The 144,179-nt window shown below is 38.2% G+C and overlaps 8 protein-coding genes, 1 long non-coding RNA gene and 1 pseudogene across 16 annotated transcripts; 1 reads left to right on the top strand and 9 right to left on the bottom strand.

Moving 5' to 3' along the window:
- Window positions 1-10,358: 10,358 nt before the first annotated feature.
- LOC112192031 (phenylacetaldehyde reductase) lies at window positions 10,359-20,168 on the bottom strand. The gene is made up of 6 exons (XM_024331547.2): window positions 19,976-20,168; window positions 19,635-19,810; window positions 19,251-19,442; window positions 11,864-12,026; window positions 11,050-11,236; window positions 10,359-10,556 (listed from the first exon to the last, which is right to left on the bottom strand). Exons 1-6 carry the CDS (start codon window positions 20,094-20,096, stop codon window positions 10,418-10,420), a joined length of 978 nt encoding a protein of 325 aa, XP_024187315.1. The 5' UTR covers window positions 20,097-20,168; the 3' UTR covers window positions 10,359-10,417.
- Window positions 20,169-20,439: 271 nt separating this feature from the next.
- On the bottom strand, window positions 20,440-24,271 carry LOC112192016 (phenylacetaldehyde reductase). Of its 4 annotated transcripts, none has more exons than XM_024331525.2 (6): window positions 24,099-24,271; window positions 23,078-23,250; window positions 22,251-22,442; window positions 21,903-22,065; window positions 21,589-21,772; window positions 20,440-20,833 (listed from the first exon to the last, which is right to left on the bottom strand). In XM_024331525.2, exons 1-6 carry the CDS (start codon window positions 24,217-24,219, stop codon window positions 20,677-20,679), a joined length of 990 nt encoding a protein of 329 aa, XP_024187293.1. In that variant the 5' UTR covers window positions 24,220-24,271; the 3' UTR covers window positions 20,440-20,676. The 4 variants fall into 4 exon arrangements, with proteins under 4 accessions (XP_024187293.1, XP_024187300.1, XP_040373279.1 ...); XM_024331532.2 differs by having other exon boundaries at window positions 22,251-22,476; window positions 24,099-24,239; XM_040517345.1 differs by lacking the exon at window positions 24,099-24,271 and adding an exon at window positions 23,402-24,092.
- A 6,636-nt stretch (window positions 24,272-30,907) lies between these two features.
- Window positions 30,908-32,097, bottom strand: LOC112198875 (cyclin-dependent kinase F-4-like). The gene is made up of 4 exons (XM_040518626.1): window positions 31,938-32,097; window positions 31,725-31,841; window positions 31,117-31,148; window positions 30,908-31,012 (listed from the first exon to the last, which is right to left on the bottom strand). The coding sequence occupies exons 1-4, from the start codon at window positions 32,008-32,010 to the stop codon at window positions 30,908-30,910; spliced, it is 327 nt and encodes a 108-aa protein (XP_040374560.1). The 5' UTR covers window positions 32,011-32,097.
- A 131-nt stretch (window positions 32,098-32,228) lies between these two features.
- Window positions 32,229-33,215, bottom strand: LOC112192116 (40S ribosomal protein S15a-1). The gene is made up of 3 exons (XM_024331688.2): window positions 32,988-33,215; window positions 32,546-32,705; window positions 32,229-32,388 (listed from the first exon to the last, which is right to left on the bottom strand). The coding sequence occupies exons 1-3, from the start codon at window positions 33,119-33,121 to the stop codon at window positions 32,290-32,292; spliced, it is 393 nt and encodes a 130-aa protein (XP_024187456.1). The 5' UTR covers window positions 33,122-33,215; the 3' UTR covers window positions 32,229-32,289.
- Window positions 33,216-44,155: 10,940 nt separating this feature from the next.
- On the top strand, window positions 44,156-49,969 carry LOC112192009 (senescence-induced receptor-like serine/threonine-protein kinase). 2 transcript variants are annotated; one of them, XM_024331519.2, is made up of 13 exons: window positions 44,156-44,282; window positions 44,421-44,964; window positions 45,079-45,563; window positions 45,703-45,841; window positions 45,933-46,004; window positions 46,138-46,209; window positions 46,310-46,390; window positions 46,553-46,710; window positions 46,955-47,181; window positions 48,678-48,804; window positions 48,927-48,989; window positions 49,106-49,295; window positions 49,466-49,969. In XM_024331519.2, exons 1-13 carry the CDS (start codon window positions 44,192-44,194, stop codon window positions 49,884-49,886), a joined length of 2,670 nt encoding a protein of 889 aa, XP_024187287.1. In that variant the 5' UTR covers window positions 44,156-44,191; the 3' UTR covers window positions 49,887-49,969. The 2 variants fall into 2 exon arrangements, with proteins under 2 accessions (XP_024187287.1, XP_024187289.1); XM_024331521.2 differs by having other exon boundaries at window positions 46,958-47,181.
- Window positions 49,970-53,911: 3,942 nt separating this feature from the next.
- LOC121052418 lies at window positions 53,912-57,420 on the bottom strand. 2 transcript variants are annotated; one of them, XM_040517357.1, is made up of 5 exons: window positions 57,334-57,420; window positions 55,788-55,844; window positions 55,112-55,208; window positions 54,327-54,445; window positions 53,912-54,160 (listed from the first exon to the last, which is right to left on the bottom strand). In XM_040517357.1, exons 2-5 carry the CDS (start codon window positions 55,793-55,795, stop codon window positions 54,040-54,042), a joined length of 345 nt encoding a protein of 114 aa, XP_040373291.1. In that variant the 5' UTR covers window positions 55,796-55,844; window positions 57,334-57,420; the 3' UTR covers window positions 53,912-54,039. The 2 variants fall into 2 exon arrangements, 1 of the variants encoding a protein (XP_040373291.1); XR_005809010.1 differs by lacking the exons at window positions 55,112-55,208; window positions 55,788-55,844; window positions 57,334-57,420 and adding an exon at window positions 54,562-54,590 and having other exon boundaries at window positions 53,921-54,160.
- An 18,613-nt stretch (window positions 57,421-76,033) lies between these two features.
- On the bottom strand, window positions 76,034-77,124 carry LOC112192127. The gene is made up of 3 exons (XR_002933368.2): window positions 76,926-77,124; window positions 76,219-76,762; window positions 76,034-76,090 (listed from the first exon to the last, which is right to left on the bottom strand). It is a non-coding gene; the product is annotated as an uncharacterized LOC112192127 (long non-coding RNA).
- A 7,871-nt stretch (window positions 77,125-84,995) lies between these two features.
- Window positions 84,996-100,710, bottom strand: LOC112192090 (phenylacetaldehyde reductase). 3 transcript variants are annotated; one of them, XM_040517335.1, is made up of 7 exons: window positions 100,694-100,710; window positions 88,429-88,640; window positions 87,730-87,902; window positions 86,563-86,754; window positions 86,214-86,376; window positions 85,977-86,082; window positions 84,996-85,454 (listed from the first exon to the last, which is right to left on the bottom strand). In XM_040517335.1, exons 2-7 carry the CDS (start codon window positions 88,547-88,549, stop codon window positions 85,298-85,300), a joined length of 912 nt encoding a protein of 303 aa, XP_040373269.1. In that variant the 5' UTR covers window positions 88,550-88,640; window positions 100,694-100,710; the 3' UTR covers window positions 84,996-85,297. The 3 variants fall into 3 exon arrangements, with proteins under 3 accessions (XP_040373269.1, XP_040373261.1, XP_040373274.1); XM_040517327.1 differs by lacking the exon at window positions 100,694-100,710 and adding an exon at window positions 88,700-89,159; XM_040517340.1 differs by lacking the exons at window positions 85,977-86,082; window positions 100,694-100,710 and having other exon boundaries at window positions 88,429-89,159.
- Window positions 100,711-112,280: 11,570 nt separating this feature from the next.
- Window positions 112,281-114,929, bottom strand: LOC112192028 (phenylacetaldehyde reductase). The gene is made up of 6 exons (XM_024331541.2): window positions 114,790-114,929; window positions 114,300-114,469; window positions 113,731-113,922; window positions 113,461-113,623; window positions 113,144-113,327; window positions 112,281-113,044 (listed from the first exon to the last, which is right to left on the bottom strand). The coding sequence occupies exons 1-6, from the start codon at window positions 114,905-114,907 to the stop codon at window positions 112,885-112,887; spliced, it is 987 nt and encodes a 328-aa protein (XP_024187309.1). The 5' UTR covers window positions 114,908-114,929; the 3' UTR covers window positions 112,281-112,884.
- An 8,388-nt stretch (window positions 114,930-123,317) lies between these two features.
- On the bottom strand, window positions 123,318-127,106 carry LOC112198883 (annotated as a pseudogene).
- Between the last annotated feature and the right edge of the window lie 17,073 nt (window positions 127,107-144,179).

Genomic DNA, 144,179 nt, shown 5'->3' on the forward strand with positions numbered 1-144,179 from the left:
ATCAACGAACTCACTTTAACTATTAGCAGAGCAAGAACAGATCAAAACTAACATAACATATTCCTATCACAAATCAACCCATCGAAACATGAACTATAACAACAAAATTTCCTCAAGCATCCAAAGCCTGCAACACATCAAATGTTGTGCCACAGCTTGAATACACAAAAAATAAACTTGAGACCTAATTTCCCCTCTAAGTTTTTGGCACTAATTATAATGTGCCATGAATATCAACTGCAGCGCCTCAGAATTATCAGGATCATTACAGTACACAACCCTAGAGTACCCCCTATCCCCAATTTTGGCATGAACATCTTCGAAAGAAGACAAAATACACGAAAACGAGTACAATATACTGAAATGTATCGTTCTCCTTCGCCCTCTCGGCATTTTCGCACACCTCAAACTCTCGAATCCAATCCCTAAACCAAACTCCCCTTAATTTCCCACCCATATTGCTCCTTAACTTTCCACAAAATTCACCAACCAAACAAAAAAGTCACACCTACTTCAAATCACAGAAAATTCCAACCATCCACGTATTCAATATGAACTACAACACAAAAATCAGTACCGAATCTACAACAACATAGCCACAATATGAACTCAAAAACTCACAACCTCAAATTCAAGCGAGGCTAATCAAATCGGAGAGAGATTGAGAGCATAGTATAAGAGCTAAAGCAAAGCCTGAGGTGTGGAATATACGGAAACCCTAGCTGTGAGAAGTACCTGACTTCGATTTCGGGGTTTGCGGAGATCTCTTTCTTGCTGCCTGAGCTGCTAAAAATGTTGACAGAGAAAGAGAATGAGAGAGAGAAGATAAAGTTTGAGATAGGGACCTCTTATGAATAGGAGAACGAAATCCGCGATGAGGAAGAATAAGCTGTAGGTACAGATCGAGTCTCGAGCACGGAATCTCGGTCGCAGCTCCCATCGTCTTCATGATTGTCGTCGCCTTCCAGTTCGTCTCTAGGTTGCTTTCCTGTCGAAGATGGAGGTCCAGTGGTCACCGGCGACTCGGCTCCAGCAGGAGAAAGATCGGTGCAAAACTACATCGACTTCGGAGACGGCGAGGGGGTCGATGGAGAGGCGGAGAGTGCTGGAGGGGAGTAGCGTGGGGAGGAGAGAGAGAACTGATTAGGTTTTGAAATTGAAAAACAAATCGGGTATTAATACTAAGGGTAAAATGGGAAACGAAAATATCACAATCTGACCTTTTTTAACACCACCTCATTATTAATAAGGACTAAATTAATATTACTAACAATTCATAATGGACTTTTTTATCAAGTGGAAAACTATGTGATTTTTTTATCATTTCACACTCTAATGTGACCTTTTCCATCATTACCCTATTAATAATTGAAAAAAATTAGAGGTCTAAATATCAAATTTGAAGGTCCAATTAGAGTTACCATTCTTTTTAAGTTGTTATATGTTTTTTGTAAATATATCTGAACTGTTATTCTTCATCAAAAAATAATATAAATTGAAAACTAGCTAAATAGAGAACATTATTACAGGACTCCTTTAACCTAGTTAGCCAAATTAATTTTTTTAGCTGTTATGGCTAAAATTGACTAAAAAGCTAAATATGCTCTAACATATTAACAGCCTTGCTCACCCACTTAAGGAATGGTTTTAAAGGACTGTGAGACAAAAGTTGTGAGATCATGGAATTTCGTTTTTTATTTTAGAATGGAAAACTGATTTCAAGCAAATTTTATTTGAATATATGTTATTTTTATAGCCATTATAGCTTTTAAAAATTAGAGATGTGTTTCCAATGTGGATCATTCAATCATTGGGCGAATATATGTAGATTATTGAAAGAAGTAGCTGAAGCACAAATTTGCAAAAAATGCAAGAGAAACCTATCACGTCGAATATGATCAAGCTGTCGAGCTTAAGGTTGCAGACCTTACTTTGGCCAAAGCTACGAACATGGATGCCGCAAGATATGATGATTAGAAACCTCTATTATTTCCAAGGAATTATGCAGTAGCATAAGCCATATTTTATTAGTTTTTATAAACCATTTTTTGTATTAGATTTTTCCGAGACTTTCGATGTGGTCGTTGGCTTACATTATTAATGAATAAATTTTGACTTTATTCCCTCAATTTTACTTTAACTTTGACTTTTTAACTGTCCTAAAAAACGAATCCAGAGAATTATAATGTCTTGCGGATAGGCCGACTATGCACACCATTCTATGAAATAGGCAACTGCTTTGGAGGTGTTGCCCACAATTATTTCCTTTGTGATAGCTATGGAGGTCCCTCAAACCTTGTGCTAGCGTTGGTGTGAAGAGCCCAATTTGCTTTGCTTAATGATACCATAACATCACAGAGACTCTCTACACTCCTCAGATCCAAAGGACCCTTTTGAGCTATAGGGATATTCAAGCCAAAGCATATCATGTGGACACTCACTATGAAATTGGGAATGAATTCATTTTCATCACCTCTAATGACTTCGGTCAAAAACGCATCTTAGAGAAGATTATATCTCTCTCTAGCAGGCCATATGCCACTACTATTTGAGCTGTTGAATCCTAATAATGTTAGAAGAGATGATCTCTTGGATTCCAACACATATTGGTTTTGGCATAACAGATTAGGTCATCATGATCGTGATATGATAACATGTATATTTAAGACTTTACATAGACATCTTTTCTTTCAATCTACACAAAACAAAGAATCGTAAGGCGATTCCTCAAACCACAAAATGTGGTTCCATACTTCATTTAACCGTTGCGCAGCATACCGTCAACCACTTGCCGATGCGGCCATGACTCGCTCTCAGCCTCCTCTTGCTTCTCACGCTGCTTATGGTGACTTAGTTATGAATTATGCCTTTTCGGCCAACTGACTTCCTCATCTTTTATTCCAAGTCTGTAGCTCATTCTACAAAGCTTGTTCCTTAGAAAAATTAGGACCGAGACCGTCTCACTAAAAGGATTCTACAGGTTCCATCTCATTCTTACAAAGAATCCAACGGGATATTTGTGGACCTATCCAACCAACTTCTGGACCATTTAGATACTTCAAAGTGTTGGTTGATGCATTTATACTGTAACGTCCCGAACCTGAATTCACCGGTTTACTAGTCATTTGGACGGTAAATGACCTTTACTTTTACTTTTACTTTCGGTTTAGTACTTTTAGTGGCCCTAAAAGTTGACTTTTTGTTCGGGTGAAAATTTGAGAAAATGTTCTTCATGAAAGTTGTAGGGGACGTTAAACCGAACGCGTGGATTTGTGGTACGTAAAAATCGGAGCTCGTATGTGGAAGTTATAAGCAAAGATGTGAAAATTACTGCTCATGGTAAGTAGTATAAATTTGAAAAAGTTACTGTGGCCGGTAAGTTTTCTTTTTTTTTCTCTTTTCTCTCTTTCTCCCGCGTTTTTCTTCCTCTCCTCGGCTCTCTCTGCAACTCCGGCTATCTCCCTCTTCCGGCCACCTGGGAGCGAACAAGCAGCACCGGTCGACTCTTCTACCCCTACCCAACCTCCCCACGGCGGCCACCCACAGTGGCGGCGTGTACGATTGGTTTTTAATTCCTGTTTTAGCCCAATTAAATCCTATAATTGTTGTAGAGCTTGTATATGAAGTTTGGTGAGGATTGGTGGAGTTTTGAATCGGTTATAAATTTCTAAAGATTTGGATTTCGATTAATGTTAATCGTGAATCCGGTTGTCGGATTTCCTCCATAATTGTTATATAGTCTGAAATCGACGAGTGGGCAGTGTTGGTGAAATTTGGGTTGAATCAGAGAAGAAGTGGCGAGATGATTTATGAGGATTTAATTTTGAGAATCGTATTTAATTGTTGAATAGTTATTCACGGAAAATAATTGTGTACAGGGCAACGTACCGAGCTATTGCTCGACGAAGGAACTCGTATGCATGGTCGCCTAAACAGTACAGTGAGTGGACATTTATTTTAAATTAATTGTGCATGCAGTATATTAGCATTTTCCGATTGAGATTTAATTTATAATTTGAATTATTGAGTTTTATGGTTTTATGAGATTTAGTTTATCGAGATTTATTTATGAATTACGAGATTAGTATTGAAATTCCTTCCCGAGGGCTTTTAGTAGATTTTTGAGATAGTCATTCCTGAGTTATTGAGTTGAGGAATGATTTTCGGGAAGTGACTGATTCAGAAAATATTATGAGAATTTTGGATTTCGAATATCGATTTTTATGAGGATTCACGAGTACGAATGTTTCATCAAATATTTGAGCATGATTGATTTATCAAGATTTATTGAGCTTTGAGCTCCGTACTTATCAGCTTTGAAGTTAGATTGAGTTTTCTTTCCGAAAGCATTTATTGATTTACAGAGTATTTGATTTTATGCTTTCGAGGATTTATTGAGATTTTGAGGTTATTTTCAGTTTCTTGAGGAGGCTATTTAGTTTATTAAGGAGGCCAGTTTTGGCGCATGCGTATCTTATCTAGTTGGCAGTCCCTTCTAGGTAATAGTCTGGTTGGCAGTCCCTTCCAGACTACAGCCCTGTTGGCAATCCCATCCGGTGCGTCACCTGGTTGGCAGTCCCTTCCAGATGACATGAGGTAGTTAGTCGGCAGTCCCGTCTACTACCTGTGGTTAGTCGGCAGTCCCGTCTACTACTTGTGGCTAGTTGGCAGTCCCTTCTATCCACCGCCTCCTATTCCGGTTGGCAGTCCCTTCCGATGCGTCATCTGGGTGGCAGTCCCTCCTAGATGGCATGAGATGACTAGACAGCAGTCCTTTCTAGTCATCAAACGAGCCTCATGAAAAGGATGTTTTTATAAGGATTGAGGATGAGATTTTAAGAGGTTTCAAGATGTTCTTGTTACGTGATTGAGATTTCAGTAAAGAGGATGATTAAAAGTGTTTTCAAGATTGTTACTGCATGCGAGATTTTAGAGAATAACTTGGGAAAGCATTAAGTTTTACTTATACATTTGAAAGTACTTATTTTTCGTCCACTCACTCTAACGGATTTTAAATGTTTTCCCCTGGGCCCTTCGGTTTTAAATGCCCAGTTTGCAGGCCAGTTTAGCTTGAGGTCGAGCGTGCTTGGGGTTGAGGCATAGCTGTCATAGCTTCCGCATTATAAAAGCATCGGTCATTTATCTTGTTTTCTATTCTCTTGTACGGCTGTACATTAGATTGCTCTGATAACCTATGAGATTAATATTCTTAAATTCAGAATTGTTTATGAAATGAGAGATGTTGTGATATAGGGAGCAGGGTGGCTCCAGGAGAATAAGGATGGATGATTTAGAAGTGTAGATGTTTTTCTACAGGTTTTGGGTTGTCCATTTTTAGGGGAAGTTCTGTCAAAATTTTTGGTAGAATTTCTTCTAAAGTGAGCCCCGCAGGGCCTCTTCGGATTTCAGGGTGAAATCCGGGGCCGGTCCTGTCAGATACGCTGGTCACATATCGTGCTCTTGTCAACCAACAACGATTCTTATACTAAATACCTAGCTCAAATCATTCGATTACGAGTTCACCACCAAGATTATCCGATTTAGTGAATTCGACTCAATAATGTTGGAAAGTTTACATGGAGAATTTTCAATGACTATTGCATGAATGTTGGAATTGACGTTTAACACTTAGTCAGATGTTCATACCCAAAATTGTCTCGCAAAAGCTGTCATTAAAAGATTACGAATGGTCACTGAAACGTTGGTTATGCCCACTAACCTTCCAATTTTCACATGTGCTATGCAATTTTGCACGTAGCTATACCCATTCGTTTAAGGCCTATTACCACCCAGCCTTTTTCTACATCACAATAGATGACTGCGTACGAGCCTGACATCCAGCACTGCCATACTTTTGGGTGCGCAGTTTATGTGTTGATTGCACCACCACAACATACTAAAATGGGTCTTCAATGAAGAATGGGTATATATGTTGGACATGATTCTCCTTCAATCATTCGCTATTTAGAACCCTTGTCAGACGATCTGTTTACCACAAGATTTGAGAATTGTCGCTTTAATGAGATAGTCTTCCTATCATTAGGGGAAGATAAGAACGTCAATGTTCAATGGGAACAATATGAATTATCGTGGTATGTCCCCACTTTGTCTCATCTTGATCCCCAACACACATAGTCCAAAACTAAAGTGCAGCGAATTATCGATCTTCAGAACGTAGTAGATTCATTGCCTGAAGCATTTTCTAACATCGCTAAAGTGAAAATATCACACATACCTACTTCAAACGTGCCTGTAATGATAGACGTCCCCACGACAAGATGTAGCACCGCCTGAGGGGGAAGCTAGGCAAGGCTCTGCCTCCCGATAAGGGTGGCGTGACCAATGAGACAACGATTCCTGCAAGAAAGTGCAAAAGTTGACCTTTGGGGTCAATGGATTCTCATCAAAGAAAAATGGCCAATTTGACACAATCCAATCCATTAAATATCAATGTTCATAATCCATTCCATGATAATATTTTGGATTGCTGTTATGTCTGAGAGACAATGTTGGATTACTGTTATGTATAAAAACGGAATATGCAACCTATAGACGTGGTTACCACATATCTCTATGGGGATCTAAATACAGAGATATATATATAAAGGTTTCCGATGGACTTCAACTATCCGAATCGAGTAGCTCTCGGCCACAGAGCGCTTTTTCGATTAGATTGGAATGCTTAATTTACGGACTAAATCAATTCAGACAGATGGTGTATAACCATCTAAGTAAATATTGATTGGAAATGAATATATCAACAATGAATTATGCCCGTATGTTTTCATTAAAAGGACAAGTTCCAGGTTTGTTATTGTTACGGTATATGTTGATAACATGAACCTAATTAGAACTCTAAAAGAGTTAATTAAAGGAAACTGAAGAGAACCTGAAATCCGAATTAGAGATGAAAGATCTTGGAAAACACGGTTTTACCTCGAAGTAGAACTTGAGTACCATGCCGATAGAATTTTAGTTCATCAATCGGCCTACATACAAAAGATGCTCAGACGCTTTAATGAAGATAAAGCAAAGCCTAGTAGCACTTCCATGATTGTTCAAAATCTTGATCCCGAAAAGGATCCACTTTTTCCCAAAGAAGATGCGAAATGTGCTAGAGACCGAAGTGCCATATCTCATTCGCGGGGAACATGTTAGCTAGATCTAACTCTGCACTAACGTGTCGTCATTGGACTACGTAAAGATCATCTTTTGATACCTCAGGGGTACAATAGATATCGGCCTCTTTTATCCCTGTAGGGAGAAAATAAATTCTAATTGTTATGTGATGGAATCAGAATCCACACATAGAAGCATCGTGGCTGCTAAACAGAAGTCCCCCACGATCGGCACTGCTGAAGGCAAGTGTACCCTCACTGCTACATCCCTTCATCAATATCCTACTGATGTTTTGATGGATTTGCTGATGTCTGGTACCTCTTTGACCCACACAAAGGTCTTTTCCAAACTGGTTATGTATTTACCACGAGAAACACCCGATATCATATAGGTCTTTTGAACAGGCCCTGGTCTCTACATCTTTAAATTATGTAGAGAATATTGCTCTTCAAGAAATAGTTCGTGAATGACATAAGGGGAAGGTTTGATGCTTGCATGGTATTCTCGAAATGTGAAGCATGTTGTACTCTTTTTCCCTTTCGACTAAAGTTATTTTTATCTCAAAGGATTTTTGTTACTCTGTAAAATTTTTAACGAATGTGAAAAGCACCATCAACATTCATGATGTCACGTTTGGATATCACAAGGGGGATTGTTGCAGTGAATCTAGTTTTGGTGTGACTAGTCCAAATGGGAATGTGAATCTTTATATAATAGGGAGAGTATATTTAGTTATAGATTTCCTGTTCATATTCTGAATAGGATTCCTTGTAATATTAGATTTAGATTCTATGTAATCCTTATCATCTTGTCCCTACATAAATAGCCCCATTATGAATGAGGAAGCACGTTTTTCTCAAATTTCCTCTTACTGTTGCCAATAATTATTTTAGAATAGGAAATTTGGTGAGATCCAGACTGTTGATTTTAAACATCGTCTAATTTGAATATGTATGTATGTGTGCGCGCGTGCGTGTGCGCACGTGCGTGCGTGCGTGTGTGCGCATGCGCGCGCGTGTATAATCGGATCAGTTCGAAGTCGCTGGTGTTATTGTTGTCATATCTTGTTTGGGATAAACGGTATACCAAAGCTCAAAAACTTTCTGGGTTTTCCGGCAGGTATCTATTAGGCTATTTTAGCCATTACTGGATCTCAAAACAATGCGGTTCGCTTCGTCCAGCAAGGCAAAGCTATAAACGTTAAATTAGGGGTCGTGACCACTTACCCAATTTCAGCATAAATATTGCCCACTTACTCCACTAAGAGTTTTTTTAACCCATATACCCAAATCTAACATCTTTTGACAATTGTACCCCTATTATTAAATTAAAACCCATCCATCTCCTATCAGTCTCTCTCTCCTTCCCAAACTCTCTCTCTCTCCCCCCTGATCTCCACCTCCACTCTCTCTCTCTCTCTCTCTCTCTCTCTCTCTCTCTCTCTCCTCCCCATGATCTCCACCTCCGGTCTGTCTCTCTCTCTCTGATCGCCGCGCCGGAGATGCAGTCCAAACCTGAAGACGACGATGAAGCTCCAGTCGGCGATCCAACGTTCTCGTCGTCGTTCAAATGATCGGCGATCCAGCCACTCCAACGTCCTTGTCGCCGTTCGATTGATCGGCGATCCCGACCATCGCCACTCCTTGTCACTCCTTGCCTCAGCTTTCTTCAGCTTCCCGACCACTTTGCCTTCCAAATCTTCAGCTTCTTCGTACCAAACTCCAATGTTGGTGGCTGAAATCAACGGCAGCTTCGGAAGATTCTCAAAGGTCTTTGCTTTTTCACTGTTGCTGGTGACATCAGGGAGTGAAGGAAAATGGGGTTTCGAAAGATTGGGCCTTTCATTGGGTTTGAAGTTCTGGGTGGTGTTTCGATTTTGGGGTTTGGAATTCTGGGTGTTTCGGTTCTGGGGTTTTGAGGGTTTAGGCCTCTATCGTTCCGGCAATCGTTGTTCCAGTCCCCGAGGATTTTCGAGGAGTTGCCCACCACCACCATCATCTCTGTCTCTCGCCCCGACACTGACGATATCAACCCCATGCTTCTCTCGTACACAATCGAGTTCAAATACAACCAAGCACAGTCACCTATCTCTCTCTTACACCAGCACCGGCGAGAAATCACGATCAGCTTTAGACGTGGGTGCCCAGAGCATTTTTTTTTTTTGGTATCCTGAGATTGCAATGTAACTGTGGGGTTTGTTTGATGGTCTACTGGGGGGCAGTAGACACATTATTGGCCCCCAGTAGACCTTGATACGAGGGACATGGATCACTATAATGTGGTGTTTTGATAAGTTACTTGTTGTTTTCTGTGTACTAAGGTCAAATTATCAGTGAATCCTACAAAATGGTACATTTTTGGTGGTCTATTGGGAGGCAGTAGAGACATTGGACTTTGTATTGGGGGGCAATAATATGATTACTGGGGAGCAGTAATATGATTATAAATTGATAAATTGTTCCTGTAGTGTATTCATTTTGGTTTTGGGAGTTCATACAATTCACTGGACGTCAATAATATGATTTTTGGGAGGCAATAATATGATTACTGGGGGGCAGTAATATGAATACTGGGGGGCAATAATAGCCGGATTCTGGAATCCGGTCACCGGTCGTCGGAATCCAGTCACCGTTCGCCGGAGTCCGGTCACCGGTCGCCGGAGTCTGGTCGCCGGAGACCGCGCCGCCCACTGGTCACCGTAGCACAGCAAGGTGGAAGGTGACTTCACTCTCTAAGTGAGAAAGAAGGAGAGGGCAAAAAAGTCTCAAAAAAAAGAAAAAAAAATTAATTGGGTAAAGGGGAAATAATCCCTTAGAGTGTTTTGGGTAAATGGAGTTAAAAAACAGTTGGTGGAGCAAGTGGGCAATTTTTAGCCTAAAATCGGGTAAATGATCATTTTCCCTATTAGTATGTTCTTTTTATCGTGCAGTTGAATCCCATCGGACCTTGGAGAAATCGTGCTCTAACAAACACAAATCGTATCAATTAATTTTGTGTATCGATTAACATTAAGTGCTATAATTGACTTAGATTAGAGTTGATTACTTTTCATTAATACCATATACACCTTGAGAGATGAATATAGTCCATCACATTATTCCCATATGCTTTCTGTTAAGTTAAAGCTTTTGCAAATGATACGAAGCATCATTATGGTACTTTTATGTGCATATCATCACCACAACCTATAAAGTCACACAACCTGGCAATGATCTCATAAACAATAAAGCAACAGAGGTAGACATACACATACTATCAAATCTTTAACTGTTTCCTGACTTGTGAATGAGTTCCACAATTAGAAGAAGTTCTTGTTATTCAAACTTTCAACAGTATCCTTCAGAGACACTTCTAGCGGAGTATACCTTACACCCAAAGTTTGGGTTCTTTCCTTGGATACCTGATGAGTTGGTGTGAAAGGCTTGTCGTCTGCACATCTGTCAAAAATAGAGACTAGATTGTCAAGTTCCAATATTCTCTAGTGGGCAATTATGGAAATGTCTACATTATCCGACTGTACTAAGCATACCATTTACCTTTTTTTATCGGATGTCCCCGAAGGGAGACATACCATTTACTTTTAGAAAGGACTGAAAACACATGGTGAAAAGGCCTTATAGAAAAGATCTATTAACAGATATTAACTTGACCAAATAATGAAATAAACTCCCTCCCTCTCTATAAAAAAAAACATAATGTAGGCTGAAAACAGATATTGTCTAAATTTACGTTTATTAGGTACTCACTTATGCCAGAAGTAACATGCATTTTGTATCCTTGTAAGAAACTATTGAGTATGCAAAAGGAAAAGTAATGAAATCTAGCAGAAATTTACCGTTAATGACCAAGTAAACCTGCACTATTCTAACAACTGCCTCTAAAACACATGGAGTAATGGCATGTGACAATTTGATTATATTAGCAACTTACTTATCTGGGAGATTGAGAGCAGGGGAAATCTCGTACAACATTTTCACGACCTCTGAACAGTGTTTTACGCTTCCAACTAAACAATAACGTCCACTAGCTGATGGGTTTTCAAGGGCTAGAATATGTGCATTAGCAACATCTCTAACATCAACAAGTCTGTAAGTTCTGTTGGGAAACGTTTCGGTCCCTGCATCAATTAAACTATTATCAGGAACAATAATTTTCTTGACTGATTTTTAAGACATCTATGAAGCTGAAGGGCAAACTAACTTCCACTTTAAGTTTATAACACAAAGCTACCAGGCTACATAGGAATGACAATTTGGCAATATGACATATTGTGCGAAAGTAATTTCAAACATTACATCCCTCAACCTGACTCCCCGGCCACCCCCTTTTCAGCAGAAATATCAGTATATAATCATTCAAATGATTATATTGTGAATGTGGAAGCAGCAGTTCAACATAATAGGTATAAGCGCATAAGAATCGCAAATTGATGATAAAACAATAATTATTCAAATGACGCTAATGAAAACACTGTAAAGAATGTTCTCAAGAATAATCATTATTCAAGATGTGTGCTCAGTCAATATAAAATGACTGGTAGTACTAAGATCAATTATATATGTTTATAGGGCAATGGAGGCAAGGGTTCAAATGCAAGGTCTGTTATACAAAATGTGGAAGTTCTAGCAGATCAACAGTGACTTTACTTCTCGCCATGATAGAGAAAATGATAAAAAAAAAAAAAAAAAAGCACATGTGTTCAGAACTTCAGATCTAAGTAATGCAATATTTTTAATAAAAGTACCGTTTACGAGTTTCAGAACTATTTCAACACTAAGGTTCAGAGTTGGCTGTAAAAGGGGGCCGATCACCCATCCCGGATTTATTGTAATAATATCAATTCCTTTCTCTTTTGCAAACTTCCAAGCAGCTTCCTCAGCTAATGTCTTTGAAAGGATATACCAAAGCTGATGAAAACCAATCTCTCAGTAAACATAGTACATTTTTATGGCTTGAAAGCATTGAGATCGAACTCGTATCAAGTTATAGCATGGTATGTAAAACCATAATTACATGCTCACAACATATGCACACAATCATAAAAGGATTAAGGCTTACCTTCAGCAATCATTGGCATGGATTCCATCTTATGCAGCTGCAAACACGAACACTGAATATGGCCTTCTGTTACTTACCAACTTGCTTCTCAATGGACAGAACAATATGCAAAACGTCGGTAGTAATCAGGGACCAATTCATCTGTATATATAGGAGACTTAACCCTCAAGAAGCTTCCCATTAAAGCTATCCATATCGGTTTAGGTTTCCTAGTTAGATTCTTAATGTAACACTTCATTGTAGTCTTTCTTGCAGACTAAGAATAGGATTACTTACCTTAATGAATAGATACACTGCTTCATTAAGTTACAAGTATTGATTTACAGTTTGTATCCATGTTAAACTAGGATTGATATTAAGCTAATCATCAATTACTTTATGATGATATGTGTTATGTCCATATTTGATCTTACAATCTCCCCCTTGGACTCACACATATCATGCTCGATGATTTGCACCAGAGAACATCAAAACCTACTTAACTTACTGAAGTGCGCGCCAGATAACAAACTCAAATCGAAAATCCATTCCAACATGGTCAGATCACAGTTACTTATGCAGAGCAGGAAACAATATACATTTTAACAAAAATGCAGAGTTTCAAAACCACAAACATAAGCTCCTGCAATCCACATATGTCAAACCAGAAGTGATACAATATATGTTAATGTGTATCAACAAGTAAACATATATTAGGTCCTACTTTATGTTTCTAAAACCAGAAACTCAAGCAAATTTACTGAACACTGATGGCTTAAAATTATTGCTTGAACCTTAGCATCATGCTATACATGATTTAAGCCATCTGATAGCAAGTATGATATTCAAAACAAGATGATAAATTCCAAAACAAAACAATAAAGCTGCAGCAAAATCATAACTGGAAATACCTCAAAATTTTATTGATAATCAAAACTGTCATTACAAATAAGTTGTGATAAACAAAAATAAAAAGATCACAACTAAAACACAAGAACTCAAAAAACCTTAGAATTTTAAATGCTCCAACTGGACTAACTCTCTACTGATCTAAGCATCTAAATTAGCTAAAATTCCAATGCTTGCTGTATGTTTCTGGAATGCTGCTACTGACAATGCCTTGGTGAAAGGATCTGCTAGCTGTGAATTTGTGTCAATACTCAAAACAGCTATTTCACCATGCTTTACTCTTTCTCTAACACTGTAATACTTTAGATCAATATGCTTGGAATTATTTGACCTTTTACTGTTCTTGCTAAAGAAAACTGCAGCCTCATTGTCACAATAAATCACAAGTGTTCCAGCCACAATGTGACTCAATACTTTGGTCTGCATGAGAAAATTCCTAATCCAAAGTCCTTCACACACAGTTTCATATACTGCAATAAATTCGGCTTGCATAGTAGAAGTTGAAACAAGTGTTTGTTTCATGGTTTTCCAAGCAATAGCACCTCCTGCAAGCATGAACACATATCCACAAGTGGACTTCTTGGAGTCTGGATAATTCCCTGCAAAATCCGAGTCTGAGAATCCAATGAGTTTCAGATCCTCCACTTGCCTATAAACTAGCATGTGGCTTTTAGTTCTCTGCAGGTATCTCAACACTTTCTTCCCAGCTACCCAATGTTCATGGCCTGGATTAGATTGGAATCTAGACAAAATCCCTACTGCAAAAGACAAATCCGGCCTAGTGCAGACTTGTGCATACATGAGACTTCCTACAAGTCTGGCATAAGGCTTTGACTCCATATTTTCTTTCTCAACATCACTATTGGGACTTTGCTTCTTGGTTAACTTATCTCCTTTGGACATGGGAACTTCTCCAGCTGCACACTTCTCCATACCAAATCTCTTTAAAATTTTGGTAACATAATTCTGTTGAGACAAACCAAGTAGTCTCTGTGCCCTATCTCTTTTAATCTCAATACCTAGTACATAGGATGCTTCTCCTAAGTCTTTCATGTCAAAATTCCTTGACAGAAAACTCTTGGTATCTTTAAGCAATTTAATGTTACTGCTAGCCAAAAGTATATCATCCACATAGAGTACCAGAAAAATAAAATTGTTCCCAACAGTCTTCAAATAAACACACTCATCAACAAGATTTTCTGTAAATCCAAAAGTAGAAATCACAGAATCAAATTTCTTGTACCACTGTCTAGAAGCTTGTTTTAGGCCATAAATTGATTTTCTTAACTTACACACTAAGTTTTCACTTCCAGCTTGTACAAACCCTTCTGGCTGCCTCATATAAATCACTTCATCTAGTTCACCATTCAAGAAAGCTGTTTTAACATCCATCTGGTGCAGCTCCATATCAAAATGAGCCACCAAAGCCATGATTATCCTAAACGAGTCTTTTGTAGAAACTGGAGAAAAAGTCTCAGTAAAATCAATGCCCTCCTTCTGTGTAAAACCTTTGGCAACTAATCTTGCTTTATGTCTCTCTACATTGCCATTTGCATCTCTTTTGATTTTGAAAACCCATTTACAACCTATAGGCTTCTGGTTGGGGTCAGGTTCAACTAATTCCCAAACTGCATTTTGACTCATGGAATTAATTTCTGCTTCCATTGCTTGCTGCCATTGATGAGATTCATTACTTTCAATGGCCTGATTAAATGTAGTTGGATCATTGTCCTCTGCACAGTCCATTTCAATTTCTGCTTCTTGTAGATAAACAATGTAGTCACTCTCTTCCCCCCATAAGTTGGTTTTCTTGCTCTCTGTGATCTTCTAGGTTGAGCCACTGGATGATTTTGAGGTTCAGTTACTTGACCAGTTACGTGGTCAGTTACTTGGTCAGTGACATGGGCAGTGACATGGTCAGTGACATGGTCAGTGACATGGGCAGTGACTTGACCAGGCACAGTTACTTGGGTAGTTACATGGTCAGTGACATGGGCAGTGACTTGACCAGGTACAGTTACTTGGGTAGTTACATGGTCAGTGACTTGGTCAGTGACTTGGTCAGTGACATGGTCAGTTACTTGGCCAGTTACTCGACCAGGTACAGTTACTTGGTCAGTGACATGGTCAGTTACGTGACCAGTGACATGATCAGTTACATCTTGTTCTAAAGGCAATGCTACACTTATATTCTCATCTGACACAATTTCCTCAAAATCTGAGGTTAAATCCTCAAGGTTTGTATTGTGAACTTTTTCACTTAGAAACTTTACTTGATGTGTTTCAAAAATTCTAGGTGAATGATGAGCAGAATATAATTTATAGCCTTTAGATTTATCTGGATAACCTATAAAATAGCAACTAACAGTTTTGGGGTCAAGTTTATTCAAGCTTGGATTATAAATCCTAGCTTCTGCATGACATCCCCAAACATGACAGTGATGAAGACTAGGTTTCCTGCCACACCAAAGCTCAAAAGCAGTATTTTCTATGACTTTGCTAGGTGTCCTGTTGCAAATATAATTTGCAGTTTTTAAAGCCTCACCCCACAGAAATTTAGGCAAACCAGTCGTACACATCATGCATCTAACCATGTTCAAAAGAGTCCTATTCTTTCTCTCTGCAACACCATTCTGTTGTGGATTATAGGGTGTTGTGTATTGAGCTTTAATTCCATTGTCTTGCAAAAACAAGGCAAATGGACCCTTTTGTTGGCCGGATTCAGTGTACTTTCCATAGAACTCTCCCCCTCTATCTGACCTCACTGTTTTGATTTTCTTTTCTAGTTGATTTTCTACCTCAGACTTAAAGATTTGAAAGGCTTTCAATGCTTGTGCCTTTTCTGAAAGTAGATAAATATAACTGTATCTAGAAAAGTCATCAATGAATGTGATAAAATACACATTCCCACAGATAGTTTGATGCCTAAATGGTCCACATATATCAGTGTGTATGAGTTCTAATAAATTTTGGCTTCTATATGCAGTCTTCTTTCTAGTATTAGTTATTTTTCCCTTAAAGCATTCAACACAGTCTGTTAGATCAGAAAAATCAAGTTCATTTAGGATGTTGTTTTTCACCAAAATTTTCAGTCTCTCTTTTGAAACATGGCCGAGTCTTCTATGCCATAAAAATGCAGACTTTTCATTTAGTTTGGTTCTTTTAACACCTGTTAAAGTGTTAGTACTGTTTGTGTTATTTTCAACAAGTAAAATTTCTTGTTGAGCCATTGAACAATTTAACTGTAAATAATCATTCATAATAACACCAGAACCAATTTGAACAGAATTTTTAGAAATAAGAATTCCATTACTATCCATAACAAGTCTACAACCAGATTTTACTAAAAGAGAAACCGAAACCAAATTCCTTCTCATGGAAGGTACATAAAAAACATTGTCCAAAACTAACAATTTTCCTAATCCTAAATCGAGCTTTAAGGTTCCAATAGCCTTGACTGCCACTCTCATGCCATTGCCTACACACAGGTTCACTTCATCACTTTTTGGGATTCTCCTCCTTATGAATCCCTGCAAAGAATTAGTAATATGAATAGGTGAGCCTGAATCTATCCACCAAGACTGTGGTTCAACATTTATAAGATTAATTTCTAAAGAAAAAACTGTATTAGAAAAAATCTTACCCTTTTTGGCTAACCAATTTTTATAGCCAGTGCAGTCCTTTTTCATGTGTCCTACTCTTTTGCAAAAGTAGCACTTGAACCTAAATGGCCTATTTTCCTTGGCCACTGCAGCTGTTGAACTCTTAGTTATGGCTTTGATAGGCTTGAGCTTATTTTGGGGCTTTTTCCTTTTAGGCTTCTCAATGAGGTTAATGGTTGTAGCAGGTTCCTTTTCTTCCTTGATCCTAGATTCTTCATCCACACAGATGGATATAAGTTCATCTAGAGTCCAGTTTCCCTTTTGAGAGTTGTAACTGGTCCTAAGATGACTAAAACTGTTAGGCAAGGAATGTAGTGCATAATGCACTACCTGCTCATCCCTAACCCCCATCAAGAGCTCCCTGAGTCTGCCATTTATATTGATCATCTTCATAATGTGCTCTCTAACTCCCCCTGAACCCATGTACTTCAAATCATGAAACTCCTTGGTTAGCCTAGCAGCTTCTGCCTTTTCACTTTCTTTAAACTTAGCACCTATGAGTTCCAAAAAATCTGATGCTAGCTCAGGTTCTTCTATACTTCCTCTGACAGTCTTGGACATAGAGGTACGAATGAGGTTCTTAGCCATTCTATTGGATCTATGCCACTTCTTGTAAAGATCAGTTTCCTTCTTAGTGCTCTTTTCAGTTAACTCTTCAGGTTTGTCCTCAGTGAAGCAATAGTCTATGTTCTCATGCATTCCCATATAGTTCTCTACAGAATCTAGCCAAGCTCTATAGTTGGTTCCAGTTAGCATCAAGACACTGTTCAAGTTCATGTAAGAGTTACCTAAGGAGCAAAACAAAAATTCGTGTGAGTTCTCAATTTGTAAAGAAAATAACTTTAAGTTTTCTGTGTTTTATTTAGCTTTAAGCAACCAAAACAAGAACATACAGAAAACCTAAACAATCCATACTTGCATTCATATCAGTCCATAACCAAAAATAATGTTAAGCAACACTTTTGAGCAGAAGCATAACATTCTGGAGTTCTTTATCAATATGCCATGTTCAATGAAAACAAGTTATCCAAAGAAATTTATCCACATCTTTAGACAGAAGAAAAATTTCTAAGTATCCGAATTTATTTTCATCAAGCATGCATATTGCTGTTTTGTATTCTAAAACCATACTTGACCACTTCTTTGGAAGATAAAACTGAAGCATAGTTTTAAAACACAAAACACAATTTCAGTTTTGTCACTCGATCAGATACTTGATTAGTTACCTGACCAGTTACATGGTCAGTGACCTGACCAGTTACATGGTCAGTGACCTGATCATTGTTTTCTGCCAACATCAATGACGAATGCTTTGTGCATCATAATCACTTATGCCAACAGAAAACCACAAAACCCATGAGCTTTTAACTTTATATTCTACCCAGATTCATCCTTGTAAGAAAATAAAGCTCTCGTATCTATCAATTTTAATTGTGTAAACAAATTCTGGGAGATTTTGTTCTTCATGCAATTTTACACAATCACAGATACAATACCATATCATCAATCAATTCATCATGCATATTCAAGCACAATCAAAATTGTTTCGATTCCAAGAAACCACAGAACAATCAAGAAATTGTAAATTTCATCCGGTCACCATCTACTCTAACCTAACGCACGCCGGGAATGCAACTAGGGTTCTTGAGCACAATCAAAAACTCAATTATCATGCTATGAATCGAAATCAATTTCACAGAAAAACCTGTTTTTGCTTTTTCCCCAATTTGCTGCTAAAAATCACAGCGGAAGCATGAATTTGATATTTAACCAGATGCAGCAATTGACTTAAGTAACTTACCTTGATCAGTTACATGACCAGTTACATGGTCAGTTACCTGATCAGTGACTTGGTCAGTTACCTGACCAGTTACTTGATCCGTAAAGCAAAAACCCTTCTTTTTTTTTTTTTTTTTTTTTTTGTGTTTGTTTTGCAAAACCCTAAAACGATCTTGAAGCCAAGCAAAAACTTCATTCATATTTGTGAGCCTATGCTCTGATACCAATTGTAAAACCATAATTACATGCTCACAACATATGCACACAATCATAAAAGGATTAAGGCTTACCTTCAGCAATCATTGGCATGGATTCCATCTTATGCAGCTGCAAACACGAACACTGAATATGGCCTTCTGTTACTTACCAACTTGCTTCTCAATGGACAGAACAATATGCAAAACGTCGGTAGTAATCAGGGACCAATTCATCTGTATATATAGGAGACTTAACCCTCAAGAAGCTTCCCATTAAAGCTATCCATATCGGTTTAGGTTTCCTAGTTAGATTCTTAATGTAACACTTCATTGTAGTCTTTCTTGCAGACTAAGAATAGGATTACTTACCTTAATGAATAGATACACTGCTTCATTAAGTTACAAGTATTGATTTACAGTTTGTATCCATGTTAAACTAGGATTGATATTAAGCTAATCATCAATTACTTTATGATGATATGTGTTATGTCCATATTTGATCTTACATGGTATGCTGGACAACCACAAAAACCATTTACACACTAACCTTCGCTTTTTCACAAAAAGCAGGATCTGAAAACCAAGATTCATCGATGATTACATCAGCAGTAAGAGGTTTTCCATTAAATGCAACTGCTACTATAGAAGATGTTATAACCACCCTTTTGATAGACTGAACCTTCACACACGATCCGAGGACATTAAGCGTTCCCTTCAAAGCAGGGTCAATTAATTCTGCCTGACAACGATTAAGAGCTAGCAACATTATAGCGCATATTGATATAGATTTTGCAGGTAAAATCAAACTGCATCAATAGCACTTGGCAGAGTATCAAATCGAACTGAATTTCATAAACTGTTGGCTTAAGATGCGACAACGAAAAATTGGTAAACGTTTTGAAGGATGTAATTAAGAGATGAACGGATGAACCTGCGGATTAGTAGATGAATCTGAGAGTAGGACAGGGGATGCTGTATGAAAAACACCTTCACACCCATCAACAGCAGGGTCAAAAGAACCTTCTTCTAACAAGTCTGCTTTGAACAAATGAAGCCTTTCCTTTGCTCCATCAAGTGAGAGTAGGTGTTCTGTTTTCTTTTGATCGTCTGGAGCATGCAAAAACAGAACTTGATTAATTAAGAGTGAAAACTAAAGCTCAGATATTTAATCTGAAGATTAGTGAAAGAACTGGCTAAATTGAGCAAGTTAAATGGATTAAAAGTTGAAAAACAAAACGGGAAGGAAGACAAAAGAGAAGTGATGGAACAAACCTGGGTCCCGAACCGTGGCTTTGACAGTATAACCTCGTTGCAATAAGAGCTTCACCAGCCATGATGCTATGAAACCAGATGCTCCCGTCACACACACAACCTTGCTTTCTCCGCAGCTCATCCTTTTTTCTCTTGTTAGCTCTGCTAGGAAGCAAGTAAGAGCTGAGTTTCTTTCTATTTTTGGTGAATGAAGGAATATATAGAGGAAACAGGCTTCAAACAAAGAGAGGCAGACAACTTTGTATTTTTTTAATAAGGACAATGGAGACCAGTCAACAACTCTTGCACATATAATTAATTAAATGCCCTTGAGTCAATGGAGACAATGGTGCATTTCTTTTTGCATACGACTGTTGCATTGTTGTGGGGACGTTAATGTTGAAAATGTCCACATGTCTTGATCTCTATTGAAGCAACAAGAAGTTTCATAAGAATTGAAGTGATCATGTAACATCTTCAATAACTGTAGGTTGTCCAACGAAATGGAATTCCATCAACAGAATCTCATTTTTTCTCACTATAAAGTGAAACACTGTAATGAACACATTATATTGTTATACACATTTTCGGAGTTCAGATATTTTATGAGAACTTTATCCCCACCACAGTATGGAGTTTCACATAATCCAAATTTCAACCGCCAATATGCAATCAACTTCTGTAACAATAAACTAACAAATTGCTGACACAAGGATAATTGATCATATGTTGAGGAAACCCTTCTCCTTCAGGCTTTCAATAGTGTCCTTCAGAGTTACTTCCAATGGATGAAAACTAATTCCCAGACTTTTTGCTTTCTCCTTGGATACTTGAAACTGTGGGCCAGATGGATTCAAAAGAGGATTGTCATCCTCACATCTGCCATTAATGACAAGAAGAAGACAAAATAACACAAAAGGAAAGAACCATTAGAAATTTGCCACATTCGTCGAGTTTTCTTAGAATCAATGTAATTTGGTTTAGCAAATTCTGTACGTATGAAAAGGTGGTAGTGAGTCCAGTATATATGCACAGTGAGACGGCTAATCCACACACACAGAGACATATTCTTACTGTAAAAAAATGTTCACCTGGTCAGTTATTAACTAAAAAAATAATGTTCAACCACTCTTAAATGTAAATCTAATGGCAGAGAAAATTATTATTAAGTTGAGGTGTTTTGTTTTCCACCCTTAGATTTAATGAGCATAAATTCTTTGGCCAGTAACTGACCAGGTGAACACTACTGTTCTTACTGCCATATAGTTTTGCAATACAAGTGTATAAGCAGAAAAATAAAAATTGATGACTCTGCTTAGTTAGGTTATGCCAAAATATAGATAGGGTTATAACTCGGGGGTAATGTTCACTCGTCAGATATCAAACATCTTATGTTCTTAGAGTATCAATATACATCAGACCTCTAAAGTCTAAACTACCACTCAACCTTAGATAAACAGTCCAAAATGACAGTCCGGCAACAATATGCCAAACAGTTTATAACATAAATTTTCGGTAGAATAAAACATGAAATTAGTAGGATAAAGTTGTAAATTTCATTAATTACCAGTTGAATGGTAATCTTCATTAGTGAAACTGGCAACAGTTACGGCATTTTGCAATTGATAACTTACCTTCCAGGAATGTACATTGTGGGATAAAGTTGTCGTATCATCTCTAGAGTCTCGGAAATATTTGCAACATGGCTGACCAAACAATACCTTCCACTAGCTGAAAGAATTTCAAATGCTTGAATATGTGCAGCGGCAACATCTCTAACATCAATAAATCTGTAATTTGAAGCTGGCACTGCCTTGCCTACAGAAAAGAGAAAAGAAATAATCAACTGCCAGCTTGCAGCACAGGAATTTCAATAATCAACTTTACACCATAATTTGCTCTAATTAATCATGCAAAGGTAGAGAAAGACAATTGCCGAAGTATGTACCAGTTATGAGGTTCTGAATCATCTCCACCGTCAAATTAATTGTCGGCTGTAAGAGTGGTCCAATCACAAACCCCGGATTTATTGAAACCAAGTCAATCCTATTTCCTTCAGCAAATTTCCAAGCAGCCTCCTCAGCTAAAGTCTTTGAAAGAATATACCACAGCTGGACATGTCAAAGGGAAGTTCATACCAAATTTAAAATACATACAAAAATAAGCTAAACTGCTTTGTATGTAAATCTCTTGATTTCAAATATTATTCTATAAAGGTAGGAGTGAAATGAATTACTACTTATAAAACTTACAAAAGGTGAAACCTGGAAAAAGATGAGAAATGGAACCTACTCACCTTGTGCTTCTCAGCAATTAGTGGATCTGAATACCATGTTTCATCCACTACAACATCAGGGGTCAGAGGTTTTCCATTCATCATTACTGAAGCCAAAGAAGATGTCAAAACCACTCGCTTGACGGTTGGAAATTTTGCACATGATTTCAGAACATTTAATGTTCCCTTCACAGCAGGGTCAATTAGTTCTGCCTGAAGATATGGAGACAAATGCTCATTGCATTCTCTACATCAAAAATTATAAAATAAATTTGAACCATTGAAAATATGATGTTCTCTAAACAAATACAGACAGACGCCGAGAATTATGATCCTGCAAAGAGGTACAAAGTACAAACAGAAACCTAAGTTTTTACTGACACCATCGGAAGAATCTTTTGGAAACTATTCCCAACCACCTCTCCGATGAGAAACTAGGTGGAAAAACAAGCCAATTGAAAAATTACAAAATCAAAAGATTAAACTAAACGCTGCTAATGTAAACAATCATAACCTTATCTTAACAGGTAAGTGAAGTTACTAGAGGGGATAAGCAAAGAAAAGTAACTTTATCAGTCTGTTTATACATTTTCTCTCAAGTAATTACGGCAAAGTGCATGAGCCTTAACATTCTCTAGCTAGAAAAGTAAATACCGCTGCCTTAGCTAACTTATATCAACTATTTTGCTTTTAATTCATCTACAAGAACATAATGTGAGATTCCTGCCACCTGGATTAACTAGTTATGATTGAATAATCCACTTATGGGTGAAAGAAGAACTATAAGAAACAGCCAGTTAAGAGAATGAAAAAACATTTGAAGTATGTAAGTAATTGAAGAGATGGACCTGAGGGTCATTGACTGATGAAAAAGATACCGGAGATGCGGTATGAAAAACACATTCACATCCATCAACTGCAGGGTCAAAAGATCCTTCATCTAGCAAATCTGCTTTGAACAAATGAAGCCTTTCTTTTGCCCCCTCAAGTGAAAGCAAGTGTTCTGTTTTTTTGGGATCGTCTGGGGCATACATAAACACAACTGGTTAGTTGAATTGAGAATACATCAACCACACTGGAGCAGAAGTATCAGCAGACAAGTTTAGTTCTCTTCAGTAGGTAGTCAAACATGCAAGAACAATCAATATATGGATGTAAGTATGTAACTTTACCGGTTATCATAGAACAAGACATGCATAAGGTTTTGGCAAATATAATCTGAGGAATCAGATGATACGTGGTAATAGGTTTGATCAACAAGTCTTAATAACGGATGAGGAACTATCCACACCTACAACTAATTTACATTTCCTCATATCTGTTGTTACATACAACTCTCCTTTTGTCTTGGAAATATCTATCTTTTATTGCTAGAAGTCTCCTTTTGTTCGAATTTGGAGCTAAACTGTGGGCTTCGGCGTTTTGGGAGAACCAAATATGGGACCGGAGATGGGGCTTCTAAAGCATTTTTGTCCAAATTTGGGAGCCATTTGACTAACAACAGCTAAAGGCTTGCCGTATCAAACATAAACATTATATTTCAAGAATCATACTTTGACTCCTCAACTTTTCTTATGGTAAACAAGTTAGATATTGAGTAAACTTCTGTGTTTCTATTCATCTTACACTGAAGTTTAAATAGGATTACAAAAGGAAAGCATACAGCTCACTACTGCTCATCCATCACTATGCCTAACACTACAACTCAATCAATCATTTCACAACTAATCTTAGTTGTCATTTCCAGCTAATCTTAGTGCTGCACAACCTAACATGAATCACGACAAAACAAGCAACAAACCCAGAACTTGAAAATGGAACTAATTGAAAGAAGTGTGTGCCCAGAAAAGCTTCTAGCCTTCTACTCACTTGGGTCCCGAACAGTGCCTTTGACAATATAACCACGTTGTAGCAAAAGCTTGACCAGCCATGATGCAATATAACCAGATGCTCCTGTTACACAGACAACACCTTTCCCTGCTCCGCTCATCCTCAGACTCTCTAAAGCTGAAGAAGCTTTCGTACGGTTGGTGTTTATGATCGGGGGAGTCAACAATGGAGGCAACTAATGGAAGTAACTGGACCCACTTCTACGTATGGTACATCATTTTTTCAATTTGGTCATGCTGAGACTTCATTAAATTGGATTTGAAGTAATTTGTGTAATTAGGAAAAACGTATTGGGACATCTATTACAATATTCATCATTACTGAAGTCACAGAACTGAAAACCAGTCCCATGATGGGAATATTTTACCATATGCTTTCTGTGTTTAGTCAAATTTTACATTATGCTTCTCATGAGCATTTATTCTCAATGGAGCCATATATAACAAGCTGAAGCATTTTCCTAGTTAACTCTAAATCTATCTATAGATGAATTAAAGGAAGCCTTGGCACTGAACAATACATCATCCATCATTATATCTCTGGAGTTCAGCATAAACCGCATTTCAACTGCCGATACGTGATAAACTAACAGGATGCCGTCAATTGGATGAATCAAATGTTGAGAAAGCCCTTCTCCTTCAGGCTTTCAATAGTGTCCTTCAGAGTTACTTCAAGTGGATAAAAACCAATTCCCAGACCTTTTGCCTTCTCCTTGGATACTTGAAACTGTGGGTCAGAAGGAAGCAAAGGAGGATTGTCATCCTCACATCTGCCATTAATGACGAAAAGAGAAGGGAAAAAGAAAGAAACATTAGCAATTTGCCACATTCATCGAGTTTTCAGAGTTCCTAATTGAGCTAAATTTTGCAAATTCTTCATAGATGGAAAGGTGGGTAGTATGACCAGTTTAAATGAACATTGAGACAGCTCACATATATATAATAAATATATTTAACAGCCATATGGTTTTACAACTCGAGGTGACTGAGCAGACAAATAAAAGTTGGTATATGATGATGAGTTAGGTTGTGCCTAATATAGAGGATTATGACTCGGCCACTCGCGTAATGTTCTCTCATCAGATATCAAGTATGCTATGTTGTTAGACTACCAATATAGATCAGACATTTAAACCCCATTCAACCTCAGACAAAAGGTCCAAATTGACCTCCTGGCAACCATATGTCAAACCGTTAATATCAGAATTTTCCGTAGGATAAAACATGTAGTAGGATAAATTTCTAGAATTGGTTTCCAGTTAAATGGTAATCTAGTTTCAGCTATGGCATTTTGTAACGTATATTTACCTTTTAGGAATGTGCAAAGTGGGATAAAGTTGTTGTATAATCTCTTGAACCTCAGAAATGTGCGCAGCATGGCTGACCAAACAATAACTTCCTGTAGCTGAAGGAACTTCAAATGCTTGAATATGAGCCAAGGCAACATCTCTAACATCAATCAATCAATTATTTGTCAAACTTACAAAAGGTGAAACCAGGAAAAAGATGAGAAATTGGGCTGTTCTTGGGGCTGTGTGCGGGCTCACTATTATCTGGATCCGCATTTGGGATCTTGAATATTCAGTTTAGGCTTCATCTTTTGCTGCACTACGGAATTGGGATTTTTTGGGTTAGTTTGGGCTTTTTTGGGTTTCATTTGGTTTTGCTTTTTTTTACTTAGGGAAGGTTAGTGACGGAAGATTACCTACTACTATATGTATTTAGGTATATGAAGGTATGATGCACCATATTGTTGGTATCTTATTTAGTTTCTTAAACAAGTTGGTGGCGAAAGGTTACCCTCTACTTGACGCATATCTCTGCGTAGAAATATAGTGCACCATATCGTCGGTACCTTTTTACATAGCCTGGGTTCTGTCCGGTGCTTCATCAAATGCTTAATTGCATCTCTATTTGTTGCTTTTCGTACTGTTTTTGATATTTCTCAATTCGATATAGCTTCTACATCTATCGGTTGTAATATTTTATTTAATAAAGACTTGTCAGTTGTTTTAAAATATATATATATATATATATATATAAATGAGAAAAATTATTAATTATAGATATATACCCTACATGGAAGGTTTTTTTTTTAATAAATGATAATTGAAAATATTAGATATAAACCTAATTTTCTAAAGAGATATTGGGAAAAACCCGCACATATTTTTCTATTAATCTACACCCAATCCACATAGGCAACTTTCCTTGTAGAGTGTTGATCATGTATAATCAATATTTTTTTGTGTTTTTTAATGCCCGATTTACCCTTGGACAACTTTTTTTTTTTTTAGAGGTTGGGCAACCTTTTTTGTAGAGTGTTGATGTATAATTATAGCATATGACATTATGGTTTAAATTGTGCATGTTTTGATTTCAAATTTTCATTGATGATATATATATATATATAACATCACGATTTCAAGTAATACAGATACTAGTTCAGTTCTATAGATCATAAGAAAGATGTTCAAATTTGTTGTTGTGAACTTGTGTATCACCTATCACCTATGCATTCGTGACCATATTTTCTTTCTAATCTTTGGCTTTCGAAATTATGGTATCTACTTGTCACGCCCTGATTTTTAAACACAAATAAAAATCTATATATAACTCCATAATTATATGTGCATGATAGTTCAGCCATCAATACAGAATACCTGGAAAACTTTTTTCTTTTAAACCACGTACAACTGATGCCCTGAACCCACTACGTCAATATATACTCGCTCCACAGAGTCATATATTACATGAATTTATAAATTAAATTGCCACAACAAGATAAACGTAAATGCTCCTCAGAGCCTACTGCATAGCGGAAGTCATAACAATGGCAAAGCCAACAAAATTTACTTCCTACTCGTTCTGCTGCCAACAAACTACCTCAGCTTCAGCCACGATTGTCCTGACCTGTAGGATTAACCCCTACACCATTGAATAGTGCACTGGGTTGCCACACAACAAATCCGGTAAGCTTATGAATGCTTGTATGAGTAAACTCAAAACCACAAAGCAGAAACACATTCTTAAGTCACCTCAACCTAAACAATGAAAGCACATAACTCACAACTATAACCATCTGTTTCATACCTTCCATAACATGCTTACGTAGGTCAACTAGTGACTAAAATCTCCTCAAGTAATGTTTGGAAATCCTTTGACTCACAATGGCGAGTCACAAAGATCACACTCATTTCCTTCCCACTGGAAGCCTTTGTCATCAACATGACAACAAGGTGAAAACAATGAATCACCTTCTTATCCTCGCACAGAGCACAATCGTCAACACTTTGGCCTTTAAGATCAATCAAACCATCAAAATTAAGAAAAAAACAAGCAAAACAATTCCTAGTAACCCCTGCGTACAGTTTTAGTTCAGGAGGTCACATTAAGACAAGTAATTCAAGTCATAGTAATCATCATAACCCCACACTTTGACATCCATAAGTAGCTTCGACCATCACAGCAGTCCTCTCGATCTTTGTTAACTTAATAACAATTCAACTCCGCTATCGAGTAGTCATCACACTGATCATCACACAGATTTCACCGGTCATCACACAAATAGCCATCATCCTACTGATCATCACACAGATTTTGCAGATCATCACAAAGATTCATCACACTAATGTCATCGATTCATTACACATATTCCTACACAAGCTTTACATGACAATTATCACAAAGATTCATCACACTGATGTCATCGATTCATCACACAGATATTCCTACACAAGCCATCATCTCTTAAATCTCAACTAAGACGGTCATACTGGACTCATGGTAGCTCAACACATGAAATTCTACAATCATAACTCAATACACAATTTCACCATTCTCGAGCAATAATGAACTCATTTCAATTATTGTTCACATCACAACGAAGCCACCAATACATATATATTTCACGTAAATATACATATATATATATATATATATATACACACGTAGTCATCCACTTAGGAATGTCACTAATACCAACTATAGTCATAGTTAACCTAATAACACCAAGACAATATGATAATTATGCTCATAACAAATATCGTGAGATTTACTCACCTCTGAATCATGCTGCATCTTCACACACTAACCAAACAAGCACAAATCGCTGCAATCCGTTCAACACAAGTCTAACAAGCACCTAGACACATAGGGTCTCACTTCAGTGCAAGAATCACAAAGTGATTAAAGTTCGAAACTCCTAATCGAACAACAACCCTGAAAGTAACGCCAATCGAGATGAACCCTTATCCGAGACCACCCAATGTCTCTGGAATGTGTCTACAATCGATATGTTAAAACCATAAGTCAATCGAATGCTCAAATCCTCATGGATCGAATAATCAAACGGTCTAAAACAGTAAAAATCATACACTACTAAAAAGAATTGCTTTTGCGACGCCTATTTTATGATGGCAAATTGGGCTTTTGCGACGGAAAAAACTTTTCGCGATGGAAAATTGAGACTTTTGCGACGGAAATGTTGGCGTTGCAATAGGTGGCGTCACAAAATCCATTTGCGACGGTAAATTTCCGTTGCAAAAAGTATTTGCGACGGAAAACTGCTGCCGTCGCAATGGCTAAACTATTTGCGACGGGTACTTTGCCGTCGCAAAAAGATTTGTCATTTAAAAAAAAAAAAAAAAAAAAAAATGGGGTGAATTCGTTGCGACGGATACTTTGCCGTCGCAAAAGAATATTCCATTTATAAAAAAAAAAAAAAAAAGGTGTGGATTGCACACCAAAGCTAGTATAACCCACCAAATATCATAAATGGAAAAATATTATGAAATTCATCATCTATAACCAACCAACAATCACAATTCTAAGACCAGCCAAAGATTGTTTAAAAACAAAGATGAGCCATGCCAACACTACAACACCTTCATTAGAAGTAAAAAAAATGGCCAGATTATCAACCACAGCTGCTACTAAGCATACTTTCAAATTTATATTAGAATCCACGCCAAAACACTTCTAGCTGGAGCAACCCCATTCTTATCGAGTACCTGTAAGGATGAGAATTTTGATCAGTTAGCTAAAATAAACTAGTGGATCATGAACAATCTATTCTCGATCAGCTGATATCATTGAAAGAATCATGAATTATATAATTCTGCACTTTTGAGAGAGCAAAGTACTTGTATATCTGAGATTCTGAAACCACTGATTCTTATCTGCAGTTTGCATTAAACCCCAGTCCTATAATTTCAACTTAGAAAGAAAAACTTAAGCTCATCTATATACCAGTAATATGTTCATCAATTTCCAAAATTTCAATCAAGGCTCATGTATACATATACGACTTGAGTATTTGTTCATCATCCAAAAAGGACTTATTTGTAAGAATTTTCCTCTATTCATTTTGAATTCGTAAGTAATCATATATGGAACAACATAGCTAGATACACTAACAGATAAATGAATCTCCTAAGTATGAAAACATCTATACAGATAATGTCAGTAATTTCCATGTTCTAGGCTTCTAGCAATATCCCAAAGTAATTTTCACAAAACACCTAATCAACTACAAAATACCTTATTTAACACTTGGCAGTGTTTCAGGACTTCTATTTGTGGCTCGACCAAATCAAAAACCATTTGAATACACAATGTACTTAGCAGGTTCCAAATTCTCTGCCCCAACTTCTTCTTAGTCACTGTACTGCAGCAAAAATGGGCTCAAAGAATAAAGTGAATTAGTACCAAATAATACAATCAAGCATGACATTAAATCAAGAAGGGGGGAGCTTAATATGTTGCCTGCAAGAACACACAACAAGGGAGAAACTCATTTTTTCCTTGCTAGGATGCTGCAGACAATTGCTTCACGGCAATTACTCTTCCATCATTAAGAGTACCCTATGAACAAAGAATAAGAATAATAGTTTAATCTGTAAAATTGATATACTCATTACCAGATATACGATTAGTAAAAATGGGACCTTGGCAACCAGATATACCTTCATTTTTACTGGTGTTAATCCTTTTTTCTTCTTTGAAAAATACAGAAAATCAACAACAATAGAATCAAAAGTACTCCACCACCAACAACAATCCCCACAATCAGCCCCGTCCTATTCTTCCTGCTAGTTGGATGGTTCAGAACGATAGTAGGTGGGAAATCTGCAAGTACAAAAAAAATAGAAGCCCTTACAGAATATAATTCCATAAAAATTCCATTAAAGTGATTTCGTTACATGATTTTGATAAATGAATGACATGAGTATTTGAATAATAGAACTACTAAAAGCAACATGATGTTTCACTGAATTGATAAACATATTGAAGAGATTCATCTAACCGCATCTAGTCTCGACCAAAATTCAACTATAATCAGTAAATAGTCAAAATTTGACTCACAATTCTGCAGATGTTAGGCTCCAAAATTGCGGCAAATCCTTGCAAGCTAACCAGCTTCAGGGATTCCACAATCACACTGCATAAAATGAAGCATGTATATAAACAATAGACACAAACATCCGACACTAAGACAAATCTCAGTTATCACATATAAATGCATAAGTAACTAGCCAAAATAACATTTTAACTACTCTGATTAAAATTTAACTAAAAATAAATGATGCGCAACTTTAGGACTGTGCATCAACGTGGTAAAACATCAAGTAACAAATAGTGATTACTGATTATTTCCTTATACAAAGATAAAACCTTTGCTTCCATTTATTTTCTCTGGTAACCCAGGTCAGTATTTAGAAGCAACATGTAATTGTTTAAAACAAAACTGTATGGAACTGAACCAACACAAAATTTAATACCAACTATCTATTCAACATAATGCATCCACTCACTAGGACTACTCTTTCCAGGGGGCCGATATTTTTGTTGATTGGCAGAGCTCTTCAAGTATTTATCATTCTTTTTAGCATCGTATTAAAGGTTAAAAAGAATAATTAGTAAGAACAAAAGCAAATATAAGACCAGCATGATTGGCATGGTCACTAGAAAATGAATCAGAAAAATGCATTTCTCACCTGGTTAGCCATATCCAATTTGCGCTGCACACCTGAAATATTTATATCACATAAGACTCCATTAAAAAATTATACAAGTTCAACAGGCAAAATGATGAAAAGATCCGCAGTACTTCACTTCAAATGAGAATTTTATTCTTGGAAAACACAGAAAATTTAAAGAAGTTCCAATCTAATTTTTGCCGTCAATGCAAAATTGTTTTCTGAACCAGCCATGATAGCTACTAAAACGTAGGGATCCGACCACCTACTGATGAACTACATCGACAGTTGCATACCTTTAAAAGGAATATACAAATTTCATACAATTAAGCACTGTTACGGATATATATTCTGCCCCACTCCCGTTATAGTCCCTACTACTACCTAGGGGTCCCACCGCCTAACTGGTTTACTCCATCTATGGTAAGCAATACCTTTAAAAGTTTAAATATACAAATTTCATCACAATTAACCACAGTTGCGAATATATATGTTTTGCCAGACTCTCCCATCATCGCACCTTGGCAAAAGACAAATGAAGACTCGAAAGGTAGCCAAGACAAAACAATCTGATAAAGATAGTTGTCCACAAAATAAGTTCAGCTAACTTTGTAATTCAAAATTACCTGTGCCTATAGAAGCATGCAACTTTGGAGAAGGAAAACTGCTAGTGAGCTTTGCACTGGATAAAGTCCTAGAGACCTTTCTAGCAGATTGCTGCTCCAACGCTCCCCTTGTTCCAGCTGATTAACAACGCAAAAAAAGAAGAAGTTAAAATTGACTATTTATATGGAACTGCCAGCCAATTAACATAGCATTTATCAGATTAGACAACAAACCAAATGGTGGTGTCCTAGCAGTCGTTAGTTTGGGACGAAGGGATGGTGGAACATAATAGCAACTCTGCCACATGAAAAGAAGTGCATGTCAGAGTATGGAAACATTTATAAAATAATAATTCATTATTCTCAATGTGCACTAACAAAACAGTAACTGGAAGAAAGGGTGCCTGTTGGCCTCTTAGAAGGGTCCCAAGAACAAAGTGACTACATATTTAGAAGATATAGCACAGGGGAATGGAAGTTCAAGATATAGCGAATAAACATCACTTCTTCTTAAAAAGTTATGTGAGATCATCCCAGCAAACTAAACCAAAATTTGAAAAAGACGAAGATCTGTTTAATACTCTGCTCAATAAAAGTAACCGAGAACCTTGCCACCAACATTCTTTCTCCTAGCTTCCTCGTGATCCATGATTCCAGCAGATGTTGTCAACACAATGTATCCAAACTGCAAATGTATACTCCATTTATAAGCAAAAACTCAAAATGGTATATTGCAACAACCAAGGCAAATGAAATTGTATCAACTGGGCAAACCATATTTAACATATACAACACTATGGTAACCTAACATCTAATACAGTGATGAGCTAACAAGGGCAAACCTGTCTTGACGGAAGAAGTCTAGCCGTCCAGCCTTCAATCTCCTTGACACCAACATTAAAGCGATGACTGATAACCCCACACTTGTTCAGCCTCCCATTGAGTTCAACCACAATCTTTCCAGATCTGTGGTCATCAACATACTCAAACTCTCCAATATAACTTGCAGAATTTCAGACCTAATAATCATACAACCAAACAATTCCAAACCCATTAATCACATAATAGCTAGCTTCAGAACCCATAATCAGATAAGTAGCTAATCTCAGACCCAGTAAATCATCTAACCAAACAATTTCAGACCCAGTAATCAGATAACTAAGCAATTCCAGACCCAATAATCACATAGTTCGATCAGCACAACACACAACTCCAAAAGTACACATGATATAAAGATTCAAGCTTTATTTTTCAAAATACAAAAAGGAGTGAAGAAATTACGAACCGTGCTTCTGCATAACGATAAGGAACTTGATGATGACCTTGGACGAAGGCCTGATCATGACCTGTCTCTTGCCCCTCTTCTCTGCGTTGTACATGCTCTTCAGAGCATCGTTCAAAACGCTGACTCTCACCATTTTTCCGCTTCTTTTAGATCTGAAAGCACAAGAGAATCAAATTCAGAGTCAGAAATCGTGATGGGTCAGCTGTTATTAATCGATTCGTGCATTTTGTGGAGATGGGTGGAAAACAAAATCCAAACACTCAGAAAAGTATCCATCAGATTAATCTACAAACCATCAATCATAATGTAAACTTTATGATCAAAATTGCAAATCTGACGTCAAATCAAAGAATCAAAATCTCAAATTTTAATCAAATCTGGGAGATGAGATTTGAAAACCAAATTTTAATCAAATCTGGGAGATGAGATTTAGCCGAAAGGAGAAAGAGAGACAACAGAGAGATGGAGAAAGACAGAGTGAAAAAAAAAAAGGATAAATTAGAGCAAACCTAATGAGCGCCAGATTCGGTTCAGGCCGGCCTTGGAGGACCTGGCCGAGGGTGCATTCGGTTCGGGATTCATGCAGTGCTGATCGATGAAGAAGACCGGGTAGAGGAAATTGGAGGCCATGGAGGTGTGCTCGAGAGCAGGGTTGTCGTGGATCCTCAGGCTCTTGGAACCTGAGTTTGGACGAAGACAGAAACCCAAGTTCTGAAGAGAGAGAGAGAGAGAGAGAGAGAGAGAGAGAGAGAGCGCTTGGGTTAATTAGGGCTACAGATCTATCGAGATGTTAGCGGGGAAATAGAAAAAAGTTATGCGACGGCAAGAGGAAAAGGCGTAGCAATTGATTATAAAGCTACTACGGCAAAGATTTTCCGTCGCAAATGATAAGACTTAATTGCGACGGAACATTTTCCGTAGCAATAGAGTCTCAATTGCTACGGAAATCAATGCCGTCGCAAATTTCCGAAGCGAATGCAATTGTTTTTAGTAGTGATAACATATTCATACGATCTCCAAAAATTGCATATTATATATCGAAACTCTCGTATCGACGAGTAGATGATATATAAAACTAGAAACCATCCCTTAAAGGGCTAGAACGTAGCCAAAGCGGTACCACAGGTGGTGGCACAACCACCACTGGCCAAAACTCAAAACCATCATAATGCAATCGTCCAAAATGTCAAGAACACCAAATAGAACAACTTTAATACATGAGGTTCAAGCCAACTCTGCCTAGATTAGCTTATGTCAAGTCTGCAAGCCGATGATCACTATTCACCTCGAGTTGAATCACTACTCACGTAAATAGCTCCAAACAACCACTAAGGATCGACAAAGGAGGCTGCTATGAACTCAGGAAGCCGAGTTTGAGCCGCTGTCGTCGCCAGAACTGAGAATTCCGACTGGGTCCGAATACCTCAAACTTTGCCACCTTGTAGCGCCATCATGGAGGAGAATCGCTGGTATAGGCTACAACAGGGAAGAGCAGAACAAGAAGGCGAGTCGGTCTAGGCTTGTTTCACCGGTAGAGGTCGCCAGAGTAGGAAACTGCGGCCGGGTAGGATACATGGGTTCGGGTCGAGTCGACTACGTTTCAAGAGAGAGAACGGAGAGTTTGGAGTTTCCAAAAAAGGAAATCTTCCAAAAATATAAATAGTAATTTCTGAAAACGAAAACCCTTATTTATAGAATTTTCTAAATTTTTAATTGTTCATAACTTCTTCATGCGAACTCCGATTCTCGTGTTCTACATGTCTAAGAACTCGTATCGACGTACTCTACGACTTTTGTGAAGAAAGTTTTCATAGAAACTCAACGAATAAAAAGTCAACCCTCGCCCCCCCCCCCCCCCCCTAAAACCATACCTTTTCGAATAACAATTCGTCCGAAACACTTCTGCTCCATCCATGAGCCACGAAATCGTCCGATAACCACTAATTAAATTCTGGAAAATCCTTAGAAAATAATAATGAATTTCTGGGGTACTACACTACCCATAAGGTATGTTATTCATGAGATTTAGTTTTCAAATCTTTTCATTTGTCATCATTGTACCCTAAATTTTCTTATGGTAAAGTATCGTGTTCTAGGTATATTGTCATACCTGGAACATACTTTTCTTTTCTTTGAACTTTTCCTTTTGCATATTGTCATATTAATTTGATGATTATTGTTCATTCTCAATTGTTACCTAATAGATAGGAATATGCATGTAGAGAGATAACCTATTAGTTAGGTTAAAAACTTAAACCTCTACCACCTCTACCACCTCTACCTTTTAAGTCAGGTTGCAAGTAAATGGATGGAAGATAGAAATAGAAAACACAAAATCTCAAAATCTATTAGCTAGGTTAAAAAAAAACTATTAGATAGCTAGGTTAAAAACTTAACGAAAATGCTTGAGACACCAAAAAATGATACCAAATATCAATACCAAATGACATGACAAGTGCCACATAATCATTTTAGATGTAATAATTTCCAGTAAAATATGTTTCTCTCTTGTAATTTTATCATTATCAAAAAAATATTAATATATATTCTAATAGAAATTAATAATTTCAACCGCAGCAAAAGAATTGACCCCTAGCCTCTCTCCGGTCATGTTCTTTGAAGCTACTTCCATGGCTCTACCATGGATGTGCGTATCTTTATTAACCAAAAAAAAAAATGTAGATCTAGATTACACCACATATCATATGTATGTGTGTGTGTGTGTGTGTGTGTGTGTGTGTATTCATGAAACAACTGCTATACTCTCTAAGTTTCAATGGAAGTTATGATTTGAAGGACAATCCCAAATCATCTACCGTACTTATATATATCTTCCTCCTTACCAACCACAACAACACATATGATGATGAAAGAAGATAGATGGAAACTCATATAGTCAGCTAATAGCAAGAATACAATTCCAGCAACCTGAAACTATCCTTCCCAAGTTATGTGGATCAAGTTTTAAGGGTTTCTTCTTATTATTATTATTGTTGTTAATATTATGAAAAAAATATTAATAAGTTAATGTTAAAGAATTTAATATCTTATGAGAGAGACATGCATGTTGGAAAATTAAATTTCACAAAATCAATGATGTGGCATGTGCCACATCATTTGGGATCAAATTTTGGTACAAAAATTTGGGATCTCTAGCATCACTCAAAACTTAAACATCTACCCTTAAGTCAAGTTGCAAGTAAATAGATGGAAAACATAAATAGAAAACACAAAATCTGCCTTTATAATAGAAAGTTTAAATTCCACATTCATTTAAATCTATAAAATTTTTGAATTCAAAAAACATAAATATGTAAGAAAAGATCCATAATTCTAGCAATAATGATCAGTAGAAGGAAAATTGCTAGAATAATGGGACCAGTAAAAAATCTATAATTAAGGTATTTAAAGAGAACGTTAATTTTACTAATTGATTAATATTTATCAGATTTAAATAGTGGCAATATGTGTCATTTTTAGGAAAAAAAAAAGATAATATTTTATCCTAGTTGGCAATAATTGGGTGTAGATTGAAAAAAAATAATAGGTGGGTTTTTTCCATTAACTTTTCTAGAAATTGGGTTTATAATGAATTTCCCCATGATAATTTCATTGATAAAACTCATGCCAAGAAGGCCATTACATACCCTCCTGCTGCCTCGCAATGGATAGAACATTCATGGTGACGAACATAGTGGTACATAATGATAGACTAACTATATTCGAACTAATCGCTCAATTAGTTAAAGCAAGCCTATAACTATGAGATAATCTAATACATAGTTTATAGGCATAGAAACATAAAAGAAACTACATATTCTCCTTGCCCTTCCAGTTAGGGCTAAGAGGTTTTCCTAAGTACAACATGCTCAGGACTTCATCAGTAGGTACCTTTTTGGATTTAGGCAAACTTGACTACACTCGAAGGCTACCGTGCAATTGTTGCAAGTGCCAACGCGCTGCCTCTAGACCATAGAGTTGACTCCTAGTAGCACTGCCCAACCAGCGACACCAATCACCAAATTTGATCAGAATCAGATTGACGAGGGGAGCATCATTTGGGGGATGATCGTTCTTGATCCATCCATGGTGCACCTTCAGCAGTACCAAGTACACAAAATTCAAACCAAAACATCATGCCGGAGTGATCGAAGGCTTGGAAATAGTATTTTAGGAGTACAAGACGTTGTCTTGCTCCATGGAGGATATGCTATTGATGATGGAGAACCAAAGAAAGGAATTGAAGCGATGGTCAAAGATGAACATCACGATGGAGGAGATGGACAGAGGTTGAAGCCGTCACCTGCCACCTCTTGGAGGAAAAAGAGGTTGACGGCTAGGAAACCCTAGCAAACGCATCCATTTTTCCTTTACATGGAAGGTTTGCTTATGTAGAGTAGGTGTAAATTAAAAGAAAAATATCTATGAGTTTTTCCGAATGAAAGCTTATATTTTTGGGTTTATATCTAATTTTCTTTTCTTCTTTTTTGGAGCTTCACTCAATGCCTAAATTTTACCAAAAAAAACTCCCATTCACGCTACCAACAAATTAGAATTCTCATTCACCCCCATTTAAAGACAAAATGTCAATTTTGGACTTTAATGAATTAAGAAATGACTATTCTCTCTCAAATCCCCTCCGTCCCACTGACTTCAACTTCTACCGGCGATATCAACCTTTGACCTCCATAGTGACAACGAAAAACCCGCATCCGAAGATCTCTCTCTCTCTCTCTCTCTCTCTCTCTCTCTCTATATATATATATATATATATATATATATATATCTGTGTGTGTGTGTGTGATAATGGAAGAGAGGGCAAAATAGTCTCACAAATGAATAAAACACAAAAAAATATGAACTTAATAGGGAAAAAAATGTGAAATCTTATGGGTAAGGGTGCAAGCTTATAATTTGTTGCGGTAAGTGTAGCTCAAATTTGAGTAAATAAATATTTTTCCTATATTTTTTTTCTAGCAAGTGTATTTCCGATGCTTTCTATGTCGACGACTAGTCAACACTTTGGCTGGGACGAATTCATTTGTCATATATAAATTTTTTATTATTATTATTTTTTGGTCGAAGCCATATATAAAATATTAAAATAAGAATCTAAAGTCAAAGAAAATCTACATATGACTTGCAACCAAGGATTCAAATTTCAGTTTCAGTTTCAATTTCGGTACTTCAAATTTAAGGAAATTATGGAGAAAGTTTCAATTTCGGTGGAAATTTCTGTTAAAAATAAAGAAATCACATTAATTACATTTATAAAATGATATTTTTGAATGATACTTTTACATAGACTAAACTAACCTATAATAAACCTATTTACAAAGTAACCTCTCTAAAATTATACATTATAATAGAATATTAGAATTGTGATATTTAATAGGGAAAATTTTACAAACAGTACACCAAGTAAAGGCCACTAATAATTTCAATACATAAAGTTCCAAACTGAACATTTTGGTACATGGACTTTTGAGTCCGACCCACTATGTAGACACGACGTCAATGACGCTGTTAAATATTACCTTGCAGAAAAGGGTAATTTGGTACTCTTACACTCTAATTCATTTTTTTGGTAAAAAAGAAAAAGGAAAAAAAAAGGAAAAAAAGAACAGAAGAAAGAGAACTGAGGGCATAATAGACATTTTGGTGTTAAATTAACAGTGTCAATGACGTCGTGTACTGATAGTGGGTCGAGTTTCAGATTTCGTGTACCGAAATGATTGGTTTGGAACTTTATGTATAAGAATTATTAGTGGTCTTTACTTGGTGTACTGTTTGTGAAATTTTCCCTATTTAATATAGCAAACTACATATATCCCCTTGATAGGATTTCAAAACACAAAAAACTCCACAACATTTGGTTTTGAACATTTAAGGACAAAAGTTTATACTTAAAGACAATGTGCTCTCCACTTGCCACATGTCATGAGTTAATTTACTTTTTTTACCCTTAACTACTTATTTTGACTTGTAATCCCTTTATAAATATTAAATCTTGCAAATAAGGACAATTTACTATCCACTTGCCACATGTAATGAGTTAATTTATTTTTTTCCTTTAACTACTCATTTTGACTTCTAATCCCTTTATATTACTTTTTTTTTTCCGAGAATAATCCCTTTATGTTACTTTTTTTCCCCCTTAACTACTCCTTTTGATTTCTAATTCCTTTATATTACTTTTTTTCTTTTTCTGAGAATAATCCCTTTATGTTACTTTTTTTTTTAGAATAATCTGTTTATATTACTTTTTTTTTTTGAGAATAATCCATTTATGTTACTTCTCAAAAGCAAAAAAATAAATAAATATCTTTCTTCTACACGTTGCTAAGAGAAAGAATCTTAGACCTCACTCTCCTACTAATCTCATCTCATCGCCTAATCCTACTATTGCACTCGTCCAATCCTGCTACTGCACTCGCTGCACTCATACTCATCAAGTTCTGCTACTGCACTTATACTCGTGTCCAGTTCTGCTACTCATGTTCTGCTATTGCACTCATACTCGTCCAGTTCTGCTACTGCACTTATACTAGTATTCTGCTACTGCACTCGTCATCGCCTAATCCTGCTACTGCACCCGTCCAATTTGCTACTGCACTCGCTGCACTCATACTCGTCTAGTTCTGCTACTACACTTATACTCGTATTCTGCTACTGCTCTTGTACTCATGTTCTGCTATTGCACTCGTCATCACCTAATCCTGTTACTGCACCCGTCTGATCTCGCTACTGCACTCGCTGCACTCATACTCGTCCAGTTATGCTACTGCACTTGTACTCTTGTCCTGCTACTGCACTCGTCATTGTTTAATCCTGCTACTGCACTCGCTGCACTCATACTCGTCTAGTTTTGCTACTGCTCTTGTACTCTTGTCCTGCTACTGCACTCGTCATCGCTTAATCCTGCTACTACACTCGTCCAATCCTGCTACTGCACTCGCTGCACTCATACTCGTCCAGTTCTGCTACTGAACTTTTTCCTATGTGTCGGTGCTGCACTTTTTCCTATGTGCCGGTGGTTTTGTTCAATTATTTCTTGTGTCATCACCCTTTTGCACCTCCACACATTAGCCAATTTGAACCATAAACAATGAATATCATATCATTAACATAAACCATAAACTATAAAATAGTAGACCAATTCAATTTGAACATAAGCAGATCATATTATTGACAGTAGCCGATCATATCAAAGTAAATCACAGAACCTTAGTGATACTAAATTCATGAATCTGCTCCTCATGTATATCAAAGTAAACTACAGAACCTTTATTACGCCTCGAATCAAATTTTTCATGTTTAGTTGTTATTAAACGAGGAATGACGATTTTCTATACAATTTATTTAAGTTTCGATATTTTAGGGGGCCCTAAAAGTTGACTTTTTGACCGGGTCAAAATTTGAAAAGTTTTTCTTCATGAAAGTCGTAAAGGACGTTAAACCAAGTGTGTGCATATTTGGTTCGTAAAAATCGGAGTTCGTATGCAAAAGTTATAAGCGAAATACGAAAGTTACTGTTCATGATAATTAGAAAAGTTACTGTGGGTAGGTCAGAAACCTACCCAGCCACTTTTCTCCCTCTTCTTCCTCGATCTCTCTCTCTTCCTCTCTCTCCCCCACGTCGGCCATCTCCAGTTTTTCCTTGATTTCTCCGGCATCCTGCAACCATACGGCGTGCTACCACCCATAAAAGAACCGTCTCTTTCTCCTCTACATGTTGGTACCCGTGGGTCACGGCGATTTGGCCAGAAAACCATCAATTTTGCCCAAAACCGTCACTATAGCAGTTGTGTTCTCCGGTGAAATTCTCCATTTTCCGGCCACTTCCGGAAGTGAAACCGGTCTTATTAGGAGCGCCTCAAGTCATTGATCATCTTCCCTCAAAGCTTCTAGCTGAAATTCTCAATGTGGAAGGAGAATTTGAAGGATTTCCAAATCGGTGAGTTTGGAAATTGATGAAACTTGGGTTTGGGTATTGGACAGCGGCAGTGCCATAAATTATGATGAAACTCGAGTACTATTTTAGTCATTTGCCATTAAAATTGGGAATCAGGCTTGATTCATTTGGTTTTTAGGCCTGGGCTCATGTCCTTATTTGTATAAATATTTTTGCAAGTAGGTTTTCTATGTTTACATCTTTGGTCATGTGCTACTATGTAATTTTCTATATTTAATATGGACGAGTTATTAACCAGTACTGTAGTAGGTTGCTAAACCAGTGTTTTTTTTTTGTTTTTTTTTTATCTATGTGTAATTATAAATGTGTTGTATATTGATAATGTGAATGTGATTTACTTTTTATTATTATTATTTTTTTTATGGCTGACCCAGTGGGAGGTTTGGTCATCACCTATTTTTCACTAATAATTAGAAAATTACAATGGGATTTGGGGGGGGGGGGATGGGAGGACGTAATACCAAAACCCCGTGAATAAAAATGAACAAGTACAATAAAAGGAATATAAAAGCTACTACGATGTGGTTCGATCTAGCTGGTTGAATTGCTTCCATTTAGTATCATACAATATTGCTCCTAAATACATGAATTTTGAAAATGATTTTGGTACTTCATCACATGGGTATTGTATGTGTGTTGATCTCTTCCCAAATGCAATCCATATATCGGATATTGTGGAATTACCCAATATGGTGTTTCATTGTATGAAACATATGATATTTAAGACGAAGCAAAAAGGGAATCATGTTGTGGTTGGAGCACACAACTTTGTAGCAAATAAAAGAAAAAAAGTTTTTTGTTGTATTCGACTTGATTGCAAAAAACAAAACAAAAAACAAAAAATCAAAATTTTATATTTTCTCTATGAAAGTACGAAGTAAAAAAATTCATTATTGGTGACATACAATTTTTACAGAAATTTCGATGTGAATTTTTAAATATATTTTGTGTGTGTAGATACTTCGGAAATTAAGAATTTCGTGGAAATGTACGGAAAATTTTGAAAAATTTCGGAAAACTCCTGACGGAAATGATATAACATATGAATTTGGTTTCGGTACTTCAAAATTACGAAAATTTCAACTAAAATTTCAGTAGTTTTGGAGAAATTTGAAACTTTGCTTGCAACCCACGTAAGGTTTTAGTCCATCTCACTAACAAAATGGATTGTCATTTATTGCCCAAAAAAAAAAATTAGTCATTTTCAAACCCAAAAACTTGACTATGTCTCCAATCATAAAAACTTAATTTCTCCGAGAATACATTAATTTCCAAGATCTATAAGGTTCATGACAAACATGTTTGCAGCTCTTACGAATCAAATGCAACTATTCTACTCGAGGAACCAGTCTCGAAGCTTCAAAAAAACTGTCATGCTCAAGGAACCAAGTCCGACGAATCAAACACAGCTGTCTTACTCAAGGAACCAGTCTTGACAACATTATTCAATATGAACTAAGGAAGCATCTCCTTTAGTAGTCAATATTTACTAGTCAATTGCTAATACGTACCCATGTCATAAGATGCCTTCCCTGCTGCATTCATTAGTCTCTGAAGCTCGACCACATGACCAAAAGAAAACTTGTTCCACGCGGTACGTACTTCTCCAGTTACCTAGACGTTGACATATACGACACATCCATTGCCCCGCTCAAGACGCTGCACTCTTCCGTCTCAATCTACAAGCAGGAATCAGCTAGCTCTACTTGCAGATACTATGGTCCCATACCATTCACACCGGAAACCAGATCCACACACTAGCTAGCCTCGCGACATGTATTGAATTGAGTTGAATTGAAAGAAACAAAGAGATAGAACTATTTTACTTCTTCTTCTTCTTTTTTGTTTTCTTGTTTTGTTTACTTTTGAACGTAACCCCTCAACTTCTTAATGTACTCCGTTCCCTTCTATTTCGTTACTATTATCCATCTTACTATTACTATTATGGATAGGAGTTAGGAAGCTGGTCCAAATAAAGTGAGGCCACAAGGAATATATGATTATATATTCAGAATAAGCACTTTGTTCACTTGGTCGATTGGTTGTTTAGCAACTGTTCAACCACAAAAATTCCGCCAAAACCATTGCAGCCTCTTGTGCATAGCAATTAATTTTCGATCACTTTTAAACTTTAATTGAACAGAGAGTATGAGACTTAATTTCCAACTTTCATGGTAGAAAATATTTACTAAAAAAAATAAAATAATAAAGATCTAACATTCACTCTTAGATTGATGATCAAAGTTTCATCTGCAGAACTAGCTAGGAATTGAACCTCAGCTGAGCTTTAACTTGTATTTCACTATTTCCTATGCTTTTCTTTTTTTATTTTGATTCAATGTCTAAATTTTACCTAAAAAAAAAAATTTCACTCACCCTACCAACAAATTAGAATTCTCATTCACCCCATTTAAAAACAAAATGTCAATTTTGAACTTTAATGAATTAAGAAATGACACTCACTACCACTCATCTTTCTCTCTCTCAAATTCCTTCTAACGCTATTGGACAGGTATATATTGTTAAACAGCGACAAGCGTGGCCCGTGGCCCACCATTGTACCGATATTGTCCCAACTTAACCACCCGATAGGTGTTGGGTTTTAATCACAAAAGGCCTCGGTACAATTAGGTGAGATCCACCCACTTATAAGTTATATTCTCACGTGCAACCTAGCTCTAGGTATGCACGTGGAATTAATTCCCGATTCCACATTGGAAATCGGGTCACAAGTCCCACATTAGAGACTTGACCAATCACATAACAATCCAAGGCCCACATCGGACACTTGGCAATAATCCAATCGGAAACTTCCGATGGCCAATTTAATGAACCCAAACTAGGTCTTCAATCCGCTCTGATACCATGTTAAACAGCGACAAGCGTGGCCCGTGGCCCACCATTGTACCGATATTGTCCCAACTTAACCACCCGATAGGTGTTGGGTTTTAATCACAAAAGGCCTCGGTACAATTAGGTGAGATCCACCCACTTATAAGTTATATTTTATTTGTCACTTTTCCAATGTGGGATCTTTCCTCTCCAACATATATGTCCAATTTCATTTAGAGTTTAGACCAACTAGTCAATACATATTACAATATGACTCTTCAAGGATTGAATGAGTCAAAAACTTGGATGTGTATATATATACTGTACGCATAGCTTTTTTCTTATAAGGATAGTCTTCAAAAACAGATTAATTTGCGTCTCATCTTCCAAACTGTAATGATGTTGCTTCCACTGAAGCAAATCCTCTTTGCGCTGCTCGGTGGTTTTTCTCTTATACTCCTAGTCCATGCCGAGGATGATCAATCAGGTATGAAAGAGATATATCTGCATTCGATCTGCAGTAAAATATATAGCTCAAGCATGCAAATTTTTTTTTTTTTTCAGCATATTTTAAGCTAATTAAGAGTAATATTAATTGTTGCATGTCTCTCTCTTGTATTCTCAGGCTTCATTAGCATAGATTGCGGCCGAACTCAAAATTCCAGCTACACTGAGAAGACAACAGGCATCAACTACATTTCTGACACAGGCTTCATAGACACCGGTGAAAGTAAGCTCGTTTTGCGTTATGTAAAAGATATTTATCAACAGCCATACTGGGGTGTCAGGAGCTTTCCCGAAGGAATCAGGAACTGCTACAAGATCAATGTTACAAGTGGGGACAAATATTTGATCAGAGCAAGTTTCGTGTATGGGAACTATGATAGCAAAGATGAACTACCAACATTCCTCCTTCATCTTGGAACAGATTTGTGGGATTCAGTGAAGGTGGAGAATGTATCCCTTTTCATAAACAAGGAGCTCATCCATGTCCCTCTCCGAAATTATATACATGTTTGTCTGGTGAACAATGGCTCCGGGGTTCCGTTTATATCAGCATTAGAATTAAGGCGTTTGAACATTACATCCTATCAAACACAAATTGGGTCCTTGGCACTTAACCGGCGGCTTGACATTGGACAAATAGCACCTGATCTAAAATCTTATAGGTGAGTCCTTTACTAATATATATAGAATATATAGAATATACCAACATATTCAGTATCTTGGACAGCTTAAGCTAATGAAACCAATGTATATATGTTCATCATCTCTATTTATAGGTATCCAAAGGATATTTATGATCGCTTTTGGTATCCCTATGAGGATGTTGACAATCAGTGGTTAACATTGGATACTTCATTCACCGTCGACTTTGACAAACATAACAGCTTCCAACCAGCATCAATTGTCATGAGCACAGCTGCCACATCACAAAATCCTAATGTTCCCTTGAATTTATGGTGGGATCCTCCTATTGATGCAGACGATACAGAATATTATGTTTACATGCACTTTGCAGAAATTGAACAGCTCCAATCCAACGAGTCCAGAATGCAGTACATTACTAACCATGGAGAGCTCTACCGGAAGTCATTTGCTGCTAGTTATTTGTACACCACAACAATTTACAGCAGGACAGGTTTGAGAGGAGGGCAGAATTTTTCAATCATCAAGGATGACAACTCTACCCTTCCACCCAGTATCAATGGAGTTGAGGTTTACACACTGAAAGAATTCCTAGAATTAGAAACAAAGCAAGAGGATGGTGAGTAATTCTTCCGAAATATACCTTAAGATTAATTTCAGCACTATATACTGACTTTATTATTTAATTAGTTCTTAACTTCTTATGTATATGGGATTCATTTTGATGAGATTTCTTTGTTTACTGTGAAATATATTAGTTGAAGCAATCACAAACGTCAAGTCAACTTATGAAATTACAAAGAATTGGCAGGGAGATCCATGTCTCCCACTAAACTACTCGTGGGAAGGCCTAAAATGTAGCTATCCTGAAGATGACTCCCCAAGAATCATTTCCTTGTAAGTATATATCCCTCTTCGATTACAAAAGATTCAAGTTCAAATATGTCGTAGTGATAAATAAGTAATAGAAAATGCATGCAATCTGCAGGGACTTGTCGATGAGTGGATTAACAGGAGAGATTTCTCATTCAATATCCAATCTCGCAATGATACAAACATTGTAAGTGTGTGTGTGTGTGTGTGTGTGTGTGTGTGTGTGTGTGTTACCAACATGACAAGGTAAATACGTACCATAAGGTTAAAACTTAAAATCCATTTGTATACTCAACAGCTGATGAATGAATTCATTTCAGGGATTTATCAAACAACAACTTGACAGGACCAATTCCGGACTTTTTGTCTCAATTGCCAGATTTAAATGTCCTGTAAGTTATCAATCAGAATAGGTGTAAATTGCAACTAAATCCTTCGATTCGCTTGCAAGCATGGTGATAGATATAGTGCTTGATTTAATTACCTTTGTAGGAACCTGGAGAAAAACAAGTTCACAGGCTCACTTCCACTAGGACTCGTTGAAAGAAGGAAGAATGGCCTCCTATCAATAAGGTGTGGTTTTTTACAGCTTAGAGACTATTAATGCAGATGCATGATCATGTATTCTCGTACAAATTTAGATATTATTGAAAATTACGGCATCGTATCTAATAATTGAGGAGTTTTAACTACTAAAAGTCTAACTACTGTTACTATCAACCATTTTTATGTCAGTTTGTGTGACAACCCAAATCTAGCCGCAAATGAATCTTGCACAACAAAAAAGAAGAACAAAAGCATTATTCCAATAATTGGAGCTATTGCCGGAATTTCAACCCTCATGTTAGCTGGAGCAGTTTTCTTCTGTTTCTGTAAAAAGAAAAGACTACATGGTAAGCATATATGCTGAAATTTTAATGAAGGCTGAGGGTCTTATATATAACTCTTATTTTTCTTCTGTTTCTGTAAAAAGAAAAGACAACATGGTAAGCATATATGCTGAAATTTTAATGAAGGCTGAGGGTCTTATATATAACTCTTATTTCATAACATGAACGTGTAGATCTTGATTACATAGTAATACTTTTTTCATATATATATGCCCATTAATTGAAATTGCGATTATGATGATCTTAGTAGCTGCAATCGATTCAAAACCCAACCCTGGATCAGTGGAACTCGAGCAAAAAAACCGAAAGTTTACATACTCTGAGATCCTCAAGATCACAAACAACCGGCAAAGGGTTCTTGGCAAAGGTGGATTTGGAACTGTTTATCATGGCTACATAGATGACAAAACTCAAGTAGCTGTCAAGCTGCTTTCACCATCATCAAGTCAAGGACTTCAACAATTTCACGCAGAGGCAAGTTTCTGAAAATAAACTAATGCAGTCTTTTCTAACTTAATCACGCGATGCACGAGTACGCTTCACCAATTTCTTTATATTTAGGTTTTTCTGTTTTTTAATCTTTTAATTTTTTTTAATTTTTAATTTTTAATTTTTTTTGAAAATAAAGGTTCATTATATTAGTACGTTGACCAGCAAAAAAGCCACAGTCTAACATATACTTAAAGACAGAAAAATTACGAGGTAACAACCAAGCTCCTGTCTAAGTAATGTAAACTCATTACAAGTTAATTTGAGGCCACTTTATAAAGCGAACCCATAAACAAAGAACAACTCCGTGTCTTCGGAGGAAAAATCATCTTCTAGCTAGCCGTCTCTCCGCTAGGTACCAAATTGTGATATGAAAAGAAAACTACTTCCCAACAAACAAATAGGAGTCAATTCCTCATCCATAAGCTGCTTTTCTCTAGTCCAACTCAAGATAATTATCAATTTTGTAGAATCATGATCTGAATTACAACCGGCACTTTAGAGACCATAAGCCTAACATTTCTGAAGGAGGTCAGAATCTCATGCCAGGCCAGCGTTGAGCATTAAGTAACAGATGAGGGTGTCAAGGCGCCCTCCACCCTGGCCCAATTCAGAAAGGAACTAGACCTACTCCAATGGGCCCATAGGATGTTAAGCCCATGAGACCTAAGCCTAGACCCAGGCAAACTGACCAGCAGGAGCGCTTCCTCGTCCCTGCTGTCAACCGACAACCACCGCCGTCATCACCTCAGGCGGCCGGCCCGTCCGACCAAACATGAGCGCTGCGGCTCGAGATCAGCCCAACTAGCCCAGCCTGTAACAGAACCCTGAAAAAACAATCCCCTGCCAAGACCGGCTGGAAAGTGATAGAAACCCCAAGCGGTCACACGTTAATGGCCTATGAGCAACCTCAAACAGCAGCTAAAACCGCCTCCAAACCATCGCTGCAACAACAACCGTAGCTATAATCCAAACGACGATCTCCGCCGCTACACCCGATTCAAAACCTGACGACCTCGATCCCAAACCGCCGCCGCTAGACCCTTCTCCTTTCGGCCTCTCCCGACGATGAGAGAACCCGCCTGCTAGAGCCGATGATCAGATCCTCACAGGCTGGACCGAAAACCCCCAACACGGTTTGAGAAAAACCCCTCGCCGTACCCACAATCACCCAGAGATCCCTCCCTAGATCGCCGTCATCCACGATCGCCGCCTTGGTTGAAGGAAAGACACCGTCACCAGTCGAAAGCTAGGTTTCGAAAACGAAGATCGCTCCGAGAAGCTCGGAGGTGCCTTCTCTCCAAATGTTTTTTAATTTCTTTTACTAGGATAACTATTTTAGATAATTTCATTATAAGTTTTTATTTTCTAGACTAAAAGATACTTTAGACAATTCTCATATTGGTGAAGTCTATGATACCAAATGATGAATAGATAGATATGAAATTACGACAATGTGTTTGTGACCTCGTAAATTACAGGTTCATCTTCTTATGCGAGTTCATCATACAAACTTGACTAGCCTCGTTGGATATTGTGATGACGAAATCAACAAAGGGCTTGTTTACGAGTACATGGCCAATGGAAACTTGCAAGCATTTCTCTCAGGTTTGACTGCAATGGACAATTTAGTCTTCTGCTGAAACATTCTTGCATCACAATAGGATTGAATTTGCCAGTTATGACACAAATACCTAACCGTGTGACGTTTTATATTTGAATGAGTTTAGATCAAAGTTCAGGTGTCTTGACTTGGGAAGGAAGACTTCAAATAGCAACAGAAGCTGCGCAAGGTCTGCAACTGACTGATTTACATAATCCTTTGCTAACTAGTATCTTTAATTTTTTTTTTTCTTGAATTCCTTCTTTTTAACTTGTGAGAAATGAAAATCATAATTCTGAATTGCAGGATTGGAGTATCTACACTATGGTTGTAAACCAGCTATGATCCATAGAGATGTGAAATCAACAAACATCCTACTCAATGAAAAGTTCAAAGCCAAACTCTCTGATTTTGGCCTGTCAAGAAACTTTGCTTCAGGAGATGTGTCTCATATAGTTACATGTGTTGCTGGTACTCCTGGCTACCTTGCACCTGAGTAAGTTTTTTTTCTCTTTCTATTTCTTTTTTTTTTTGTTGGTGTACACCCTGAAATTTTGAATCCCAATTAATTAATGCCACGGTGCCTGTTTTGTTTATATGAGGCGAGCTTTGTCTAATTAGTTTCAAACATGGTGACTGAACTTGAGATGTTTGGTTGGCTTGAAGGTACCATCAATCAAACAGGCTGAATGAGAAGAGTGATGTTTATAGCTTTGGGATTGTACTGCTTGAGATTATCACTGGTCAACCTGTTTATTCAAGAACAAATGGTGAGAGAACTCACATTATTAGATGGGTTGAACTCATGCTTCTGCAAGGAGACATTTACAGTATCATCGATCCGATGTTAGAGAGAACCTTCAATGTCAACTCTGCCTGGAAAGCTATTGAAATAGCAATGGCATGTGTATCTGCAGAGGCCAGCAAGAGGCCAGTCATGAGCAATGTTGTGATGGAACTAAAAAAGTGTTTGCCAGCACAGCTCGATCTAACAAACCACAGCAGCTATGAAACTGAACTAGGAAGTTCCATTGATGTGGTGTCTCAAAATAACTCCATCACTATGATGTGTCCCTCAGTAAGGTAGTTGTAGTACTTTTGTCGACAAAATAATGTCTCAACATACAATGCTATTAATCTGTATTATGTATGGTGGAAGCATTTGATGCCTGCTCCTGGTTTTATTTCACAATTATTCATCTGCAAAAGACACCCTATTTCCTAAACAAAGAAAATAGTATTTGGAGCAAAAATGATTAAATATTGATAAAGTAATTTGGAGTTCACATCCAAAACCAATCTGCGATGGATGGAGTGGCTCAAACCCTTATAAACCCACAAGCAACGTCTTATTTTTTCCATGTGGGATGTATATATTCTCAACACGGTCTCGCACGTGTTGCAAATTTTCAAGTCATACACGTAGACAACTTTGGGTGATATGGAGTCCGTGTGGCCGCGGGGCATGCACACGGAAGTAACCCGCTCTGATATATATAAGATTCACATCCAAAACCAATTGACAATGGATGAAGTGACTCAAACCCTTATAAACCCACAAGCAAGGTATCATTTTTCCCATGTGGGATGTATATATTCTCAACAAATATGAGTTGTTACTACAGATAAATGAATGTAGGATCTTAGATCCAACATGCACGAAAAATTAAACTCATCTTGTCCCTGTAACTCGAGCTAAAGTTCATAGGCATATGTCTGAAGAAGATAAAGACGGCGCAACGTCTCAACTCTCAACTGTTTCATGGTTTTTTTTTTTTTTTTTGGTGTGGCTTTTTTGGGCCCTCCATTTCACAATAGAGAAAAGGGAAATAGGTCATCTCAAGAAGAAAAAAAAAGGAAAGAAAAAAGGGGCGTAGGTTTAACAAACACAAAACCTAGCTAGGCAACGTTTTGCCTTCTTCTCTTCGATTGCGTTCTTTCTACCATGAGTCCATGCCCGAACACCTTTGGCCTCCTTGTGTCCTATCTTTGGGCTTTCCCTACCCTTGTTCCATAGAACTCTTCCATTCCATCCTCCCTTTCTTCTAAGAGGCATGACAGATGCAACTTCTCGAAGATGCTTTCCGGGGGTTGTTGCGGATACTTTCCGGGGGTTGTTGCGGATACTCTGCAGCCTCCACCTCGCCTTTGCAATATTGCTCTCTTTCTTTTCTGGCGGTGTAGTAGGGTGGAACCTCCTCTATCTTTGAGCTTTTGGTTATGGGTTTGCGGTTGAGACATACACCCAATGTTTCTGCGCAGCTGGCCGACGGAACCCAAATATAGCAGCACCCAAACTTTATCATATCAATGGGTAATTTATCCACATGGGCTGAAATTGCGTCATTTATCTGGTACTCTGACTTTCACTAGAAGTAGTTGATTACTTATGACATTTAAGCTTGGACCTCCATGTGGGAAAACCGTTTTGTTAAGGGAAATTGGTTCAAACAGTACGTGAATTATTGCTCTTTAAAAATTTCAGTACCTCACATTTTGAAAATATTAGAACGGGACCTAAGATTCTCAACCCGACCGAAGATAGATACCTAGAGCCGTTAGCTCCTCCCTCCCTGTTCTTTCTTATCTTCTTCTTCCTTAGACGCCAGCATATAGCGGTCCTTGGCCAATTCGCGCATCAGAAAATCAATTCGCCGAAGCCGCTTTTGATCACCACCGTATGGCTTGATCTGGCAACGGCCAAGCCCATGCCGAGGGGGATGATCGAAGGTAAATCTCGGTTGCGGTGGAGACATCAGCAACAGCGGAGGAGGAGGAAGCACTAATTTCCTCAACCTCCACACCGCTTCGTAGGCCTCCCATCAAAGGACGAGTTCCAGCAATCAAGGAGCTTTCTCTTTGATCTGGAAAAGAAGATGAGAAAGGAGAGAGGAAAAATAGCTTCCTCTATATCATTTTCTATATCAACGAGCTTTCTCTTTCAAATCTTTTTCTTTGATCTTGCGATTTTAGTTTCAAGATTTACATTGCCCAATTCAATGGCTAGGTCCAAGAAGAGTTCTATCAAGCCTAATTTTCTAGCATTTTGTCTTTCATTTTCTATGCTTCTCTAGCCAGAAAATGATTTTGTTCTTGGAGAATTTTGTGTATACAGATTTGATGATCGAGTTTGAGAATTAGTAGAGCTTTTATATGTGCATAATAAAAAAGATAGTGGTATTCTCTGGTCCAGCTCCCATTGCCATTGAATCAGACCAGCAACTGAGAGCATTGTAAATAGCCATCACTAGGCTGTTAGTTTTCATTAGGCTTTTGGTGCAAACCAAAGCTGAGCATTGCTAAGGTTTGGTGCCTTAGATTAGCATTTTTATTTGTTTTCTTTTTCTTTTTCTTTTGTTTGCTAAGTGTCTTTACTTCCGATTACTCAAGGATTGTGAGTTAGCCACTAATCCTCGTGGTACGATAAACTTTGGGCATAATATTTTCCTATCTTGACAATGATACGTACGCTTGCGTAAATGTGTATCAAGTCAACTAGTCCAAACGGGAATGTGAATTTTTATATAATAGGGAGAGTATATTTAGTTATAGATTTCCTGTTCATATATTAGAATAGGATTCCTTGTAATATTAGATTTAGATTCTATGTAATCCTTATCATCTTGTCCCTACATAAATAGCCCCATTATGAATGAGGAAGCACATTTTTCTCAAATTTCCTCATTCTACAACAGTATACCAATAATTATTTTAGAATAGGAAATTTGGCGAGATCCACACTGTTGATTTTAAACACCATCTAATCTGAACCATCTGAATTCTGTGTGTGTGTGTGTACATACATACATATATGTGTGTGTGTGTGTGTGTGTAATCGGATCAGTTTGAAGTCGCTGGTGTTCTTGTTGTCTTATCTTGTCTAGAAAATTATCCCAAACGGTGTACCAAAGCTCAAAAACTTTCTAGGTTTTCCGGCAGGTATCTTTTAGGCTATTTTAGCCATTACTGGATCTCAGAACAATGCGGTTCGCTTCGTTCGGCAAGGCAAAGCTATAAATGTTATTAGTATGTTCTTTTTATTGTGCAGTTGATTCCCACCGGAGCTCGGAGAAATCGTGCTCTAACAAACACGAATTGTATCGATCAATTAGCTTTCACTATGCCAAAAAGGCCTTCAGACGACACAACTGTTCTGTCGTCTGAACGAACAAAAATGTGTCGTCTAGTACGGTGTCGTCTCTTGGGGGCATCAGACGACAGAAGTGTTCTGTCGTCTGATTTTTCAGACGACATAAAAAAATAAAAGTCTTGTGTCGTCTGATGAGTTTTGCATTTTGGGAACATTGTGATCTGTATTTTTAAAAGCGTTCAAACAACAGTTTTGTATTGTCTGATAAACAAAACAACCACAGTATTTTTTAAATACTATTGTGTGAAGCATATTTGCAAGACTTATTTGTGTGGTCTGAATGCCCTTAAATAAGAAAAATGAAGACTCATATGTTGTGTCTTCTCTCATACAACAACACTTAAAGGTTGTGCTAATTAACTTTACACGACAATTATATGTGGTCGTAAAGAGAATCAGAGGACAATTAAGTGTCGTTCTAGGGTTGGTTTGTATGACATTTAAGTGTTGTGTGAAAGATTTTGAAATTATACATATATGATGTTGGGAAATGGTTTAGACAATAGATATCATATTCTTTCTGTTATGTCAATCTCATTACGACGACAATTTACTGTCGTTTGAGATTATTTAGACGACAAATTTTTGTAGTCTGAATTAGCTTAGTACGTGTTTTATATTGTCTGTAATCACATCCAATCACACTTATTTGTTGTTGTTATACACTTTAGCCAATACTTTCAACTAACTTATGTTGTTGTTTTGGCTTTCAGACTACAATTTTCTGTTGTCCCATTGTCAAAAAGACAATAGACTTATTATTGATTTTTGTGTGGTCTGTACAGCTGCAACCACACGTTTTGGTGTGCTTTTGTTGTAGCTTGCAGTTTGTGACACATTTTAGTAGTCCCCTGTACAATTGGTATGCATGCATTTTGGAAATTAAAATTGGCTATTCCTGAAACCATAAAATCCACATCCAAAATCATTAATTGCAATTTCCATTAATCCACCATTGTCTCATGTACACAAATCTAATCATGAATATCGATTCAAAATGACCCATATCTACTAATTTGGATATGCAGACAAATCCAAATGCTTAAACAAGGAAGAATTTCTACTAGACACAAGTTAATAAAAGAACTAGCTAGCCATACTGCTGTACCAGTTTCACAATCTGATCATGAATGGAATCACCCGAATCATAGAAGTGGTCATATATAGAAGACAGAAGGTATTCCGGGGTGCGTGAGTATATATGCATAACCCTGCAGATAATATGCACATAGAATGAAGTTATATCCTTGTTTTGCTGGATCAGATATCATGCAACCAAGGACAAAGCAGTTTAGCAGAATAATAAACAAAATAGCAAAACATCAAGCCACATTACTCAAGTGTCCTTACCAAAGAAAAGAAAAGAAAAAAGCTTACCAAAGCATGATTAAATTTGTCTTTGCTATTATGGGCATCCATGAAAATGATAGCCAGTAAATAAGGATCCATTTTCTTGCAGCAAGCCAGCACAAAGAGCAAACTGACGTCTTACAGCCCTTTGAAGCAAATCAGAGAATAGATTAGAGAACATATTAGCTTGCAAGAAAACAACAAAAACCTTCAGACGACGAGCCCAATTAGAGCAAGAACAGAGCAAGAAACAAGATGATACCTCATGACTAACAAACTAACTAGAAGCAAAATCTTGACATCGATTATATTTCAAACAAACAGAATCATGGGAATCTACTGGTTATGGAAGGTCTCTCACTTTGGTAGGTTTATAAATTGCAATTACCAATTACGCAATTCAAACCAAAACCAAACAACACAGGCATGAAGTTCATAATTTCCAATAGATCTTACATCAACTATGTGGTGCAAAAAGAAGAGAGTGTTGGCAGCATTGCTGCCTAGACGCTGCCATCAGGTAAACAATATGCTGTAGAAAAATACCGTGCACAACAGAATCATGGGACTCTTCATCAACTTGAAGCACATAATGCCATAATCAAGTTCTACCTTTCCAAACAGATCAAACCAAAATTTGAATTTACTACTTTCGCAACTAATAGCAAACATAACTAACTCACAGATAAATGATAATTCCTTATCCGTTCTTTCAATCCACCAAAAATTGACACAGGCATGAAGTTCATAATTTTGAAACTGTACGCCGAAGGAAGAAGTAAATTAAACCCAAATTTAGAGGGAAATCTTACTAAAGCAGCTGAACCCAGATACTTAGTTACATAATATGTGCCTGCAATCATGGTGTTTTTCACAGTAGGCAGATCCTTGTTTGCTTCAAATCCAATCCTGCAAATGGCAGACTACATGATTATAGCTGATAGAAACATAAACTCGAACCTCTATGTAGAGATTCAAAGATACAAAAAGAGCCTCTCAAGCTAGTGATTTTCCTAGTACCGATAAATTAATAAATTTTCAATGTAGTAATGTGGCTACTTATTGTTAACTTGTCATATATAACAACAAATAAGTATTTTCTGGATAATGTATTTCACTCGTTTGCTACGACAATATAGAACAATCACTATTTCTCAACCAAATACAGTCTTAAATAGAAAAAAAGTGGTTTATTTTTTAACAATCTAAACTGACAATCTAGATTCATTTGTACTTAAACAGCAGCACTACGATTATTAAAAGAGAGACTCTGTATGAGTTTCCCAAAAACTAAGTTCATTTGCCTACTTATGCTGCGATCTTTATTAGTGAAGACACGGGCTGGCTTATAAACTGCAAAAACTTTGTGATTTAAGCAACTTAATGCTCTAGTTAACAATATCAATGCACACGTCTACATTATGAATCAAGATCTTGGGGAATTACACATAATTATATAAAGAAAAAGAATTAAATAAAAAGGCTAACCTGAACATTTCTTTCTTTCATCAATATCTCCTGGGCCTTCTCATAGAGCCCCATTACCTATAGAGCAAATAAATATGTCAACAAAAGATATCAATGAATGAAGGATGAAAAGACATTTGACTATAGAAATTACCAGGAAACTAAACAAACAATCAACAACTCGAACCTGGGGGTTGAAGCCAAAATAATTTAGATATGGTATAGATTTTTTTTATCGAAAGATATGGTATAGATTAAAGGGCAATGATTTACTGAAATGGACTAAATCCTTTCCAACTTTTGAGAACTAATCAGCTTAAATATATAGTTTAAAAGTGATGCACTACACAAACCAATCCAGAAACTCATAATACATAATATAAAAGTAATGCCATCAACAGTCATTAATCCTTCACTTTTATAGTTGTTATACAGTTGACCAACTATCCCAAACAACTTTTCATTGATCTCTTATCAATGCCATACCTATCCGTGAAGAAATATTTTCATTCCTATTTCTTAAGTGTATATTTTTTTTTTCAAATGTTGCTCATTCATCTTAACATTGCCTCTCCATGACACTTTTGCAACAAAGTGATTTCCAAACCACTAAGAACCTAATCCTAATCCCCTAAACCATTCATGTAGAACTCTCCTGTCAACCATTTAGTCACCAACATATATTGTAATCCTACCTCCCATAAACCATTCAACTCCCTCATTGTCAATAACTAACAATAATCTTCGCCTGCTCGAAAAAGAAGAAGCTACCTTTAATCGATGCCAGAAATCAATCACTTCTTAGTCTAAATCCTCTGTGAGAACTTTAGTCAGCACTCTTCAACTTTTTCAAAATTAAGACATAAAGCATCACACATACATGAAAATGATAAATACATGCAACTAAAATAGTGATAGATAATCAGCGTGCTCTACCTATAATAGCTCAGAGACAGAGACAGAGAGAGAGAGCATTCACTTACATTGAGAGAGAGAGAGCATTCACTAACAACAAGAACTCAATCAAAATGGTCGTCCAACATTTTGAGAACCAAACAATAAAGACCAATCTCAAAACAGAAGATGAAGGGAAAATAAAAGTAGTTTGGAATCTATATGGATCCAATTGCCAAGCCCCGTCCCAATTAACTCTTTATAGTCTTCAAAATTTGAACGAAAGAAACAGATTCAGAAGCTCAAATAAGATCAAACCAACAATCAAACAGAGCCCATTTCATTTTCTTCTCTTTTATTTTGCCTTCAATATCCCAGCAATCAAAGCTAGCAAGAAAAGCATATATCGTGCACAACAGAATCATGGGACTCTTCATCAACTTGAAGCACATAATGCCATAATCAAGTTCTACCTTTCCAAACAGATCAAACCAAAATTTGAATTTACTACTTTCGCAACTAATAGCAAACATAACTAACTCACAGATAAATGATAATTCCTTATCCGTTCTTTCAATCCACCAAAAATTGACACAGGCATGAAGTTCATAATTTTGAAACTGTACACCGAAGGAAGAAGTAAATTAAACCCAAATTTAGAGGGAAATCTTACTAAAGCAGCTGAACCCAGATACTTAGTTACATAATATGTGCCTGCAATCATGGTGTTTTTCACAGTAGGCAGATCCTTGTTTGCTTCAAATCCAATCCTGCAAATGGCAGACTACATGATTATAGCTGATAGAAACATAAACTCGAACCTCTATGTAGAGATTCATAGATTAGAGAATTTACTGGTTACTATATCCTTTGGTAGGCAATTTATAAGCCAAATTTTTATTTTGTTCTTCCAGTTCTGCATTCTTCCTATCCAAGTCTCTTATCTGAGAAACTAAAGTACTAACATCGCTCTGCACAATCCATTTAATAAATTTATAAGAATTTTGCTCAAATTTTGCTCTTTCTTCAAGTCCACCTCCAATTTTTTTGTATGGACTTGAAGAAATATCCATACCCATAACAAACAAACCCTAGAATAAAGGTTGCTGATCTTGACATAACAAATAGAGAATACATGTATCTGCATGTGCAGTTGTGCACACCGAATCATGAACAAAACATAAATATGCTAAATCCTTAATGAATGCAATCAATTAAAGGTGATGTTGCCAGCAGAACCACCTTCTCTATAATTGATTCCAGTTCTTCACCAACTAACCTATTTAATAAAATTAAATATGAACATAGAGAAAGTAGGAACTATATAACATAGAGCAAAAATTCTCAATTACATAAAAAATAGAGAAAGCAGAACAAGTCTACATCAGTTCTCAAAACTCAATCGGATCTAAATGTACCAAAAAGAAAAACTCAATCAGATCTAACCTTGTAAACTGGAGAACCTGTTCCTGTTGAGCAATTCTCTCTAAGTCCTCTTCGTTATTGCCATATGATCAATAAAAAAAAAACAAAACAGAGCAAAATCTTAAAAGATCATATCTTGAAGCTGAAATTGAAGAAACTGGAATCTAGGTTTGGCTTTTTACCTTTGCTTTAGCTGAACCAGAACGTTTTAAAAAGATCTCTGCTTTCTTTCTTGACTGCACCTTTACAACCCCAGATTCCCTGCCATTAAGTTCATACCAGCACAAAATCAAAACAAACCCAGAAGAAAATTGAAACCAAATATTCATCAAAAGCAGATACCCAAAATTACATAATAGAAAACACTATTGTTAAGATTCAAAATTCGAAAGCCACATGGTAAAATAGAAATACAGAGCATGAATTTACAGATCAATAGCAGTAATCGATTATAAAGCCACAAACTTTGGCCATATGTAACCACACAATAAGCAAATTAATCATAGAAAGCAAAACGTACCTGGGCTGCTTGATGTCTTCAGCAGTAAAGCTGGATCTGCAGCGAACACCTTCATCTCAATTTTTACGAATTACAAAACTATTAATATCAATTAGAATCAAACAGAGGTAAAAAGATATATAGATATATACAGATATAGAGATAGAGAGTACTTGAGAGAGAGGCTCTGGATCTGCAGAAGTGGCCTTGCGGTCGCGATCTAGCTCTTTGAGGGCCTAGATGACCGGAGCGGCTGCGGAGACCAGAGACGACGAGAAAACTGAGAGGACTGAAGACCCTTCCAGTCCTTGGCAGTCTCCTTGACGATCTCGAATTCTCGATGACGAAGAGAAAACTGAGAAGATTGACGAAGAGAAGAAAGAGAGGGCGAGAGGCCAGAGAAGAAAGAGAGAGACTGAAATGATAGGTCGAGAGAAGAAAAGAGAGGCGAGAGGCTGAAGTCGTGGAACCCCTTTAGGGTTTCTGACTTAAAGTCAAGGGACTGCCATAAGAGAGGGATCAACCCAAATCCCAGAAATCGCCGAGTCCCTGCCAGGACCTACAGAAACGACACACTGGTCTTGGAATCGACGATGGAGGAGTTGAGTGCGTTCTGGAGAAATGGATGTGTTGGGTTCGTGGGGTTAAGTGTGCAAGACGACAGCGACTCCGCCGCCTTCGTCACCTCCTTCTCCAACAACTCCTCCTCACCGCCTTCGTCACCTCCTTCGCCACCTCCTTGTCCAACAACATTTCAGATGAGGGACTGAGGGAGATTGAGAGTTGTGAGATGAAATTTCAAATAATCAAATCTATTAACTGGAGATCGATGGGTCGGAGACCAACATCCCAACAATGAAGTATAGAGAGAAGGTTTACTTACAGTGGGTCGAAGCAAAGCCGTGGGTCGGCGGTTCAGCGGTTCGAGATTACGAATAGGAGCTAGCTTAGAGAGGCTGAGGGAGTGAGATGACTGACTGAGAGGTTAGAGCTAGCTTAGAGATAAGGCCGAACCGTCGAACTTTGCGGTGGGTCGGCGGCGACTGAAACTGAGGGACAGAGGGAGTGAGTCTAAGAGAGGCTGAGGGTCAGGGTCAGTCAAAATCTCGAATAGAGGCTGAGGGAATGAGGGATTAGGGTTAGCGACTAGATTTAGGTGGGTTTGCCACGCCCAGTGGTGACGGCAGTTGGTTTTTGATTGAAAGTGATTGCGGTGGCTGTTGGGGAGGTTGCGGGGTTTGGGGAAGGAAATGAGAGAGATGGAGAGGAAGACGGGGCCGGGTTTTGCTGAAGCCTGAAGGAGAGAGATTTTTAGACAGAATTTGTGGGAATGAAAAAAAACACGAAGGGTTTATGTTATGCCAAAAGAGACCTAAAACAAAAAAAGTCAAACTCACCTTATTCAGACAACACTTATATGTTGTCTAAATATCACCCTATTGATTAGTTAACTATAAGGTTTTGGCGCTTAAGAGGGAAAAGACTCAACTTGTTGGAGGGAAATCTAAAATTTCTGCTAGGGTTTTTTCCCATCTTTTCAAACAACATATAAGTGTTGTCTGAATGCTCACCATTTATCTAAATTTGAGATAGGAAATCACCACCTTTTACAACTACACAAATATGTTATCTGAATGCTCACCATTTTTCCAAATTAAACCAGTATGGTTTTAGTGTATATTCAGACGACAGAAAAGAAAATTATGTCGTCTGAAAAACTCAGACGACATAAAACAAAACTTATGTCGTCTGATGCGTGTCGTCTGAAGGACTTTTTGGCATAGTGTTTATTATTATTAATTTTGTGTATCAATTAACATTAAGTGCTGTAATTGACTTATATTAGAGTTGATTACTTTTCATTAATACCATATACACCTCCTTGAGAGATGAATATAATCAATCACATTATTCCCATATGCTTTCTGATAAGTTGAAGTTTTTGCAAATGATACGAAGCATCATTATGGTACTTTTATGCGCATATCATCACCACAACCTATAAAGTCACACAACCTGGCAATGATCTCATAAACAATAAAGCAGCAGAGGTAGACATACACATACTATCAATCTTTAACTATTTCCTGACTTGTGAATGAGTTCCACAATTAGAAGAAGTTCTTGTTCTTCAAACTTTCAACAATTTCCTTCAGAGACACTTCTAGCGGAGTATACTTTACACCCAAAGTTTGGGTTCTTTCCTTGGGTACCTGGTGAGTTGGTGTGAAAGGCTTGTTGTCTGCATATCTGTCAAAAATAGAGACTAGATTGTCAAGTTCCAATATTCTCTAGTGGGCAATTATAGAAATGTCTACATTATAAAGTACTAAGCATACCATCTACCTTTTTTTAGCGGATGTCCCCGAAGGGACACACATACCATTTACTTTTAGAAAGGACTGAAAACACAACATGGTGAAAAGGCATGATATAGAAAAGATCTAGGATTAATTTCAGTTTACCTCCCTGAGATTTGGGGGTGTCATCATTTCACCCCCTGTACTTTCAATTTTGAATTTTTATCCCCTAAACTTTCCAATTTCAATCAACCGTGTCCAATTTCTACTATTCCGTCCAAATTGGACGTTAAGTTTGACTTTTGAGGGCTAAAAAGGTCATTTCAACAAAAAAAATTTTAAAAAATAAAAAAAATTATTTTTTCTGTTTTTTAGTTTTTTTTCTTTCGGTTTCTTAGCTTTTTTATTTTTTTTTGTTTCTTCGTTTTTTTTTTCTTCTGTTTCTTCGTTTTATTTATTTATTTATTATTATTATTATTTTTTGTCTTCAACCTATACACCACAAGTTATAATAGGTTTATGAAAACAAAAAAAATACTCTAGGTACTTGAAAGCTGCTCGCTGGTCTACGATATTTGTGACATATCTCCGATAAAGTGAAGAATTTAGGATATATCCCCAATAAAGTGAAGAAATATCTGTAAAAAATAATTTTACACTTTATCTGTAAATAAATATCTGTAAAAAAAGATTTTACACAGATATTTCTTCACTTTATGGGGGATATACAGATATTTATAGATAAAGTGTAAAATCATTATTTACAGATATTTCTTCACTTTATTGGGGATATATCATAAAATTCTTCAATTTATTAGAGATATATCACAAATATTGTAGACCAAAAATGATTTTACATAGATATTTCTTCACTTTATTGGGGATATACAGATATTTATTTACAAATAAAGTGTAAAATTATTTTTTATAAATATTTCTTCAATTTATTGGGGATATATCCTAAAATTCTTCACTTTATCAGAGATATATCACAAATATCATAGACCAGCGAGCGGCTTTCAACCACGTAGAGTATTTTTTTTGTTTTTATAAATCTATTATAACTTGTGGTGTATAGGTTGAAGACAAAATAAATAAATAAAAAATTAAAAAAAATGAAGAAACAGAAAAAAAAAAAAATAGATAAATTATTTTTTTAATTTTTATTTTTTTTAAAAAAATTTTTATGTTGAAATGACCATTTTAGCCCTCAAAAGTCAAACTTAACGTCCAATTTGGACTGAATAGTAGAAATTGAACACGGTTGATTGAAATTGGAAAGTTTAGGGGGTAAAAATTCAAAATTGAAAGTACAGAGGGTGAAATGATGACACCCCCAAACCTCAGGGGGGTAAACTGAAATTAATCCAAAGATCTATTAACAGATATTAACTTGACCAAATAATGAAATAAACTCCCTCCCTTTCTATAAAAAAAATAATGTAGGCTTCAAACAGATATTTGTTGTAAATATTATTATTTATATGGCTGTCCACGTAAATACTCATTAGTTATGTACTTTGATGCAAACTCTACCTCTATATAAAGGAGGCTAATGAGACTGAATGAGAACACTTCTACTTCCTCCCAACTATTCTCTCCATCTTCTCTCTACTTTATAACACGTTATCAGCACACTCTGCTATTATTTTTTGAAAACTCTATGATGATCTACGAGTTTATGGTGCAACATTGTTGTTATTAACTATAACTTATGATCTATGAGTTTATTCATGATCTATGTCATTTATGCATATCAGTTTATTTCTTAAGGTGCCATCGATTCCTGCTTTATTTCATGAGTTTATTTCATGATCTATGATCTATGTTTTAATCTTATATATAATCATTACGGTGCCATCAATTCCTGCTTTATATACTGATATGCATATGTTCTTTTTCTCATATATGAGTATAATTGCTGAAAGTTTTGGTTGATCACGCAAATAGAATCAAACCCGTTTTCCTTTCTAACAATCTCAATTTTTTTTTTGTCAATAATCATGCCTCTCTCCTTTATTTTTGGTTTTGCAACCAAAACCCAGCGTATTATCCCATAAGGTGCAATAGAGGCATTAGTTTTTACTTGTCTATTTAATAGCATTTTCTGGGGGGTTTTTTTTTTTCAGTATACACTCATAAGATTTTTTGTGTGTTTCCCTCAATTGTCATTAGGCATCAATCCTGATTCGTCATATATTTCATGATTACAAGTATTAGTATATGCCTTATGTTGTCATCTGCACATGTATTTATGAATTGATTAATATGAGAAGCAATCTTGACGTGATGAGAGTGATGACCACTATCTATGTTGATTCAATTTATGGCAGGATCAGTAACTCCCAAAGGCGGATCAATATTTTTTTGATATCCAGGTTATACAATCCTACGATTATGTGCATAAGTATGCTCAAAAGGTAAGGACGTATGATATGATTTTATTGCTTATAGACGGATTTCAATGACCATTGTAAATTCAATGCGATCAAAATATTTTCTTTATATGATTACACGAGGGCCTGAAGTTCCTCAAAGTGGAAAAATTGCGATATGAAGTCTCATAAATTTATACAATTACGAGGGTCAGAAGATCCTTAGAGTTATATAATTGGGTATATGAACTCACATATTTTTTTTATCCCCAATAATTATAAGAGGGCCGGAAATTCCTCAAAATGTTTGGGTATTGGGGTTCCCTCCTCCGCACGACAATGTGAATTTGAAGTTCAATTTTGAATGTAAAGCTAGAAGCTACGTTCTCCACAAGATAAAATTATGTTCTTGTGTGATTAGAGGAGGAAAAAAATTATCATTTTGTGAAGTGAAGCAGACCAGAAGTTCTGTGTATTTTCTTCATTAATGGAACCAGAAGTTTCCACAATTAATTTTATTGCATAGTTTATCTATTTATTTTTCTTCCCTGCAATTTTTCTATTTTGTTATGTACTTTCATTACAGTACTTATCTTTTAAATTAATTTTTTTGTTTTGTTACTCATACGGAACAGCAGTCCTATACCTCGAACATATGAATTTTGAGTGTAATATTTTTGAACCAGAAGTTCAAAATTTCATAGTAGAACCTGAAGTTCTAACAGTAAAACTCAAACCCGAAGCTTTGAGTATAAAATATAAATTAGTTAAAAGTGAACTTGAAGCTTCACTTTAGTCACCTCGAGCCTGAAGTTTCGAGCATCAAATTTATTTGAACCCGAAGTTCAAATTACGAAATTTTAGAACTTGCAGTTCATAGAAAAAAAAATATTCGAACCTGAAGCTTCGATTACACATACAATTCATTCATAGTTTATTTGACTTTATGTCAACTCAAACTAGAAGTTTCGAGTAAATTTTCATATGTCGATTGATACATTCTTCTTTATGTCTGCTTAAAGCATTCCACCTTAGAACCTGAAGTTTTAATTGTGCAGACTCGAGCCTTAAGTTTCGAGTGGATATATGGACAATTTATCGAAGAGTTTTAATCTCGGTCAACCTCAAACCTGAAGTTTTGAGGGAATTATATTGACACTAATTTAAAAGTAAGCAGATATTTTACTGTTGGTTTATGACGAATGAGTATGAGTATACCCCAAATTTGTGATCGTGGATTTTGTAATTAAAAGAGATCAGAACCTGTAGTTCCTTGATCCTTAATTACATGAGGACTTGAAGTTCCTCAATGATCAAACTAACTAGATGACCATCTAAAGTCCTTCACTCATAAGTTACGGTCATGAAGTTTGAACTTGACATTTCGAGTATATTATTTTGGCTAGAAGTTCAAAATGCATTTGATGTTAATCTACATCAAACAACAGCACAATAATTAAACGTCATGTTTTACCTGTATAACATGGACCAGAAGCTTCGTGTATATCCTATGAGATCCACTGTTCAATTCTTACAAATTTGATTTCTGTCATCTTCAAACTTATGTTTTGAGTGACTTTCAGGCAATGCAATTTTTTTGCATGGTTATGCTTATGAGGCTAATATAACAATCATCTCAGATCTTATATATCTGATTGATGGCTCCAGAAGAGCACACATTATTGTCCCTTTGCATTCTGTGCCTCCAATATTACTAGAGATGTATAATCTCCCCGTCTCATAGATCTCATTGTATAGTAAGAAAGCCGATTGATATGGCTATACCATGAAATGCCACTAGAAGTGGATCATGGCAAGAGAAAAATCAGGAGTCAATGTAAATATTGTCCTAACATCCACATATGTGAGGAAATTGTAAATTGGGTGTGACTATATGGTGGATGATTATCAAGCCACTTTCGAAAGGGCACTGGTCAAATTAAATTGCATTGACTAGTAAGAACATTGAGATTCATCTCACATGCCTGATGTCTTTTGCTTACAATAAGCAAAGTTGAAAGCACTATTGTGTTATTCCTCAGATTTATTGTAACCTCTAAGTCCCCATTGAAACTAAATGTTTCTTAATCCGATTATCTAGGAACCTGATGTTCCTTAAGAGGTTGTTATAAATTGAAAACAAATTGAAACCTGAAGTTTCTTGGATCTCCAATTATATAAGGGCTTGAAGTCCCTCCTCTTTATGACTACACAAATATATACGTGACAGTGAACTTGAGGTTGGCCAGTAGTTCAAAATGAAGTTGGTCCATTCCAATTATCAGTATTTCACAATTAATGTTCACTGAAGCTAAGGTAACAACCATATCAAGAGTTGTAGATCTTGATCTATGGCTCCAAATGAGCTACTATCATGTTACCGAATTTGAAATATTGTTGCATTATCTGCTTATTATATGGTTGGAGAAGACTTTATGCCATCGGATATATAATGTATTGAATTTTTTGCAGTAAATTAAGGCATATGATGTCATGAACCTGAAGTTCCTTGAACCAAATACACTATTTTGGCATGACCGGTTACTTCATCTTTTGTCTACCATGTTGCATGGAATCACTTACAAGTTTGATGATTGCTAATCTTACTCATAAGCAAATTTTTTATTTACATATTTGCGAGTTGTCACTTTAATGAGACAATCCTCCTGCAATGAGGGGGAGAAATATTGTTCCTGAAAAATGATATAAATTGGTGTGAGATATTTATCCACCGTCTCATTTTGACTTTGAGAAATATCAAAACTAGTGAATTGATAAAAGAAAGTGACAAAATTATATGCTAAATGCAAAGACATCTGCTTGGGTTAAAGTCCTGGAGACCAACCATATTAATACAAACAATGTAGACTCCATTTGATTTGTAGGATGCAAATGTATCCAATTGACATGGTTCTCCTGAAGAGAATGTCATTAAACAATATCACAGCTCCTAATATGGCTACACATACAGAGGGTGTAAGTATGCCATTCGGAAATGATGTCTTAGTGATACAATAATAAATCAATATGGTTGATGCTAATGGACAAAACATTTTTGACCTAAAACTCAGTTTGGGTTCGCCACCAGCCAATGAACACCTTCACTCCAAAGAAAGTGATAGATTTTTGAATGCATCTTTTGAGCATGGTCATAATAAGACAGTCTTCCCACCGTTAGGGGGAGGAAAGACTACTGTCATTTGCATAACGGCGTGAATTTGTGTGGATTGTATCCACCAGGTCTAAAGTTTTAAATTCCCAATACAGGGAAGATTATATAAGCCCTATAATGCTCTATATGAGATTATAAGTAAAAAGATCCACATTCGCTATATAATTCATCTATAAGAGATGATTGTCCTAGAAGCGACAATGTATGCCCTAGAAGTGGCATGGGTACCCAATATCAATAAGCTTATTATAGCTAATGCATACATATAAGAATGTGTGGGATCTATGATTGTTGATCATTGATGATAATTTACATTTGGTAGCTACCAAAAATCTTTAAGGGCTGTATGGACGCTATACCACGTTTCACCATAAATGTCGACAAAGTATATTATTGGCCAAATTGGAAAGAGGCAATTCCAATGAAATTCAATATTTGAAACGTGATGAAATACTTGGACCTCTAACCCTACAAGTTACAAAAGGGTATTTATCAAAAGTGAAGATAAATCACTATGACACAATGTCTATTTATAGAGACATGAGATTATGAATATCTTCCCTTATATGAATGACAATTTTCTATAAGTACAGTGTTACATATAGCTGTTATATTGACGAGAGATTTATGGCACTTTGTCATCGTATATTGTGAAGACACATTGCTAAAAGCAAAATCTCAAAAGCAAAGTGTCATAATAAGTGTATTTCTTATCAAATCCTCAAGGGATTCAAATACATGAATGATTCAAATGCAAGTTCATGAAAGGTTGAAAGAGCCTGAAGCTCACTCATGGAATCAAAGAGTCTAAAGCTAGCTCATATGTACTCATTTCGTTCTAGTCAATGAGATCTAAATTGCCTTAATGAGTACTATGACGAGACTACTATCAAATTTGAATTATGATTATAATGTTGCAACATATTCTAACTTTCGCAAAGTTATGAATTATTTAGAACTCTTGAAGAGCTTATATGAGACATATCAATACACAAAGATATTGATGTATATGGCTAGGCATGCCATAATGATTTTCAATGTTTTAAGCTATACAAAGTTAAATGTGTCAATTTCTTTATATTGTTTAGCTATTACTCAGTGAATGAATTTGAGCATATGAGATTGTTTCTAACCTTATTATATGAGGTAAGACTTATTGAAACTCGTCTAGCTTTGTTGGTATTGCTTAAACTTTGCAGGTATGAAAATTTGTGATGAGCCCCTATATGCAAAGCACACATGGTCTCACTTCAGTGATAGACACATCAAACCACTATACATGGTACATGTAGCTTATCGCATACATAATTAAGGCTTGCAACAATCAGGTGAAGATTCTCATCAGGGGAAGCATCCAGAAGCATGCTACCTAGGACATATGCGCGTTGTGCTCTTTTTGTCCTTCGACCAGGGTTATTTTTGTCCCACTGGGTTTTTGTTACCTGGCAAGGTTTTTAACGAGGCAACAATAAGCGCGTCCAATATCATCATTCATTAGTGGCCATCCAAGGGGGAGTGTTGTAAATATTATTATTTATATGGCTGTCCACGTAAATACTCATTAGTTATGTACTTTGATGCAAACTTTACCTCTATATAAAGGAGGCTAATGAGACTGAATGAGAACACTTCTACTTCCTCCCAACTATTCTCTCCATCTTCTCTCTACTTTATAACAATATTGTCTAAATTTATGTTTATTAGGTACTCACTCATGCCAGAAGTAACATGCATTTTGTATCCTTCAAAGAAACTATTGACTATGCAAAAGGGAAAGTAATGAAATCTAGCAGAAGTTTACCATTAATGACCAAGTAAACCTGCACTATTCTAACAACTGCCTCTAAAACACATGGAGGAATAGCATGTGACAATTTGATTATATTAGCAACTTACTTATCTGGGAGATTGAGAGCAGGGGAGATCTTGTACAACATTTTCACGACCTCTGAACAGTGTTTTACGCTTCCAACGAAACAATAACGTCCACTAGCTGATGGGTTTTCAAGGGCTAGAATATGTGCATTAGCAACATCTCTAACATCAACAAGTCTGTAATTAGTTCTGTTGGGAAACGTTTCCGTCCCTGCATCAATTAAACTCTTATCAGGAACAATAATTTTCTTGGCTGATTGTTTAAGACATCCATCAAGCTGAAGGGCAAACTAACTTTCCCTTTAAGTTTATAACACAAAGCTACCAAGCTACATAGGAATGACAATTTAGCAATATGACATATTGTGCGAAAGTAATTTTCAAACACTACATCCCTCAACCTGACTCCCCGGCCACCCCCTTTTCAGCAGAAATATCCATATATAATCATTCAAATGATTATATTGTGAATGTGGAAGCAGCATTTCAATATATTAGGTATAAGCGCATAAGAATTGCAAATTGATGATGAAACAATTATTCGAATGACACTAATGAAAACACTCTAAGAATGTTCTCAAGAATAATCATTATTCAAGATGTGCTCGGTCAATATAAAATGACTAGTAGTACTAAGATCAATTATATAAGTTTATAGGGCAATGGAGGCAAGGGTTCAAATGCAAAGTCTGTTATACAAAATGTACGTGGAAGTTCTAGCAGATCAACAGTGACTTTAATTCTCTCCATGATATATAGATAAAATGATAAAAAAAAGAACATGTGTTCAGATCTAAGTAATGTGTTGTAGGAGAATTGTAATTATGTGTATTCATTGATAATATGAGCCCTTTAAATAGAGAGTTACAAGGTACACAAAAGGTAATAGAATCCGAATACAATTGAATACCTAGAACACTTTCCTATTACAACTCTAAAACCTAGTTTGTAGAGGCACACATTATGTCGACATCCTTCAACACTCCCCCTTGTGCCGCTCAAACTTGGTGATGACGCTTTGATTGTTGCCACGTTAAAAACCTTGGCAGGTAACAAAAACCCTGTTGGACAAAAATAACCCTGGTCGAAGGACAAAAAGAGCACAACACGTCCTTCACTCTTCGAGATCGAACATGTAGACATCATGCCTCCCCCTGATGTCAATATCTTCCCCTGATTGCTACAATTATGGGAGTTTGGATAACTTTCTCAATCCGATGCTCTTCACATGTTTCTTGAAGGTGGATTTAGATAACGACTTAGTAAATAAGTCCGCTACATTATCCTCTGATCAGATTTGGTTTACTTGAATATTTAGAAGTGCTTGTTGTTGCTGATTGTAAAAGAACTTAGGCGATATATGCTTGGTGTTGTCGCCCTTGATGAAACCTAATTTCATTTGCTCAATACAAGCTGCATTATCTTCATAAATGCATGTAGGTTCATCTGTGGTAGACTTCAAAGCACAAGTTCTAGAACATGTCTAACTACAGACCTTAGCCATATGTATTCTCGCACGGCTTCATGTAGAGCAATAATCTCTGCATGATTTGAGGAAGTAGCAACAAGAGTCTGCTTTGTAGACCTCCAAGATATCGCAGTGCTTCCCATGGTAAAGACATAACCCATTTGGGAGCGACCTTTGTGAGGGTCAGAGAGATATCCTACATCAGCAAAATCCATCAAGACATCGTTGTCATTTTGATGGTGGGGAGGAGGAGCACGGAAGGTGGCGTTTTTCCTTGTGGAGTACAATCCCACACTTCCATTATTTCTCTTCTCTCTGTAGGGATAAAACAAACCCATATCAATCATACCTCTCAAGTATCGAAAGATTGTCTTTACACCAATCCAATGGCGACGTGTTGGCACAGAACTATGTCGGGCTAACAAGTTCACAGCAAATGAGATATCCGGTCTTGTGCATTGAGCTAAGTACAATAATGCGCCTATTGCATTTAGATAGGGCACTTCAGCCTCTAATAAGTCTTCGTCCTCATCCCTTGGACGAAACAGATCTTTTTTAGGCTCAAGACTACGACCGATCATGGGAGTACTCACAGGCTTTGCTTTATCTTCATTAAAGTGCCTTAATAATTTTTGGGTATATGCTGACTGATGGATCATAATCCCATCACTATGGTGCTCGATTTCCAGTCCGAGACAAAACCGTGTCTTCCCAAGATCTTTCATCTCAAATTCGGATTTCAAATATTTAGCAGTTTCCTTTAACTCATCTAGAGTTCCAATTAGGTTCATGTCATCGACATAAACTGCTACAATTGCAAATCCGGAACTTGTCCTTTTTATAAACACGCATGGGCATATTTCATTATTCTCATATCCCTTCCCAATCAAGTATTCACTTAGACGGTTATACCACATCCGTCCGGATTGTTTCAATCCATATAGTGAGCGTCTTAATCTTATTGAAAACGCGCTCCGTCGTTTAGAGCCACTTTATTTGGGTAATTGAAGTCCATCGGGAACTTTCATGTATATCTATGAATCTAGATCCCTATAGAGATATGCTGTAACCACATCCATAAGCTGCATGTCAAGTTTTTCGGAAACTACCAAACTGACAAGGTAGCGGAACGTTATAACGTCCATTACGGGAGAGTATGTCTCCTCGTAGTCGATTCCAGGGCGTTGTGAGAAATCTTGTGCCACAAGGCGGGCTTTGTATCTAACAACCTCATTTTTCTCATTAAGCTTTCTAACAAAGACTCATTTATGGCCAACAGGCTTTATACTTGGAGGTGTCAGCATTATAGGCCCAAATACCTGTCTCTTTGTTAGTGAATCCAATTCAACCTGGATCGCATTTTTCCATTTAGGCCAGTCTGCTCTTCGTTGACATTCTTCAACTGAGCGAGGTTCCATATCATCATGTTCTATAATTCCTTGAGCGATAGAATATGCAAACACATCATCAAGGATAATAGAGTCTCGAGTCAACGTCTCATGTACACTAGTGTAATTCATGGAGATCTCTCTATTCTCTGGAATTGGTTCTGACATTGGAGCGTCCCCCAATGATGTCTCTTGGACATAACCATAATCCGAAATATCCTTATGAGATGGGTTATTTATGTCGATGATTAATGGATCTCTTTGTGCCAAACTCGCTTTTTTTCTCGGGCTAGAATCCATCGAACCTTTGGGCCTCCCACGTTTCCTTGCTGGGAGCCCAGCCTGAGCCACGTTGCCATCACCATTAGTGGTGGCAGCGCCATGCTCAATACCCTAAGAGGTGGCGCCATGTCCACTATTTTTAGGGACATCAATCCTTGCAGGCACGTTTGCAGCAGGTATATGTGATCTTGTCACTTTAACGATATCAGAAAATGTGTCAGGCATAGAGTCTGCTACGTTCTGAAGATCGAGAATTCTCCGCACTTCAATTTTGGACTGTGTGGTTCGGGGATCAAGATGAGACAAAGTGGGGACAGACCACGACAATTCTTGTCGTTCCTGTTGAACATTATTGTTCTTATCTCCCTCTAACGACGGGAATACTGTCTCATCAAAGTGACAATCCGCAAATCTTGCAGTAAATTGATCTCCTGTCAAGGGTTCCAAATAGCGTATAATGGTTGGAGAGTCATATCCAACATAAATGCCTAATCGTCTTTGAGGACCCATTTTGGTGCGCTGTGGCGGCGCAATTGGCACATAAACTGCACACCCAAATATGCGTAAGTGTGAGACGTCAGGCTCATATCCAGTAACCAACTGGGACGCAGAAAAGGGTTGAGTGACAGTAGGCCTTAGACGAATAAGTATAGCTGCATGCAATATTGCATAGCCCCAAGCAGAAACAGGGGGATTGGTGTGCATAACCAATGCTCTAGCGACCATTTGAAGTCTTTTAGTGGTGGCTTCTGCGAGACCATTTTGGGTGTGGACGTGAGGAACAGGGGGTTCAACCTCTATCCCAATGGACATGCAATAGTCATCAAAAGTTTTTGATGTAAACTCTCCAGCATTGTCAAGACGAATTGACTTAATGGGATGATCAGGGTGGTGAGCCCTTAACTTACTAATTTGTGCTAGGAGTTTAGCAAATGCAGCATTTCTGGTGGACAAAAGCATGACATGTGACCAATGTGTCGATGCATCAACCAACACCATAAAATATCTAAATGGTCCGCAAGTTGGTTGGATAGGTCCACAAATATCACCTTGGATTCGTTACAAGAATGGAATATTTTGTTTAGTGTCCTTTGCATAGGATGGTCTCGATCCTAATTTTGCTAAAGAGCACGTTTTGCAAAATGAAAGATGGGCTTTAGAAGCAACCATGGAAGAATCCGGTTGAGTCACGAAGTCACAATTGACTTTAGAAGTAGAGAAAGGAACCAAGGAGGCATTAGTGGTGTCAATACCACTGTTGGGCCGCAGGGGGTAGGCGGCTCTGGCCCTACCTTGGACCGAATTTTTGTTCTGACTTCTTTTCGTTTTGAAAAATGGATGTTTGTGTGAAGTCTTTAGTATACGGATCATCATATCACGACCTGGGTGTCCCAGACGATCGTGCCAAAGCCTATATGTGTCAGAATCCCATAAGTCATCTCTCATGACATGGTTGGATTCAATGACTCGAATAGTGGTTGCCTACAACCCACTAGAGCGACACATAAGTTTCTCTAATACTCGTTTATGTCCGTAGTCATTAGAGGTGATGCAAAGGAACTCTTGTCCATTCTCACAATGTGTTTCCACATGAAAATCATTGGCTCTTATATCTTTAAAACTCAATAGGGTTCTTCCAGCCCTAGGGGCATATAGAGCTTCGGTGACATTAATACTTGTGCTATTTGGCAACATAAATTGAGCTGGTCCTCGACCATGAATCAATTGTGATGGTCCAGCCATCGTAGTCACAGAAGATCGACTAGGCGTCATGCATAGAAATAGTTGCCTATGTCGCAATATAGTATCTGTGGTGCCACTATCAACAAGTCATTCCAACTCTCCAGGAAACATACTGAAAAATAATAAAGTTTGAAATTAAAAACATGTCTATGACATTGAATCATACGATACTTTATTAATAAATGTAGCCAATGATTACATCTAATGGTCCAAAAAGGTCTAATCCAAAATAAAGAAAATCAAACTGAGACACATTGTAGTTACTCTATCCGTTTGGCAACTCCAATCAAATATGACCAGGAAAGTAGAGAGAGATGTTGGTGGAGCGAGGCTCGCTTAAGTACCAATTATCTCAATGACTTTCCTAGACATCATATTTTATTGGGTACGCCACATAAGAAAGAGTTAATACAATTGTCATTTATTGACTATTACATGATTCTTGAAAAATAAAGACTATTCTAATCAAAGTCTGCAACATCCTTGTGCACTTCATCTTCAGCTTTGAAGTCCTCTATGGTGAGATTAACGTCTCCACCATTTTCTTCTTCGTCTTCTGCAAGGTACACTTCTTGCTCCCTCAGGTCCCTGTATGCCCTGTATCTTGAAGCTAGTTGCTCGCTTGCCTTGCATTGTTTGAACCAATGCTCACTAGACCCACATCGATGACACATATCATTGTGGTTGCCTCCCTTCAATTGAGGTGCACGTTATGGGCGTTCCCTAGGAGGATTGGCGCCTCCACCACGACCCATGGCGCCACCACCATGAGCTATGGCTCCACTACCACGGCTAGGGTTGCCACGACCCCCTCTCCCACGTGTGGCATTGCCACCACGTGTATCCGCTCTAAACTTGTGGTTTCCTTCCTGATTAGGGCGGTTATATGGACCCATACGTCCCTCATGTCCCTTATTCCTAGGGTTCCGCTCCTTGCGCCCTCCTTGGGTGCATTATAATTCGCCTCATGAACGCTCTTAGTTCCAATGGGCCTTGAATTGTAATTCCTCACGAGTATGTTATCATGTTTCTCAGCTACAGATATGATATTGATAAGCTGATGAAACCTCGTGATTCGTCCAGCATTGACTTCAGTACAGTATTGCTTTGATACCACAATGGCTGAAACGGGGAAGGTGGAGAGAGTCTTCTCAATTAGCTCTTGCTCTGTGACAGGTTGTCCATAGAATCTCAACATGGATCGTAAGTGAAGAGCCTCTAAATTATATTCAGCAACAGACTTGAAGTCAGCAAAGCGCAGATTGTTCCATTGAACCTTCAAGTCAGGGAGGAGGGAATCTTGGACATTGCCAAAACGCTCTTCTAGCACTACCCATAGCTCTCTTGCATCCTTGATCGACATATACTCCAATCTGAGTGCCTTGTTCATATGGCGTCGCATTAAGATAACTGCTTGAGCATGTTTTGTAGATGTTCAGATGAACACAAGATTTGGGTTAGGTGCCTGGATTATGGGTAATATTCCCTTTGAAGTGAGATGGTTCTCAACATCGGTTACCCAACTGTGGTAATCCGAGCCTGTTGAGTCAAGCATGGGAAAGTCGAGCCTTGGTTCATTCGACATCCTGAACATAAGAAGAGAAGATATATTAGTTTTGGAGCTAAACTTCCACGAAAACTAAAATAATAAGATTTCCGAGCCAAGCTACCAAGAAATCAATTTCCAAGAATCTCTTTTGGATTAGACCAAACAATAATGTTTTAATATGGTCACAATTTGATGCTTGCGGACGCTCTTAGTCCAAGCATTATGAACACTCTTAGTTCATACGAACGCTCTTAGTTCGTTTAATTATGAACACTCATAGTTCATACAAACACTCTTAGTTCGTTAAGCGTGAATCCCCACAATTTCGCTTTGTTAAACACTCAAAACCATTTGGCAACATAAATTCTAATATTTGCAGAAAATAAAAGGAATTTAAATACAAGAAAACAGTAACTTTAATTACAAAAACTTGCGTGATGATTTTGGGCTTGAGAACACGCGCGTGTTGGAGCAGGCGTGTATTGAGACAGCAGTGAGTAGCAGCGACAAGTAGAAGCAGCAGCAGCTAGTGGTCGGCAGTAGTGTAGCAGTCGGCAGCAGCAGCAGGTTCGGGTAGGTGTGCAGGCGGGCTACAGGTGCGTGGGATGCTGGGCGAGCGGGCTGCAGGTGCATGGGTTGCTGGGCGCACGGGCTGCAGGGCGGACTGTAGATGCGTTGGCTGCTGGGCGCGCTGGCTGCAGGTGCATGGGCTGTTCGCGGCTTGGGCTACTGGAGGCAGGACGCAGGGAGCGGTAGGAGGAATGGCAGTGGGCTGCAGGCTTGCGGCAGGAGGCTGCTTGCGGTAGGAGGCTAGGGCGTGCGCAACTGCAGGTAGCAAGCAGGCGGGCTGGTGTGCAGCACGGGCTGTGCAGGGAGGCCAGTTGGAGGCTGTAGGGAGGCTACGGCAGATTTTGGTGTTTAGGGTTTTAGGGTTTTTTTTCTTTCTATTTTTCGGCTAGGGTTAGAACTCTTGCTGATAACGTGTTGTAGGAGAATTGTAATTGTGTGTATTCATTGAGAATAGGAGCCCTTTAAATAGGGAGTTACAAGGTACACAAAAGGTAATAGAATCCGAATACAATTAAATACCTAGAACACTTTCCTATTACAACTCTAAATCCTAGTTTGTAGAGGAACACATTATGCCGACATCCTTCAACATAATGCAATATTTTCAATAAAAGTATCATTTACGAGTTTCAGAACTATTTCATCACTAAGGTTCAGAGTTGGCTGTAAAAGAGGGCCGATCACCCATCCCGGATTTATTGTAATATATAATATCAATTCCTTTCTCTTTTGCAAACTTCCAAGCAGCTTCCTCAGCTAATGTCTTTGAAAGGGTATACCAAAGCTGATGAAAACCAATCACTCAATAAACACACATAGTACTTTTTTATGGCTTGAAAGCATTGAGATCGAACTCGTATCAAGTTATAGCATGGTATGCTAGACAACCACAAAAACCATTTACACACTAACCTTCACTTTTTCACAAAAAGCAAGATCTGAAAACCAAGATTCATCGATTATTACATCAGCAGTAAGAGGTTTTCCATTAAATGCAACTGCTGCTATAGAGGATGTTATAACCACCCTTTTGATAGACTGAACCTTCACACACGATCCAAGGACATTAAGCGTTCCCTTCAAAGCAGGGTCAATTAATTCTGCCTGACAACGATTAAGAGCTAGCAACATTATAGCGCATATTGATATAGATTTTGCAGGTAAAATCAAACTACATCAATAACTCTTGGCAGAGTATCAGATAGAACTGAATTTCATAAACTGTTGGCTTACGATGCTACAAAGAAAAATTTATAAACGTTTTGTATGTAAATAAAGAGATGAACCTGCAAATTAGTAGATGAGAGTATGACAAGAGATGCTGTATGAAAAACACCTTCACACTCATCAACGACAGGGTCAAAAGAACCTTCTTCTAACAAGTTTGCTTTGAACAAATGAAGCCTTTCCTTTGCTCCATCAAGTGAGAGTAGGTGATCTATTTTCTTTTGATCATCTGGAGCATGCAAAAACAGAACTTGCTTAATTAAGAGTGAAAATTAAAACCCAGATATTTAATCTGAAGATTGGGAGAACTGGCTAAATTGAGCAAGTTAAATGGATTAAAAGTTGAAAACAAAACGGAAAGAAAGACAGAAAAGAAAAGTGATGGAACAGACTTGGGTCTTGAACAGTGGCTTTGACAGTAAAACCTCTTTGCAATAAAATCTTCACCAGCCATGACGCTATGAAACCAGATGCTCCTGTCACACACACAACCTTGCTTTCTCCACAGCTCATCCTTTTTCTCTTGTTCTCTCTGCTAGGAAGCTAGTAAGAGCTGAGTTTTTTTTAATTTTTGGAAAATGAATGAATATATAGAAGAAACAGGCTTCAAACAAAGCGAGGCAAACAACTTGGTTTTTTTTATAATGGAGATTACCGCATTGGCCCCCTCTTAAACAACTTGCAGCAAAACCGAAAAACCTTATTAAGTTCCTTTGACTACACTAGCCACTCTCTATCATATCTCTCTCTATTACCACATTGAACTGAAATGTCTATTGAACTTGTCTGGAGGACCATTTTCTGTTGAAAGATCTCTAAGAGGACACCAACAAATCTATCAACTTTTTATCCAAACTATCTCAATTTCTTGGGTCAAAAATATTCACGGGAGCATCATTCACATTATCATTATGACCTGTACCATTCTCATTTTCATCATTACCCAAATTATCAACAACTACATTGCCATCAGTGTGCTCTTCCACATTATCTTCCCTATCAGCGTGCTCTTCCACATTATCTTCCCTATCAGTGTGCTCTTCTGCCTCTTCATACTAAATGTCCATCCAAACCTTCTGGTTCTCTAGTAATGAACCTATCAAGACTTCCCCTTAAAGAGTTAACCAACTTTGCATCTTTTTTCTTCTTTAAACGTTTTGCATATCCAGATAAACATTTTCTTTTAGGAGGCATGCTTCTAAATTTTAGCAAATCAATTCAAGCAACATCCCCAGATGATTTAAGCAAACTTAGCAAATCAAGGTGAAGGATAGAACCTGATTCCCTGAACTCAAAGTATAGTATAAGACTTTGAGTTATTTACTGGCCTAGACCTTTGCAATCTGGAAATCAAATCAAACCATTAGAAATAACACATCAAAGAATCATTACGGGCCTGAGTAAATAACACAGCAAATATTGGTTCAATCATACCTGAGTGGCTGAGTAGAGTATGTAGAGAGGTATTGATGTCAAATGAGATTATGAGAATTGAGGAGAGACAGAACGCTGAGAAAAGAGAAGGATAAGGTTTGGTTGTATGGCTCCTAATTTCATATTACCTTTTTTTTTTTTATCAATAAAAAACTTCATTAATAATGAACTGGTTACGATGATTTTGGGCAACATATCTTACACAGAAATGGCCACTAGACTTCACACTAGAATTCTATAATGACTGACTGAAGGAGCCAAAGGGCTCCGACTAAAAAGAAAACTTGCACAACAACTAAATGGCAAAGACAACATGCACAGGAGCAGTGAATCCTTAACACTCAACAACACTAACTCGCCACCCAGAGTCCGCCTGACCTACCTTTGATCGACCAAGCCAACACTCGTTGTGACTTCGAACCCGACCAAAGTGAATTGTTGGACCATTAGACATGGGACTAATTAAAGTAAACCAACATCGTCACCACCCTAATGTCAACACCGTCAATCTACTTATGCTCCAAATTGCCATCGCCTTTGACCCAAAACCAGATAGGAACGACCCACTAGAAGGCCAATGATGATTGTCTATGCCATGGCTATACTTTTTCGCCATCGCTGTTGACCCAACTCCAGAACAGGAACGACCCTCTAGACGGCCAAAAGGAAGATTATCTCTGCCACAACTTGCAGTGCACCTGACCCAACAGCTAATACCAAACACAAATAGAACACTAGCTAATACCATAAACCAAACCCAATGAAAACCATGACGACAACCTTAATTTAAGAGAGTAAGGACTTATTTGAGATTTGACAAATAGATTCAAGACTAAAGACAATGAAAGAAGAGTAAACACCAAATACACCAGACTAAAAAAGGCCCTAAAACAAAAGCCCGGCCCACCACCACTCCCTCTGAGGCCCCAGCATCACCACACAGTCTCCATTCACTACCACGCCGTCGTCGAACCAATTTCGCTGACAGAGAACCAACATATAGCAATCCCCACCATCCCAACCCAAAACACGACCCCCCAATCCATGAAGATCAAAACCAGATCCAGGACACCTACCGTCACCCTCCTCTAACCCACCATTAAGGGATCGCCAGCTGCAAGATCAGAAACCCCAATCTCTAATGGATTTGCGCCGCGATCCGATTGGATCGAACCACAGATCCATAAACCAAATAGAAAACAAAACCCTGCAACACAACTGGTCTCCACCACCTGCCACCAACCCAAATCCTGTGCAACCTCCATCCTCGATAACAGGCGCCGTCAACAAGCCACACTGCGCTGCACCTCATCTGCTCTCGCCCAAGATCTTAGAAGAAGAACAGATTGAAATTGATCTACAGAATCCAAGATCAAGCCACCATGCTCCAACCCTGTACCAAGCCTCTGTGAAAGAACCCCGCTGAGAACCCAGATCATCATCCTTTCCTGGACCGGAACGTGACGGCGAGTGTGCTGGCAGCGTTCGGCCGGGAGAGATCGCACAAAGCCTATCTTTTTTCTCCTTGCGTGGGGCGCATTCTTGTTCTAATTTCATATTATCTTCAGTTTTTAATATTTATTTATTTAAATATAAAACCATTAAAAAGAAAAATGGACCCTCTAAGGCTGTGTTTGGGGGGCTTTTTAGCTCCCCCTCTTATAAGCAGAAGATGGAGAAGTGTTTGGTAACCCAACTTCTTATCAGCTTCTTCCAAAAGCTGCTGCGGCTTCTCTTGAAAGGCTAGTTTGGGATTGTTGTGACTTTAAAAAAAAACTGCTGCTGTTGTGTTGTGAGAATAATCAGCTATGGATTAAAACAGTTCCGTGTTTGGTAAATAATATTTTTAAAAGTGTTGTCAATACATAAAACAACTGCAGAGTGTGTTTTGATCCACATCAGTTTCTAAAAGCAACCTGTAGGTTGCTTGCTTCTAAAATCTGCTGTCAGTGACCTATAACTTTCAATTAATCAATTAAAGTTGCTTTTTATTTATTTACCAAACACAATAAAATTTTAAATTTTGAACAAAAACTGATTTTTTTTAAAGCGAAGCAATCCCAAACAGGGCCGAAAAGCAGAAGCGGCCTCACCTCTCCTTTTATTAGAAGCTAGAAGTCAGGATCTCACTGTAGCGCTAGTGACTGTAGATTAATGAAGTTTCGAAAATACCGGTCTCTATCCTCCATTGGTTGAGGCAACTACTGGATTGCCATGAAACCCTTCTTCTGTCTAGACGCTGCACAATATCTCTCTCCCTCTCATCACAGACGTTGCATCAAACACACCCTCCCTCTGACGCCGCCTCAGCCTCTCATCACGATTTCGAGTTGGAAATCGAAGCCTCAATCAAGGCTGCTTGGCAATTTGATTCAGGTTAGTTTTTTTTATCTATTTCATGATAAATTTATGTGATTTTGATGAAGGAAGTATCAATTTTATTTTGGGTTTTGGATATGAGTAGTAGATTGTGATTTGTAGCACACATATATACTGGGTGTTGTGATGTACATATATTTAGAACCAAGGACTGAAAAATCGATAATATCCTCGAAATTTCTTCAATATTTCCATTTTTTTAAAGTCTCGATATATCTTTGACTAACCAAGAGAATATAGTGAGAAATTTTCGGAAATATTCGAAATTTTTACGATATTTCCAGAAATATTTGAAATTTTCTTGAAATTCCTGATATTCTCCAAAAATTCCGAGATTATTGTCACCTATCGCGATATGTGGGTTGGTCAGAAAGTATTTTGACCAAAATTGAAGCCAAATTTTGACCAGGTTGGGTTTCGAACCTGATACCTCGTGAAAACTAGCCCTTGTCCTTATCCAATCCAACTAAACTGTAAAAATTTATAGGGTCATGTATCGCTCTTTGAGTCTTTTCCCTCTATGCTTATAAATCTTTTGATTATCTAATTTGCCAAGTAGTAAACATTTGGCTCTATTAAAAAAATATAAAAAAACTTTTATATGTATTTCTATGGACCATTTTCTATTTCTTTTTCTATTTGTTTGAAGACCGATGTTTATTTTAACATATCTATTTAATTGTAAAATATTATTATAATTAATTCTCCTAATATCCTATTTAAGTCATTTTGAGATTTCTCATGTAGAATTTCAGTTCCTTGTCATGTCAGTTTATCTTATTATACTCTAAATTACTACAATCATTATATAATTAAGTTTATCAAACACTTTTTTGAAATACTATAGGGAACTGATCATGTAAACATTTCATGAAAATTCATTAATGATTTCCATGTTACTTTCTAAATTTCCATCATTTTTTTCGCGAATTTACTTAGATTGAAATTTCCTCGATATTTCCATCGAAATTTTCATTTTTTGAACTATTGATATTTCCTCGATATTCGATATTTTAGTCCTTGTTTAGAACTATTTAGAACCAATTTAGGGGATTTGGTCAATTCAATTTGCCTATGATTTGAGTACTGCCAGCATCCTTGTATCATTGGATATCTGTAATGGGTTGAGTTTGATTTTGTTTTGGTGAATTTTCTGGACCCTTTTAACTTGTGTTGATTGGTGTTGATCCCCTTTTGACTTAGTAGAAGTTGAACATGTGTCAGCAATGCAACTTTGAGATTGAATTCTGTTGTGTTCTAGGCTGTAGGATTAATGTTTGATCTGTATTCAATCTTGATATAATATCAGTTCAAGGTTTTAAGAAAGTTGCTGTTTGGACAGATGAGATTAATGTATGCCTTGCTTCTTTAATTTAGAAAGAATCCTTTTCTAAACATTGAGATAGTACTAAAATATATGCAAGATTTTAGAGTCTAGGAAAGATTGAAAGCTGCACACCGTGCACTGAGGAGCGAGGCTTAGGTTTGAGAGGTCGGACTGATGGACCGTCGAACTAGGAATCAGTAGGAACTAGTAAGAATCGAACAAAGGAATAGGTCGGGCTGCCTTGCACAAGGGATTTAGTTGAACAAACAACGACGTCCAAATTAAAGGACTTCTTTTTTCTTAGGTTGTTAGGTCTCAATCAAATGTCTGTGTTTTGGTTCAATATTCATGTTGTAATGTGATCAAGCTAGCTTTTGTCTGCAAAGCATGAATGGATAGCTTTCTTTCTGGAATTTGCCAATTAGGGTGGAAACATACATTTATGTAAGAGAATAAGAGACTATACGTAAGACCCCATGGTTTTACAAACCCGGTCGATGGTATGCTTTACTACAACCCACGGCATCTATAGTTAGTAACCTAATCAATGTTTTAAAAAGCGCGCTTGAGGCTTCAAAGGCGCGAGGCGTCTAAGAAATTGAGTGTGTTTTGCTGTCGAGGCGTAGAGGCGGCGAAGGCGCTGTTCAAGGCGGAGAAAGCGCAGAAAACGCGTCCGGAGGCGTTAAAGGCGGACGCTCCAGTTTTTTTTTTTTTTTTTTACAACACCAAAACGTTTTGATTTTTGTGAATTAAAACTCCTATGGGTTCACGAGCTGAAGTCATTTTTGGTATCCTTCAGCCTTCTCCATCAAAACTCCGTCTCCTTCCCTCTCAAATCCCAATTCCCAAAGCAGCAATTTGATAAAATGATCAAGAGCCCATTGGTTTTCTCAAGGATTTCTCTGTAAAGGAGGCTGTTTGAAGAATTGGAGAAAGAAATTTGTTCAGAGTTGTAGTTCGATTTGAAAAGTTTAAGGTATGAGCATTTATGGTCTTGAATTCGATTTCTATGGTTTGAATCTTTGAATTAGTTTCGAATTAAGGTCTATATTCACTTGAGTTCGAATTGTTGTTTTGTAGTTCTGTTTCAATTGAAGTTTATCAGATTTTGATTCTTCATATATTTGAGTTTGAAATGATGTTGTGTTCCAATCGAAGTTTATCGCTTGACTCAGGTTTATTGTGAAAATTCTTAGCATTCAATACTTTTTTCAGTAAGAGTGGTGTTGACAGGTGCATCTAAGGATTAACCCCAAAAGACAATTCTTCTTTTAATATGCTTATCTTTGTTTAACTTATGAGGTGAGGCTTGGAAGTGGAATTACATCTGGAAGGTTCATATTTAGGAGGCTTGGATGCTGTGAGGTTTGTTTCTGTGAGGCTTTCTTCAATAAGAGTGGTGTTGACAGTTCTGTGACCTTGGGTTATTTGGGTGATTTATGTATAGGTAACTAGTAACTACATTCTAATCGTGTTCCTATAAACTCTGTGGGTTATATATGTGTGCACTCGTTTCCAACTTTGTTAAGCCGATACAGAGACCAAAAGATGAGGCTATATCATCTGTAGGTCTGAGGCTATTCAATTCAATGTTGTTCTGTTTATGATATAGCAATTTCCATCTAATTAGTTGTTCTGTTCAGAGAAAAACTATGCTATGAAGTTCCAATCTACTTGGTTGTTCTGTTTAAGATATAAGTTGATATAAGTAATTAAGTAGAGGCATTTTGAATATCAGTACTGGTGCATGACTTGCTTTTTTATCACCCTTTCGATTGATGAGTTCTGTAATTCAATGGTTTATGTGTGCTCCTTTGTGTTCTGAAACTTTACTTAGTTGGATTCAGCTTTACTTACATAAATCTCGTTAATACGTAAGGCTTACGCCTTACGCCTCAAGGCGAACGCCTTACTGAGGCTCTCCCGAAAACGCCTCGGTTACGCCTTAGTCTTTTAAAACATTGAACCTAATTGACACAAGCAGATGAACTCTGCTTATGATGTAGGGAGTCTGAATATGTATATATTTCAGAATGTCATCAAGAGAAAAGACTGCAGGTTAATGTAAAACCTAAGTATTAGGGTACTTAGGTGAATGAGTAGACTGCAGATTTTCTTCAACCTCTGTACTAAATTAGAGTTTAGGAAACGACCAACATGCTTATGTCAAACACTCGAATCACGCTTGAGAATAAAGAATACATGCGCTACTCTGTCTTCCTAGATGTAACTCATGAAGACGAGAGTTGACTTCACATGAAAGTATTAGAATCTGCAGGAAACTGGTATATCATATTCCTGAACAGACTTTGATAAAAGCTTAGTACTTATTTAGGTGGAATTAATTTGCACCATAGTGGAAAGGTTTCTGTATAGTGGACCAAATTGGGTTTTGAGAAAATCTGCGGCAATGCTAGCAGGGTATGTTACCTCTTTCTTGGCTTCCATTGTTGATAGGCTTTCTAAAAGCTTGCTTTTTCTGATTCTTGAATGAACCAGGCCTCTGCATATATAATTTCTCTTTGTTTCTTTGTTTCTATGTACCACTGTATTTCCTATAATCTCTTTGTTTCAAATGCACATGATGAGCCATTTGGCAAAGTTCTGCAAATTGCAAATTAATCATAGAACTTAAATAGCTCAAGATACAGGTAGCATGGTATATATATCCTAATCCGTACAAAGCCAAAAGAGTAATGGACCACTAAATATTTTTTTCAGGAGCTCAATCCGGCCACGGGCCACGTACTAATAGAGCATCGAACCTGCTAGGACATCTACTAGAGCTGTAAGTTGTATTACTTATTCTACAGACTACATATTTAAGGAAATCAGGCTTCTCTCTCTCTTTACTACTTTTTTTATTTTTTGTTTTCTTTCTCGTCATTTTTATTACATTAAGGAGGTATAAAGATGTTTGAGTTCTTATTGCTGTATATGCTTTCTGTACTTGTGGGAATGCATGAGCTGCTACCATCAAACGTGCCTTATGTCTTACTTGTAATAGCACTACCCAGGGCGTAACCTTGTCACCTCTAACCCTCTTCTGGTTATGCCATTGACATCCATCCTCTTCGCGCTTCAATTCGCTCGCCCTATCTCTCCGCGCGCTGCGCTGGCAGGTAGGGGCAGTCAATAATGGAGGCAACTGAAGTTGCCAGCCTATTTAATAGTGATATATGGAAGCAACTAGACCACTTCCACGTATGGTAGATTTTTTTTTAATTTTTTTTTAATTTGGTCATGCCTGAGATTACACTAAATTGAATTTGAAGTAATTTGTGTAATTAGGAAAAACGTATTGGGACATCTACACACAATATTCATCATTACTGAAGTCACAGAACTGAAAACTAGTCCCTTGACAGGAAGATTTTACAATATGCTTTCTGTGTTTATCCAAATTTTACATTATGCTTCTCATGAGCATTTATTCTCGATGGAGCCATATATAACAAGCTGAAGCATTTTCCTAGTTAACTCTAAATCTATCTATAGATGAATTAAAGGAAGCCTTGGCACTGAACAATATATCATCCATCATTATATCTCTGGAGTTCATCATAAACCGCATTTCAACTGCCGATACGTGATGAACTAACAGGATGCCGTCAATTGGATGAATCATATGTTGAGAAAGCCCTTCTCCTTCAGGCTTTCAATAGTGTCCTTCAGAGTTGCTTCAAATGGATAAAAACCAATTCCCAGACCTTTTGCCTGCTCCTTGGATACTTGAAACTGTGGGTCAGAAGGAAGCAAAAGAGGATTGTCATCCTCACACCTGCCATTAATGACAAAAAGAGAAGGGAAAAAGAAAGAAACTTTAGAAATTTGCCACATTCATCGAGTTTTCAGAGTTCCTAATTGAGCTAAATTTTGCAAATTCTTCATAGATGGAAAGGTGGGTGGTATGACCAGTTTAAATGCACATTGAGACAGCTCACATATATAATAAATATATTTAACAGCCATATGGTTTTCGAGGTGACTGAGCAGACAAATAAAAGTTGGTATCAGTTAGGTTGTGCCTAATATAGAGGATTATGACTCGGCCACTCGGGTAATGTTCTTTCATCAGATATCAAGTATGCTATGTTGTTAGACTACCAATATAGATCAGACATTTAAACCCCATTCAACCTCAGACAAAAGGTCCAAATTGACCTCCTGGCAACCATATGTCAAACTGTTAATATCAGAATTTCCCATAGGATAAAACATGTAGTAGAATAAATTTCTAAAATTGGTTTCCAGTTAAACGGTAATCTAGTTTCAGCTATGGCATTTTGTAATGTATATTTACCTTTCAGGAATGTGCAAAGTGGGATAAAGTTGTTGTATAATCTCTAGAATCTCTAGAACATCTCTAACATCAATCAATCTGTAATTTGAAAGGGGCACTGCCCTGCCTAGATAAAAGAGAAACAAACAAATCAACTGCTACCTTGCAGCACAAGAATTATTCAATTCCAACTTTCCATCATACTTTGCACTAAATCATGCAAGGTAGAGATCGAAACATAATTGCTGAAGTATGTACCAGTTATGAGATTCTGAATCATCTCCACGGTCAAATTAATTGTCGGCTGTAAGAGTGGTCCTATCACAAACCCCGGATTTATTGAAACCAAGTCAATCCCATTTCCTTCAGCAAAATTCCAAGCAGCCTCCTCAGCTAAAGTCTTTGAAAGAAGATACCATAGCTGGACATGTCAAAGGGAAGTTCAAACCAAATTCAAAAATACATACTAAATTAAGCTAAACTGCTTTGTATGTACTTAATATCTTGATTCCAAATATTATTCTATGAAAGTAGGAGTAAGATGAATTATTTGTAAAACTTACAAAAGGTGAAACCAAGAAAAAGATAAGAAATGGAACCTACTCACCTTGTGCTTCTCAGCAATAAGTGGATCTGAATACCATGTTTCATCCACCACAACATCAGGGGTCAGAGGTTTTCCATTCATCATTACTGAAGCCATAGAAGATGTCAAAACCACTCGCTTGACGGTTGGAAATTTTTTGCATGATTTCAGAACATTTAGTGTTCCCTTCACAGCAGGGTCAATTAGTTCTGCCTGAAGATATGGAGAAAATGCTCATTGCATTCTCTAAATCAAAAATTATAAAATAAACTTGAACCTTTGAAAATATGATGTTGTCTAAGCAAATACAAACACACGCTGACAATTATGATCCGGCAAAGAAATACAAACTGAAAACTAGAACAACCCTCTCCAGAAACTCAATTAGGTTTTGCTGACAGCATCATTAGAATCTTTTGGAAACTATACCCAATTACCTCTCTGATCAGAAACTAGAGGAAAAACAAGCCAATAGAGAAATCAATAATTAACAAAGCAAAAGATTAGACTCATTGCTGCTAATGGAAAGGACGGATTATCATAAACTTATCTTAACAAATAAGTCAAATTGACAGCTGAGGGGATAAAGAAAAGAAAGTAACTTTATCAGTTGCCTCAACTAATATCTTCTGCAACTGCAAATTGAGCCTCAACTAGTTCTCCAGAAAATTAATTATGGCTTCCTTCGATAAGTTCTCTCATCTCTTTTTTGTTTTCAAAATATACAAGAGCACAATGCAGGAATGAAAGAACTTTATATGAGAAACAGCCAGTTAAGAGAATGGCAGTCTAGAACAACTCTTTTCACAAACTCGACTAGGTTTTATTGGCAACATCAGAATAATTTTCAGGAAACTAGTCCCATCATTGTCTTCAATGAAGAAATGTTAATGCAAAATGAGGAAAACGGTCATCTTAACAAATAAGTCTAATTGCAGAGAGGTGCATGCTAAATAAAAGGAAAGTAGATCAGTTGGTTTATACTTCTTTTCTTGAAATTCTAATATGTTATGAACCGGCAAAGTGAGCCTCCTGGAGTTTTCTACAAAGGTGTTTACAGTTGTTTTAGATAAATTTTCTTAATAAGAAATTTAGAATACTACACATTATGATTGAAAGAACTTTAAGCAATAAGCAGTTAAAAGAATGGAACACATTTGAAGTATTGAAGTAATTAAAGAGATGAACCTGTGGGTCACTGATCGATGAAAATAGTACTGGAGATGCTGTATGGAAAACACCGTCACATCCATCAACCACAGGGTCAAAAGATCCTTCATCTAGCAAATCTGCTTTGAACAAATGAAGCCTTTCTTTTGCTCCATCGAGTGAAAGCAAGTGTTCTGTTTTCTTCGGATCGTCTGGGGCATACATAAACACAAGTAGTGAGTTGAATTGAGAATACATCAACCACACTGGACTACTGGAGCACAAATATCAGCAGACAAATTTAGATCTCTTAAGTACGTACATTATCAAGAACAAGAGCATGCATATCTGGTTAATATGAGCTGAGAAACAGATGATACTTGGTGATAGGTCTGGTCAACAACTAAACCTCCCATTTCCTCATATCTGGTATATACAACTCTCATTTTGTCTTAAAAACATCAATCTTTTTTTTGCTGAAAATCTCATTTTGTTGGGATTTGGAGCTAAAATGTGGGCTTTTGGCTTTATGGGACCAGATTTGGGAACGGAGATAGGCTTTTCTATAGCATTTTTGTCCAAATTTGATTATGGGGAGACAATTGGCTAACAACAGCTAAAACCTTGCTATATCAAACATAAACATTGGATTTCAAGAATTAAGCTTTGAACCCTGAACTGTTCTTATGGCAAACAGAACAAACAAACAAATGCCCAGAATTTGAAACTTGAACTCACTTGGGTCCCGGACAGTGGCTTTGACAATATAACCTCGTCCTAACAAAAGCTTGACCAGCCATGATGCAATATAACCAGACGCTCCAGTTACACACACAGCAACTTTCCTTGCTCCACTCATCCTCTGAGAAGTGAACTCCAGATTTGGGTAGTCGATAATGGAGGCAATTCCAGTCTTCAGCTTATTAAGTAGTAATGCGAGAAGCTGGATGTTAGGACCACGTCTGTTAATCCCCCTCTTAATCCTACTTTGTTTGCATTTGCAGTAGACTTAGAACAGCCCTTAGTATTGTGGTCCTGAGAGACACATGACTGCTTCTCCTTTTGTGTGGACTGAGAGACACATGACTGCTTCGCATCTCCAATTCACTTCAGCATCAGGTGAACCACTTTCACCGTCAGGCCAAGCGGTGGATGTCACCGTTTCTATTCAAGGATACCACTTTACGAGCTCCTTCTTCTCGGAGCACGGTGGCTTGAAACTTTGGGTTTCATCGGATGGCATTTCTCAGGAAAAGTGATGGTGTTTACTGAAAAGGGGCAATCTCATGTACTGCACGGCATCACTAAGCAGCCTAGCCATCTGGATCAGTCATCCTTCATGGCCCTATTACCAGTTGAGCATTTGGACTCTGTATCTCCCATCACAAGCCCAATTGCACCTTAAGAGCTGGCCCACCCTCGTGAGTTGCAACCACTCCTCACACGATACAAGGATCTGTTTTCCTCCTCCACAGGCCTACCACCCAAACGGGCCGTGGATCATAGAATTGCGCTGCCTGCCCAATTCTGGCCCAGTTAACGTAAGGCGGTATTGCTATGCCCATTCACAAAAGACGGAAGTAGAGACTCAAGTCCAAGACATGCTCTCTAATGGCCTCATCCGTCCAAGCCGTAGCCCCTTCTCTTTGCCGGTCCTCTTGGTGAGAAAGAAAGAAGGCACTTGGCGATTTTGTGTGGACTATCGCTCTCTCAATGCCGTCATCATCAAGGATAGATTTCCAATTCCTGTGGTTGACGAACTTCTCGATAAGTTACATGAAGCAAAGTATTTTTCCAAGTTGGATTTACCTTCGGGTTATCACCAAATCTGCATGCATGAGGAGGACATTCCTAAAACGGCATTTCGAACTCATGACGGTCATTACGAGTTTGTGGTAATGCCCTTTGGTCTTTCTAATGCTCCCTCAACGTTTCAAGCATTGATGAATCATGTGTTTAAGCCTTTTTTACGGAAGTGCGTTCTTGTCTTCTTTGATGATATATTGATCTATAGCCCGGATTTGCAATCTCATATTAATCATCTTGAAGAGGTATTTCAAGTACTACAAGTTCATCAGCTCAAAGTAAAGCTCAATAAGTGTCTTTTGGGAAAATCAAAGTGAGTTACTTGGGCCACGTTATTTCTGGTCAAGGTGTGGCATTGAACCCAGATAAAGTTCAATGTCTTAATGACTGGCCCAAACCACATACCACAAAAGGGCTGAGAGGGTTTTTGGGCCTTGTCGGATATTATAGAAGATTTGTTAGGAACTTTGGGCTGATAGCCCAACCACTCAATGATATGCTTAAGGCTAACAATTTCTTTTGGTCCCCTGCTGCTGAAGACGCATTTCAACGTCTTAAACTGGCCGTCATAACTGCTCATGTGCTCGCTATACCAAACTTTTCTCAATCATTTACTGTAGAGACTGACGCCATCGGCTTGGGTATCGGGGCTGTGTTGACTCAACACAAGCATCCCATTGCGTTTCTCAGCAAGACTTTATCTCCTCGGAATCAGGTACTATCTATCTATGATAAGGAGATGATAGCAATCCTATATGCAATTGAAAAATGGTGCCCGTATTTGCTTGGCAATTAGTTCACAATTTTAACTGATCATCAAACCCTGAAATATTTGTTGGACCAACGAATTACTATACCATCCTAACATAAGTGGCTGGCAAAATTACTTGGCTATGACTATAAGATAGAGTACAGACCTGGACATCTCAATATAGTACCAGACATGCTCTCCAGACGCCATCAGCTTTGTGCCATACAGTCGGTCTCCTCTCCAATCTTCGATAGCATCACTCAAATCCAACAAGCATGCTCTCGAGATCCGGAAGCACAAAATATCATCTCAGCCATCTAACAAGGTCTACCAACAAAGAAGAACTTTACTTGGGTGAATAATCAGCTTCTTTATAAGAACAAGATTTTCATTCCACAGACATCAGAATGGAGAGCAAAGGCCTTACATGAGTTTCATTCTTCTTTGGAGGCTGGTCACTTAAAGTATCTACGTACCTTTGTTCGCCTTTCTAAGAGCTTCACTTGGCCGGGCACGCGCCGGGACGTCAAATCTTATATTGCTGCTTGTGATCAATGTCAGCGGCAGAACTACTAGTCGATTCAACCACCGGGCTTGCTACAACCCCTCCCTATTCCGGAAGATGTATGGCTTGATATATTGAGGGATTACCAACTTTATTGTTGTAACACACCCCTATACAGCTGCCCAGATCGCCGAAGCTTTCATGAAGGAAGTCTTTAAATTGCACGGTATGTGACAGGACCCGCCCCGGATTTCACCCTGAAATCTAAAGTAGCCCTGCGGGGTCCACCTTAAAAGAAATTCTTCCAAAAATTCGGCAGAACTTCCCCTAAAATGAACTACCCAAAACCTGTAGAAAGAAAATTTATACTTCTAAATCAACCCATCCTTATCCTCTTGGAGCCACCTGCTCCCCAGATCACAACTCCAATTTCACAAATAACAGTCTCAACCCACATTACAAGATTAATTTCACAGGTTATCAGAGCAATATTATTCCATTAGGTAATAAAGAACACAGAAATAGAATGAGTACGCGGAAGCAATGCTGTTGGCTATGCCTCGACTCCATGCACGCCCGACCTCATCTAATTTCGCCTGCAAACTGGGCATTTGAAAAACCGAAGGGCCTAGAGGAAAGTACGTAAAACCGTTAGCGTGAGTGGACAAAAATAAACAAATTAAAAAGAAAAAGATTTCACACTTTCCCACGTTTATTTCTTTAAAAACCCGATGCATGCAGCAATAAGAAAACACATTTAGCTTTAAAACCTAGAATTTCAAAACGATACACTGACTAGCCTCGCTAGTCACAACATTTGAAAATTATAATGAAAAACGGAAATCTCATTTCTCAAGAAAAAAATAAGACCAGCCCCGCTGGCTACAGTGAAAATCGGACTAGACCCCGCTAGCCCAGCGATAATACAATGAGTAGGGGAAGATGATAGTCAAACGAGTGAGCCACTCAGGCTCGGGTGATAGCCTCCCAGGCTAAAGTACTCCCATATACTCCCGTTATATACCCACACGCCACTATGTGTAGCGATTAGGATACTGGGCTTCAGCATTACTGTCACAAAGACAGTAACCAGTGCCACAAAGGCGGACTGGCTTCGGTGATCCCATCACATCGCCACAAAGGCAGACGATCAATGGTAGCAATGATAATAGTCACCCAAAGTATGGCAAAAGGGTAATCCGTAACCATATATATCCATAAATACATAAGGCTTCCCCAACTCTTGCACAAGAATTTCCAATGACGTGTCCCACACGCCAAGATAATCTCAAATTCAAAAATAATTGGGCAAGAAATAATAAATAATTATAAATTCCTTAGGAAATCCCATTTCCGATAATATTCCAGAAAATCTCAAAATCAACGTATAAATTATAATATGTAATCCGTAAAATCATCTCGGAAAAATAAATCATCGAATAATCACATAAATCATATTTTCAAATAATCATATAATCCAAATCCATTTCTGAATCTCTCTTAAAATCTCAAGAATCGATAATTAATTATAATAAATATTTCCGGAAGTTACCACGAAAAATGATTTGTCAAAGAAAAACATACAATAACAATGTTACCTGAATCGAGCATAGAAAATTTAGAATCGAAATCATACTAGAAGCATTAATCAAATAAGTGATGGAATAATCCGAAATTTAAAATAATATGCTCGATAAATAAAACAATAATATAAGTCGCTAAATCATTTCCCGAAAGCGAAACATAATAACATGGAATTAACTAAATAAATAAATAATTAATTCGGGAAAACATTTGCATGCATCCTTATTTAAAAGCAAAGGTCCACTCACAGTACTATTCCGACGATCACGCATTCGAGTTCCGTCATCGAGCAATAGCTCGGTACGTCATCTTGTACACAATTATATTCTGTGAATAATTATTCAACAATTTAATACGATTCCTAAAATCAATTCCTCATAATTACATCTCCCATTCTCCTCAGATTCAGCCCAACTTATACCACTAATACCAATTCGTTAATTTAAAGGTTCCAAGGCAGAACAGAGAGATATCCGACGGTCGGATTCTCGTAATTCGATAATTGAAACCCTAAACTTAAAAAATTCATAATTAATTCCAAGTTTCTCCAAAAATTACCAAACTTCACATACAAGCTCTACACAATTTATTGGATTTAATGGGCTAAAAACTGGAATGAAAACACTGCCCTACATGCCTCCACGCGCCACCCACAGTGGCGGCGCGTAGGGCTCACGCGCCGGTGGCCACCACCTCCAATGGTCACCAAATTTCGGCAGCGCCACCTACTCATCAGACCCAACATTTTTCATGCTCACAACATTTTCCAATTTTACCTCGAAGAGCTCCAATTTGGCCGTTGAACACGAGCCCAGAAAACCCAAGAACCCTAGAATCGGGTTTTCCTTGATTCTCCTTCTACACTGCAAATCGTGGCTCAAGGCTAGGGGCAAAACGATCCTTGGCAAAAACCGCACCTTCGACAGTGGTTTGGTAGCAGGAAACGGCCGGAATCACCGGAAATCGACGAAACCTCCTTTTGGCTACAGTGAACTTCACGGCTAAATTCCGAGCTCCTCCGGTCGAGCCACCTCAAAACACCACCCCAGGCGTGAAAAGGGAGAGAAAGCGAGCCTGCCGGTGCCTGGGTTCAGTCGTGGGTCGGCCGGAAACGGAAGAATTCGAAGGAGGACGTAATCGGACCGAAGAGGAAGGAGTCGGGGGAGAGGAGAGAGAAAAGCCGGGTAGGTTTCCAAAAAAAGAAACTTACCACAGTAGCTCGGCTATTTATAGAAAGTTACTGTGCACGCTAACTTTCATATTTCGCTTATAACTTTCGCATACAAACTCCGATATTAGCGTACCACATATGCACGCGCTCGGTTTAACGTCCTCTACAACTTTCATGAAGGAAGTTTTCTCAAATTTTGGCCTGATCAAAAAGTCAACTTTTAGGGCCACTAAAATACCGAATTAGGGTAAAAAGTGAAAGTAGTTGTCGTTTACCGTCCAAATGACTAGTAAACGGGTAAGTGAAGATACGGGATGTTACATTCTCCCCTCCTTATAAAAATTTCGCCCTCGAAATTTCATGCCTGTTAGAACAGAAAAGGTACACCATTTAATTCAAAAATACCACAATCTCGAAACTTATCAGTCTTCCCTTAAATTAAGCTTTCCTTTTCGTAACCTCAAATCGGCAATCAACAAAAACTCTGATGATCTCCACTAGCCCTACATAGAATATTTCCAACCAACTGTATGACAAAACCTCACAACAACATCATTACAGATACAACATTGTAGAAATTTCCCAAACTCTGTATATACTAGATTCTTTAATGGACTACGATGTCTCCAACACTAGTTAATACTTCAAATCTGGTTCAAGAATTAATCAACTAAAAAAGAATTTCAATACTTGAAATGAACAATTCGCAAACTGAAACCTTGTCAGTCACAATAATTCAATCGATTCCATAGCAACCCCGCTGAACTTAACCATCCCACAAGAAAGGTTTACCTCCATTCATGATTGAAAAACCTTATGTTCAAAGAAACCTGTAAATGGTTCGAATATGTGAGCAGAAACACATGGTAGAATTTCGAGAATAAAGACTTATGGTTTAACTGAAGTCGGTGACTGGAACGAATCACATTTTGAGTGCCCCATAACGGAAAATTGACTCGCGCATCAAGGAGAACGAGATACTGACGCAACAACAAAAAATCACAAGCAAGAACAATTCCTTTCATAATCCCTAAAAGACTTATCGAAGGAAGACCCTATTCGATGCTGCCGGAATTTCAAAACTTGTCGACTCATCATTTGGTTAAGTTTTCTTTTACAACCTCAAATCACTATTTTAACAACCAATAGAATCTCTGACAAACACAACTACACAACCAAAAATAAAACATGCTTATAACCCCAAAATGACAACACTCAAGTCGAAGCACTTGTCTTGCCTAATAATGTAGCAACGTATACTCGCAAGTACATGAATTTTAGCGTCAAGAAATTCGTGTCCACTAATAGCCCAAATGACTCAAGGTATCGACATCACAAATCATTCGGTTGGAATAATAGCATTCATAACCTTTTCATATAAGTCGCACGGTGAGGAACCTGCCGTTCACCAACAACGTCGTGATAATACATTAACCCCCATTTACTACATTCTCAATTCATACAGGGGTTTATCAGAAAGTCCAACCGCTAATGAAACACCACAAGATGTTCACTACTAACCTACAAGTCTGAAATAACCAATTTCCTTATCAACCACAAAACCGCACTTTCTTGTTGTCTGTTTGTGCTTAGATTTCTGGTCAAATGTCGTTTACGTAAAAAAATCCCACAGTTGCCAAAAGTATCATAGGATAGCCTCGATTAAACCGATAAGTTCCTAATCAAATAGCTTCCTTGCCTGCCACAAGGTGTTACTCTTTGGGTACCACACACCTGTTCATGTTCAAATTTCCGTACAAGACTGCCAACCAAGTAGTCCATTCTTTCTCCTCTGCATTTTCATACCTTAATATTCCAACTATAACAACTATCCCAAAAACTAATCTCCGTTAACTAAGATTCCACCAAAATTTTCCAAACCTCATCTCGCTAAACATTAATCCAACAACATAACTCAACCATAGAAGTTTTTCAATTTGGTACTTCAAATGTCGGTTGAAACCTTTGATAAAACTCAAGTCCAAACAAATAATTTCCAAACTCAACTCCAACATCCTGCCAAGTCATCGTACCTATAAATCCGTGATGGTGACCGAAACTCAATCATACCCACAACTTTCTATACTTTCCAATCAAGGGTTACCATACGGTAGAAAGATCGGTCAAAGTGAGAACTATATCTCAAACAGCTTAACCCAATATCACCAGTAATGGCACCAAGGTAAAAAATTAACTAAATTCCTCCAAAACAATCCGTTAAATATATTTAACCCGAGCAACAAACAGTTTTCTAAGACGACAAAACACCATTCATAAGATCTTTCCTTGAATAACATCATCATATCACACAAAACGATACCCGGATCCGAAAGTGGTCCCACCACATAATGATCCTATTTCGAACTAATCACCACAAAAATATATCTCATTATCAAACGTGTCACAATACAACTCACCCGATCTCCAAAAAATTAGAACTCAGATCAAGCCTTAAAATAACTTCTGAGTCAACTAAGGGAACTCTCTCCCTTGAAATATATCAAACTGTCAAGTAGCACAGCCCCACAAAGAAACTACCACCAAACCTTCCTTGTAGCTCAATGATTCAAAACTTATATCGTAATCGTATCACATAGTAATTGCACTTGAATTACTATGGACACCCTGCGTATCACAATGCTCTTTTCTTAACCCCAAGTTCAACAATTCCACTAGAACAGATATGCTTAAACACACAAGAGTAAATTAAAAGTTAGATTCTTAACCCCCTAATCTATTGGTGAACCAAATTCCACATGTCCAAGCTGACTTCCTTAAAGTCATCCACCCACTAACTTCAAACTCACCTATGTCTATCTCACCTTATTCACTACAATCAAAATTTAAGAAGATCAATCTATAACTCAAAGCACCTAGAATCAACATCCTTTACTTCCAACACAGTCTTGATTCCGAACCAACTATAGTATCCAAAGATAGCCCAAAACTATGGTCGCTCATCTCAAACCATCAAGCACAAAATCGAACTCTGATTTTGTACCATAAACCCTACCTCAACAAACTTGTTGGCATCGAGGAATAGACAACCACAACATTTTCCTCGAATCACATTTCGTAGCACAACCCGAAACTGTAGAGTAGTTTTACTCTATCATCTCCAGGGATAGGCGCAAGACAGTTAACCAATCGAATACGCAAAGAAAACCCTAGGAGGTCGGCGTACAAGAGGCATAGCACCACAAGGAAAACCAACTAGACATGTACCTTACACACTTAATGAATACATCAGCACCGAAGAGTAAACGATGAGGAACCGCTGCAGTCGGGCCATCACTCAGGAGGTACTGTGTAACATCAAGTGCGTAAGGTAATAGAATAGAAACAAGACTACAGAATCTGACAACCTAATGCTCTGATACCAACAGACAGGACCCGCCCCGGATTTCACCCTGAAATCTTAAGTGGCCCTGCGGGGTCCACCTTAGAAGAAATTCTTCCAAAAATTTGGCAGAACTTCCCCTAAAATGAACTACCCAAAACCTGTAGAAAGAAAATTTACACATCTAAATCAACCCATCCTTATCCTCTTGGAGCCACCTGCTCCCCAGATCACAACTCCAATTTCACAAATAACAGTCTCAACCCACATTACAAGATTAATTTCACAGGTTATCAGAGCAATACTATTCCATTAGGTAACAAAGAACACAGAAATAGAATGAGTACGCGGAAGCAATGCTGTTGGCTATGCCTCGACTCCATGTACGCCCGACCTCATCTAATTTCGCCTGCAAACTGGGCATTTGAAAAACCGAAGGGCCCAGGGGAAAGTACGTAAAAACGTTAGCGTGAGTGGACAAAAATAACAAATTAAAAGAAAAAGATTTCATACTTTCCAACGTTTATTTTTTTAAAAACCCGATGCATGCAGCAATAAGAAAACACATTTAGCTTTAAAACCGAGAATTTCAAAACGATACACTGACTAGCCTCGCTAGTCACAACATTCGAAAATTATAATGAAAAACGGAAATCTCGTTTCTCAAGAAAAAAATAAGACCAGCCCCGCTGGCTACAGTGAAAATCGGACTAGACCCCGCTAGCCCACCAATAATACAATGAGTAGGGGAAGATGATAGCCATACGAGTGAGCCACTCAGGCTCGGGTGATAGCCTCCCAGGCTAAAGCACTCCTATATACTCCCGTTATATACCCACACGCCACTATGTGTAGCGATTAGGATACTGGGCTTCAGCATTACTGTCACAAAGACAGTAACCAGCGCCACAAAGGCGAACTGGCTTCGGTGATCCCATCACCTCACCACAAAGGCGGACGATCAATGCTAGCAATGATAATAGTCACCCAAAGTATGGCAAAAGGGTAATCCGTAACCATATAAATCTATAAATACATAAGGCTTCCCCAACTCTCGCACAAGAATTTCCAATGACGTGTCCCACACGCCAAGATAATCTCAAATTCAAAAATAATTGGGCAAGAAATAATAAATAATTATAAATTCCTTAGGAAATCTCATTTCCGATAATATTCTAGAAAATCTCAAAATCAACGTATAAATTATAATATGTAATCCGTAAAATCATCGAATAATCACATAAATCATATTTTTAAATAATCATATAATCCAAATCCATTTCCGAATCTCTCTTAAAATCTCAAGAATCGATAATTAATTATAATAAAAATTTCCGGAAGTTACCACGAAAAATGATTTGTCAAAGAAAAACATACAGTAACAATGTTATCTGAATCGAGCATAGAAAATTTAGAATCATACTAGAAGCATTAATCAAATAAGTGATGGAATAATCCGAAATTTAAAATAATATGCTCGATAAATAAAACAATAATATAAGTCGCTAAATCATTTCCCGAAAGCAAAACATAATAACATGGAATTAACTAAATAAATAAAAACTTAATTCGGGAAAACATTTGCATGCATCCTTATTTAAAAGCAAAGGTCCACTCATAGTACTATTCCGACAATCACGCATTCGAGTTCCGTCATCCAGCAATAGCTCGGTACGTCATCCTGTACACAATTATATTCCCTGAATAATTATTCAACAATTTAATACGATTCGTAAAATCAATTCCTCATAATTACATCTTCCATTCTCCTCGGATTCAGCCCAAGTTATACCACTAATACCAATTCGTTAATTTAAAGGTTCCAAGGCAGAACCAAGAGATATCCGACGGTAGTATTCTCGTAATTCGATAATCGAAACCCTAAACTTAAAAAATTCATAATTAATTCCAAATTTCTCCAAAAATTACCAAACTTCACATACAAGCTCTACACAATTTATAGGATTTAACGGCCTAAAAATCAGAATTAAGACACTGCCCTACACGTCTCCATGCGCCACCCACAGTGGCGGCGCGTGGGGCTCACGCGCCGGTGGCCGCCACCTCCAATCGTCACCAAATTTCGGTAGCGCCACCTACTCATCAAACCCAATATTTTTCATGTTCACAACATTTTCCAATTTTACCTTGAAGAGCTCCAATTTGGCCGTTGAACACGAGCCCAGAAAACCCAAGAACCCTAGAATCGGGTTCTCCTTGATTCTCCTTCTACACTGCAAATCGTGGCTCAAGGCTAGGGGCAAAACGATCCTTGGAAAAAACTGCGCCTTCGACAGTAGTTTGGTGGCCGGAAAAGGCCGGAATCACCGGAAATCGACGAAACCTCCGTTTGGCTACAGTGAACTTCATGGCTAAATTTAGAGCTCCTCCGGTCGAGCCACCACGAAACACCACCCCAGGCGTGACAAGGGAGAGAAGGCGAGCCTGCCGGTGCCCTGGTTCAGTCGTGGGTCGGCCGGAAACGGGAGAATTCGAAGGAGGACGTAATCGGACCGAAGAGGAAGGAGTCGGGGGAGAGGAGAGAGAAAAGCCGGGTAGGTTTCCAAAAATGGAAACTTACCACAGTAGCTCGACTATTTATAGAAAGTTACCGTGAACTGTTACCGTGCACGATAACTTTCATATTTGACTTATAACTTTCGCATACGAACTCTGATTTTAGCGTACTACATATGCACGCGCTCGGTTTAACGTCCTCTACAACTTTCATGAAGGAAGTTTTCTCAAATTTTGGCCCAATCAAAAAGTCAATTTTTAGGGCCACTAAAATACCGAATTTGGGTAAAAAGTGAAAGTGGTTGTCGTTTACCGTCCAAATGACTAGTAAACTGGTAAGTGAAGATACGGGATGTTACAGTATGCCCAAATCAATCGTGTCCGACTGAGACCCGATTTTCCTCAACTATTTCTGGAAGGCCTTCTACAAGCTCTAAGGCACCCAATTGTGTCATAGCTCTGCCTACCACCCTTAATCGGATGGCCAAACGGAAGTTGTTACCAATCGGTGGACCATTATCTCAGGTGTTTTGTTGCAGACAAGCCTGCTTCTTGGAACACCCTCCTTCATTGGGCTGAATGGTGGTATAATACCACATTTCATTCCACCATCAAAATGACCCCTTTCAAAGCTCTTTACGACATACCACCCCTGGTTGTGCCGCGGTACCTTCCCAGCGCCACCGTCGTTCATTCTGTGGATCTTGCGTTATGCAACTATGATGCACTTCTTCGCTCCCTTAGTGAGCACATGGATGCTGCCCAAAACATAATGAAATAACAATCTGACAAGAATCGAACTGACCGTGAATTTGAAATCAGAGATTGTGTTTTCCTCAAGCTCTACCACTATCTTCAGCAATCCCTTCTCAAGAGGACTTCTGACAAGCTTTCTCCATGTTTTTATGGGCCTTTCAAGATCTTGGATCGAATTGGAAGTGTTGCCTACCGCCTGGAACTGCCACCTTCCTCCAAGATCCATCATGTTTTCCATGTTTCCCTTTTGAAGAAATGTGTTGGGGACGCTGCTCCCACTTCCCGGACTCTTCCTCAGTTTGATCAGAAAGGGGAGTTGATTTGGGTTCCTGAGAAAGTCTTGGATACGTCTGTAGTCCACAAGAATAAGCGACCCATTATCCAATGGCTAATACAATGGTCTGGGCTACCAAAGGAGGATGCCACATGGGAAGAGGCCCATTCTATCATGGACAAATTTCCAGACTGAATTCGGTAACTGTGGATGGCTTGCAACTCAAGGGGCAGGGACTTGTTAGGACCACGTATGTTAATCCCCCTCTTAATCCTACTTTATTTGCATCTGCAGTTGACTTAGAACAGCCCTTAATGTTGTGGTCTTGAGAGACACATGGCTGCTTCTCCTTTTGTGTGGACTCGGTCCAATTCCTATATTTTGTAAACTCCAGCCCCAGTTAAGGCATGAATGATTATGATGAATCTTTAGTTTTCCTTCTTTCCTCTCTGTTAAGAGTTTGAACCCATTACAGGACGCCTCAACCCACTTTGCCACTTCTACGTATATTAGATTATTTGTTAATATTTTTTTTAGTATCAATTCATTAAAATAGTTAAAATAGTGAAAAGTACGTAATATTATATTATATATATAATGATGCAATCTTAAGGACTATGTGAGTACGTAATAATAAGGGGTGATCATTTGGCCCCCTTCAGCCCTCAAGCCTGCCCGGCCCATAGGGTTGAAGCCCGACCTAACCCTTGCTTTAGGGTGGGCCGGTCCAACCCTTTCTCAAATAGGGTAGGTTATGAGTCATACAAATGAAACTTGGCCCGGTCCTTCTACCCAGCCTATTTGAGCCCGTTAGAATGATTCACTCTTAAGTATTACTGTGGATACCACAACTATCTTCTTGTATGTCTATAGATGGCAACGGAAGAGTATCTAACGGCTTATTCTGGCTTGTGATGGATATATTTTTAGCCCCATGGGGCTTGATTCCAAAAAAAAAAAAAAAAGACTGTGAGAATCGAACCATTACCTAACTATCCTAATATACACCATAGAATAAAGATAGTAGCCAATTTGCTATCCTAGGTATCACTTTAATATCAATTTGATATCTTAAATTTTATTTTAGCCAATATACTTCCTTATGTTTTCAAAGTGAGCCAATTTGCTATATATCCAAAGTATTATTAGTGCCAATTTGCTACCCTACGTTTCACCTTTCGTTATATTAATTTGTTCATTACTCTATCCAAACATTGATTAATTTTGAAAATCTAGGATAAAAATGACTAATTTTGAAAATTTATTGAAGCATATTGGTTAATCTTGAAAGCCTAAAGTAGCAAATTTGACGGGATGGTAGCAAATTAGCTAACATAATACTTAGGGTAACAGATTGGCTAATTTTGAAAAGATACAGTAGCAAATTTACTGAAATAAAACCTAGGGTAGCAAATTCAGACTAATGTGAAATCTAAGGTCAGGTAACATTAGTAACTTGGAGTTTTATTCTAGGCATAATTGTCAATTTGCTACCTTAGATTTCACATTAGTCTGAATTTGCTACTTTAAGCACCTCCTCCTCCTCCTCCTCTTCTTTCTGTGTAGGGAGGTCTGGAACAACGTCGCGTCGCCTTCGACAACAATGAAGTCTCTGAATTCTCCAGCGTCGCCGTTAAACCCTCCTAGTCTTTCAAATCTGATTGCAGCAAAGAGAATCTGAGCCCTGTTCTGAAAACTTCTCTTTTCACTGTGTCTACGATGCCGTTTAAGCGGTTGAACGAAAATTCGCCGCGGCTATCGGTGGCGCCGAAAAAGATGGGGTTTGAGGTTGAAGAAGAGAAGGGTCAAGACCTGAGGAAGATCTATTCGAAGATTGAGGAAATTGAAAAGGAGATAAGCCGATTGAATTCGAGGCTGGAATTGCAAAAACTAGTGAAGGCCCAGAAGGTGGTGGAGAAGTGCGGCAGAGTTGTGGCGGCGAATTTCATGGAGCCTTCATAGCAGAGTGTGAAGAATTCCGATGGGTTGAGAAAGATTGAGGAGTCTTTGAATTTGAGCGCTAGGCCGAAGGTTAATCAGAGAGGTATGAGTTTGGGGCCGTCGGAGATTATCGCCGATGCCGGGTTCCGGCAACCAAGCAAGCTTGAGATAACCCCCGTTTAGAAAATACAGGATCGCCAGAAATCTTGCTTCTTGAAGCTTCAGAACATTGATGAACTGAGGGTTACTAAAGACCTTGGAAAAAGCACGAGTCTTAGCCTAAAATTGAGGAAGACAGCCTGAGAGAGAGAGAGAGAGAGAGAGAGAGAGAGAGAACCAGAAAAGAAAATTTTAAAAAACAAAAAGAGAGAAAAAAGAAAGAAAAAGGAAGTGAGGGGTATAATAGTCATTTTATGACCTGTTGTGTGAAAATTAGAGAGAATAAGGACTAAACTATTTAATTTTAAAAATTTGGACTAAACTGTTTTTAAGGGAAAAGTATGAGGAGTAACAAGTATTTAGTCCTTTTTTTTTATATAAAAGAAACTAAAATTACAAAACAAAACCACGAGAACAGCCGGACTCTCAACTATGATGTGGTGGCCAAGACGAGCTAAGGCGTCTACAACGAAATTGGCTTCCCTCCAAATATGCGTAAAGTGGATGTTTTGGAACTGTCTAGCGAGAATACAGATATCATGCACCAGGGTATAAATTCTCCAGGGAGTGGAGATTTTGCGGTTAACACAATCTATGAGATGTTTGGAGTCGCCTTCAACCAGCAAATTGAAATGGCCATGTAAGAGGGCAGCTTGCAAAGCAACTCATAAGGTAAAAGCTTCTAAGAAAAGAACTGAGGAGTGGCCTAAGTTTTTGGCACCAGTAAGGATGACTTGACTATTGTAATCTCTGATGACAAAGGCAGCAGCAGCATTCCGGTTTTGAAGAACGGAACTATCAAAGTTGAGTTTGACAAAGTGAGCAAGAGGAGGATGCTATTTAATCAAATCATATCTGATAGGCCTGTGATGGCGGGAATAGTATGATTTGGGAAATGGTTATGAAATAAATTACCTGCACAACTTGAGTAGGAGTCTTGAGAATATTTTGAAAGATAAGATTATTCCTTGTAGACCAGAGAATGTAACAAATGAAACAAAGTGTAGTAAAATTAGTTCTAGCTAGATTGGAATTTTGAAACTTCCTGCTCATTAATGGTGACAAGAGAGGCGTTTAGAGTGCAAGTTACAAGAAGAAGCCATCTGTCATCAAGGATGAACAAGGGGTGGCCAGCAAAACAAAAACCAAAGATCATGGTGGTAGGTGAGAATTGCAAAGCAATAAATGGAGAATCCCAACAGACAAACCAAATAAAACGAAGGTAGAGGAAGATCAATTGAAAAGACTGAACGAAGGGTAGGAGAGCCGTCAGATCTAGGGTTCAAGAGAAGAGGGACAAAAGGGGCTTAACGTGTAATCGGAACAAAGAGGGAATTTAATGACTAGAGGGAGGAGAAGAAGGGGAGTGTAAATCTAGTGGTCGCTCGTTGAAATAGAGATGATCACTGCGCCATGCAAGAGGAAGAAGGTGGAGAGTGTGGGCTGGAGAGAGTGGTGGAGAGTGTGGGCTGGAGAGAGTGGAAGCATCGAGAGACAACATAGTCTCCATTGAAGCACTACGTACCCACAGAAGAAGCATCCAACTGAATGTCCTTATTTATAATTTTCAAAGGGGAAGCCGCAACCTCAGCTTGTGAGGCAACACATCCTCCACTATTGGTTTGTTTCTACTACCTACTGGATGTCCGTCCCTAGATCTCTTAGCTGTAGAGACTAATAGAACTCTTGCTTTCTCAGGTAAGGCTAGCACTAGTTCAAATTCAAGCTCTACTGGCACTGTTAAAGTGTGATCAAGTCTCTTGGTCCATTTGCAGTAAGTCACCAAATTCATTGATGTTGTTCTCTTACTACCCGATATCACTATGCCAAAAAGGCCTTCAGACAACAGAACAGTTCTGTCGTCTGAACGAACAAAAATATGTCGTCTAGTACGGTGTCGTCTCTTGGGGGTATCAGACGACATAAAAAAATAAAAGTCTTGTGTTGTCTGATGAGTTTTGCATTTTGGGAACATTGTGATCTGTATCATTAAAAGCATTCAAACAACAGTTTTGTATTGTCTGATTAATAGAACAACCACAGTATTTTTTAAATACTATTGTGTGAAGCATATTTGCAAGACTTATTTGTGTGGTCTGAATGCCCTTAAATAAGAAATATGAAGACTCGTATGTAGTGTCTTCTCTCATACAACAACACTTAAAGGTTGTGCTAATTTACTTTAAATAACAATTATATGTGGTCGTAAAGAGCATCAGAGGACAATTAAGTGTCGTTCTAGGGTAGGTTTGTATGACATTTAAGTGTTGTGTGAAAGATTTTGAAATTATACATATGTGATGTTGGGAAATGGTTTAGACAATAGATATCATATTCTTTCTGTTATGTCAGTCTCATTACGACGACAATTTAGTGTCGTTTGAGATTATTTAGACGACAAATATTTGTGGTCTGAATATAAAAAGGACCACTAATAGTACGTGTTTTATATTGTCTGTAATCACGTCCAATCACACTTATTTGTTGTTGCTATCACTTTAGCCAATACTTTCATCTAACTTACGTTGTTGTTTTGCCTTTCAGACTACAATTTTCTGTTGTCCTATTGTCAAAAAGACAATAGACTTCTTATTAGTTTTTGTGTTGTGTCTGTGCAGCTGCAACCACACGTTTTGGTGTGCTTTCGTTGTAGCTTGCAGTTTGTGACGACACATTTTAGTAGTCCCCTGTACAATTGGTATGCATGCATTCTGGAAATTAAAATTGGCTATTCTTGAAACTATAAAATTCACATCTAAAATCATTCATTGCAATTTCCATTAATTCACCATTGTCTCATGTACACAAACCTAATCATGAGTTATAAAAGACCCATATCTACTAATCTGGGCAGCCATCAAAATATATGCATGCAGCACTGCTTGCTAATAATCCAGAAGCACTAGACAACATAGCAAAATAGCTAGCAGTACTGCAATCAAAATCTGGCAAATATATATATATATATATATATATATATATATATAAACTATGCATGTCCAAACGTTGATGCTACATATCCCCAACTACTAATTAACCTACACACTAGTTATCTTTGAACTTAAGAACATACTTCACCCACTCTGCCAGGACAACATCAACATTCTCCACTGTGTAGTAGTAATTTGCTTTTCTTTCTCACTGTAAGGACAACAAGGACAAAACCTTAGTTATAGATCACAATAGATTAATCCAATAAATCACTATTACAGTAGATTAGTTACTGATTACCTTACCACTCCACTCTTGGTTTTTGTCCTTAGCACTCCATTAATGGTGTTTCACAGATCATTTATAGAAAGCAAATGAAAAAAAAATTAAATTCTGAATTCTCACTTCACCGGGAAATTGGAAGGGGAAGACCAGCAAAAGGAAATGTCAAGGATCAAAATAACAAGAGAATGCTAACCTTAAGAAAAAAGCCACAGCCAGTCAGTTCAAAAAATCCCTGCATCACAATTTTATGGTGAAAAATTAGAACACCATCGGGCATAAAGAATTAAGCACGTATGGTGTACCAAGGCTATTCGCCTTGAGAAGTTCAAAATCATCTTTTTAACTATTTTGTACCTTTATGACACCAACGAGAAGATTCCTCTGTGCAAGAAATTGTTCCTGCAGACAAGAGTATAAATTAAACAAATGCGGAAAATTAAGGTTCCATTGCCATGGTACTGGATTCTAACTCGCAACAGGAAACTTTGTCCATATACTTTGCCTATGCTTTTATGGTTTGTATCACTGACAATCTTTATAGAGGGAGGATTATAGTTTAGAACACAATGAGTCTATTGTTGATCATTAGTCATGTGTAGAAATCAAGCTCTTTGATAGTAATGTTGGGAAAAAGTAGCCAACATGAATTATTAGATAAAAAGATCCTATATAGTACAAGTTCATATTCAATAAACTGAAATTCATATTCAATTTTTATAGATTTTCAGTTACCAATAAATGTAGAACAATAAACTGAATATTGTAAATCATTGTCTAGTGATTTAGTGTCCTAGCCTCTGCAATCCTCCCAGAATCTTCTGACTTAATTCATTCATTCAGCATCAACCTCTTCTCATTCAAAGAAGCCTGTCACATGAAAAAGACCAAGTAGCTCAATGAAAAGCAATACCGACACAAGCCACAACCAAATCTGACCCTAGAACAAGTATTTGTTTGCATTTAATTTATGCCCAGTGAAGTATAGCTCAAAGATGAACAAATAGGAAATAGGCAAAAACCACAAGTTAAAGCTTATCCATCATTTTAACAAACAATACAGATCATGATTGAAAAGCAGTAAATTAACAGACTTTTTAGGATAACTAGCAACGGTGCCCACACTTTGCTGCGGGATGTGAATTATAACCATAATGTCTTTTCCTACGCCCTAAACTTAATATGAGAGAATATAAATGAACTGTTTTCATTACTGCAAATCATCTAAAACAAAAACAAAAGATGATCTCAGCATAGTGGAATGTTAAAAAAATAGGCTATCTAGCTATGTTTAAAGTTTACTTAGTTACCCCAGGTGTACATACACAAAGGTGCTAAGCCTATCAAAACATTGCTTGTTCCAGTTCTATCTATACAAAAAGTGGACCAAGAGGCAAATGCATTGTAGAAGCTCGTTGTCCTCACAATTAATTGAAGATCAAAGCTGCAGAATTGATAGAAGACAACATTCATACACAGAAAACAGAGACTCATATATCTGCTATTGAATTACATAATCAAACTCCTTTCAGGCTTTCTTTTCCTTTGAAATTAAGACTTTATGATCCCAATACTTCAATGTCAGAAGCAGGGACTGAAACCAAAAACCTAATAGCAAATGAAGTTTCTAATGCTAATCTCAAATCCAAGCTAACCAATTTTCATTAGCAGAGCAATACCATCCCAATACAGACTCTAGTGCATGTCTCGTTAATTGAAAGCACCTAATGCAGCTATATGAAGTCTACACACCTATACCATTAAGAATCAAAATCTAAAGAAATAAATGGAAGGACTATGTACCTGAAGATTAAGTGATTGATATAAAACTGCAGGTTCTTTGATCCTTACTGAAACAACATCGTGCAAACATAGAGCAAATCAATCAAATTGCAAGGGATAGAAAATAAGCAAAAGGCTAAAAATGTTAATCACCAAATGATAAAACTGAAATTTCTTTTAAGAAATAGTCTATACAGAAGCAAATTTCATGTATCATTCAAATAAGGCATTATAGTGAATTGAAACAATTGAAGTATGCTCATCGACATGTCTACAATACCGATTTCTAATTTCCAACTCCCTCATGTTCACTGAATCATATTTCAAACAGTCAATCTACAAACAAAGATAGCACTTGTTCAATTTATCCCCTAGCCATAAGCACAGAAAACATAAATACAAATACATATGGATACAAAAGAGAAATGTAAGATAACAGGGACTCGCCTGAAAGATACAACCTTCTGGTGCCTAATGAGATTGTCCAGCTGAGATTCACCTCCTTAAAAGTTACTAAACACAATAAAAGAAACAAATGAAAATGGAAATCCAAAGCAAAGTTAAGAAGCTAGGCACAGGAAGAAGGCAGTTAAACCCAAAAACGAAAATGAAGAAACAAAGCCTACACAATACTTCTGCTGATATGAAGGAGCCAACCGACCTCATATTCCTTTTTTACTAAGGTTTCTTATAGGTCAGGACATATGCAAAAGAATAGCTAGCTAGCCAAGGCTTATTCTAGAATCATAGGCATATTCTTTTCTAAGTCTCTGTATTAATTAGCTAGGCTTAGTCTATATGCATGTAGTCCTAAGTGAAGCATATTATATGCATCTGGTGATTGTTTGGAGTCTGTGTTTGCAGCTGCAAGGTGAACACAACAAATAATAAGTAAATAGACAACTACTGAAAAATTCTCACATTCTCATACTTTAAACCAAAAAAATCTTCCTTCTCATACTGTAAAACATTGAACTTGCATATGAAGACAGTAATCAAAAGCATGTTTAATTATATATGTACATTAATTCAAACTTCAAATATTTTTAAGAAACTAATACAGTCCCAAGATATTTCAGTTTGTTCATGACTGACTCACAGAATGAGATCCACTTTGGAGTACATATTCTACAGCAGCATGAGAAAACAAACCAAATTTGTCCACATCATTCTTAGAACCATACATACAACCCAAGAAAAAAAAAATCTCAGTCAAATTCTACCCATCAACAACTCATTGGAATAAGATTAGTTCCCCTACAATGACCCCTGCCACCATGTCCTTGGCTCCGGGATGAGGGAAATCACATCCCCTGTTACGAAACTGTAGGAAGCGTTCAGAAATCCACGTAAGGAAATATCACTAGCCACTGACAGTAATCTGAACCAAGAACAACAGCGGTCAGAGATCAATAAACAAAAATCAAAACTTAGAAAACAGAAATGCTAACAGTTCTTTCATCAAATTATGATAAGACAAATCCACCAATACCTTGTTTCCAAAATTCCTTAGGGTTTAGCTTGAGCAATCGAGAAAGCTCTCTATTGAGAAGATCGACGACTCTCTGAGACTCCACGGCATCCAATCCACCTTCGTCGGCGCCTAGGCTAGCAGAAACCGCCTCATCTTGGGGCAAGTAATTCACGAAATTTCTCTTGGTCGATACCCACTCGCCTCTCTCTCCCATCCGAACCCTACTACTACGTACTCTCCTGCGGCGCAGAAGCAATAACACTTGAAACTTCAGCATTGGACGGCTCGGACAGCTATTGCCGAAGAGAGGCAAAGAGCGTGGAATTTGGGGATTTAGGGCCTTTGGGACGATTCTGGCCTTGATTTTTGGGGACGAAGACCTTTTGGGTTTTGGCGAAACCCTTGCTTCCTCTGGCTTGCCTATTGGTGTTGCCTTGAGGGTTTCGGTGACTCGACATGGCCTAGAAGATCCCAATCGAATTTCTAGAGAGCTCTACTGGTTGCTGGAGAGCTCCATAATCTGAACACGAAAGATGAAATAGAGACCAGCAAGAAGAAGAAGGAGAGGCTAAGAAGAATAATCGAGAGAGTGAGAATCGAGATCTTATAGAGCTTTTGATTGAGTCCGAGGGATAGAGGTCAAAATGCACAAGTCACGGGTTCTAGGTCGGGTTAAGAGAGCAAAGTGAGAAGGAGAGAAAATCACTTAATTTGCGAGGGATAGATGTCAAAAAGCATGAGTTAAAATAACTCAAAATTTTTTAAAACAACCTCCACACTACGACAACATTTAAATGTTGTTTGAATGTCAAAACATTTTCTAGTCAATTAGGGCTTGGCTATTTGAGAGGGAAAAGCACTTCTCAACTTTTGGATATCCCTCCAAATTTGAGATAGGAAATCACCACCTTCTATAACTACACAAATGTGTTGTCTGAATGCTCACCATTTATCCAAATTTGAGATAGGAAATCACCACCTTCTACAACTACACAAATATGTTGTCTGAATGCTCACCATTTTTCCAAATTAAACTAGTATGGTTTTAGTGTATATTCAGACAACAGAAAAAAAAATTATGTCGTCTGAAAAACTCAGACGACATAAAACTAAACTTATGTCGTCTGAAGTGTGTCGTCTGAAGGCCTTCTTGGCATAGTGTATGGGCACAGATATAGGCTTAATTCGAAATTTCTCCAGCTGCTCCGCAAGAATGTGCACCAACATGCACAGGGATTGTGAACATGAGTGGCTTGGATGCCTCCGTGAAGAGATTAAAAGCTTGGCATTAGCCATGAGATCGGACAAACGGATCATGGCCACATATGCACCTACACTTGCAGCAGGTTCCTTCAAAACAACAAGATTGCTTTCAAAAACCCCTTATGTTAGCGTCAAGGATTGCACGCACAGTGATGGGCACATTCTCAATCCCCGACAACCATAAGCACCTAGTTTTCTAGTGTTCCAACAAACCACACACCCAACAAAAAAGCCCCAACTCGCTTGTAACAAAAACAGACTAACGCCGTCGCACTAGAATAAAATTCAATTACCAACGATGGGTAAGCCTACTTCATCGGATCCTAAAGATTGTGATGGATCCGAACTCTAGTTGTTGTTCCTTGCCGTAATCCAAACTAATTCAACTGAAGTACCAAAACTAGAGTTGAGCCAATCAAGAGTGCCAACCCCTCCGTAAATAGAGCTAAGGCGGTCCAAAGATTTCCACCCACACCGGAATATTAGTGGTCGGAACCCTAGCAGCTTCACATAACTCATCAAACTCCACTAAAGCCAGCATTGATTTGCCAAACAAACAAGGACCCCTCTTGCACAACATGCTTCCTCTCCGCCTTAGCGTGAGTAATGTGGAGCACGTGTGACCGTACCGTTTAGTTTTCACATGTGGGTGAATCAGCTCTGATACCATGATAAAGTATCATGAGCTACCTTCATCACCAAAATCAATCGGCAATAATGGGAAAGGCCCAAACACTTATTAATGCTATAGGAAGGTTTCAAGTTTTACTGATGCGGGTGCATATGGGGCAACATCAAATGCATTATTTTGTTGTTTTATTATAAATTTGTAATATTTGATATTTCATTGTTTAGATATTTTTAGGGTATCTTTTTACATTTAATTTAGGTTTTACATTTAATTAGCTTTCCATTTTAGCTTAAGTCAACTTATTCTCCAAGTATTGTAAACCCTATAAATATGGGTAATGTAATCGTTGTTACATAGCTTATAGTTTATGAATGATATCAGTTTATTTGTGGCATGGATTTGCCCTATTTTATGAGTTTGCTACTCCTTATTTCTTGTGTCTGTTGAGTGATTGTTGGAGGCTTGTGTTCGATACCTTTTCCCCATTAATTGGTATCAGAGCTTTGGCAAGAGCTTGGTGGATTCCATGTCTCAGGTCGGGCGACGAAGGGGAGGTTTTCGAATGGAGGGTCGTGACATCAACAACAACATGGCTGAAATCAAAAGGATGCTTCAGCAACTTGCGGTACGTCTTGATCGCATCAAAACTCGACGACGGGGTCATAAGAGTTTTGACGGGGAGAGAAACGTTACCACTTATCATCAACGTGTCGATCGCATCGAAACTCGACGACAAGATCGTAAGAGTTCCGACGGGGAGAGAAACGTTACCACCTATAATCAATGTGTCAATCGCATCGAAGTTTCACACCAAAGCAGTGAGAGTATTGAGGAGGAACAATACATTGATCTCTCTCATCGCTGTGCTTCTTTGTGTGAGCCAGACATACAGGATGAAGATAATTATGATTCTGAAGATTGTGATGAAAATTGCTTGGAGATTGAAGAGGTTGACCTGCCCATGCAAATGATTCATCTCCCAGTGCAACAAAATATCGTTAAAGCCATGCCAGTCCATCTTGTGGAAACATCATCAGCAATTGTAAGTCATGGAATTAATTCATGCATGGGTGATATCTTTGAATTGGATGATCATGTGGGTAATTCAGATCCAAAGCCCAAACTAGATCTGGATGTCGACATTGTTTTAGGATCTCAAGAAATAGAACATAGTATGTGTGGGTCAATACGTAAGCATCCTAACAGAATTGTTGGTGTTGATCTTAAGAAGTCATTTGTCTCCAACAAGCTGGCGAAGAGTGTTGATGCATCCCTCAAATTTCATGATCCATTACAAGAAGATGCAACTCATCAATTTGTTGATTTCATTGGGGTTAGTATTTTGTACTTACAGATTCCGAAGATATTAATTGATATTGTCAATCATATCAAGAAAGGTGAGACATATTTTGGGTTGGCAAAATTTATTATTATGAGCAGATTTCTCAAGTCAAGATTAGGAAGGTATTCAAAGTATTTATTTATTTGGAATGGAAGGAATCAATTGCAAGCTAATCTGTCAAAAGAAGATTTGAAGCAATGGAAGATTTTGTTGAATTTTCTTCAATCAATGGCTCAAATTCGAGGACGAATTCTTTCCAACCAGGGAAGCCTGATGCGGGTGCATATGTTTTACACACTCGAATAAACATACAGAGAAGAAAGAACAATGGCAACGCCTACGGAAGGCTTACAATCCAGAACAAGGGCAACAAGTATATAGAAACCAAAAGAGCAAGACAACAGACAACCTAAGAACTCAAGAGGTACTGATTCTCCAATCCATACGAGCAGCTGAAGTCAAGATTTACTGATTCTCCTTTTATTTAATTCTTCAAATATGCTTCTAATTAATGAGCACTTAAATGAGCTGAAAGCAACTGAGCATTTGCCTAGACAACTCCGAATCTGACTGAGTTATTTTAAGGAATCCTGGACATGCATCTTCACTATTCTCTTTGGAGTTTATCAGAGAAAAGACTAGTACTGCCAACATCTGATCAATGTGTACGTTTAAATTCAGCTACCTAATTGAGGAAGCCCTTCTCCTTCAGGCTTTCAACAGTGTCTTTGACCGTTACTTCAAAAGGAAAGAAGTTAATTCCTAAACCTTTTGCCTTCTCGTTGGATACTTGATAACTTGGGTCAGAAGGAAGAATACGATGAGGATTATTGTCATCCTCATATCTGCCAATGATTAATGATAAGGGGAATTTAGTAGGATAGCTAGCAGTAATCTTAATTAGTGAAACTGGTACCAGTTGTATTTTGCAAATGACAACGTACCTTTCCGGAATGTACAAAGTGGGATAAAATTGTCTTATAATCTTCAGAACCTCGGAAATGTGTGCAACATGGCTGACCAAACAATACCTTCCACTGGCTGAAGGAACTTCAAAGGCTTGAATATGCGCAGAGGCAACATCTCTAACATCAACGAATCTGTAATTTGAAGCGGGCAATGCCTTGCCTACATAAAAGGGCAACAAAAATTAATCAATTGCTAGCTTGCAGCACAAGAATCATTCAACTGACTTTCCATCAAACTCTACCCCAATCATGGAAGATTGAAAAAGATAGGTGTTGAAGATATGTGTACGTACCAGTTAGGAGACTCTGAATCACTTCCACAGAGAGATTGAGAGTCGGCTGTAACAACGGACCAATCACAAACCCTGGATTTATTGAAACCAGATCAATCCCATTTTCCTTGGCGAATTTCCAAGCAGCATCCTCAGCTATAGTTTTTGAAAGAATATACCATAGCTGGACGTACAAGTGAAAAATTAATTAAGAAAGTTCAACTTCATAGTTCATAACTCCATACCTTATACAGTTATACTTCTCACAAAACGTAGAACACAAAGTTGTACCTTATTCTTCTCACAAAAAAGTGGATCCGAAAACCATGTTTCATCAACTACCACATCTGAGGTCAGAGGTTTTCCGGTCAATATTACTGCAGCCATAGAAGAAGTTAAAACCACTCTCTTGACAGTCGGAAATTTTGCACATGATTTCAGAACATTATGTGTTCCCTTTACTGCAGGGTCAATCAGTTCTGCCTGTGATATAGAGACAAAGGATTATTGCTGTTTTTACATAACGATTGCTTTGAAAATTATGGTGATTTTCTTAACAAATACAAAGCAAATTAAAACACACACACACACATGTTCCTCTATGAAAAGTATTTTTTCTTTAGTCTGTACGTTTTCTTGTTAACCATCATCATTGGGTCTGTCGATTACATGTAACTAATGTTTCGAGGAGATTGATTAGAGCACAATGTTATATAAGTTGTGCCACCTGGTCATTAAAGTATTTATTATGCATGAAGAATGCTTCATATATATAGCTGGTGAAAGAAAACCTGTAAGCATTATGCACGATTACAGTTTACAGGAACTAATTGCAGCATATTCAAAAAATTTGATCTAACCTGCGGATTAGTAGATGACAATAGGACAGGGGATGCTGTATGAAAAACACCTTCGCATCCATCAACGACAGGGTCAAAAGATTCTTCTTCTAATAAATCTGCTTTGAACAGATGAAGCCTTTCCTTAGCTCCATCAAGTGAAAGCAAGTGTTCTGTTTTCTTTGCATCATCTGCATGTCGCATACATACGCATAAGTGCATAACACATCAGTACTGAGTCCAAATCCGACTCCATTTTTAATAACCCAGAACTGTAAATTAATCGACAGTATATACAATTTGGCACTAAAAAAAAAAAAAATTGACCACTTGTTGCAAATTTAAGGTTTTTACCAAACCGACATGGCTAATGACGGTAAACAACACTGGACACTAAGAACAAAGGATCCTGACTTAGATCCTAAACTTTTGTTATGGAAAACAAAACAAAAAACAGAATTAGCATATGAAAACAAAAGTTATTGAAGTGGGATTCGGTAGTAGTACTGACTTGGGTCACGAACGGTGGCTTTGACAGTATAACCTTGTTGTAATAAGAGCTTCACTAGCCACGATGCTATGTAACCGGAGGCTCCTGTTACACACACAACCTTAGTTTCTCCACTCATCCTCTCTCTCTCTCTCTCTCGGCTCAGAAGCTTTGTGTACAGTCATGGTATGTTATTATATATGATCTGGGTCAATAATGCGAGGCAGCTTCAGTACGTCACTCTTAACCTCAGAACAAATTAACGTTGTCACTCGTTAATTTGTGACGAAAGGGAAGGCGTCATCAGCTTTTTGTTCTCTTACCAAAGTCAAACGCGTTGCAATCAGCACCTGCGTCATGATCATTGACAGTGGCATAGCTTAGCTACTATTCAATTCCAATCTTTTGAAGGCATGCTAGCTTAGTCGCATGAAATGCTTCAACAGATGAAGGTTCACCATGCATTCTTAAAGTCTAGTACTGAAACAGGCAAACAGCCAGGATGTTTTCGAAAGCAGACATTCTTTTCTGGTCTTGTTTGTTTGCCAAAAATCCAAACGGCTTAATGAGTGACAGCTTGACCAAGAGGTTTTTTTTTTTTTTTTTGTAGCAAAATCGTGTACTCTGCAGATCTGCAATCACTTCAAACCAACCACAGGCGCCCAATGGGACCTAACCAAAATAAGTCCAAAGATCCCTCTCCTCCACGACCTAAACCAATATCACAAAGGCATGTGTCGTACACTCGTACCCATGAAAGGCCGCGATATCCTCTATGCAAAGGTTGCACACAACATTTACGTAAGGCGATGACACCCGGTCTGCGGAAGGCAATTAACCCTTAGGTTTATATTCCCAGAAAATGCAAGTTGGTACAAATTTGGGTCGTTATGTTGTTGATGTTCCTAATACGGGGTGAACTTGTTTAGGCATATTTTTTTATTATTAAATCAAGTTTTCACTCCGTTTTGTGGTTGTTGAACTCAAGAAATTTCATTCAATATTTGCATTGATTCATTTCCTAGCATATCAATTTTGTACCAATGTGTACCACAATTTCTACATTTCACAAGGAAATAACACTAATGTTGAGTAAATTAGAACAACCAAATGAACCAACAGATATAAGGGCAAATCGAATTTCAAACTAACCAGAAAGGCTGAAAAAAAAAACTTGAAGAAATGAAAGGGATCGTGAATTGTAAATGTGATTGCTAATCTCACTCTTTATGGTCAAATCCTTTTCTTGACTATTCAACATTTTAAACTTCTGGAAGTGCGTGAAAGGTCTAAGTTTTTGTCTAAAGTACCAGGTGTAGATACATAAATGATAAATCCTTGGAATTTTAGAAGAAGAATTTGAAGATGGGAAATCGCTCGCCCGATCCGCAGAGTATTTATATTGTCACTTTTATATTGCATCTTGAATACATTCTTGAAATGGTGGAGTAGCATAGGTTAGACTATTTTTTGGGTGGCGCCAATTGGAGGAACATGTACCTGTGATGATGGTCGTGATGGAGCGGAGATCGGAGCAGCTGTCGGTGACTTGCTCAGCGGTGCTCTTGGAGCCGTAACCGCTGGGGGCTGACTGACAGAAGGATGGACTGCTCGCCTCTGGCTTTTTTGGTGGGTGGATTCACGACAGAATCAGATTGAGATGATCCAAGATAATCCAATAAAAAATAAAAAAATAAATCAGCTTTGTTGAGTAGCCCAAACTCTAGGTTACTTGACCTAGTCGTAATAGGATTTAATTAGAAGGATCTAGAATCCTAATCAATGTAGAATTACTTTCCTTGTATGATTGAGATTCTATGCATTGTAATCCTCTATATAAAGAGGCCCCTATTATCAATGAGAACACACAGCAAATTCCTCTCAAATTCAGTCTCTCTACAACACGTTATCAACACGAGCCCTAACCCTGAAACAAATAGCCAAACCCTGATTCAAGAAGCTAAAAACTTTGAATCCGAATACAAATCGTTGAAGCCTTTTCTGCCTCCACCTCACACCTTAAAGGAATCGATCTCAGGAGTCCAGAACCGGCGGCCCCACCCCAAGAACCGGCCGAAAACTTACCGAACCGGCCACCGGAAGCTCCATACAACTCGCAGCAAATATTCCACCGGTTCACCATCTTCCGAACCTTCAAATTTCACCAAATTTTGATACCAGAAGCCCATTGATATGAAGTTTCAGGAATCGGAAGAAAATTTGCAAAAACCGGCCTAAAAAGGCGTGAACCGGCCACTTGAGCTGCTGCATCTTGAACCGGCAGAAAAGAAAAGAAAAGAAAAAGAGAAAGCAAAAGAAGCCCAGAAGCCCAAGCCCACTGACGCAGACCCCACGGCCACGTCAGCACCCTGACCCACTGCCACGTCATCACAGGGACCCACTGCCACGTCAGCATTGGTCAACGATCAACGGCCGGTCAACACCGGTAAACCCTTTTCCGGCGACTTTTCCGGCCACTCCCGCCATTTTCCGGAGACTTTTTCCGGTCACCTACAGTACTTTTCCGGCAGCTACAGTACTTTTCCGGGCGACATTTGTCCGGCCATCTTTTAAGGTAAACTTTTCTAAAAGTTCCAGTTTTTGAAGTTTTTTTTTTATTATTATTTCTTCTTCTTTTCTCGGGGACTTCCAACATCCCTTCTTCTACCCCCCTTTCTTCTTCATAGGGGAGACCAATAGCCGAACTGTGGGGGTTCGTGCTCACTCCTAGCTTGGAGCTTGTAGAGTCATCCAAACTTACAGTTTGTTGAGAAGAAAACGATCGACCACATATATCGTTGTTTCGATCTAATCCAAAATCCCTCTTGGAATCAGATTTTCTTAGAAGCGACTACGCTCAGAAAATTCCTAAAATCTTGGAAGCGACTACGCTCAGAAATTTAATAGTTTTTCGTGGTAGCCTTTTCGCTCCGAAACTAACCCTAATCTTGTGTTGTTTTTCAGGATGAGTTACCTGAACAAGTTGAACTTTGTTCCACTCGAGACAACTGGCGCAGGATACCATAGGTGGGTCCGAGATGTGCGCCAACATCTTAAGGCTGATGGAATTCTGGAAACCATCCAAGAGCCTAGTCAGAACGTGCTCTCCATTGAGCAAGCTACTGCTTTTGAAGAAAAACAAGCTAAAGCCATAATTCTCATGACAAGCCACATGAATGATGAGCTCCAAAATGAATACCTCAATGAGGAAGACCCAAGAAAGCTATGGGTAGAACTTGAGCAGCGATTTGGCAACGTTTGTGACTCCCTGCTTCCTGATTTAGAAATGCGATGACATAGCCTCCGCTTTTGTGATTTCAAGTCTGTGCTTGATTATAACTCGGAAGCTCTTCGTATCAAGTCTCTGATGGAGTATTGTGGCCAAGCCATAACTGATACGATGTTGATCGAGAAAACTCTCTCTACCTTCCCCCTCTCTGCACTGATGATTTCAAAGAATTATCAGATTGATGTAAATACAGGACGTATCACAAGGTTTCATGAGCTCATTGGCGCCATGAACGTAGCTGAAAAGCACGATAATATCCTTGTGAAGAACTATAATGCTAGACCCGTGGGAACTAAGCCTATTCCGGAGTCTAACTATAGTCACGCCCCCAATGGAGGACGCAAGGAGCGAAACCCTAAGGATAGGGACAATTCTGGACGTTCTGGTCCATATGTTCGCCTTAAAGAGGAAGGAAATCGCCAAGAAAGGCGTGCACGGAACCGTGGAGGTCAACGTGTGAAGAGAGAGAGAGGCGGAGCCTCCGACCATGGTGGTAACGCCACCAAGAGGATAGGTCGTCCAAATCGTGCCCCAATGGCGCCTCGATCAAGGGAGCCTGACCATAATGATGTTTGTTTTCGATGTGGATCAACTGAACATTGGGCCAAAACATGTACCGCACCCCACAATGTTGCAAACGCATACAAGACGTATCGTGAAGCAAGGGAAGCAAATTACATGGCACAAGAAGATCAAGATGGTGATCTAGATCTAAGGGTGGAAGACTACAAGGATCAAGACCCATAAATTGGCGATTTTGATTAAGTCTTTTTATTTTCCAAGAGATGTAGGCGATTGCCATATTACTTTTTATTGGATTAGATTTTCTTTGATCATAGAAACAATGATGTATTCCGTTGGCTTATGAATAAAATTTCGAGTTCTTTTCATTATGACTCAATTTTGATTCTGAGCATATGACTTTGTGACTACGATGGCTGGGCTATCAATATTAATTCAAGGACATGGAATAGCCCAAGTTCCACTTGCCAAATGGCACCTTGATTACAGTTGTCACAGAAACTCTCTACGCTCTTAGGGCAAATAGTACCCTATGAATAGCCAACGAATTCCATGCGAAAATGCATGTAGAGAACGGAAATGAGTTCCTTTGCATTACCTCTAATGATTGCGAACAAAGACGCATCTTAGAGAAGTTTATGTGTCTCTCTAGTGGATTTTATGTCACTATTCGAGCTATTAAATCCAATAAAGTTATGAGAGAAGATCTCTTGGATTTAGACACATATTGGCTTTGTCACGACAGGATAGATCATCATGGTCATGATATGATAATCCGTCTACAAAAGACTTCACATGGACATCATTTCTTTCGAGCGAAACGAAGCATGAATCACAAGTTGATTTCTAGACTAAGTGTGACTGACGCTGCTGCCTAGGGCACCGCCTCCGTCCACCACCAGCCTAGGACTGGCATAGTCCCTATCCATGACTCCATGGATGGCGTCCATCATGGTGATAGCGCCTAGGTGATGCTGCAATCACCAACTTGCTTCAAAATAGTGTTTCAGACGCTCAGGCCTAACCAAAATTCTCATTGGTTACTTCTAAAGCCTCTCGCTCGTTTTACTAAAGCCTGTTCCTAAGGGAAATTAGGACTGAGACCGTCCTATGCAAAGGATATGACATAACTCATTCTGTTCTTACAAAGAATCCGTAGGGATTTTGTGGATTGATTCAACCAACTTGCGGACGTTTAAATATCTCATGATGTTGGTTGACACGCAAACACACTGGTCACGTGTCGTGCCATTGTCCACTTGTAATGCTGCTTATGCTACACTCCTAGCACCTATTGATACTGTTTACGCTACACTCCTAGCACATATCATATGACAATGGGCTTACTCCCCAAATCATCCTACTCAGTCAATTGGATTTGACTATGCTAGTGAGTTTACATCGAAGACTTTCGATGGTTATTGCATTTGGGACTGATGTTGGACATCATATTCCCATGAGCACACCCAAATGGTCTCGCGGAAACGACTACGATGGTAGTCCGGACATTGGTAATGCGCACCAATCTCCTTACATCCGCTTGGGGTGATGCAATATCGCATGTAGCTATGCTAATTCGTCTACGACCTACCGCCACTCAATGTACCTCTGCATTACAGCTAGTGACTGGGTACACGTCTTTTGTACTTACGCACATTTGAGTGAGCCATTTATGTGCCAATTGCGCCGCCACAGTGCCCCATGATGGGTCCTTACAAGACGAATGGGCAACTACGTTGGATTTGAGCTTCCAACAATCGTCCACCACTTAAATGCCCTTGCTAGGCGATCTCCTTACCGCTAGATTTGCGGATGTCACTTTGATGAGACAGTCTTCCCGTCGTTAGGGGGAGATAAGAACACGAATGTTCAACAGGAACGACAGGAATTGTCGTAGTCTGTCCCCACTATGTCTCATCTTGATCCCTATTAAAGTGACGAGATCACACAAATATGATGCAAACAAACCTGCAAGGAAGGACGTCCCTACGAGAGGACGTAGCGCCATCGCACAAGGAGGTGGGTATAGCGCCAATGCCAAAGAGAGTGGCACTCTGGCGTACAGGCCATGGCCCCAGCTAGGATGCGTGGGAGGCCCGTGGGTTCGAAGGATACTTTGGCACATTCCAATCCTTTGATCATCAAGACTCAAAATCCGTCTCATGAGAATCTTCCGGGTTATGGTTATCGTTGGGGGACGCCTCAACGTCAGAACCTATTCCTGAGAATAAAGAGCTCTATGAAACTTACACTAGTGTACATGAGACGTGGGATAGAAACTCCATCATAATGATGATGTAGTTGCGCATGCGCATGAGTTTGTTGAGTCCGATGATATCGAACCACGCTCCGTTGATGAATGAACACCAACGTAGAGAAATTTGGCCTAAATGGAAAGATGCGATCCAGGTTAAGATGGATTCTCTAACGAAGAGGAAGGTTTTCGAGCTAGAGATGCCAACACCTCCTAACATAAAACCTGTTGACTAATGGGTCTTCGTTAGAAAGCGTGATGAGAAAAAGAGATGACAATCTCGCCTTATGGCGCAAGGCTTCTCACAAAACGCCCTGGAATCGACTACGATGAGACATATTCTCTCGTAATGGATGTCATTGCACTCCACTACTCTGTCAGTTTGGTAGTTTCCGAATAACTGAACATGCACCTTACAAATGTGGTCACTACGTATCTCTATAGGGATCTAGATACGGAATATACATGAAGGTTCATGGCGAACTTTATTTACCCAAGTAAAGAGGTTCTAGACCATGGAGCGCGTTTACAATAAGGTCGAAACGCTCACTAAAGTGACTACTTGATTGGGAAGGGATATGCCCACGCGTTTCTATAACAAGTTTCGGATTCTATCGCGGTTCATGTTGGACATGATCTTCATTAGAAGCCCTTAAAGAGTTAAGGGAAACCGCTGAACACTTGAAATCTGAGTTTGAGATGAAGGATTTTGGGAGAACACGATTATGTCTCGGTTTGGAACTTGAGCATCGTGTCGATAGATGCTTAGGCATTTTGACAAGGTCAAGCCTTCAAGCACCCCCATGATCGTCCATAATCTTGATCCTGAAAAGGATCCTCTTCGCCGAAAGGATGATGACGAAGATGTGCTAGAGGCAAAAGTGCCTTACTTAGTACAATAGGCGCATTATTGTACTTATCTCAATGCACAAGACCGGACATCTCATATGTTGTGAACTTGTTAGCTAGATATAGCTCTGCGCCAACGCGACGCCATTGGATTGGTGTAAAAGATATCTTTCGATACTTGAGATGTATGAATGATATGGGCTTGTTCTATCCCTACAAAGAGATGATGGATTCGGACCCATCACACACCAGAAACACCGCCAACGCTGGCCTGCGTTCTCTATCCCCATCCCAAAACGACATGTGTTTTGGAAGGTTTTGCTGATGTTGGGTATCTCTCTGACCCACACAATGGTCATTCCCAAACTGGTTAAGTGTTCACCATGGGAAAAGACCGTGATATCTTGGAGGTCTACAGAACAGACCATAGTCACTATATCTTCGAACAATGCAGAGATCATTGCTCTTCACGAAGTGGTTCGTGAATGTATATGGATTGGATCCATAATTACGCATGTTGGAACAATTGTGGTTTGAAGTCTACCACAGATGAGCCTACGAGCATTTAGGATAATGCTACTTGTTTTGAACAAATGAGGCAAGGCTACATCAATAGCGATAACACCAAGCATAATCAGCAACAACAGACACTCCTCGAGATCAAAGTGAACTAGGTTCGATCTGAGGACAGTGAGGCAGACTTGTTTACTAAGTCATTGCCCAATACCACGTTCGAGAAACATGTGGCAAGAATTGGCTTGCGGAAATTATCTGAACTCCCATGATCGTAGTCATCAGGGGGAGGTGCAGACATCAGGGGGAGATGTCTACATGTTCGTCTCGAATCGTGAAGGGTGTGTTGTGCTCTTTTTCCCCTTCGACCGAGGTTATTTTTGTCCCACTGGGTTTTTGTTACTCGGCAAGGTTTTTAACGAGGCAACGAGAGAAGCACCGCGTTTGGGCAACACAAGGGGGAGTGTTGAAGGAAAACCTAATTTGTGTTTAGCCCAAACTCTAGGTTACTTGACCTTGTGGTAATAGGATTTAATTAGAAGGATCTAGAATCCTAATCAATGTAGAATTACTTTCCTTGTATGATTGAGATTCTATACATTGTAATCCTCTATATAAAGAGGCCCCTATTATTAATGAGAACACACAGCAAATTCCTCTCAAATTCAGTCTCTCTACAACACTTTCTTTATTATTATTATTTATTTTCTGTTATTTGTTAATTTACTTATTTATCCTCCTTAAGTAAAGTGTTTCTCATAGTATATTAATAAGGGTTATTTAGGTAAAATAAAAGTCCTTTATTTATGGTATGGTTATCTATTTATTATTTTCTATAATTTTATTTAATATATGTAATTTATTTTAATTAAAATTAGTTAATATATCTTAGCGTACCGCGTATCCGTACTGCGTTCCCGTACCGCAACGTTCCACGTTTCATGTGACTTTGGGTTAGAGCCAAGTAGTCCCTCATCGGAACAGTGCAGAGTTATGGATTGGTTTGTGAGTCCATTACTCATTCTCCTTCCGGGTGCCAAAAGTGGCCGAGCATGGGCATGTTGAATAAGTGTGCGGGGTTGTTTGCTCAAAAGCTAGGTTCAAACAGGGACTCATTGATACTTCCGCATAACATGAAATTGATTCATTTGTCTGAAATATGGGAATTAACAAACAAATTTTGAAGCTACTCTTATAGTTATTAGTTGTAGACTTCCCAAGGTCATTACTGTACCGTACAGTCGTACACTTATTAGCAAACTAAAACTACGAAAAACAAGTCTACCAACCAATGTGATGAAATATGAACTACTTTCTGGACCATGGTGTGTTCCATGATTAAATGAAGTTCATCTCCTTTAAACTTTCAACCGCATCTTTCAGAAGACCTCCAGAGGAGTAAACTTAACACCCAAAATCTGTGCCTTTTCTCTCGATACTTGGCAAGTTGGTGCCAAAGGTTGGTCATCTGCACATCTGCCCCGGAAAGAGACACAGCCTGAACTCTCAAAACTTGAGTCAAATATTTTGTGTTCTATCTGACTGTATTTAGCACACCACAAAATTTCAGAATGCTACACCATGCCACTAGTAACAACAAGGATAGTTTTGAGAAAGCATTAAATGACATGTTCACCTTAGGCTAAACCACTCAATTAGCTTATATATATGACAAGTGAAGATTCATATGTCATTTCTTTGAGTCAAAAGTATGTATATAAGTGATAACTTGATCAAATGAACTCTCTCTGTATCTAGCTAGAAGACCTTCTTTCTTTCATGTCCCATTTCAAAATACTTAATTTCAGCTATAGACAGAAATTGTCAAAATAAGACACACCCTGCATAGTCCTATGACTCGTACCAAATTAACCCAACTATCCCTGTCTAAGAGAGAAATTGTGACAGAAAGGTACATTAATAATGCTCCAGTAAACCTATACTATCTTTGGACATGTCTCAAATACATACAAAGGAGTTTCATGCAATTATTAAGTTAGAAACTTACTTTCCAGGAAGATTGAGAGCGGGGAAGATATCATGCGAAATTTTCACAGCCTCAGCACAGTGGGCTACTTTTCCAACTAAACAATATCTCCCACTAGCTGAGGGATTCTGGAAGACTAGAATATGTGCATTTGCAACATCTCTAACATCAATCCATCTATAAGCTACATTTGGAAATGTTCAGTTCCTGCATCAATTAAACCAAAGTTTCAATAAAAAAAATGAACCTATTTTATTTTAATTAGCAAGAAAGTGATAAGACTTAAGATTTCTAATGAGGAAAACATGTTTCACTATTAGTTGTCAACGCAGCTTATTGATGATAACAGAAAGAGAAGGAAATGATACTTGAATAAAAAAGTATATCTAATGATATGCTCAAGAAACTAATTAAGTTTGAAAACATAGCAAATAACATTTGCATACAAGATGTACTGGAAAAATAACAGATCTTCATAGCTACTGATATTTGTAGATGTAAACATAAGTTCATTCTTTTGTAGAAAAGAAAAAAAATTCCAAGTTCTGGCTGATAACACTGATTTTACGTTTCTAGTATGACAGTTAAAAGCAATACTAACAAGTACTAGGATCTGAGATTCATACACTTTCTTATACAGTGATATGTTCATCACTGAGGAAATATGAATTACTAACCTACAATTTGTAACTGGATGTCAATACTGCCAATTTGTAAAAGTAGGAATACAATAAAAAGAGATTGATAAATAAATCTGTTAACATATAAAGGGATAATAAGATTATGTTAAACTACTAAAATGTTCTATGCTGAGGTTACTAAAATGAGTTCGCATTCTTAATGTAAAAAGAACAAGTCAACATGTATTTCATTATCAAATTTCCTATAACTTGACTCACAAATTCAATCCTTCAATTTTCAAAGAGTAGTTCTACTGTTCCAAATGACGTGACATCTGATGTGGTAGATGTCACAACATCAAGCTGGAGATTCCTACTATAGAATTGAGGACATGACATTTGCCATGGCAAATGCCCCATCATTTGTGACTCAAATTTTGTAACCAAAATTAATTGACATTTCAGTCTTGCCCCTTTTCAAAGATCATATGAATATTCTAACATTTGAGATCTATTTCCTAATTGTTGATAAATATAGAAGAAAGCATCAAGAAAAAGATTCTATTGGTGATACTAGATAAGGTAATCAAGGACAAGATACACAGTGGGCACTGCATCCACCTCCGGTCACTATTCCGACTAAAAACGGCATGGGAGGCCATCATAGTGATGATTTTTGATGATTTCGAGGGTTGCAATCATATATAGTGATGATTTTTTGGTAATAGACTTGCCTTGAACTTGTTTTTTTATTTTTTGTTTTCTTATATTTGGCCGGAATAGTGACCGAAGGTGGCCTTAGGTACCATTTAAAATGAAATCGAAAAGTTCAGGTACTGGTTGTGATCAAAATTGAAGTTCAGGTACCATCGATAAAATAGAGGATAAGTTCAGGTACCATTTGTGATAATAACCCTAAACTATATATCACACCTAGCATATCCTCAAAACAGGTTGTTCCATAAAGGTTATGGCATATCGACATAATGAGATGGTATTTCGAATAATTGCTTTAGATTACCATTTACGAGTTTTAGAAGGGGTTCCATGCTTGTGTTCACCATAGGCCGTAAGTGAAGGCCAATCACTATTAATTCCTGGATATATCGTAACATATCAATTCTGTTTTCTTTAGCAAACTTCCAAGCAGCTAAGACCTTTGAGACCGGATACCAAAGCTGATCACAACCAAAAATTCAATAAACAGAATGAAAATATCTTCTTTTAAGTAGCATGAAAGAAATAAGGTTTATCCAATTATGTTCGTATTACTGGAGGTGTGCTAAGCAAAACAAAGAAACAAAAGAGATATAGTTTACAAAATTAAGTAGCATGGCATGTGAAATATGTATAGTTTTAAGAACTACATACCTTTGCTTTTTCACAGAAAGTTTGATCTGAAAACCAAGTTTCATCAACTGTAACATCAGGAGAAAGAGGTTTTCCGTTGAACATAACTGATACAATAGAGGATGTTAAAACCACCCTTTTCACAGACGGAGTATTTGCACATGATCTGAGGACATCAAGTGTTCCCTTCAAAGCAGGATCAATTAATTCTGCCTGACAACAATCTAGCGGGTCTTGATTATAGTATTTGCAGATAAAATCGACTTGTATCGATAACTAGTATCAAATACAACTGAATTCTACAACATGTTGGCAAGATGCTACAAACAATCAATGCACATTACAATACAACTGAGCTAAACAAAGACATGCAGGTGCAGCAAACAATAGGCAATTACAAGAAACGGCGAAAGATATGAATTATGTAAAGAAAGAGATGATCTAACCTGTGGATCAGTGACTGAAAGAAGTACAGGGGATGCCGTATGGAAAACACATTGACATCCATCAATTGCCGTATCAAAAGACCCTTCTTCTAACAAGTCTGCTTTGAACAAATGAAGCCTATCTTTTGCTCCGTCAAGTAAGAGTAGGTGTTCTGTATTATTTTGATCATCTGCGGCATGCAAAAACAGAACAGGCTAAATCTCTGAGAATAAAAATCGAAACCAAGTTGAAAATGAAGATTATTGAAAGAACTAGCAAAATCGAGAACGTTCAACGTAGATAAAAGGAAAAAAGAAAAAGAAAAAAAAGACGAGAAAAACAAGGGATGGAACAGACTTGGGTCACGGACAGTGGCTTTGACAGTAAAACCTCGTCGCAATAAGAGATTGACCAGCCATGATGCTATGAACCCAGATGCTCCTGTCACACACACAACCTTGCTTTCTCCACAACTCATCCTCTCTTTGCTGTCACTCCCTCCCCGTCCGTCCCAGTCGAATGGTCGTTTTCACTTTCCTGAGTTCCTAGAAGTAGTAATAGACTAATGGCACGTTTACTTACTTGGAATGGAAAATAATCATGAATCGGAGACAAGTGGAATGGGAGAAGAAAGGAATCGGTATTGATTCCGGAGGAATGATTCCTAAACCCATCTCCCCCCCCCTTCGTAATCGAATTCCTGAGTATTCAGGAATCGATTTTTGATAAATAGGTGGGACCTACACCAATTCCGATTCCTTCATGTGTTAGTAAACATAGGAATTCTTTTACCTGGAATCATTCCGATTCCTTTACGTGTTAGTAAACACAGGGGTGTTTTTACTCCGTAATCATTCCATTACATTACATTCCATTCTATTCCAAGTAAGTAAACGTGCCATAAATATATAGTCGAAATTATCACCAAATTTAGAGCTATATTTTTTTTTTTGGTTGACAAAATTTGTTTGAAGTCCAAAATTTATGCTGGATGCAAACCATACACACATTTTTTTGGTAGATCTCGTAGGCTCATATGTGGTAAACTTCAAACCACAATTGTTCGAACATGCGCAATTATGGATCCAATCCATATACATTCACAAACCACTTCGTGAAGAGCAATGATATCTACATTGTTCGAAGATATAGCGACTAGGGTCTATTCTGTAGACCTCCAAGATGTCACAGTCTTTTCCCATGGTGAACACTTGACCGGATTGGGAATGACCTTTGTGTGGGTCAGAGAGATACCCAACATCAGCAAAACCTTCCAAAACACATGTCGTTTTGGGATGAGGATAGTGGACGCAGGCCAGTGTTGGCAGCGTACCTGGTGTGTGATGAGTCCGAATCCATCATCTATTTGTAGGGATAGAACAAGCCCATATCAATCGTATATCTCAAGTACTGAAGGATATCTTTTACACTAATCTAATGGCGTCGTGTTGGTGCAGAGCTATCTTTTAGCTAACAAGTTCATGGTAAATGAGATGTCTGGCCTTGTGCATTGAGCTAGGTACAATAATGCGCCTATTGTACTTAACTAGGGCATTTCTGCCCCTAGCGCATCTTCGTCATCATCCTTCAAACGAAGAGGATCCTTTTCAGGATCAAGACTACGGACAATCATGGGGGTGCTTGAAGGCTTGACTTTGTCAAAATGCCTAAGCATCTATCGACACGACGCTCAAGTTCTAAACCGAGACATAATTGTGTTCTCCCAAAATCCTTCATCTCAAACTCGGATTTCAAGTGTTCAGCGGTTTCCCTTAACTCTTTAAGGGCTTCTAATGAAGATCATGTCCAACATGAACCGCGATAGAATCCGAAACTTGTTATAGAAACGCGTGGGCATATCCCTTCCCAATCAAGTAGTCACTTTAGTGAGCGTTTCAATCTTATTGTAAACGCGCTCCGTGGTCTAGAGCCTCTTGACTTGGGTAAATGAAGTTCACCATGAACCTTCATGTATATTCCGTATCTAGATCCCCGTAGAGATACGTAGTGACCACATTTGTAAGCTGCATGTTCAGTTATTCGGAAACTACCAAACTGACAAGGTAGTGGAGTGCAATGACATCCATTACGAGAGAATATGTCTCATCGTAGTCGTTTCCAGGGCGTTTTGTGAGAAGCCTTGAGCCATAAGGCGAGATTACCATCTCTTTTTCTCATCACGCTTTCTAACGAAGACCCATTAGTCAATACTAGGTATTATGTCAGGAGGTGTTAGCATCTCTAGCTCGAAAACCTTCCTCTTTGTTAGAGAGTCCATCTTAACCTGGATCGCATCTTTCCATTTAGGCCAAATCTCTCTACGTTGACATTCATTCATCAACGGAGCGTGGTTCGATATCATCTGACTCAACAAACTCATGCGCAACGAAATACGCAACTACATCACCAATTATGATGGAGTTTCTATCCCACGTCTCATGTACACTAGTGTAAGTTTCATAGAGCTCTATATTCTCAGGAATAGGTTCTGACGTTGAGGCGTCCCCCAACGATAACCATAACTCGGAAGATTCTCATAAGACGGATTTTGAGTCTTGAGGATCAAAGGATTGAAATGTGCCAAAGTATCCTTCGAACTCACGGGCCTCCCACGCATCCTAGCTGGGCCATGGCCTGTAACGCCAGAGTGCCACTCTCTATGGCGTTGGCACCATGCCTACCTCTGTGTAGGGTGGCGCTATGTCCTCTCGTAGGGACGTACTTCCTTGCAGGCATGTTTGTAGCATATTTGTGTGATCTGGTCACTTTAATAGGGATCAAGATGAGACATAGTAGGGACAGACCACGACAATTCCTGTCGTTCCTGTTGAACATCTGTGTTCTTATCTCCCCCGAACGACGGGAAGACTGTTTCATCAAAGTGACATCCGCAAATCTAGCGGTAAGGAGATCGCCTTGCAAATTAAGTGGCGAACGATTGTTGGAGTCTCAAATCCAACTGAGTTGCCCATTCGTCTGTAAGGACCTATCATAGTGCGCTGTGGCGGCGCAATGGGTACATAAATGGCTCACTCGAATGTGCGTAAGTACAAAATACTTGTACCCAGTCATTAGCTGTAACGCAGGGGTACATTGAGTGGCGGTAGGTCGTAGACGAATTAGCATAGTTGCATGCGATATTGCATCACCTCAAGCGGATATAAGGAGAGTGGTGCGCATAACCAATGTCCAGACTATCATCGTAGTTGTTTCCGCGAGACCAATTGGGTGTGTACATGGGAATATGATGTCCAACATCAGTCCCAATGCAATAACCATCGAAAGTCTTCGATGTAAACTCTCCAGCATAGTCAAATCCAATTGACTGAATATGATGATTTGGGGAGTGAGCCCGTTGTCATATGATATGTGCTAGGAGTGTAGCATAAGCAGTATTACAAGTGGACAATGGCACGACACGTGACCAACATGTTTGCGTGTCAACCAACATCATGAGATATTTAAACGTCCGCAAGTTAGTTGAATCAGTCCATAGAATCCCCATGGATTTGATGTAAGAACAGAATGAGTATTTCCATATCCTTTGCGTAGGATGGTCTCAATCCTAATTTCCCGAATGAACGGGCTTTGCAAAATGAGCGAGAGGCCTTAGAAGCGACCAATGAGGATTTTGGTTGGGCCTGAGCGTCTGTAGCGCTATTAGAAGCAAAATGTGTGACTACATCTCCCATCATGGCGTTGGAGCCATGGAAATTAGCATGTATGGCGTCATGACCACAAGGAGAAACAACCATGGCGTTATGCTCATGGTTGGCGCCTTTTATGGCGTCATCAGATTCTTGCTTCATTTTGCTCAAAAGGATGGATCTCCGAGTGAAGTCTTTAGTAGACGGATCATCATATCATGACCAGGATAATCTATCCTGTCGTGACAAAGCCAATATGTGTCTAAATCCAAGAGATCTTCTCTCATAACTTTATTGGATTTAATAGCTCGAATAGTGACATAGAGTCCACTAGAGAGACACATAAACTTCTCTAAGATGCGCCTTTGTTCGCAATCGTTAGAGGTATTTGCAAAGGAACCCATTTCCGTTCTCTACATGCGTTTTCGCAAGGAATCCATTGGCTATTCATAGGGCAATTTGTCCTAAGAGCGTAGAGAGTTTCTGTGACAGTAATTAAGGTGCCATTTGGCAAGTGGAACTTGGGTTATTCCATGTCCTTGAATTAATATTGATGGCCCAGCCATCGTAGTCACAAAGTAATATGCTCAAAATCAAAATTGAGTCATAATGAAAAGAACTCAAAATTTTATTCATAAGCCAATGGAGTACATCATTGTTTCTTTGATCAAAGAAAGTCTAATCCAATAAACTAGTTAATGCAAAACAATGGTAGTCGTCTAACTCCTTTCAGTATTTCCAATGTAAATGTGACCAGGTGAGTAGAGAGATGTCGGTGGAGCAAAACTCGCTTAAGTACCACTTATCTCAAAACCTTCCTAGACATCACACTTGCATTGAGTATGCCTACTTTGAAGAAGGACTAATATCATTGGCATCTACTACAAAAGTAATATGGCAATCGCCTACATCTCTTGGAAAAATAAAAAGACTTAATCAAAATCGCCAGTTTCTGGGTCTTGATCCTTATAGTCTTCCACTCTTAGATCGAGATCGCCATCTTGATCTTCTTGTTCCATGTAATTTGCTTCCCTTGCTTCACGATACGTCTTGTATGCGTTTGCAACATTCTGGGGTGCTGTACTTGCTTTGGCCCAATGTTCAGTTGATCCACATCGAAAACAAACATCATTATCGTCAGGCTCCCTTGATCGAGGCGCCTTTGGGGCGCTATTTGGACTACCTATGCTCTTGGTGGCGTTACCACCATGGTCGGAGGCTCTGCCTCTCTCTCTCTTCACACGTTGACCTCCACGGTTCTGTGCACGCCTCTCATGGCGATTTCCTTCCTCTTTAGGGCGAACATATGGACCAGAATTGTCCCTACTCTTAGGGGTTCGCTCCTTGCGTCCTCCATTAGGGGCGCGACTATAGTTAGACTCCGGAATAGGCTTAGTTCCCACGGGTCTAGCATTATAGTTCTTCACAAGAATATTTTCGTGCTTTTCAGCTACGTTCATGGCGCCAATGAGCTCATGAAACCTTGTGATACGTCCTGCATTTACATCAATCCGATAATTCTTTGAAATCATCAGTGCAGAGACGGGGAAGGTAGAGAGAGTCTTCTCGATCAACATCGTATCAGTTATGGCTTGACCACAAAACTCCATCAAAGACTTGATACGAAGAGCTTCCGAGTTATAATCAAGCACAGACTTGAAATCACAAAAGCGGAGGCTATGCCATCGCACTTCTAAATCAGGAAGCAGGGAGTCACGAACGTTGCCAAATCGTTGCTCAAGTTCTACCCATAGTTTTCTTGGGTCTTCCTCATTGAGGTATTCATTTTGGAGCGCGTCATTCATGTGCCTTGTCATGAGAATTATGGCTTTAGCTTGTTTTGCTTCAAAAGCAGTAGCTTGCTTAATGGAGAGCATGTTCTGACTAGGCTCTTGGATGGCTTCCAGAAGTCCATCAGCCTTAAGATGTTGGCGCACATCTCAGACCCACCTATGGTATCCTGCGCCAGTTGTCTCTAGTGGAACAAAATTCAACTTGTTCAGGTAACTCATCCTGAAAAACAACACAAGATTATGGTTCGTTTCGGAGAGAAAAAGGGCTACCATGAAAAGCTATTAAATTTCTGAGCGTAGTCGCTTCCAAGAAATTAGGGACTTTCTGAGCGTAGTCGCTTCCAAGAAAATCCGATTCCAAGAGGGGTTTGGGATTAGATCGAAACAACGATGTATGTGGTCGATCGTTTTCTTCTCAACAAACTCTAAGTTTGGAGGACTCTACAAGCTCCAAGCTTGGAGTGAGCACGAACCCCCACAGTTCGGCTTTTGGTCTCCCCTATGAAGAAGAAAGGGGGGTAGAAGAAGGGATGTTGGAAGTCCCCGAGAAAAGAAGAAGAAATTAAAAAAAACTTCAAAAACGGGAACTTTTAGAAAAAATTACCTTAAAAAGTGGCCGGAAAACTTGACCGGAAAAATGTCACTGGAAAAGTGGCCGGAAAAGTCGCCGGAAAGTGTTGACCGGCCGTTGACTGACCATTGACCGGGGTTCTGACGTGGAGGCCGGTGCTGACGTGGCCGTCTGGATGATGATGTGGCATGCTGACTGGACGCCTGCGTGTATGCTGACGTGGCAGGGACGTTTTGCGGCTTGGCGGCTCGGCTGATTCACGTGGGCTCCGCTGGGGCCTGCTGCAAGTGGGCTCGACTGTGGGCTTCAGCAGTTGGGCTTGGGCTGCACAGGTTTCCTTTTTTTTTTTTTTTTTTTTTCTTTCTGCCGGTTCAGGTTAGGTGGACTCCAGTGGCCGGTTCGGTTGAATTTTGGCCCATTCCGGTGGTGATTTTTCAGATTCCGGATTCTGGGGACGAGGTGCAGCTACTGACAAAAGGTGGCCGTGAAGGGTGGACGGGAAGATGGCGAACCATACATGAGATCTTTGGATTTTTCTTGGGAGGCCGGTTTGAACACTTCCGGTGGCCGGTTCAGGTTAATTCCAGCCGGTTTTGGGGGTGTTGCCGCCGGCTCTGGGTTCCTAGGATTGAGAGCTTCAAGGTAGGCGGTGGTGGTTTCTAATATTTGAAGGTTACGAATTTAGGGTTTCAGGGTTAGGGCTCATGCTGATAACGTGTTTTAGGGAATCAGAAATTGAGAGATAATCGCTGTGTATTCTCATTGATAATAGGGTTTATATAGAGGATTACAATGCATAGAGATAGAATCATACAAGGAAAGAGAATCTCTAGATTCTTCTAATTGAACCCTATACCACTAGGTCAAGTAACCTAGAGTTTGGATTAAACACAAATAGAGATATTCTTAAACATCATCATAATCAACATAATTAAAGAAGGTTAAACAAGATTTTATAGAAAATTACACTTAAGTGTCATTTTAAAACTTTAATTATTCAGAAGGTCACTTAATCTTTTTTGTCTTCATAAGGCCACTTTAGGGCTAAAAAACATCAGCTTTTTTTATGCTATGCCCAATTTGCCCTCGGTATCATATCAGATCTCTCTCTCCCTTCCTAGATTTTCTCAGTTTTCTCTGAGAATGCTTTCTCCCTCTCGCTTCACGCCTCTCGTCGTCGTCGTCGCTCGACACTCTCCGACGTCGCTGATTAGGAGCGATAACTTAAATTTGACAATGCTCTTTACCACTCCACCTCACTCAGTCCTTATTTCTCCTAGCCGATCATTTCCTGATGGCCTCCGTCGCATTCAGTTGTGAATTTGAGCCTCAGAAATCACACTTCGTCAACTGGAGGGCGGCATCAAAGTTCCACGCCGATGCGGTAGTGGAGGATGGAGATCAAGGGAGAGGAGAAGAAGAATTATAGATTTCTGAGAGTTGGGGTCATATGTGGAGATCCTTCCACCGCCAAGCGTGGAATTCTCTCAACTCGGTTAGATCAGTAATTGATCTCCTACAAGTAAACTTCTTCACTCTTTGATCTATACCATGGAATTCATTTCTTTTGTATACTTTAATTGAAATGCGAAATTGAGCTAATGGTGAACGAAATTCAATTTTCATTAATACCTAATCCGATTGGTTAGGTGATTAGGGAGCTTAGTGCAATTACATAATTGAATTTAGCTTGTTTTGATTTGATGCTACTTCCGTTCCCACTACCAAATTTGAATTTGTTGATTTTAGCTTTGTATAGACAAAATGCATCTATTACTACACTAATTTTTCTTCATGCCTATGTCAGTATTTTTCAAATTGATGTTAGTAACTTTTCTACTTTCATGTTGATTTATTTTTTACTTGTTCTTTTTTTTTTTCTAGTATGAAATCCTTGAGAATTTTGAATTGATTATTGAATTAGCTGGTTTCCATAGATGAATTTGTTCAACTCAAATCTTCCTTGATGTTTCTTTATATGCTTCAGGAATTGGTTTCAAAGAAATTTGGTAGGTGTTGCATTAGCACTTGAGGTTTGTCTGTACATGTTGGAATTTGGTAATAGCTTTCTATGCACAATGCGATAGTTAAATGTGCTAGTTTAATATTGTCAAATGCTTTTGGTTTGAGCTGATTTACGTGCTCATGAACCTTGACACTTTAAGATATCAATTATATCTTTGGTCGAACTATTGATGTCGAGTGAGATGAGTCAAGTGTGCTTGACTGCTTGGTAAGAATTGCTCGCTCTCTGTTTTTGGTGGCTTGCTTTTCAACAGTGTTAGTAGCTTTCTGTGGATATGTTAGTATCTTTTCATGCTGATGTCAGTAGCTTTTCAGTTTACATTTTGATTGACTACAAATCAGTAGCTTTCTATAACTGTTATAATGGTTTTGCAACAAAATGATAGTAATTCTTTATGCTTATGTTAATATCTTTTAAAGCTGATGTCAGTAGCTTTTTTGTTTGCATTTTGATTGACCTTAAGTTGTCTTTTGTCAATAGCTTATCAAATTGGAAAATCAGGATTTTGTATGAAATTCAGTTTTCTTTTTGTTGTGAATTTGTATCTCTAGCATTCCTTGTTTGAGATTTGTGTTGCACTATCAACATAGATAATCTGTTGGTTTTATTGTAATTAGTATTCATGTAAGTAGTTTTTTACTACTAGTCCAGTAGCTTTCTACATATGTCATAGTAGCTTTTTGTCTTTATCTTAGTATATTTTAGATTGCTTGTTTCTGATTATCTAGTTGATAAAGATTGCTTGTTTTGTTGTATTTTTGTTTTTGCAGAATTCTTCCCCTTTGCATTTGCAGTAGTAGATTCCAAAAATCATGTGAATTTGGGTAGTGAAGCCTCCATTGACCACGAGATCATTTGACTAACCAAAAAAAGGTTGAAATGAAGTCTGGTGCTGAAGGTGGCAAAATAATCCCTATGGCTAGTGTACTGTGGTAGAGCTTGACAATAAGAAACATTAACTGTGGTCATCTGAAAAATGACAGTAGCATTACAACAATATTGACAGTAGCTTTATACAACTATTGTATTAGATTTTCACAACTATGGTAGTGGCTTTTTACAACTATGAACGTAGCTTTTTACATAATTATATCATTGTTGGACTCTGTATACTTTTTGTATCATTGAATATGTTTTCTTTTCTCAATTGCAGTAACATTTTTATTTTGGTTGTATCATTTACATTTTCATAACTTTGTTAGTATCAGAGAATATGTTTCTCAGTCTTTGGGAGTAGCTTTTTTATGCTTGGTAGTAGTTTTTTTTCCTGTTTGGTTATTGTTTTTGGCGTTGATGAGAATAACTTTTGGTGATGGTGAGAGTAGCTTTTGTTATTGTTGAGAGTAGCTCTCTGGTGTTGATGAGAGTAATGTTTGTTGCTGGTAAGAATAGCTTTTGGTGTTAGTGACAGTAGCTTTTGTTGGTGGGGATAATAGTTTTTGGTTTTCGGGAGCACAATTTTTTTTTGGTAAGGAGTAGTTTTTGTTGTTAGTGATAATAGCTTTTGTTATCTCATCAGATGTTGCCGGAAATCTCATCAGAGTAGCTTTTGTTACCAGTAACAGTAGCTTTTGTTACCAGTAACAGTAGCTTTTGTTGCTGGTGACAGTAGCTTTTGTGACCTCACAGGAGGTTGCCGGAAATTTCACCATAGTAGCTTTTGTTGCTAGTGATAGTAGCTTTTGGTGTTAGTAACAGTAGCTTTTGTGGTCGCTGGAGTTCTCCGGAGGTTGGCTGGAGATCCGTCAGAGTTGGCCGGAGGTCGACCGGAGACAGGCTGGAGTTGGCCGGAGACCTCGCCTGAGAGGAGAGAGAGGATGATTGTTGACTTTTTACTCTAGTGGCATTTATGTAAATATGTTGGTTTTTATATCTAAAATTTAACACCCTTTTTAATCTAGTGGCCTTATGAGGGGAAAAAAATAGTTAGTGGCCTTATGGCTAAAAAAAACATTTAAATATGCACTTATATGTAATTAACCCAAGATTTTATGGATAACAAATTTAATTTATTTTCTAAACAACGTTCTTAAAATTACTATTTTTAATCAAAATTAATTATTAGTGCATTAACTTTTATGGATTCGTTTATATATGGTTTAAGCTTTTAACAGTCCCAACGGTTCCTTCTTTTTCCCACTGAATAATGTCTTTCTTCCTCTTCTTCATTCATGACACATACTTCTCATTTCTTTGTTTCTTTCTTTTTCTCTCATACCTGTATTTTTTGTGTGGCTTCTAGATTCCTATTTCATTTTTATGTCTCACTAACACATGACTTCTTCAATTTGTAGCTACCTTTTATCATAGGCTTGTTGAGAATTTTTGACATACCTTCAATATATAATCGATATGGTGTTAGTCTACCTTTATCCTAAAATTTGATTAGACATTTTAATTTCACATTTATATGCCTTATTTGTGGATAAGATTTTACCATTTGAAAATATTCAAGTTTTTGTATATCTCTATATCCAAGATTCTTTCATTATCTCCGACTTTCTCTTTCATACTTTTTCCCTTTACATTAGGTATGAGTTCTATATGTACATATTTGTACATTTTGATTACATTGGTGATATGTTCTATGCCTTTTTTATAGTTTCGTATGTCTAGGTAGATTTAATCTCTACTATACATCTTTACATTCCTACTATATTGATACAATTCAAGCAATAATGCTTGAATTTTTTTTCTAATGGTTTTCACCATATAATGCATGTGTATAAGTTTTTTTTTTTTTTTGAACCAACCCCAAATCGGGTGTCAATATACTAGAATAGGCCGTTACATACCCTTCCGCATTAGACAAGAAGATAGTGGTAGTACCCACAATGGTACATACAAATAGACCTACTCATTATACATTCAAATACGTAGAGGTAGTGGGGATCCTCCATTGGTACTACGCTAGAGGCGCTAGAATTCTAGGTTCCTTATACAACGAAACTCATTGTAATTAGACAAAAAGGCTAAAACCATAAGGTTGGACCAAGGGCCAAAGCTAGTCCAAATTAAAGGCCCAGCAGCTCAAAGAATAGAAGCCCAAACTCAAGGCCCAGCAGGAATGCTGTAGCAAACCCATCCTCCAACTCCGTCCACCATGTGTGATGTCTGTGTAGCGCCGGCCACCACCGCATCTAGCCTCGCCAACCGACTCCCCACAAAAACCTCTCAGCCTGCGCCCTACCAAAACCTCGCTGGCCGAACCCTAGCAGACACAGCCGCTGCGCAACTCTCTAGCCATCAAGCAGCAGTCGGATTGTCCAGAGACCGCCGCCGCACCACCCCTCCGAACCTCAGATACTTGCTGCCGCCGATCTGCAGAATCCATGCTGACACCGTTCATCCCTGCACAACACAAACTACCACGCATAGAGCCATCATTCGAAGCTTACAACTCAGCCCCCCACCGCATCTTGAGCAAAGAAACTCCTTTCTAGACCTATTCGAGCACCATGGCATTCAAACACCCGTTCGACAACGACCCATTAGCGGCAAGGCGAACCCAGACATAACCAAGCCGCCGTCAGACCAGCAGAAATTCTTCAAACCCTAGACCAAGAGAATGTAGGTATATAAGTATTCAATATTTCTAGACTTGCATTTTAGGTGTACTTTTTTTTTTCTTTTTTTGAGTAAATTAAATCGATTTGTCGATATTCAACTCAAGCTAGAATGACCATTACATCCTCTTTCGTTGTCATCTACTGATACACCTAAATTAGGCGTATAAATGAATCCAGGAAATCGTATACGTTAACCGATAGTAGTATAGGAAAAAGGGTGCTCCGATCCCCATAGAGGTTTGTTACTTAACAATTGCAAATACTATTATGAAAAGCATAATAGACACTAAATAAAGAAGAAAATAAAAATCCTACTTAGACACAACAAAAAATTATGAATTTAAATCAACAGAAATTAGACACACATAACAAAACGATACAAAACGTAGGCATCATCGACCTCTGGAGGCTATGTTCTTGCATAAAGCTTGTGCATTCATGGGTGTCTTGTCCACAAAACCTCCTCCACTCGCGACATCAATCATAACACGGTCTATGCCACACAACCCTTCATAGAAGTAGACTATGAGAAGATGGTCAGTGATACAATGGTTCAGACATTTAAACCTTCCATAGTACTCTCCAAATGATTCTCCATGCATCTGCCGTATAGCACATAATTCTTTCCTACTGCATGCTACCTTAGTAGCTAGAGAGTACTCATCCAAGAACCCTTGTTGCACTTGATTCCATGAAGTCATAGATCCTAAATGTTGATTGCATATCCAATCCTTAGCTTTGCTCTCCAAAGAGAATGGAAAGACCTACATCTTAGCTGGCTCCTCCTGAACTGCTTCTGGCTTCATCCCCATAATAATCATAAGGAACTCCTTGAGATGAAGGTTGGGGTCCTCATTTGAGAAACCATGAAACTTAGGCAGATGGTGAAGAATTCCACATTTGGGCTCAAACCCTTGTGCCTCAGTAGGATAAGTGATGTAAAGTGGTTGCTGCTTTGTAGTTGGTTCTGTTAGCTCCTTCAAAGTCTGATTATCTCTTATGTCGACTAATTGCTCTTCCTCCTCTCTTTTGCTTGATTTGAAAGAGTCCTCAGAGTCCAAGTGAATAAACCTAGAAGAAAGAGGTGTGATCACAGCTTGTTGTAGCTCAACAGGTGATGGTGAATCTAGGGAATGTGTTGGAATTGATGGAGTCACTACAACAAAACTGGTCTTTTACGACACACAATGTGTGTCATAAAAAACAACTTCACGGCACAAAGAAGCGTGTCGTAAAAGACCATGTCGTAAAAGACAAATTTTTCTTGTCGCACACAAAATGTGTGTCGTAAAAAACATTTTTTGCGCGTCGTAAAATACTCTTTTGTATGCCGTAAAAGATGTCTTACAACTTTGATTGTGTGCCGTAAAATACTATTTTAAAAGACTCATGCGAGTCGTAAAAGACAATTTTGCATGTCGTAAAAAGACTTTTTTGCATGTCGTAAAAAACCATTTTGCATGTCGTAAAAGAGTAGTAAAACACTATTTTGCGTGTCGTAAAAGATGTCCTCATTCACACTTCTAATAGACAATGTTTCAATTAAATCCTTTCATTCAAGGATAATAAAAGGAAGCATTCATGTAGTAAATTATGTCAATTAAACTTCATATTACAAAATCATAGTATAATTAAACTAATATTCAAATGTAAAACATGCTAGCTAGATCATCCTTGCTCAGTGTTGTTCTGCTCACAGCCTCAAGGTTTGAGGATGTACAGGTCCTCCTGATGTTTCAACCTCACTTCCACCACCTGGATCATTTTCTACATAAGCAACCTACACACACGGGCAAAAGAACCAAACAAAAAAAATGCTTAATCATTTGAGAATGTCAACAAACATACATGAGTACCCACTATGACAAAAAATGAATCAGACGACACACTTCCAACAACAGCGAATGCAAGAATTATTCTATTGTCTAAATTTTCGATTTAGTCGACAGTTATTACATTGCTGTTGTTCAATTGTCATTCAGACAATGGTTATATTTTGATGTTGTCTGAGTGAGTTATTTCAGATAACAGTTATTACATTGACTGTTGTGCAATTACTATTTAGACAATTGTGGTATTTTGATGTTGTCTGACTAATCTAATTCAAACAACAGTTGTTTTTTTGTGATTTATTATGTTGTGTAACTCTCTTTCAGACAATGGCAACAGACAATAGTTATCTATTATACTTTACTGTTGTGCAATTTGTATTTAGACAATGGTTGATTTTTGATGTTGTCTGATTGATTTTACTTAGACAATAATTATTTAGTGCTAATTATTCTGTTGTGCAAGTCTCATTTAGACAATGGCTTCCGACAACAGTTATTTATTGATGTTTTAATCTGTTGTGCGACTCTAGTTCAGACAATGACTATGAATTTATGTTGTCTGAGTTCCACACTTAGCCAAAACTCAATTTTTTTGATTCCCTCTTTCGACTTTGCCCGCCCATTTTTTGCAAAAATTTAAACTCCTGGCTTTTCACAAAAGTCATCGTTTTATTTTGGGAAAGAAAAAATAAATGTTCAGATCGATTCAACCTCTCTCACTTCTCTCGGAGGCCCAGCTCCCCAACTCTCTCTCTCTCTCTCTCTATCTCTGTTTATCACTTTGACTCCAGCGTCTCCAACCTGATCTGCCCCCCCCCCCCCCCCCCCCGACCTCAGCTTCTTCTCCAACCAGACCCTCGCCCCCGACCTGAGCGGCCTGGAGCTCCTTCTCCGATCTGTCCACAAGGTCATTCTCCAACCTGAACTCTTTCTCTCTCGCTCTTCCCTGAAACCCTAGCGCTCTCCTCCTTCCTCTCCTGCTCTCTTTCCACACAGCTACTGTCTCTCCCTCGTTAACGGCCTTCGTCCCCCTCACCGGCTCCATCGCCTCTGCCGATGCTTCTCGTCCAATGGCACCATGGCCTTGCTTCGAGATCCGAACCCCAATTGGTCCAACCGTCCTCCATGGAGTCTATCCTTCTCGATTGGTGCGACTTCGAGCACCAAACGCCAGTGACGGAGGAACTGAACACAACCAGCATCAGGTACTCTAGGTTTGCAGATTCAAGGTTCTTTTTGCTCTCTCTCTCCGTCTCTTTCGATTTTTGTTTCTTTTCAGAGTCTCTGAAAGATTTTGTTCAAGATCTAAGTATTCATTTGTTTGTGATTGTTAGTGACACTGATATTGTTCTTTGTTTGATTTGAATTGACTGGATTTACTTAGGTCTCTTTGATTTGGAGAAATGGAGGTCACGATGCCCATTTGCAAGACTGTTACTCCAAGTTATATCTCTCTCTCTCTCTGGTTCATCAATTTATATCTACTTAGATTCTATTGTTTGTGTTTGAAAGAAAAATGGTCCAAGTAATAGTATTGTCATGAAATCATAATTATTGTCAATTTTCATTGCTTCTTTTAACAATTGGTGCAAGGTGATGAGTCTTTGTGTGATTTTTTGTTTTGTTTTGGTTGGGAATCTAGGATATTGCTTAGGTACACTTGGTGGTGAGAGATTTTTAGATCTGCAAGATGCCAATTTGAGTTAATTTAGGGTTCTTGCAATTCAAATATGGTTCACTACCTTGAGCTTAACAGTTGCAACCTTCACATTTCCCTGAGATATCAGATGCTGCTATGGTCAGTTTCGACTTCTGAAATGAATGTACGAGAAACAACAACAGTTTAGGAAGAGTATACTTTTGAGTAGATGTTATGCTCAGTAAAAACATAGTCAAGCAGAAAAGGTTGTTACTTGCTGCCTCTAGAGGATCTCTATATACAAGTAAACAACATTGCAGCATGTAAAATTTGATTCCTTCATATGTCAAACGCTATGGTTAGTCAAAGTGATGGTCCCTTAATGACTCAAATTGACTTCTTAAATGAATTATTTATGAGATACAACTTTAGTTTTCACCACTCGTTTGTTAACAGTGAAGAAGAGGATAGTTAGAAATAGGTTACCAGTGTTTTCATTAGACCTTTATCTTGTGCATTTTGATATCTGTAGTGTTCTTAAACTCTTGAAGCTTCTTGAGCTTGCACTTGAGAACTGCCATTTAAACTTTAAAACTAATCAAACAGTAATATTTGTATGATTGTACTGTTCCTCAAAGAGCTTGTTTAGAATTGTGAAATGATGTATAAGAAAAAATTAGTTTCTTCTGCAGATCAGTTACATTGAAGACAGATAGAGGATAGTTACAAATAGGTGGCTAAAGTTTCAGCTTGGTTTGGAAAAAGACTAGGTTCAAGTAAGAGACTTGTACTCATCAGGTTCAGCTAGTTTCTTCTTGCATACTGATTATCAGGGGATGTGTTTGAACTCTAAATATAACTGCTGCATTTTTCTTTAGATTTTAAAAAATGAACAAAGAATTGGTTGGGTCAGTTGCACTGTTATCACAATAGATGGGGCAGTACTGTAATTTGTTCTTATGTTTAGTTAGGTTGCTTGCTGTAGAAAATGGTTTGTGTTAAAGGAAAAACATATTGTGTGCCTTCGCCAAAGCAACTGACGGAGAGGGAATCAAGGAATCAGTGATTACCATCAATCAGCGCAATTACTGATCAATCAGCATTTAGTATCATTAATGTAATCGATATTTCCGTTGTAATTGTATCCCTATATAAAGGGACTATGAAATGAAATGAGTAGACCAATTTCATCTCAATTTTACTTTAACACGTTATCAGCACGCTCAGAGCTAATATCCAAGAAAAAAAAACCCTAAAAGAAAAAAAGTTTTTCTTTCCTGCCGCCACCAACCAAAAAAAAATTAAATTAAATTAAATTCCCGTCCAGACCGGCCTCGTCCACACCTGTAGCACAGCCGCGCCGGCCTCACCTGTAGCACATCCGCGCCGGCCTCACCTTGCAGCAGCAGCAGCAGCCAGGCCTCAGCATCCCTCCAGACCGGCTTTCGGCCTGCCCAGTAGGATCGCCTGTTGCTCAGATCCTGCCGCCGCCGTCAGACAGCCAGATCGATCATTCAACCTCCAGTCCCGCATCCGGCAGCAACCACAGCCCCGCCTGCGTCGATCCCAGCAGCCCAATGCGGCTCTGCCTGCGCAGATAACAGCCGCCAAAGCTCGCATGGCCCCTGCCCACCTCACCTAGCCGCTGCCCACCTCGCGCCTAGCCGCTGATCAGCCTTGCAGCCACCATCTGTAAAAAACCAGAAAACAAGCAGAAAAACGCGAGAAAGAAGAGAGGAAAAAGAAAGAAAAAAAAAGAGGAAAAAGGTGACCCAGCCAAAAGAACAGGACCGGCCCTAAGAAAAAAAAGAGACATAAAAGAAGTGGCCCAGAAAAAGGAATACGGCCCAAATAAAAAAATAAAATAAATCAGGCTTTGCAGCCTAAGAAAAAAGAAGCAAAGAGAAAAAAAAAAAACAAACAAATAGGCCCTGCGGCCCAAGAAAAAACAGCAAAAAAAAAAGAAACAGGCCCTGCGGCCCAGAAAAGAAAAAAGCAGGCCAAGAAAAAAAAGGCCTCGTGGCCCACTACTGTAAAGAATGAGAAAGCGGCCCAGTTTTTTCTCAAGCACAAAAACATCGCTACGTACGTCTGCATCAACACGCGGGTGCGTTAGGATTGTTTTATTTTCTTGAAACCAAGTATGTTCTCTTTTATTTATTTTCATACTATGGTATATTTCATTATTTATAATTCGAACTTTTGAGCATGTTTAGTTAGATAATTTTGATCTTTTTATGGATGTTTTGTTATTTATATTTTACATAATTATGTTTAAGCATGTTTTAATTATGCTATAGTTTATACTTTATTTTGAACATGCCATATATATCTTGTTATATATTATTTATGCAATTGTGAGCATGCTTTGTAAATTTTATTTACACCTATATAATTATTCCTAAGCATGTCTTTATATTATGCTATCGTTAGTATTTTATTTTTCACTCATGATATATTATTGCTAATTATTATGTGTAGCATATAATTTGTTGTATATTTGTGAATTTGAGCATGCCATGTA

This window comes from Rosa chinensis, chromosome 1 (genome assembly GCF_002994745.2).
Source record: "Rosa chinensis cultivar Old Blush chromosome 1, RchiOBHm-V2, whole genome shotgun sequence".
Lineage (NCBI taxonomy): Eukaryota > Viridiplantae > Streptophyta > Magnoliopsida > Rosales > Rosaceae > Rosa > Rosa chinensis.

Coding starts and splice junctions, on each gene's coding strand:
- LOC112192031 (XM_024331547.2), bottom strand. CDS start 20,096: ATGAGCTGCGGAGAAAGCAAGGTTGTGTGTGTGACGGGAGCATCTGGT. Junction 12,027..19,250: donor CTTTTTGTGAAAAAGCGAAG/GTTAGTGTGTAA, acceptor GGTTTTCATCAG/CTTTGGTATATCCTTTCAAA. Junction 11,237..11,863: donor AGTTCTGAAACTCGTAAACG/GTACTTTTATTA, acceptor TAATTGATGCAG/GGACCGAAACGTTTCCCAAC.
- LOC112192016 (XM_024331525.2), bottom strand. CDS start 24,219: ATGAGCGGAGCAGGGAAAGGTGTTGTCTGTGTAACAGGAGCATCTGGT. Junction 22,443..23,077: donor CATCAGTCAATGACCCTCAG/GTCCATCTCTTC, acceptor CCATATCTTCAG/GCAGAACTAATTGACCCTGC. Junction 21,773..21,902: donor GATTCAGAACCTCATAACTG/GTACATACTTCG, acceptor TCTTTTCTGTAG/GCAAGGCAGTGCCAGCTTCA.
- LOC112198875 (XM_040518626.1), bottom strand. CDS start 32,010: ATGTGGCAGAGTTGCTATTATGTTCCACCATCCCTTCGTCCCAAACTA. Junction 31,149..31,724: donor GCATGCTTCTATAGGCACAG/GTAATTTTGAAT, acceptor TAAATATTTCAG/GTGTGCAGCGCAAATTGGAT. Junction 31,013..31,116: donor AATTGGATATGGCTAACCAG/GTGAGAAATGCA, acceptor AACCTTTAATAC/GATGCTAAAAAGAATGATAA.
- LOC112192116 (XM_024331688.2), bottom strand. CDS start 33,121: ATGGTGAGAGTCAGCGTTTTGAACGATGCTCTGAAGAGCATGTACAAC. Junction 32,706..32,987: donor ATCGTTATGCAGAAGCACGG/TTCGTAATTTCT, acceptor AAATTCTGCAAG/TTATATTGGAGAGTTTGAGT. Junction 32,389..32,545: donor GACTTCTTCCGTCAAGACAG/GTTTGCCCTTGT, acceptor ATACATTTGCAG/TTTGGATACATTGTGTTGAC.
- LOC112192009 (XM_024331519.2), top strand. CDS start 44,192: ATGATGTTGCTTCCACTGAAGCAAATCCTCTTTGCGCTGCTCGGTGGT. Junction 44,283..44,420: donor TGCCGAGGATGATCAATCAG/GTATGAAAGAGA, acceptor TTGTATTCTCAG/GCTTCATTAGCATAGATTGC. Junction 48,990..49,105: donor AGCAACAGAAGCTGCGCAAG/GTCTGCAACTGA, acceptor TCTGAATTGCAG/GATTGGAGTATCTACACTAT.
- LOC121052418 (XM_040517357.1), bottom strand. Junction 54,446..55,111: donor ATCTGGGTTCAGCTGCTTTA/GTAAGATTTCCC, acceptor TTTGCTTCAAAG/GGCTGTAAGACGTCAGTTTG. Junction 54,161..54,326: donor ACAAATTTAATCATGCTTTG/GTAAGCTTTTTT, acceptor TATTATCTGCAG/GGTTATGCATATATACTCAC.
- LOC112192090 (XM_040517335.1), bottom strand. CDS start 88,549: ATGAGTGGAGCAAGGAAAGTTGCTGTGTGTGTAACTGGAGCGTCTGGT. Junction 87,903..88,428: donor AGCCACTGTCCGGGACCCAA/GTGAGTTCAAGT, acceptor TGTATGCCCCAG/ACGATCCGAAGAAAACAGAA. Junction 86,377..86,562: donor TTATTGCTGAGAAGCACAAG/GTGAGTAGGTTC, acceptor TGACATGTCCAG/CTATGGTATCTTCTTTCAAA.
- LOC112192028 (XM_024331541.2), bottom strand. CDS start 114,907: ATGAGTGGAGAAACTAAGGTTGTGTGTGTAACAGGAGCCTCCGGTTAC. Junction 114,470..114,789: donor AGCCACCGTTCGTGACCCAA/GTCAGTACTACT, acceptor TGCGACATGCAG/ATGATGCAAAGAAAACAGAA. Junction 113,045..113,143: donor ACTTTGTACATTCCGGAAAG/GTACGTTGTCAT, acceptor AATCATTGGCAG/ATATGAGGATGACAATAATC.